The sequence below is a fragment of the Sorex araneus genome, chromosome 4, assembly GCF_027595985.1.
Source record: "Sorex araneus isolate mSorAra2 chromosome 4, mSorAra2.pri, whole genome shotgun sequence".
Lineage (NCBI taxonomy): Eukaryota > Metazoa > Chordata > Mammalia > Eulipotyphla > Soricidae > Sorex > Sorex araneus.
The window spans coordinates 31,723,582-31,866,494 of NC_073305.1; the positions used below are offsets into that span (position 1 = coordinate 31,723,582).

Here is a 142,913-nt window from a genome sequence, read left to right on the forward strand (position 1 = left end):
GAGAAAAGTGCTTCATAAATGACAGTGGTCAGTGAACTGCACACCAAGGGAAACAGCTAGTTGATGGATTTCTGGAACATGGAAATGGTGATTTACCAACAACCCAGGCATTCAATGATGCATATTAGGTTGAGCCATTTGAAATGGTCCCTATTAAACTCTTAGACCTACAAAAAAAAAACGCAGTTTAATACCACTTAACCTCTAATTTTATATTTGACAATTTGCTTTTCTTTAAAATAAAAACAACACAAAACTCACTTTCCCCTAGGGGGTGACAATATAGTTCTTAGGGCTGGACACATGGTCTGCATGCAGAATGCCTGGGTTTGTTCCCCTGCACTGTCTGGTTCCCTGAGCACTGAGCCTGGAGTAGCCCTTGATGTGTCCCCAAAACAAAATAAAATCAATAAATCTTTGCATTAGATAAAGCATTCACAGCCCCATTTATCTTATTTGGACCATTAAGGCTTTGTTATTGATAGAGACTTGTCCAGTTGTACCACCAAAGCAGTCCCAAAGCAGATCTGTGCCTGCAGGAAGCCGACCATCCTTTTTGGGGAGAGATGGCAAATGGAGATAACCCGAGAATGAGAGAAAACTGCCTGACCACCCCCCCACACACCATACCATCGGCTCTCACTAGCCAACAAACCATCTTTCCTTGCCAATCTCATCAGAGCCAGTGACATGCTGGTGACTGTTCCAGAGATGTGCTGGATATGAGGAAGGGGGCAGATAGTCCCTCATCTCTACGTCCCATCACACTGTAGGTTGTGCGCTCCACAGACAAACCAGGGAACAGACAGTCGATAACAAAGGTGCTGAATAGTCACCTTCTGTGGCTGGCCAGATAGCTCAAGTGTAGTGCTGTGGGTTCAATGCCTGGCTCTGAATAGTCTCTGAGCACTGGGGTGACCCTGGTGGTCCCCATCACTACTAGACCCAAGCAGCAAGCACTGAAGGGGTCAGGCATGCTCAGCCAGGTGGAGAGTGGAGCATCACCAGGAGAAGCCCACAGGCTTCTGCTTGAACATGTCTCTGCCCTGGATATTTATTCTCCCTTCAGAGACACGCACCCTGACTTTCCTTTGGGGAAACAGCCCTCCCTCTTCTACTCAGTTATTGTGATTCTATCAGACTCCATGGTAGGTAGAACTTCAACTAACCACTGGAAATGTCCCACCTCTCTAGATATAGTGATTGCTTGGAATGTAGAGACTGGTAGGTAATTGGACCAATGGGAATCACCCCTACCGGGACCCACACCCACACTCACCCCCCTCTCGCCCCCCCCCCATTCACACTTACATACTGAAAGCATAACCCCTCCCCCTCCCTCGCCAAGCACAGAGGAAAGATCCAGGAGGAGGTCTGAAAATCAGGAAAAGAGGCATGACCAGAAACCAACCTTGAGGCATCTAAATTTTGGACATCTACCTTCAGAATTGTGAGGAAGTAAATAAGTTGGGTTATATAACTCACTTCTAGTATTTTGTTAAAGCGTCTCAGGCTAACTGATACTATGTCAGAACCTCTGAAGAAGTGTCCTTAGAAAGTAAAGAGAAAGGCAGAGCAATAAGCCTGTGACACCAGGAGCTGGCGTGCAAGTGAGAGGAGCTGGCGGATAGTAGACCTAACCAGTAGAGAGTGAAGCCCAAGAGACAGTAATCCTGAACTCTGCCTGACCTGAACACCTGGATCCAGCCATGCCTGAAGTAGGTTTCATCTCTTCCTACCACAATCACAAGCCAATAAATTCTACGTTGCTTGTGTTTAATTTCTGTCACTTGCAACCCAAAGTCACTTGTGCACTGTGGTTAATACAGAGTGAACACTCATCAGTGGTTTTTCCATTATCTCTAACCAGAAATATGGCCATGATCGTATGTATGTCAGCAGTGATCAAATAGTGACCCTTGTTCAGAACCCTCGAGTCTGTACCCCCGCAGGTGGATAAATGAAGAGTTCATCCCATCCTCAAACTTGACTATGGCTCATAACCATCAGGGAGACTTGTCAAGGCAGAGACCACAGGAGTGCACGCACCTCGAGAACTGTCAGGACACGGCCAGTGAGATAAAGATCTCCAGACAAGGAGTCAGGCAGCTGACATCCCAAGGTCAACTTTGGGCCCTTATCCACAAGTGAAGTCACAAGCACTGTCACAGGGGCACTCTGTGCAAGGGGATCCTGATAACAGTGTCATTTTGGTGGCCCTGTTCGGGCCTGTCTTCACTGGAAAAAGAACCTGGAAGGGCTGCAACCCACGATGTCACTGGGTAACCTCCACAGCTTCTAGTGCTCACCATGGTAACCCCCCCCACACACACCTTCAGGGGCATCTGACAGCTTCTGTCCACCAAATGTCTGTGGGAGCCATGATATCCATGAGAGCATTATTCATCCGGATAATAACTGAACCGGAAACCCAGGTAGGGGTCCTCAACCCATGACAAAACTTTTGCAAAGGGGGATATTCAGCCATTGAAAAAAAAAGACTGAAACTCCTGATTTACACTAGAGAAAGGGAATTTTTTTTGGGGGGAGGTTGTCTTTGGAGCACACCAGCTACACACAAGGCTCACTACTGGCTCTGCACTTAGGGCTCCTGGCGGTGCTCAGAGGACCATATGGGGTGCCCATCTGGATGGAACCCAGGTGGGCCATGTGCAAAGCAAGAGCCCTACTGATTGTTCTTTCTGTCCACAAGAGGAGTAATTTTTTTCCCTCTCTTTTTTAAACACCTTTATTTTTTTAATTGAATCACCATGAGAGCATTACAAAATTGTTCATGATTTCATTTCAGTCATGCCATGTTCCAACACCCACCCCACCACCAGTGTAATTTCCCAGCACCAGTGTCCCCAGTTTCCCTCCCACCCCTCAAACCATCCCACCCCCCACCCCAGCCTGCTTCTATGGCAGACACTGCTCTTCTCTCCCTCCCTCCCTCCCTCCCTCCCTCTGTCTCCCTTCCCCTCTCTCCCTCTCTCTCTCTCTCTCTCTCTCTCTCTCTCTCTCTCTCTCTCTCCTCTCTCCTCTCTCTCTCTCTTTCTCTCTCTCCTCTCTCTCTCTCTCTCTTTCTCTCTCTCCTCTCTCCTCTCTCTCATCTCTCATTTTGGGCATTATGATTTGTGATACAGATGCTGAAAGGCTATCATGTATATCCCTTTACCTGCTTTCAACTCTTAGTTCTTGTCCAGAGTGGACAATTTCTTTTTTTTTTTTTCTTTTTGGGTCACACCCGGCAATGCACAGGGGTTACTCCTGGCTCTGCACTCAGGAATTACTCCTGACAGTGCTCAGGGGACCATATGGGATGCTGGGATTTGAACCCGGGTTGGCCGCGTGCAAGGCAAACACCCTACCCGCTGTGCTATCACTCCAGCCCCTAGAGTGGACAATTTCCAACTAAAATTGTCATAATGGATCTACGAGGAGTAACTTTTAAATGGGTGTTGTCAACCCCTGGGAGATAGTTCAGAGGGCTGGAGGACAGGTCTCGCTTGCACGCAAGAAGCCTGGAACCCCAGCACATGATCCGTGCCACTGGCAATTGATGAGCTATGATTAATTACCAAGGCAGTGGTTCCACCAGATCACCTGTCTGGGAGCCGTCTCCCACCCTCACCCCGCCTATGTTAAGTGAACAAAGCCAGACACGAATGAGAAGATTCCGTCGTATTTCAAGAATATCAAGCACAGCAAGAACTTCCAAGAACAGTCAGAACGAATCTATAGCGACAGCAGAATAGTGTGGTTGCCCGAGACTGGCGGGTGGGGTAGCAGGAGGGAAGTGCGGGGTCGGGTAGTGGGGCGGGGGGTGCTACTGGCCACTTGAGGTTGTGGATGGGGAAGTGATTGCAAGGTGTGCAACATGCAGACGCAGTAACGGAGCGCGCCACGGAAAGTGGGGGCATTTGAGAGAGTGGAAGTTAACAGAACTTCTCTCTCGGCTCACATCCGCAGCCGCACCCACAGAAAGTCCCAGGAGGTTCAGACCCCGCTGCAGAGGGAGGCCCCGGCCCCAGGCGTCGGGTTTCCTCCTCCAGGCAGTCCGGATCCCTAACCCCTCTCTCTCCCAGAGCCACCCAGAGCAGGGCGGCCGCTACCCTTCCGCTAGGTGCTGGTTCCCTCCTGGGTCCGCACTGGTGCAGAACCCCAGTGCCGCCTATTCAGTGGTGGACGCCAGCGCCAGCGCCTTGCCCTCCTCTGTGTCCGCCGGCCGAGCCAGGCCGTGCCCTGCCCCTGCCTTCCTTCCCCAGCTCCCGCCGCCCGCGCTCCCGGGGTACGGCCACGCCCCTGACACGCCCCTGACACGCCCTCCTGGGCTCCCGCTGCGCGTCTATTCGGGTCTGGTCGCGCCCTTGCCACGCCCCTGCCACGCCCGTTCCAGCTCTCTCCGCCCGCCCGGGGTTCGGCCCCGCCTCTACCACGCTCCTTCCCCGCCCACCCCGGCGCCCGCCGCCTGCCCGGGGTCCTGCCCCTCCTTCTGCCCCGCCCCCGCCCCGGCGTCCTCCCGCCACGCCCCCGGCCGGCCCCTCCTTATCTGGCCCCGGGGGCCTCAGGCCAGGGCAGGAGGCCGGCGGGCAGGGGCCGCGCGATGTCCCGTGGAGCCGGGCTGGTTCGCACCACGTGCAGCACTGGCGGCGCTTTTGGCCCTGAGAGCGGCGCGGGGCCGCCGGGCGGGAGCTCCTCGGAGGGGCTGCTGGACTCCGTCTACCCCCGCACCTACTCGGCCCTAATGAAGGTGGCGCAGATGGTAAGCGCGGGGCGCGGGGCGGGGGGCCCGCGCGGGGAATCCCGGGGACTCGAGGTGCCCCACAGACGCGGGGGGACTGCGCCGCCCCCACCTCACCCCCGTCATTGCCTCCCCGGGGGTCCCAGCGGGGCGCCCGCTCCGGCAGCACCCCCGCATCGGGACCGAGCCCTCACCCTCCCAGCCGTCCTCCAAATCGCGGACACTGGTCTCGCCTCCAGGGACCCCAGTTTTTCCAGAAACCCATCTGGGGCCTAAAGCCGCCCTCGGACGGAAACCACGGGCCGAAAAGTTCCTTTTCGTCTTCCTTCCTCTTCTCGCCGCCCCGTGGGCTTCGAACCCGTGCCGGGGGATGGGGCGCAGCTGCAGGACTCCCTGCGCCCCACTAGCCAGCCGGGCGCGCTCGCCCCGGGGAGCCCTACGGGTGGGCGGACAGCCTGGGACCCAGGGCCCTCCGGGGACAGGCCAGGTCCCGGCAACCTCAGATGGCAGCTTGTCCGTGGGGAAGGCCTGTTCTTGAGGAACCCGTATTTTGGGGGGCCAGCTGGAATCACTGGATGGGGGTCACCGTGGGGGCAGGCGGGATGAGGGCCGGGCGCTGGAGGATGATGGCCCCGCGCAGCGCCAGCCCCTTGCTACCCGGCTCTCCTGCCTGTTCTATTGTTCCTCGCTCTTCTTTTCTCCTACTCCCCCCCCTCACCCCGCCCCTCTCTTTACTTCTTAAAATACTTTTAACAACTTTTCCGTTTGGTATGTTTGGGTATACTGGGTTAGGCCTCAGCACTCTGAAATGTTTGCAGGCAAGAGTGGTAGAGGGCGTGTTTTGCAGAAGGCAAAGGAGGGAGGAGGAACAGCCCTCCGCAGGCTGGCTGGAAGCAGGGGCGGGTGAGAGGGGGAGCCTGTTTGTTGCGGGGTGCATGTATGCACACCAGCCCCAGGGGTCTGCACACAGCGCTAAGGCTGTTACTACTGATGCTGAGGCCTGGGACCAGGACCCACCGTCCTTGGCCCCCTGCAAAAGGGGTCTATCTAGATGAACAGGAAATTCAGAAGCAGAGGATTTTAGCTAACAATAGAATCTGAGTGGTGGCGATTTGAGCAAAGTGTTGGTGGTGTTTTTGGAGCCCATGGGCAAGAACTCTTGGGGCGGGAGCCATAGGACCGAGGGTAGGTAGGGGTGCTTGCCTTGCACTTGTGTTTTGTCTGACCCAGGTTTGATCCCCAGCATTTTGTATCATCCCCAGGAGTAATTCCTGAGTGCAGAGCCAAGACTAGTCCCTGAGCACTGTTGGGTGTGGTCCAAAAACCAAAACCCAAAACCTACCAATGAACAGAACGCGTCAACAGGGCTGTTTACTGGGAGACAGTCAGCAGGCCTGCAGCGGGGCTCCACATGCTCCCCCAACACCCGTGGGAGAGACTAAGCCCTCTACCGTGTAGCCTCTGAGCTCCGCTGGGCGTGGCCTGAGCACTGGAAGAGAGTGGAATGGGGAGGTCAGTGCGGCGAGATTAAAATCAGACAGCGTGTGGGTTCATGAGTTTGCACAGGAAGATGTAGAGAGACTGGCATTGCCCCTTAAGCTCCCCCCACTACGCCTCTTTAGTTATTTTTTTGGCTTTGGGGCCCACCTGGTGGTGCTCAGGGCATACCCCTCACTCTGTGTTCTCCGTGTGCCTTTCATTTCGACCGCGTGTACCTTCTTTCTGCTGGTGGCTAGAGACTGTCTAAGCAGAGCCCCTGGGAATGAGGTTGTCCACAGAGGGTGGTCCTTACCATAACAGAGACTGTTGAGGACCCTCTCTAGCTTCTTGTCTAGCATCTTCTCCTCCCCCACTTTCCTGCGGTGCCCGCTTGGCTATTTGATGTTCCCGGGCCATTGTCGGGAAGCACATAGCTGAGTTTCAGTAGTGGGGGAGGGGCTGCCAATGGTGGCGTCCTTCAGGCTCTTTGGATCTCTGACTCTGGATCGATACTATTGTCTGTTGACAATATTCCATGTGGAATGTAGCCCCCTCTGCCCTGGGATTACTCAGGTCATATTGGCCTCGTGGTCGTGCTCTGCACTCCGGCCAGCTTGCCGCCTTCAGGAATCCCTAAGAAAAGGGTTCCTTCCCAAAATGACTTCAGTTCTCCTCTCGCGCCTCTTCCGGTTCATCCACTACTAGAAAATGAGAAAGTGAGAATTGTAGGAAGAAAGTGAGTTTCTAAGTGAATATGGAATGTCCTTAAAAGCCACCGTGGCCTGGTTTCTGGGGTCTTCCTTTTAGACTAACGACAAGGCTAGCAGTCCTTGGCCTGAAGAGAGTGAGGTGTTTGGTTGCTAATAGCTCTGCATTTTGAGCCCTGCTATTGTTCTGGGTAACATCTAGGAATGACATGCTGTATATCAGAGGTTCCCAAAGGTGTCTGTCACCCCCTTTCCCCCCAAAATCTAACTCCTTTAAGTAAACAAACTGAAAGCACCTGCAGTTATACATGAGACTGCTGCTCCCCACCCCCACCCCCTGCTGGGGTCCCCTTTGGGTGAGGGTGGTATTGCTCACTTGGGGAAGCACTACTGAATGCCATGTATGTTACATTAAAGTTTTTTTCAGAATGCAATCAAGTAGTTTTTTTTTTTTTTTTCATTTCTTTGGGTTTTGTTGGGTTTACTTTCAGGGTCATATCCAAAAGTGTCCAGGGCTTATTCCTATCTCTGCACTCGGGGGTCATTCTTGGTAGGCTCAGGGGACCCTAGGGTGCTGGGGACTGAACCTGGGTTGGCTTCATGCAAGATCAGCGTCTTCTCTGCCGTACTCTCTCCAGCCCCATGAAGTAACATTTTTGACCAAGGGGAAATGGCTGGAAGTTGAGCAACAAAAGTCCCACAGCTGTGACCAGCGCCAGCCTTCCTGCCCCAAGAAGACCTGCTCGTTAACTGATCTGGGAATTAGATATCACTTGGGATGCCATTTTACACCCGGTAATGGCAGCACTAACAATAGGCAACCAGGGAGGGGAGGAGGTGTTCAGATGCTTTGCAGGTCTCTGCCAGGAGAGCATATGTCCACACAGAGCTAGAATGTGACGCTTCAGAGCAGCATTACTCTGTGGGGGAGGAGGGTGCGTTTGGGCCACACCCAGGATGCTTAGGGGGTTACTCCTCATTCACTGATCACTCCTCACAGGGCTTGGGGTGGGACCATACTGCTGGAGATCAAATCTGGCAAAGGCAAATGCTCTAGGGGGTTTGTGAGCTGAAGAGCAGAAGAGAGGTTGCTAATGCATAGACGGGGTTCCTTGGGGGGACGGGGTGGGAGAATATTTTTTTTTAATAAATGGCGTTAATTAAAATCATGTGTGATTCAGTCATTTACTGATGCTCCCTGACTGTGCAGCTATGCATCGTACACTTTCAGCATGTAGATTGTACCTCAATATAGCTGTTGAAGAAATTGATCGAGGGAAAGTTGGGGTGGGTGGAGATGCCCTGCGTGAAGGCCCAGGGTGCCGGCCACAGGTCTTTCACCAGCATCCCCCATTTCTACTCATGAGGAAGGGCCATGGCTGTCCTGGTCTTAGAGTCTTCGCCCCAAAACCAGGTCTCTGGGCTGCCCTGGGGTGAGAAGAGCCGGAGACCTTGGGGTGTGGCATTGCCAACATCCTCTAGCAGAGGTTGCTTCTTGGGAGAGCCACGTTATCTTGGTTTTTCTTTTGCTTGGGAGCAAGTGCTAAGAGCTCACTCCTGGCTCTGCTCTCAGTGATCACTCCTGGCAGGACTCCGGAAACCATATGGGGTGCCAGGGATCGACCTTGAGTCAGTTGTGTACAAGGCAAGTGCCCTACCCTCTGTGCTATTGCTCCCGCCCCTACCATGGTCTTTCTGCAGAAAGACTGGGCTGGGACTAAACCCTCCTTCCCTTTGCCCCTACTTCCTCCCCCACACCCCCCCAAAGTCAGCCTCTGGGCTTTGAGATTTCTATCTCACTGGGAGGAAGGTTGGAGGGACCAGAACAACCATTGAATCTTTGTTGAATTTTGTTTTGGAGCCACACCCAATGGTGCTCAGGGGCTATTCCTGGCTCTGTGGTCAGGAGTGACCCCTGGTGGCTCTCAGGGAACTATGTGCGGTATCAGGGATTTAAAACAAAACAAAACAAAAAAACAGGGTTATGGTCATCACAACTGCATGCAAGGCAAGTCACCCACCTCCTTAAGAGAAGAGTATGGGCTAGAGAGTACAGCAGGTAAGAAGCTTACTATACATTAGGCTGATCTGGGTTCGATTCTCAGCACCCCATATGGTCCCCACAACCCTCCCTGAGCACAGAGCACGCTCTGAGCTCACCTGAGTTGAGCACCACTGGGTATGGTCCAAAAACCAAATAAAAAGATGATTATGAGTTTCTTTTCTTCCTTCCTTCCTTCCTTCCTTCCTTCCTTCCTTCCTTCCTTCCTTCCTTCCTTCCTTCCTTCCTTCCTTCCTTCCTTCCTTCCTTCCTTTCTTCCTTCTTTTCTTTCTTCCTTTCTTTCTTTCTTTCTTCCCATTTTTTTGAGGGGGAGGTGCATGTCTGGCTGTGCTCCGGGCTTGCTTCTGACTCTTCACTCGGTTTATTCCTGGCAGTGGTCAGGAGACCATCTGGGGGGCTGGGGATCCAAACCAGGTTGGCCCTGTACACAGCAAACGCCCTACCTGCTGTACTATCACTCCAGCCCCAAGATAAATAGGAGTTTCTTAGGTTGGTCATGTCCCCATTCACATCTTGACTGCCTGGGTAGTACACTGGAGACGGGGGGAAGGGAAAACATAAAGCCAGGCATGCGCAGGATTTGGGCGACTCTTAGCCTTGCCACTGCTGACATTTAAAAAGAGGCTTCATCTCATTATACTCATTATTTGAGTATCTGCTACGTTTTTAACACTGCCCTTTCTGCCTGGGGCAAAACCTTGGGGCTGTGCTATTTTCAGAATCCTAAGAGGGAAGCAGAATCAGAACATAGTTTCACAAGCAGCTAAAACAGAAGCCTAAATAACTTCCATAAAGTTTATTTACTTATTCAACAAATATTTGAGCATCTCCCATGTGTTAGGACACCGGGAGAGAAGAGTAAATAAGACAGATCAACTTGTCCATCTTCCGCTGTAACGGAAAATCAACATTGACCAAATGGTTATTAACATCAAATCATAACCTGGGACAAGACCTATGAAAGAAAGGTATCCATCAGCACAGGGAATTAACGAGGAGATCTGACCTGTGTGGGTAGTAGGCCAAAGCTTCTCGGAGGAAGAGGTATTTGGAGGATGAGGGAACTGCATCATCAGAAGGAAGAACACCGATATCAGCTCGTCGGAATCTGTGGAGGAAGTGGGGCGGGCGGAAAGGAGGATTGTGGATTATAACTACAGAAATATGCTTGGCCTGACGGATCCCGGGGGGAGTATGAGCCTTACTCAAGAAAATCAGGGAAGTGTTGTGTCAGTGTTGAGCCACCACAGAGGTCAGGGTCTCTCGACCTGGAGCCATATGCTCCTTACAGGCCAACTTGAATTTGGGGGGACGGTTCAGGGGCTTCCCCTGGCAATTTTTGTCCAATCAGGCTGGCAGTTCAGTGCAAGAGTCCAACGAGTTGATGAGATAATACAGCGGGTAAGGCACTTGCTTTGCATGTGGCTGACTGGGCTTGATCCCCCGGTGCTGCTCAGGTTCTGTGATACCAGGGGACACGGGGCAACCCTGGCAGTTCTCAGGGGCCTTGAAGTTTGCACCCAGTGGGGGCTGTTGCTCGAAGGACTGTGTAGTGCCAGAAATCAGACCCAGGCCTACCCCCTGCAAGGCAGGCACCTCCGCCCCATGGTATCTCTCCTGCCCCACAGTCTGGGGGTTTCTGTTTGTTTGATTGGCTGGTTGCATTAGTGTCACACTGACTGTGCTCAGGGCTTACTCCTGGCTGTGCCCTCAGGAATTACTCCTGGTGGGGCTTGAGGGTGGCAGGAATAAATCCTGCGTTGGCCTCGTACAAGGCAAGTGCCTTACCCCCTGTACTGTCTCTCTACTATCTTGTTTATTCCCCTCACTCTGCCCTACCCTGCAGGGTTCTGCAGTTTGGTTTTACCCAACATTTTGTTGTAACGAGTCATGGATGGGACCAGTCGCCTCCCCCTTGCAGGCCATGATGCCTCCCCCTCTGCCTGTTCTAGCAAAGTTCTGAGGAAATTCCCTGCTGACAGCTCTGTAAATGCCACCTGGGAGTAGATGTGACCTTTTGCCCAGAGAGAGGCAGCATGCCTCCTAAGCATGGTGGCATTAGGGAATTAGCTACACTCTTAATTTCTAGACAGAATGGGGGGTACCCTTTTATCATTCAGAAATTTCAGAAATGTTTTAAGTTTTGATAGGATCTTTGGTGTCTGAAAGTGGCTGCGAGGGACTAGAAACTTCCTGAATACTTTCAGTTGTGCTTGTGCTTTAAGCGTTGCGGTGGTTACGGTGTCTGTGTGCATTGAAGAATGACACTTACCGTTTGGCCAGGCCTCAGCGTGTAGAATTCTTCTTTGTTGTTGTTGTTTGCTTTGTTTTGTTTTGGGGCCATACCTGCTGATGCTCAGGGCTTACTCCTGGCTCTACACTTAGGAATCACTCCTGGCAGAGTTCAGGGGACCCTATGGTATGCCAGGGATCGAACCCGGGTCTTAGAATTTCCCCCGGGCCAGAGAGAGTATAGCAGGTAGGGCATTTGCTTTGTATTCAGCTGACCTGGGTTTTTATCCCCAGTACCACACATGGTCTCCTGAGCACAAAGTCAGGAATAACCGCCTCAGTCCTACTGGGTGTGGCCCCAACCTCACACCTGCCTCCTCCCCCGCCCCCTCCCGCGCTCCCCCCGTAACCACCCTGCCAAAAAAATGTGTCTCAGCAGCAAATCACATGCCTTATATGACGTCTGGGCTCGATAAACATCACTGAGGGGAAACACGAAGATAAAAACCTCCCCTTCAGCCAGGGAGACAGCTCAGAATCCGAAAGCTAAAGCCAGCCTTGCAGGCCTGATTCCCAGAGTGCCGGTGGTCCTTCCCCAGTCCCCCCATCGCTCTGCCCTCTGTGACCATGATCCCCCCTACACTGCAGGGATTTCTCACCCTGCCACACCTGGATAAGCGCGGTGTGCCCATGGCAAGTGCCTGGGGGAAACCCCCTTAGCTGGGCTGGCCGAGCTAAGTGCAATTCCTCCCACACAACTCAAGGGGGAGCCAGGCACCCCCGAGTCACGGCAACAGCACCATGAAGGGGCAACAGCAGAGAGAATGTCTTAGCCTCCCAGACCCCCCAGATACCGCCTGCCTCCCCTTTGGGAGCCTCTGCCTCCTCCTCCTCCCCCGAAAAGGCCTGGGGGGTTACGGGCTCTCCTGAGCCTGGGGGTGGGACGCGCGTCCTAGAGCCTCAACATGATCTCCCGGAACTCTGCTGGGGTTCCCCGTGCATGCCCAGAATTCCTGCTGCAGGAGCTGCCCTCACTTCATGGCTTCCCCAGGCTTCCAGCGCGGCTGGGTGTGGGCTGTCGGGGTCCTCTGCGGCTGACGCCGCTGCCCGCTGATGCTACCACAAGCTCATCGTGCACCAGCCTGGGAGCTCCTCCATCCCAAGGCTGTCCCAGGGCAGGCCAACTGTGACCCGAGCAGCTCCTGGCACCTGTGGCCAAACTCGCCCGCAGCTGCTGTGCCCTGCCAGCCCCATGCCCCGCCCCTCCTGCCGATGCCCAAGATGAACCCAGCTGGGCAGGAACCCCTCTGTCTCCACCCAGGCAGCGGCGGGCACTGCACTTTTTTTTTTTTAATTGAATCACTGAGAGATACAGTTACAAAGCTTTCATGTTTGAGTTTCAGTCATACAATGATCGAACACCCATCCCTCCACCAGTGTTCATTTTCCACCACCAATGTCCCCAGTATCCGTCACTCCCCCCCATCCCACCCCTACCCCTGCCTCTATGGCAGACAGTTTTCCTCTTACTCTCTCTACTATGGGGCATTAAGGTTTGCAATAATACAGATACTGAGAGGCCATCCTGTTTGGTCCTTTATTACTTTCAGCATACATCTCCCATTCCGAGCAATGCCTCCAGCCATCATTGACTTAGTGATTCCTGTCTCTATCCCAGCTGCCTTCTCCCCCAGCACATGAGGCAGGCTTCCAACCATGGAGCAATCCTCCTGACCCTGTCTCTACTGTCCTTGGGTGTCAGTCTCATATGATGATATTTTATATTCCACAAATGGCACTACACTTTTGAGGGGCAGCCACACACCTGTGTGGTGGGTCACTGGAAGGACAAGGATTTTCTCAGTGGCTCCCACCAGTTACCCCAGAAAGAACTGCTGATAGGAGAGGCCCCAGGTCATCGCCCTTAGGGAATGGAAGGTGGAGAAGAGAGAGTCCAGGAACCTCGGAAATCGAGTGACTGGCCCATTATAGTGTCACCTTGAGATGTTTTTTTCTCTTAGACTTCCCCTGAAGAAGGCAGCACCAACTGTAATACTTTTGGTATCACTGTATCACTGTCATTCCGTTGTTCATCGATTTGCTCGAGCGGGCACCAGTAACGTCTCCATTTGTCCCTGTCACATGCTAGATATAGAAAGTCTTTTTTTTTATTATTGAATCACCATGTGGAAAGTTACAAGGCATTCAGACTTAAGTCTCAGTTATACAATGATTGAACACCCACCACTTCACCAGTGCACATATTCCACCACCAAGAACTCCAGTATACCTCCCCTACCACCCCCACCCCACTCTCGCCTGTGTAGCTGATAATTTTCACTTTACTTTCTCTTTACTTTGATTACATTCAATATTTCCACAAAAAAACTTAACTATTATTGTTTGGAGTTCTCCCCCCCCCCAATCAGACCTGCTGAAAAGGATGCATTTGATAATTTATTTTCCATTGCTGAGAATGAGGAGATATGAGGTCGCGGCCGTGCGGTTTTGGATTTCCGTATTTCAGTATTTTAGTAACTAAGTCCAGGGAAATTTCTGCCAGAAATTGCATCATTGCAAGCTCGTACCTCTCTTTAATGGTCCTTATAAGATGGCGTTGCCACGTCTTCCCCCCCCCGGCCCCCCCAAAGGATAAAGCCGAGAGAGAAAAACCTTTCCCCTCCTGGGGCAGCATGGGGCCGTGGCTTAGTTCACAGTCTAGAGACATTTCTGCAAGAAGCTGCTGGTACCAAAAGTAGTTTAGCTGGCCTCTGGGATCATGGTCATCCAGCAACAGAGAGGCCACACACGTGCAGCCACTCGGGTCACATCTCGGTGGGGCTAGAAAGTCTTTATTTCTCTCAGTGATAAAAGTAGTACTGTAATAAGAACAACGATAAGCCAGAAGGAAAGTGTGCGGGGTTAAGGTCCTTCCCCTGCCCTCTGCAACCTGGGTTTAGTCCCGTTGAATGGGTTTAGAGGTCCCTAGAGCACCTCAGGAGAAGCCTCTGAGCATAGGGCTAAGCGCGAACCGGCCCTCCACCCCCAGATAAGCTCCCTCGTTCACTGAGTCCCATGCATGATCGCCACAGGTCTGGTGTTTTCACATTTCTGTTCTCTGGATAGGTAGAGACCACCATTGTCGCGTTTACAGAGGAAACTGAGGCACAGAGAGGTGTCTCACAGTTGCAGTCATGACTGGCAAAGCTGGGGTTTGGAGGCAGGAGGCCATTAAGCTCTGGAACTCATCAGAGGACCCCAGGAGGTGACTTCCTGTTCAGGGGGAAAGGCGTGTGTGTGTGTGTGTGTGTGTGTGTGTGTGTGTGTCTCCTGTCATGGAATGTAATTGAAAGTGATGTGCTACCTGCCCGAGTCCGTTGTTTGGCTGCAGCGTGGCTTACTCAGGGTTCTGCTTTGTGGGGGATTGACTGTGGCCACGAGAAGGATGTGCCGGAACAGGCGCTCCTTTGGCCAGTCAGGAAGCCAACCCAAGTGGAGAAATGCCACCGTGGCACAGCTGGAGTGTGTGCAGAGCGGACTGGGTACCTGTTGAGCACAGCTGGGCTGCTGGCAGGCTTAGAGAAATGCACAGGAAAGGGCCAGGAGAGAGCCCCGAGGGGCGGAGCTCTGCTGAAACCGTGCTTGTCGTAACTGAAACGGTCCTTTTTTCCTTCAAGGTACCAGGGATCGAACCCAGCACATGTTCTATACAGATCAAGATGTTCTCCCACCCCCCCCTTTTTTTTAAATTCAATCACTGTGAGATACTCAGTTGCAAAGTTGTTCATGTACTGGTCCCATTACCAGTGGACATTTCCCACCACCAGTGTCCCCAGGGTCCCTCCCGCACCCTCCCCGAAGCCTGCTGCCTGCCTCTATAGCAGATACTTTTCTTCTCTCTCTCTCTCTCTCTTTCTCTCTCTCAAGCTTTTAGCCATCTTGTTATCTCACAGGAGATCATAGTTTTGTGCATATGAGACTTTATCAGGACTTTTTAAGGAGAACTTTCTAAATATTAATAAGACTTCTTTAAAGAAGCTCCTAAAAGAATCCTTGAGCCAAATATCATCTGTCCTTGGAAATTTATCATTGTTTTATCAATCAGACTCTGAAATGTCACCTTACTGTCTGCTTCCAGAGTCTGGGGGATTTTCTACTTCCACTGCTCCTGAGAGAGACCCTGCATGGTGTTCCATGGAGAGTCCCAGAGTTCTTGTGTTCCAACTAGCCCGCCAGGGGTTAAGATCCTGGGAAGTCTAGGGGATATGGAGACCCGTGTGACCAGCATATTTCTTAGAATTCCTTAGCCCCTTTGGAGAGTGTTGCCACTTACTGCCCCGGTGATGGGGATTCTCGCCTAAGGAAAGCAGGTGCAGGCAGGAGAAGGTTCTAGATTAAGATGGGTTTCGAGAGCCTCGCCCTTGCCTGAGCCTGCAGAGGGCTTTGAGCAGGAAGTGGCCTATACAGAGTCTTTAGGGGGTTTTGAGGCAGTGGCGTTGAGCAGCTTCTGTTTAGTAATTAGAAGAAACAAACTCCCAAAGCCCTCCTGGCCATGAAATTCCAGCTATGCCGGGGAACCATTAGCAGGAAGTTACAAGTGGGAGGAGTTAGCAGCAGAACACCCTCCTCTCCCCCCCATTCCCACCCCTGTGGTAGCTGGGGATGAATTCTGAGCTGGAGGAGGGAGCCCCAAGGAACAGACCACCTGGAGTACCTACTTGTGGCCTTTTGAAGTGTTATGAGCTTTCGGTGGTGCTACCAAGGCTCTGAGTCAGTGCACTCAGAGGTGGAACCAAGGAATGTTCAGGCTGGGGATATAGCAGGTCAACAGTCAAGTGCATGCTGGAGAACTTGGCCCAGTCCTGGTACTGCAAATAAACAAATAGATTAAAAAAAAAAAATTGGCGCATATGCTGCCTGAGCCCATGTGCTGCTTGCGCCCACGTGGCCAAGCACATGTGTCGCCCGAGCACATGTGTCGCCCTTATCTCCCTCCTTGAAATGTGTACTTTTATGCTTTCATACTTTTGTGTCTAAAGCTCGGTTATGTGTAGGGGCTTCCTCCACCCTTGGAGAAGCTCGAGTTCTCCCTTGAGCGCGTTACTCTTACTATTTCTCTCTCCCACTTATCCCTTCCTCCCTCCCTCAGAAACCTCTGAATAAAATCTGTTACTTCAAAAAAAAAAATTTTTTTTTCATAGACCTGACTATGTCTGTTGTAACTCCTGGGGACAATTAATAGAAAAGGTTTCCCGAAGAACCGCTTTGCCTTCAGAGATGGCAGCCCCGTTGAACACTCCTTCCAAGTAACGAGTTTCACTTGGAAAAGGTTAAAGGCACCACGGGTTGTTGCTTTGCTGATGTGAGCGCAGTTTTGCAAAGATCCCTCCAGTGTCCCCATGACAGATAGTATCCTCTCTGCGCCTTTGGGCAGAGGAAAGGAACGCAACATGTTCCCTGTCACCCCCACCCCTCCGGGCCCGATGGGCCCCTGTCCTTCCCTGCCGGTTCCTCTCTCCATTCATGGGGCCAGCAGTCCTGCACCGAGAGATTGCTCCTTCAACGTGTAGATGTCCTAACACAATTTAAGGATGAAAAGTTGCTTCCTGGATGGAGTAGATTGCATAGTGCCCCCCACCTCTAAATATTTATTGACTGTCCTGCATTCCCAGATGTCCTTAACCCTGAAATGATCCTCTGGATAATGACACGCTTAGAAGGGGAGGGTATCAAGAAGATGGAGCAGATTTGGCAGCCCAGGAAGGCCAGGGCACCCACAGAAGCTGGAGCGAGCAAGGAGATGGAGTCTTCCTCGAGGCTCCAGGGAGCAAAGTCCCCTCTCTGTGCTTGATTTTTTTAAAGATTTTTTTTTTTATTGAACCACTGTGAGATAGACCCTTACAAGGCAATAGTACAGTGGGTAGGACCCTTGCCTTGCATGTGATCCACCCAAATTCAATCCCCAGCACTCCAAATGGTCTCCCAAATCCTCCAGGAGTGATCCCCAAGCACAGAGCCAGGAGTAAACCCTGAGCACAGCCACACACAAAGATGTTTCTATTGCTCTAAGCCACCAAATTTATGGCGGTTCATTTCAGCAGCTACAGGAATCGAATGCAACCAATAAAAGACTTCCACACTAGTCAGTCCTAAAACTTCAGCCTCCAACCTAGATTGTAGACACACCTTCTGTTCACCACCAGACTCATAGAAGGTGTGTCTGTTTGCTCTTTCTCAGGATTGAAGTGTCAGGTGGCCACCCTCCCTCCTTCTCTATGGCGACTGCATTTCAGTCCTCTTCAGAGTAGAGGTGTTTGCTAAGTCACTTATTCAGGGAAACAGTTCTTTTGTTTTCTTTTTTTTTTTAATTGAATATCCGTGAGATAGACCATTACAAAGCTGTTCATGATTGTGTTTCAGTCATACAATGATCCAACACCCATCCCTCCACCAGTGTACTTTTCCCACCACCAATGTCCCCTGTTTCCCTCCCACCATCCCCAACAACCCACCGCCCACCCCCAGCTACCCACTATGGAGGCACCCTTCTTTCTCTCTTCTTTTCCTTTTGTGCACTATGGTTTGCAATACAAGTACTAAGATGTCATCATGTTTGTTCAGGGCATTCGGTATTTTTTTCAGGACAGTAAGGCTGGAATAGCTTTCGGAAGTACAGGGCGGCTGGGGGAGGTAGCCCATCCGGACCCTGAGAAAGCCTGGAGATTTCAGCCACAAAAACCATACACCAGAATTGAGAAACAGTTCTTGACTTGCTGCTGAGAGAAGCAAAATCCTAAAGATAAAGACAACATGATGCGAGTATCAGGGTCACACTCAAGTGGCAGGGCAGAGACAAAATTGGATGTGCATTCCACAGAGGCATGAATGAAGGCCTTCGGCCTCCCCAAACCAGAAAGATCTTAGAACAGTCTTGTAGGATCTTTAAGTGTGAGATGATATTCCAACTCACAAATTGCATCTGATGATGGTGATTCCATTAGCCCCAATTGACCTTTTTTTTATAATTTTATTTTTATAAAGTGGTTCATTATATTAATAATTAATTACATTCAGTATTCCAACACCAATCCAAACACCATTATACCTTCCCACTATCATTATTTTGAATTTTCCCAACCACCACCCAAGCCTGTCCCAGTAGCAGGCCCTAAATAATTTATTTCATATTGCTTGTTATGAATAAGCTGCTAAAATTGATCAAGAAGATTTCCTTAGAAGAAAGTGTGTGAAGATTGTTGTATCTCACCCTGGAGCCCTTGTATAAGAGATCACTAACATGTTGTTACAGGTTGAGCCTTGTGTGCTAATATTTTTTTTTTATTGAGATTGGTTGCCTTCTACTTTAGATCCCATCCAACGTGGTGTGCTACACCTGGTACGTCAGTGGTTGAGAGTATGAGATGTCTGTGTGTTCCAGGAATTCTATGATCTATTGTTGGTAGAAGTATCTGGTGATGAATTATGTATACTTCTGTAACTTTTGATTGATTGATTGTGTGTGTGATGATGATGATGATGATGATGATGATGATGATGATGATGACAGGGATCAAACTCAGGATCTCAAATACATGAATCAAGAGCTCTCTATCCCCAATCCTGTAACATATTTTTTGGTTTGTTTGTTTGTTTGTTTGTTTATTTGGGGGTCACAGCAGCACTCAGGGCTTATTCCTGGCTCTGCTTCAGGGATCACTCCTGGCGATGTGGTGTCTCAATATTTGTAGCGGTGATAGAGGCAACAGAAACAGAAGGAAGTGGAGCAGTGAGGCACCTTATCTCAATCTCAGTGCTTTTATTTTCACAGAAGTCCTTTACAAGCTTCCTGTCTGAAGTTCATAGTCAATGTTAAGTTAAACTGAACTGCATCTCCTGTTTTTTAAAAATCAAGTCTGAGCTCAAATGTCACCTCCTTGGTGCCACAACCAAGATAGGCTTGGACTTAGCAACGCCCAACCCCCCACTCTCTGCCTGTGAGCTTGGTGGGAATGATCCCTTAGTCCTGCCGCTTCTCACAGTCTATTCCAGCCCCTGGACTCAGTATCCCAGTATATACTGAGGGTCTGTGCAGTATCCGTGCAGTATCCGTGCATCAGACACTTTTGCGCTCCCTCTGCTGTGGCCTTGGGGTGTTTCTAGCTTCAGGGCTGCAGCCGCAGACAGTTCTTGTGGCACAAACACCTGAGACTGGCCCTGCTGCTCGTTCACAGAAGGAGCTTGGGAGAATGTCATTTCCATCTGGCTTCGAAGAGGCAGGGGCAGGATTTCTTTCTTTCTTTCTTTCTCTCTCTCTTTCTTTCTTTCTTTCTTTCTTTCTTTCTTTCTTTCTTTCTTTCTTTCTTTCTTTCTTTCTTTCCTTCTTTCTTTCTTTCCATTTTATTTATTTTTGTTGTTGTTTTTTTATTTATTTTTATTTATTTTTTAATAAGTGAGTCGCCGTTGAATGAAACAATGAAAAAAAAAAATAAGTGAGTCGCCGTGAGGGTGCAGTTATAAATTTACCCATCTTCGTGCTTGTGTTTCCCTCATACAATGTTTGAGAACCCATCCCTCCACCAGTGTCCATTCTCCACCACCAATGAACCCAGTATCCCTCCCACCCTCCAATTCCGTCCCCCCCACCCCACACCACCCTGCCTCTGTGGCAGGGTATTCCATTTTGTTCTCTCTCCTTTCGGGTGTTGTGGTTTGCAATAGGGAAGTTGAGTGGTCATCGTGTTCAGTCTCTAGTCTACTTTCAGTATGCTTCTCTCTTCTCTCGAGGGGTCCCCAACCACATTTTACTTGATGTTCCCTTCTCTATCCGGGCTGCCTTTCTCCCAGCATGTGAGGCCGGCTTCCAAGCCATGGAGCCAACCTCCTTGTATTATATACTGCTATTCTTGGGTGTTAGTCTCCTACTCTGTTATTTTATATTCCACAGATGAGTGCAATCTTTCTATGTCTGTCCCTCTCTTTCTGACTCATTTCACTTAGCATGATACTTTCTATGTTGATCCACTTATATGCAAAGTTCATGACTTCATCTTTTCTAACAGCTGCATAGTATTCCATTGTATAGATGTACCAAAGTTTCTTTAACCAGTCATCTATTCTCGGGCACTCGGGTTTTTTCCAGATTCTGGCTATTGTAAACAGTGCTGCGATGAACATATAAGTGCAGATGTCAATTTCCTTTCTTTCTTTCTTTCTTTCTTTCTTTCTTTCTTTCTTTCTTTCTTTCTTTCTTTCTTTCTTCCTTTAATTTTATTGAATCACTGTGAGATAGTTACAAGCCTTCATGTTTTTTTTTTGTTTTTTTTTTTTTGGTTTTTGGGTCACACCTGGCGATGCACAGGGGTTACTCCTGGCTCTTCACTCAGGAATTACCCCTGGCGGTGCTCAGGGGACCATATGGGATGCTGGGATTAGAACCCGGGTCGGCCGCGTGCAAGGCAAACGCCCTACCTGCTGTGCTATCGCTCCAGCCCCACAAGCCTTCATGTTTGAGTTACAATCTCACAATGATCAAACACCCATCCCTCCACCAGTGCACATTCCCCACCACCAATATCCCCGGTGTACCCCCCTTTCCCACCCTCCCCCTGCCTCCATGGCAGACAATATTCCCCATACTCTCTCTCTACTTTTGGGCATTATGGCTTGCAACACAGACACTGAGAGGTCATCATGATTGTTCCATTATCTACTTTCGGCACCCATCCCGACTGATTCCTCCAGCCATCGTTTTCTTAGTGATCCCTTCTCTATTCCATCTGGGATAGGATTTCTTTTGAGGTGCCTGAGATTGAACCCAGGACCTCACACGTGCGAGGCAGATGCCCAGCGGCTGAGCCACCCACCCAGCCCTTCTTTCCTTCCTCCAAGTTCTGTTGTATTTGAAGATAAAGAAATCAGCCAACCAGCCCTGCTTCCTCTAGGACCCCTCTTCTCTGCTTGGTTGGCACAGAGCCAGCACAGCAGGCAGGGTGAGTGCCTGCCTTACATGGAGCCTGTTCCCCCACCCCTCTCCTTTGTTGTGGGTTTTGTTGTTGTGTTTTGCTTTGTTTTGTTTGGGGAGGAGGGCTGTCCCAAGCCTTCCTTAGCAGGCTCCTCCTGGCAATACGCAGGCTGTATTCCAACAGGGGTTCAATGTAAGGGGCTTGAGATGGGGTGCTGGGGATGCTGGGTGCCGTTCAGGGGCCATGGGGTACCAGGGAGCACATCCGGGTCAGCTGCATGCCAGGCAAGCACCATAAGCCTCCCGCCCTTCCCGAGCTCCCACATTTAAAAGTAACCCCCCCTCATCTCCACCACCCCCTCCATTGTGGGTTCTCATTTCCTCCCAGCACTTTTCCCCACGCCTCTTTGTGGAGCGATTATGGGGAGTCTTTCCACCAGGACCTGAGTGGCAGGGGGCCCCAGGGCGCCAAGACCCTCAGACGCTAGTGGCTTGAAGCACGTCCCTAGTGAATGGGGACGTCTCTTGTTCGCCAAAGCCTCTGGTCGTCGCCGTACCTGGCACCTCTGGCCGAAGCCTGGGCCCTGACATGACGCTTTATGGGAGGGGGTCGCTGCTGGGTGGGAGCGCCCGGGCACACAGCCGGGGTCCTGCGGGGCAGGCCGAGAGCCGCAGAGACACAGGTTCTGCCGCTGCCGCAGTGGGAGAGCGCCTTTCTTTTTCACTTCATCAATCGGCCAGCTTTCCACTGACTCACACCGTCAAAACAGCCGTTCCCCGAGCCAAAGCAAACAGAGAGGAGCTGCGGAATGAGAGGCACAGCTGTCCGCGCAGCCGCTGGGTTCCTGACGCAGGGCAGCACAGGAAGCGCCGAGCTGTGGCCCTGCCGGGTTCGAGGCTGAGCCTGGGTGCCAGGCCCGGCCCCTCGCGTTCAGGCGAGCGTTTCTGCCTTGGATGCCGGCCCTGCCTGTGCTGTGCTCCTCGGCTTGCCCCGTGCCTGGCACAGCCCCTGCGCGTGCTCTGCGGGGTGTTTGCTCAGCGTCTGCTCTGTCCCCGGCCCGTGCCAGCTGTGGGGGCTGGGGCGGAGGCAAGGCAGACCCGGCCCCTCTCCCCTGGGCCCGGACGTCTGGACAGTTCTGGACAGTGGCGTGCGGGCTGTCCTGTTGCAGCACCTCCAAGGCTCCGGGTTTCAGGCTGAGAAAGAGGCCGTCGGTGTGTTTGGTTTGTCGCAGGAAGGTCCAGATCGCAGATCAGTTAGAGTTTCTTCTTCTGTTTGGATTTTGAGCTACACCCGGCCATCAGTGTTCAGGGCTCACTCACTCCTGGCAGGGATCAGGAACCAAACAGTGCTGGGAATCGAACCCTGGTAGGCCACGTGCCAGGCACGCCCCGTACCTGCTTACTATTACCCTGGCCCTTAGAAGTTCCATTTTATGTTGGCTCTTTTTCAGACTGACTAAATGTAGATTTCACTGGGTCTTTTTTTTTTTTAAAAGACACGTTTATGGAAAAGCACAAAGTGATGAGACTCATTCAGAAATGGGCCAGAGAGAAGCCCTGGGGTCCGGCAGCCAGGTTTGGGTGGGCTCCCGCGGCTGACCTGGTCCCACTGAGCGTCCGGGAGGGCAGGCAGTGTCTTCCCGTGGGAGAGACCCGGTGGCCCCCAGAGCCGTGCCCCTGAGCTCTTGTTTACCTTCTCTCAAGTGTCCTCCTGCTGCTGGGGCAGGGCAGAAGCTGGTGGCCCTGAAAGGCCCCTTTGTCTCACCTCCGGGAGACCTGGAAGGGTGAAGGCGGGAGTGGCCAGGTTCCGCCTCCCCCGGTTCTTTTGAAGACAAGAAGACCCGGGGGTGTGGAAGGTTCTCAATGGAGGTCTTTGTTGTCCCCGCAGTGGGACAGTGAGAGAGGGGTCAGAGTGACAGGACGGCGGGTAGGGCACTTGCCTGGTACACAGCCTACCTGGGCTCCATCCCTGACATCCCATATGGTTCCCCAAGCCCTGCCAGCAGTGATCCCTGAGCACAGAGCCAGGAGTAAGTCCTGAGCAGAGCTGCAACAACAGCAATCAGAAAAGAAGACAGAAGCAGAGACCACAGCGTCCCCACCTGGGGCTGCCTTCTGAAGTGCCTTAGATGAGCTTGGGGGTACAGGCCCCTGTGTGGCCCGCCGAGGACCAGGCTGGCAGAGAGAAGCTGGAGGGGGGAAGAAAGGGTAAGAAGGTGGCTGTGCCCCACGCCCTGGCAGGCTTTCTGCACCCTGGCACCCCAGGCAGCCAACACAGGCGAGAGAGGTGGCCGTTGGGGGAGGGGCAGACGCAGGGTGGGTGCAGCGTGATGACCCATGTGTCTCCGGAACCCAGGAACCCAGCTCACCTGAGCATGTCAGATCCGGGCGTCGAAGGCAGCACCTCCCTGCTGGGCCAGCCCGAGGGGCTGCGGGTGGGAGCAGGGGGCTGTCAGCAGCCTGGGGCGTACCCACATGCCCCTGCAGCCTGGGTCCCTGGGGAACGCTCCAGGACACTCCTGCCTGTCTCCTCCAAGGATCCATGGCTGGCACCACCAGCCCTCACTCCCTGGCTTGTAGCTCGCCCCACTCTTGCTGACCAACAACGCAGCTGGCCACTTGTCTCTGCTGGACCGCACTGACATCCCATGGGCCTTAGGAAGTGGACACCTGCATGTCCCTGCCAGCTGCACACCCGCGCTTGGTCTGACACAGACAACGCACCTGTCCCTGAATTTGCCCCAAACTCTCAATGGTGCCAGGACTGAACTGGGGTTGGTCATGTGCAAGGCAAGTGCCCTACCCACTGGACTATTGCTCCAGTCCCGAGACCTATTTGTTTTATTTACTTATTTATTTTATTTGGAGGGGAGGAGGCGTTGGTGCACACCTGGTGGTGCTCAGGGCTCACTCCTGGCAAGCTCGGGGGACCGTATGGGGTACTGAGGATTGAACCTGGATCGGCTGTGTACAAGGCAAGCGCCCTGCCTGCTGTACCTTATACCCATTTTTTTTTCAGTTTTATTTCATTTTTATAAAGTTGTTCACGATAATTTATTACATTTAATGTTCCAACACCAATCCCGCCATCTTTACACCTTCCCACCACCACACAAGCCTTCCCAAAAAGCAGGTCCTAAATAATTTATTTTGTATTGCTTGTTATGAATAATCTGCTAAAAATGATCCAAAAAAATTTCCATAGAGGAAAGTGTGTGAAGATTGTTGTATCTCACCCTGGAGCCATTAATCCCTTGTATAAGAGATTACTAGCATGTTGTTACAGGGTGAGCCTTGTGTGATTTTTATATATTTATAGATATATGTATTATATACATGTATATATATGTATACATATATATTTTTTTGATAAAGTGGTTGCCTTATCCTTATACCCATTTTAAAGACGAGAAACTGGGGCCAGAAAGAAAGATGACCCAAAGGGCTAGAGTGAATGTTTTGCATGCAGGAGCCCTGAATTAAATCCCTCAGACTACAGACACCCCCTGAGCACTGAACCAGGAGCAGTAGCCCCCAGCACCACTGGGTGTGGCCTAAAAAAAAACGAGTTAATTCATTAAAGTGATTATTATTATTTTTGGTTTGGGGGCCACAATATGTTCATGTCACTTTCAGTGGTGAAGGGGACCACGCAGTGCTGGGATCTAACCAGGCCCAGCCTCATGAAAGACCCTAAGTGTGCTAAACACCTGTCCTGTCTCTCTGGACTGACAGTAATACATTTTTTTGAGCCACACCCAGCAATGCTAACGGGTTACTCCTGGCTCTGCACTCATGAATTACTCCTGGTAGTGCTTGGGGGCCATACAGGATGCCGGGGATTGAACCCAGGTCGGCGGCATGCAAGGCAAGCATCTTGCCTGCCGTACTATCACTCCAGCCCCACAATAATACATTGAAAGATGAGGAAATTGAGGCCAAAGACAGTTGAGTGACCCCTGGTAATTGTATCTATTAAATTTGCTTGTGCTTTTTTGACCCATGGGACTTGCTAACCAGGTTTTACTTATTCCACTTGGGGTCTAGCCTCTGGCCCAGGCCCAAGCCGCCTCCTCCTCCACTTGTCTCTGGGTACCACTGACAGTCAGACATTCTTCACAGCTGCGATGTTCCCTCAGTGACGCACACTTTCACTCCATAATGGTCCTTGTATACTCGCTTTGTCATTTTTTTATCCCGGACTAATTTGTTCCTCCCCAGGCTGGCGCTGGCTTGGCATGAGGCTGGCTATTTAGTGAACGCAGGGAGCGCCCACTCTCAAATTCAAAAGGCATTTGCATCTGGCACGTGCCCAGGGCTGGATGCCAGGTCTCCTGCGGGGACTGGCCCAACAGCTTCTCCAAATATTGACTTCCCCAGGCTTGTGGCCAAAGGACTGAGCAACAGAGCTATTCCACCTGCCTCCGGATTTCCTTAGGATGAAGCAAATGGAAACTCACATCACCTTGGATCCCTATCGCAAAGCACAGGGCTAGGAATGGGCTTGGCATTCCCTACAGAATCACTGAATAAGTGATGACTCTTCTTTCTTTTTTATTGATTCACCTGTGAGATACATGGTTACAAAGTTGCTCTGGTTGGATTTCAGTCATACAATGTTCCAATTCCCATCCCTTCACCAGGATACATTTTCCACCATCAGTGTCCCCCCACCTTTCCCCCCCACCACACATACTCTTCCTTCCCCCCTCCCCCCCTCTTCTCCTCTCCCTCTTTCAATACAAGTACTGAAAGATTATCATGTATATCCTTTTATCTTCTTGCAGCACTCAATTCTTGTCCACAGGGATCATTTCCAGTTATCATTGGTATAGTGTATGATGACTTTTTCCACTTAAAAAAAAAAAACTCAGATTGAAGATCAGAGCAATAGTACAGCAGGTTAAGGTGCTTTCTTTGCTGGCAGCTAACCTGGGTTCGATCCCCAGCATCCCATATGGTGGTCCCCTATGCCCACCAAGGAGTGATTCCCTGAGTGAAGATCCAGGACTAAGCCCTGAGCACCGCTGGGTGTAGCCCAAACCCCCAGCCTCCCACCCTCCCCCCAATAAACATCTTTAGATTATCCATCTGGGAACTCAGGGAAATTCTAAAAACCGGTCTGTTAGCATTTGCTCCATGATGAAACAGTCTTCAGACCTGAGCAGCACCTTGGAATAGATGTGTGTTGTGTGTGCTCACGTCCCTGAGCTCAGCTGGGAGCTGGCACGGGGACTGTTGCACTAAACTTGCTTCTATGACTGGGTTGGCAAAAGCCGGGGTCAGCCGGGGTGACTAGAGTGACTCAGCTCCGTCCCGAGGTCTCTCATCCTGATAGTGACAAGTAGGTAACTTGAGTAAAATGGCAGGAGGATGAGCAAGGCACAAAGCACTCTGAGCACAAGCACAGAGGCACCTCTGTGGGTGGCACCAGGGTGGAGAGAGAGAGGAGCACAGGAAACTACTGTGTGAGATAGTGAGATCTTCTCCCCCCAAAAAAAAGCATAAATAAAAGATTCCGACAGGGGACTGGAGTGATAGTACAGCAGGGAGGGTGCTTGCCTTGCACGCAGCCGACCTGGGTTTGATCCCCGACTTCCCACACGGTCCCCTGAGCACCACCAGGAGTAAATGCTCAGTGCAGAGCCAGGAGTAACCCCTGAGCATCATCCAATATCACTGTCACTGTCACTGTCATCCCATTGCTCATTGATTTGTTCGAGCGGGCACCAGTAACGTCTCTCATTGAGAGACTTATTGTTACTGCTTTTGGCATATCAAATATGCACGGGTAGCTTGGCAGGTTCTGCCGCAAGGGCTCGATACTCTCGATACTCTCGGTAGCTTGCCAGGCTCTCCGAGAGGGGCGGAGGAATCGAACACGGGTCGGCCACGTGAAAGGCGAACGCCCAACCGCTGTGCTATCCCTCCAGCCCATCCAGTATCCAGTATCACCCCACCAAAAAAAGAAGAAGAAGAAGAAGAAAAGAAAAGGAAAGATTCTGACTGTTCTTACTGGGTGAGCTTCCTAGTGGGTAGGGCCAGGAGGCCGCGGAGGTTCTTTCTGCTCCCTGTGGATCCCGAGGTGGCAGAGAGGTGCCAGCTGTGGGCCTCTATGATGCTTCTGTCAGTTGCTGGCCTGTGCATTGGGCCCTGGGAAAAGCTCCGAGTGTCTCGTGGCTGCGGGACAGTATGTGTGTGTACTCGGGCCTGCAGACAGAGGTGGGGGCTCTTGGGGCCATTCCCCGGCCACCCCCGCCCCGTGGTTTCCTTCTAGTACTTAGTGACATCTGCCTCTCAGCCAAGTCTGACTTTTGGAAGCCAGAGTCCCAGGTGCGGGTTGCAGGTGCTGACTCTCTCACCCACCGGGGCCCAGCACTGCCCTCTGGCCAGATTGCAACCTCCTTATGCAAAGAAGCAAACCCTGAAACCCAGAGCCATTCATATGCTGCTTTCAAAGCAGACCAAGCAAGGCCCGCTTGGTTTAAGTGTCTACTGCAGCCTTTGGGTGCAATACACCAAACTGCCACGCAAAGCAGCCTCTGGCTATGCACCCGGAGCCTGGGAGTTAGGAATTGGGGACTTGGGGCGGGGGATGCAGTGAAGGAGGATGTGCCAGCAGACTGGGATGACTGGACTGTGCCCATTCTCACCTGTGACAGGCGACGCTGGCTGGGGACCAGGCCAGGCACCACACACGGCCTTTCCAAGAAGTCAGTGTTGTCTCGAAACACAGTGGGAGGCCCCCACGGGGTGTGGCTGGAGGCACAAGGCCAGAAGACATAGTTGCAAGGTCCCTGGGCCTTCAATGTCATGCCCTATCCGTCTTCCTTTTAGGCGGCCACCAAGTCACGAATTCAAGGGGCGGGTGAGAGGGGAATAGAGTGCTTTGCAGAGGGGAACAGAGGTTCTGCAGGAATACATAGGACTGGGATGGTCACTGTGGTCATTTTGGAGGAAACGCCATCAACTGCATTGCCCAACGCGGAGTTGGAAACTCTTTTTTATGCTTTATTACCAGCCGAGGGAATGGGTGCAGGGAGCTTGTCTCAGCTCTGGTCCCCGTTCCCACAGCCCCCGGGGGAAGCCTTTCATGGCTCTGGCCCAGCTCGCAGGAAGCGTGGAAGAGGCAGGAAGCAGCTTCACATTCTGGAGAGGAACCACATTCTCAGGCCAGAGAGATGGCACATAAGCCAGGAGTAGCCCCTGACCCCACTGGGTATGGTCCAAAATTCCATGCCCCCCACCACCACCAAAAAAAAAGCAAAGAACCACATTCTGAGGCCACTGCAGTCATTCAGGGGATACTGCCTGTGGCTTACTCAGTTCCCTTTTCAGCACCACAAGTTTCCCAAGCATTGCAGGGTGCAGTGCTGGAGGCCTCCCGCACTGGGGTAACATCTCATCATGAGATCCTTAGATTGAACCAGCCGAGAAGCATCAGGAGGTCCCCCTAGAAACTTCCTGATCACTGTTTCTGAGGTTCCCCCAAATTTAAAATCTAGTCGGGCAAGTACAAATCAGAATGAAGGAAATGCTGTATTCATTGGAATTTAGAAATATAGAAAGACACAAATGGGACAATGATTGTGAGGTCTGTGTGAGAGAACAAGGGGTATGCCAGGCGGCCAGCTGGTCCTGAGTATAAACCGGAATCATCCTGAGTGTGCTAGAACATCTGTTCCCCCAACCTTAAGCCGGAGTCACAACCATCATTAACCACTCTGAGAACTTGGCTTCTATTTGTTTCCTGCAAACATGAGGAATATTTCCCTCCTTCCTCCCTCCCTTCTTCCATCCCTCCTTCCCTCCCTCCTTCCTTCCTTCCTATACTCAGTGGTACTCAGGGGCCACCCCTGGCATTGCTGGGGGGACCCATATGTGGCCCCACCCATATACTGAGATTCAAATCATTTTTGTAGCCATATGCTAGGCAAGTACCTTAACCTCCGTCCAGTGTAGGAATATTTTCTCATGGTGAATATTTCTTAGGACTGTTTTTTTTTTTAATTTATTTATTTTTAATTAGAGAATCACCGTGAGGGTACAGTTACAGATTTATACACTTTTGTGCTTATACTTCCCTCATACAAAGTTCGGGAACCCATCCCTTCACCAGTGCCCATTCTCCACCACCCGTAAACCCAGTGTCCCTCCCACCCTCCCCAATCCCATCTCCCCCCCACCCCACCCTGCCACTGTGGCAAGGCATTCCCTTCTGTTCTCTCTCTCTAATTAGCTGTTGTGGTTTGCAATAAAGGTGTTGAGTGGCCACTGTGCTCAGTCTCTAGCCCTCATTCAGCCCGCAACTCCCTTCCCCCACATGGCCTTCGACTACAATGTAGTTGGTGATCGCTTCTCTGAGTTGACCTTTCCCCGGAACGTGAGGCCAGCCTCGAAGCCATGGAGTCAACCTCCTGGTACTTATTTCTTAGGACTGTTTTGTATTACTATGTTATCACCATCTTCTTGAGTTATTAAAGCCAGATTGTTTAGAACTATGTTTGCCACTGTTAGAAAGGCAATGATATTTTCAATACAAGTGTTTTAAAAATCACAAAGAGAAAAAGTTTACCTGTGGTACTGTTGTCCTAAAATGGATGGGGGGATAGCTCAGTTAGCTAAAACATATGCTTTGCATGCAGGAGACCCCGGTTCAATACCTGGTACTGCCAGGAGTGCTTGCCAGCCACCAAAACACCCAGTAGTACCAGGGGTAGCCACAAAACAAAGCAAGACACAGTTAACATTTTGTCTGTGGTAGTTTCTTTTAAATGTATTATCTGTAGTTTTATTAGGTTGGTCATGAAGGTTTAGGGCCATGAACTTCATGCTGATTTTTTTTTCCCCCTTAACTGGACATTTTAATGAATGACTACAGAGTATTATGTCATGAGAATGATCTACAACTAATAATCAACATATACTCTTGGGTAGTGTATTTTCCCTGATTTTTTCACTTTTTTTTTTAACATTCTCTGATCACTATTCTTGTAAAGAAATCATGGTCTTTACCCAAGTTACAGCAATGGCTTACTGGATCAAAAGGATAGGCATATTTTTTTGTGACTTTGGATAATTTCCAGAGATTTCTTCCAGACTCACACTCCACCATCAATCCTTCTGTGTCAGTTTACTATTAATTTCTGCTTGTTGCATACCTGTTTTGGGCCAGGACTCAAAGATCGTACTAGGATTATTTGCCTTGTAGGCAGCTGATCTCTGCTTTGACCCTGGTTTGATCCCTAGCACTGCCAGGAGTAACCCCCAAGTGGCAAACCAAGTAGGGCTCAAACACCAAAAAACCTCAAACAATTTTTTATAGTATAAATTAAGATTCAATTTCTCGTTGCCAGAGTGATAGTACAGCGGGTAGGGCATTTGCCTCACACGTGTCCAACCTGGGTTCATTTCCCAGCATCCTATATGGTCCCCCAAGCACCTCCAGGAGTAATTCCTGAGTTCAGAGCCAGGAGTAACCGCTGAGCATCACCAGGTGTGCCTCCCCCGCCAAAAAATAATAAAGTTTCAAAAGCAAACATAAAGGGAGCTGAAGAGACAGTACCGCAGATAGGGCGTTTGCCTTATACACAGTTGACCCAGATGTGATCCCGGCATCCCTTATGGTCCCTCAAGCACAACCAGGAGTAATTCCTGAGTGCAGAGCCAGGAATAACCCTTGAGCTCCATTGACTCTGCCCCCACCCCCCAACCAAAAAAGAAAAGAAAAGAGCAAATGTGGGGTGGCCACCTAGGGCCACTGTCTGCCAGATAGGCCAGCACAGATAGAAGACATTCCGTCATCACAGAGGGCTCTGTGCGGCATCGCTGGTCTCCAAGCAGGAGTTTGGCCGGGGGAATGGAAGTAAGGCTGGAGACTGTTGTGATCAACCTCAGCTTGGGCTGCTGGGAAAAAGGCGGGAAAGCCTGGAGGGTGGGGTGCTCCTCTTCCTTGGTGGGACCTACCAGGCTGGCTGCAACTAGGGCTTTATATTGGACCTCTAGAATTTACAGCAGATGTGTGGTGGAATAAAGGATTCCTCATGAGATCGCCTTTCCTGCCCACAGCCTCCTTTCTTTTCTTTTTTTAATTTTTTTTTTTTTAATTAGTGAGTCACAATGAGGGTACAGTTACAGATTCAAACATTTCGTGCTTGTTTTTTCCTCATGCAGTATTCGGGAGCCCATCCCTCCACCAGTGTCCATTCTCTACCACCAATGAACCCAGTATCCCTCCCACCCCCCAATCCCACCACAGCCTCCTTTCTGAGAGGAAAGCCACCTGAACATGGCATCACCCTCCTCCCATCAAAGGTGGGAACAGAGATGTCCCTGTGTTTAGGCTGGACTGCCAGGAGGGCTTAGATCCAGGATACCTCTAGGACTCTGATCTTGGCTACTAGAGGTGCTCCATGTGGAGAGAGAGACTGCCAGCAAGGGTTGCTTGCGGGGGGTGGAGGGGGAGTGGGGGTGGGTTTTTGTTGTTGTTGTTGTTTTGTTTTCATTATAAGGAAGCATTTATTTGGGGGTTCGCATGAAATCGTACAAATAAAATTTGTAGAAGCATTGACTCACAGAGATAGCGAAGGACAGTAAAATCAAACAAACAAAAAATCCTAATTGGCAACTAAATACAGTTGGACACAGTTGTGGGGTTTCTTTCTTTTCTTTCTTTCTTTCTTTCTTTTTTTTTTGGTTTGGTTTGTTTTTTGTTTTTGTTTTTTGGCTTTTGGGGTCACACCTGGTGATGCTCAAGGGTTACTCCAAGAGGTACTTGGGGACCATATGGGATGCTGGGTATAGAGCCCACTGTTCGATGTTTGCAAGGCAAATGCTCTACCCACTGTGCTATCTCGGCCCCCGCAACTGTGGCTTGTGCACAAGAAGGTCTTTTACAAAATAGTCAAATCATCAGCTCAGCTCAAAAGATGGCCGGTTTCTGTTGGCCTGCAGGACGGGAACTTCCAGGGTCTCCTCCCGTCTCTGTCCATGTAACTTCTTCTGCACCACAGGTCATCGATGGGGCTCACTTTGGGATCATTTGGAAAGGCTGGGGTGGGGGGGCACACAATCAGGCTGTACCCTGAGCAGGGACGAAGGCCCACTGGCTCTCCCCCAGGCTTGCCATAGAGACGCCAATGGCTCCTGTTCCCTCACAACCAACCCTGTGACCTTGGGCGGCCGGAACCGGTGGCCTCCCTGCTAGCGCCCAGGAGCCCCTGCCTGGCCTTGGGTGGTGCCTGTCCGGGCTCCTCACAGAGATGACAGTCAGGAAAGGGTTCAAATGGCTGCTTAGTCTCCAGAGATTCACAAGACAGGGCAGCAGGTCTGAGAAATGAGGAATTAAAATAGAGCAAAGGGTCTGAATAGAATCATCTCCAGAGGAGACACATAGCCGGGAAACGGCACATGTGAAGGCACTTCCTGGTCCTTATTATTAGGGAAATGCAAATCAGAAACAACACTTTTCTGATTTCGCATTCACTCATCAATGAGAACGGCTGGTACTCAAGAGACAAGAAACAACCAGCATGGGTGGGGGCTGGGGGCCACAGATCGAAGACATCTTCCTGCAGCTGTGGCTGGAATGTGAGTCGGTTCAGCCTTCATGGAGGGCAGTGTGCAGGTGACTCAGAAAATTCAAGATGAAATTCCATACGCTGCAGTTGTCCCACTTGTGGGCATTTACCTGAAGAACACAAAACCTCTGGCTCCAAAGGATAGATTGTACTCCCACATCTGGTGCCACATTTCTTACAGTGGGTCAGAACCAGAAGCAACCAGAGCACTCGGTGGCTCACAAACAATCAAGAAGAGACTGTCCCCTCAGTAGAAAGCTGCTCAGTGTCAGATGAAACGCACCCTGCCTCTTGGAGCAGGGCTAGACCTTATTTTACCAGGACTGTACTTTGTGAAATAAGCCGGGCAGAGTGACAAGGCTGTGTGGCTGCAGCCATATGTCTAGAGAGAAAACAAGCAGATGAACGAGACAAAACAAAAAAACAGGGTTTGGGACTCTTAAGACCAATTAGTAGTTACCAAGAGGGAAATGGGGACCAAATGTATGGCAAAGGAGAAAAGTCAAATTTTAGTGGTGAGCGTACTGTAGTATATGACACGTGTTGGTTTCCTGAAAGCAGTGTTAGTTCTTTTTTTTTTTAATTAATTTAATTTTTTATTAGTGGATCACCATGAGGTGCAATTACAGAGTTATAAACTTTCGGGCTTACGTTCCAATGATCGAGTACCCATCCCTCCACCAGTGCCCATTCTCTACCACCAATAATCCCAGTATCCCTCCCACCACCCCCACCCCGCCTCTGTGGCAGGGCATTCCCTTTTGTTCTCTCTCTCCTTTTGGGTGTTGTGGTCAAGCAGGGTTACTTCTGTTTTAAGAGGTGACCCGTAGAGGCTGGAGAGAGAGCATAGCAGGTAGGCACTTGCCTTTGCATCTGGGTTCGAGCCCCGATAACACAGATGGTCTCCCGAGCCCTCCGGGAATGATCCCTGGTGTAGAGCCAGGGGTAAGCCCTGAGCTTCACCAAGTGTGGCTCCTAAACAGGGAAACTTGAGGTGTAGGTGCCAACTTTGGGGACACACACACAGGGACTCTTAGCCAGCCCGACGTAATGAGGAGGATGCAGGCAGCTGGTACCCGCCGGAACCTCTGCGGCCCAGCTCAGGAGGCATCTCCTGGAAACTGCCCCTTGTTCTAGACTCTCCCTTCTCTGGCCTCAAAAGTCTACGTCTTCCTTGAAGAACCCCCGTGCTGAGCCCTGGCAACTGCCTGGCTCCTGGCAAGGCCCGCGTGGTCATTTCAGAGTTATCGGGGGACGCGGGCTTGCTTCATCTCCCGTAATACCGAACTCCCCAGTGCCTTCGCAAAAGTAATCTCTGTCCTACACAGAGTCTGGCTCGCACGGCGTCAGGACAGTTGGGGAGAGGAGTGGTTTCCGATGTGATGTGTCTCACTGTGATCTGAAACCTTGTTCTACATGGAAGGTTTTCTTGCACTTTTACTGCCCCTCCCCCCGTGGCCCCCCCTCCCGCCGTGCTGGGGATTGAACCCAAAGCCTCATACACAGAAAGCCCATGTTCCTACCCTGTTCTACAACCCTGGCCCCTCTTGCAATTTTATCCTTCTTTTCCTTTTTTGGCTTTGGGGCCATACCTGCTAGTGCCTGGGGGTCACTTCCTGCAGTGCTCAGGGACGCTTGCTGTCCCGGGCACTGGAGTCAGGCACGTACTCAGGCTTTTGAGTCATTTCCCAGAGCCTTGCAACCTTTCCTGGAATCTTGGTGTGGGGGGGCCACACCCATTCGTGCTCAAGTCATGCTTGCTCCTGGCTCTGTGCTCAGGGGTCACTCCTAGAAGTACTTGGAGGACCATATAGGGTGCTGGGGATTGAACTGGGGGCAGACGCCAGTAAAACAAATACCTTAACCTTTGTACTATTTCTCCAGCCCCTAAAGCAAATTTTTTTCAATTTAGTATTTTTTTTTAATTTAAATTTTTTAATTTAAATTTTAAAATTTTTAATTTAATGTTTTTAATTTCTGCAATTTAATATTTTTTATTTATTTTTAAATTTTATTTTATTGAGTCACAGTGATAAACACATTTACAAAATTGTTTGTCATTGGATTTCAGTCATAAGACAGGTATCAGATATATTTCCTTTTTTTTTTGTGGTGGGGTCACACCTGGCAATGAACAAGGGTTACTCCTGGCTCTGCACTCAGGAATTACTCCTGGTGGTGCTCAGGGGACTATATGGGATGCTGGAAATCGAACCTGGGTTGGCTTCGTGCAAGACAAACACCCTACCCACTGTACTATTGCTCCAGCCCCTATTATGTATATTTCTTTACCTACTTTCAACACTCCATTTCTGTTCAAAATGATCATTTTCAAGTATTATTGTCATGCCAATCCCTTCTATATTGTCATGCTGGTCCCTTCTGTATCCTAACTGCCCTTTGCCCTCCCACCCCACTCTTCACACACACTTTTTTTTTTCTTTCTGGGTCACACCTGGCGATGCACAGAGGTTACTCCTGGCTCTGCACTCAGAAATTACCCCTGTCGGTGCTCAGGGGACCATATGGGATGCTGGGAATCAAACCCGGGTCAGCTGCGTGCAAGGCAAACGCCCTACCTGCTGTCCTATTGCTCCAGCCCTGCACACACACACTTTTTTTTTTTTTTTTTTGCTTTTTGGGTCACACCTGGCGATGCACAGGGGTCACTTCTGGCTCTGCACTCAGGAATCAACCCTGGCGGTGCTCAGGGGACCATATGGGATGCTGGGAATCAAACCTGGGTTGGCCGTGTGCAAGGCAAACGCCCTACCCACTGTGCTATCACTCCAGCCCCACACACACACTCTTATGGCAAGCTTCCAACCACTGACCAATCATCGTGGCCTGGTTACCTCACCTTAAAAGGACAGGGTCCCTTTCCCTCTGACTCATTTCACTCAGCATGATACTCTCCATGTCCATCCATTTGTAAGCAAATTTTATGATTTCATTCTTCCTAGGCTACACAATATCCCATTGTGTAGTTATACTATAGTTTCATAATTTGTCTGTTCTTGGGCACTCAGGTTGTTTCCAGATTCTGGCTATGGTGAATAGTGCTGCAATGAACATAGGAGTGCAGGTGGTGTTTCTTTTTTTTGGGCCCCTAGGCCCCAGAAGTGCTATTGCTGGATCAAATGGGAGTTCAATTTCTAGTTTTTTGAGGAATGCCCATATTGTTTTCCAAAACGGTTGGACCAGTCGGCATTCCCACCAACAGTGAAGGAGATTCCCTTTCTCCCTGTATCAGCACCAGCACTGATTGCTCTTGTTCTTTTGGATGTGTACCAGTCTCTACTAAAGCAAAATTTTTAAGTTTTTTGCAGCTCCCACACTCAGTTAGTGACCTCCTCTGGGGTCAGGTTCATGGAAGCAGGGATCTAGGTGATGTGGGCATCTCCAGCACTAGCCCAGGTCACCTCCTGGCCTCAGGAGAGATCTCTCTGGACTATGCCCCAAGGTGCTGCGGCCGACAGGGCTACACCTCATGGTGCTTGAGCTTCACATATGCCAGGCATCATGCCCAGGCATTCAGCACTTGAAGCATCTCCCCATCCTTGTAGGGGAGTTCTAGAAAACTTTTGTGTACACACACACACACACATACACACACACACACTCGTTATTTTAGTGCACAAAGATGCTGGTTAAATATGAGTGGATCCTTGGGTACAAAGGCAACACTTTATTTCTGTATTAATTTATTTTTGGCCTTTTGGGTCACACCCGGTGATGCTGAGGGGTTTCTCCTGGCTCTGCACTCAGGAATGACTTCTGGTGGTGCTTGGGGGACCATATGAGATGCCAGGGATGGAAGCTGGGTTGGCCGTGTGCAAGGCAAATGCTCTAACCTCTGTCTATTATCGCTCTGGCCCACGAGGGCAGCGTTGAGCATTGCACACATAAGTATACAGCATCTGCTGCTGAAATTAAGGGTCCAGAATTGGCCTAAATAAGAGAGTAAGGCTGTCCATGAGAGGCTGCCTTGGGCCAAACAGAGTTTTCGAGTCTCATTTCACAGGCCGGTTTCCCAGAGATGCTGGAACTATCTGGAGCTGCAGAGTACTTCCTGCCGCGCCGTGTCAGCCCCCCGTGATCAGTGGGGAGGACAGGCCCAGGCCCCCTTTGTTCCTGGGGAAACTCCCATGCCCTGGTCACCACGAGAAGAGCAGATTCTGTCACAGATGAAGAGTTGTAAGATTATTCTAATACTGGAATATTTGCATCAATTAGGTGCAAAAGTGCTTCTCCCCGTAGGAACCACCCTGCACAGTCTGGAATTCTTGGCACATTTACAGCGAACCTTGGATTTTAAAATGCACATAAGGGGGTTGGTGCAAGACTTGGGGAGAATCCTGAACTCCCCAGATTGAAGAGGTCTGGGAATGGGGAGCGAGGAGGGTGCCTCGCCCTGATGGCCCCAAACAGCCTCCCCGTGAAACTTTGTGACCTCCGTGAGGACTGAGTCACTCTATTACCATGCCTAAGTACCCTGGGAGGAACCGAAACATGAAAATCTTCACTTTGCTCATTAGCAAAGGGGAATATGCAAATATTGAGGGTCTTCTGAGTCAGGTTCACATTTTTCTGGTTTTAGCCCGTTAGGCAGGACCCTCTTCATACTCGAAGCTTCAAGCGAAAAGTTCTTTGCCAGAGGCCAAGGGTTAGGGAAGCATTGAGCCCAGTTCTATCCCTGAGACAGGAGGGTCCCCCAGAACTGCCCATTGCGGCTCTAGTGACCCCTGAGCATCACCAGGGTGATCCTGCTGTCCCCCCTGACTCCACCGGGCCCAAGAAGAACCGCATCCTGAGCTCTACACATGGAACTGTCCAGTCCAGGTGGCCAAGTGTCACCAGGAATGGGACTTAGCCCCATGAACACATTTGCCCCCTCCTCATCCCCCTCAAAAAATAAAAGTGACTTTCTTGCTGTTGTCCTGTTGCTGCAGATAGTGCATGGAGGAGAGTGGCAGAGAATAGAGCTGTTTTCTCTCACCGACCACCTTACTCAGACTTAGAGTCACTGTGTGATTTGGTATGTGGTGTTCCACTTGCATTCTCTGTGCGCACACATGCGCATGCACGCGCACACACACACACACACACACACACACACACATGCCCATTGGGAGACCACATGTGTCCTCAACTTGCTGCACTTTAGCCCGGGGAGGGATTTTTTTCCCTCTCCACCCCATTTTTCTGAGCGAAAATGGCGGCAGCGGCAGCAGCCACGCGGTGAGAGCCACCCTCTAAGACCCCTCCACCAGGAGGTAGGACTCTCTTTAGTGACGTAGCCTGTAGGTGATCCTGGGAGGGGAGGTGTTCCCGGCGCGCCTTCCGCCCAGAGATGAACCAAGAGCCGCGGCACGAGAAGCAGAGCCTCCGCACCTACTGACTGTGATCCTGAGGTCTCCTAACCCATTTTGGCACCAGAGCAGATTCTTGCAGCCATGCATTTTGACTGTGAACTGAGCTAAAATATTAGAAACCCAAAACCGCGCGGCCGCAATAGCGGCCGCGCGGACTCAAAGTCTTCACTTTTACCAAGGAAGAGAAATTATTAGATGATGCTTATTCAGCAGGCCTGATTGTTGGGGAAAATTTCCAATCAACAATAGTGAGTTCTGTATGGAAATATGAAATGTACTCAATATATAGAGAGAATAATGGGAATATCATTAGCTACTTAGATGGGGGGTGGGGTGGGAGGGGGGTGTATTGGGGTTCTTGGTGGTGGAACGGGTGCACTGGTGAAGGGATGGTGGTTTAATCAGTATTTGACTGTGACTTAAACCTGAAAGCTTTGTATTTTTTTTCTTGTTTTCACGGTGGTTCAATAAAATATTTCTTTAAAAAAAAAAAAAAAAACTTGCTGCACTTTTATCAGATCCGAAGGTCTTTCTGTGTATCTTAACACCTGGACGTTGCTGGTTTAGTCCCTCCCGAAGCCAACGAGAGTTGATTTCTCTTTGCATAACCATCACAAAAACTCAGGCTCGGCCTCTTTTCCAGTCTGCTTCCTCATGGCATTTCCAAGGCACCCAGGGGCTCTGTGCGTTCCTTCCACTGTGCACCGCCGTGCCTAGCAGCCAGCCTCTGGCCACATCCGGGAGGAGCAGGCTCTGGGCAGCTCCTTTCCCCACCTTCCTCCACCCGCTTATGTGGAGGTTGGTGAAGGCCAATGTTCCAGCCACCGTGCAGAGGGGAGGGCGCTTGCCTTGCATGCAGTCACTCCCCCGGTCAATCCCCAGCACCACACAGGGCCCCCCCGCTGAGCTCCGCCTGGAGCAGCCTCCGGACACAGAGCTGAGAGTAGCCCTGGGGTAGACCCAGACCAAACCAAACCATACTACACTGCACCTGGAGGAACCGTGTCCTGGGACAGACAAACCTGGGCTCAAGTCCCACCCCTGGGATGGGACTTGGCGGTGAGCGGCTGGGCCGACCCGCTGCGTTTCCAGCCCTGCCCAGCAGCAGAGGGTATGCAGGCCCCGGGACACACCATGCTGAGTGTGGGCCAGCACCACAGCCCACTCCTGCTCATCAGCTTGACAAGAAGCAGAGCAGGTTGGGGGAATGCCCGTTTCGCCCAAGCTGGGTAGACTTGCATGCATTATATTTTTTCTTTTTATTTATTTTTTTCCTTTCTTTCTTTTTTTTTTTTAAATTTATTGAATCACTGTGAGAACAGTTACAAAGCTTTCCAGTTTAAGCCTCGGTCATACAATGATCAAACACCCATCCCCTCACCAGTGCACATTTTCCACCACCAAGAACCCCAAAGTGCCCCCCATCCCACCCCTCCCTCTGCCTGTTAGGCAGAAGATTTCCACTTTACTCTCTCTCCACTTTGATCACATTCAGTATTTCGACAAAAGACCCACCGTTATTATTTGGAATTTTCCCCAACAATCAGACCTGCCAAAAAGGCATTGTTAGATCATTTGTTTTCTGTTGCTGATTATGAAGATCATATGGTCTCACGCGGTCGCACTAGTGGCCGCGCGATTTTGGACTTCTGATATTTTTTTTTCACATTTGAGACAATATTTTAATTTTTTTTGCCAATATTTTCAAGGACTTCTGATATTTAAGTAATAAGTCTGGAGGGATTTCTGCCAAAAGCCACTGGATTCCGAGATTGGTTTGTGTGCCTCTGGGATCATGGCCATTTAGGAGCCAGAGGAGCCATTAGTGGGTGGGGAGAGGGGACGGTTCCACTGCCCGCCCCCCATCCCACGAGGCCTTGCATGTCTGTCACTGCAATCTCATACCTGGCTCTCCAATAGGCTTTGAAAGATGGTGGCCACCATGCTGCTGTGGGGGGGGGGGGGTCAGGGGAGGCAGAAGAGATAAACACCCTTCCCCATCCAGGGTGAAATGGCGCCATAGTTTAATGCTCAGTCCAGATGCATTTCTGGCAAAAGCTGCTGGGTTCTGAGATTAATGTGTGTGCCTCTGGGATCATGGCCATTCAGGAGCCGGAGGAGCAGTTCATGGGCAGCAACTCGAGGCCTCATCAAGGCAGAGAGAGCTATTTATTTTTTATTTTATTTTTTATTTTATAAGGTTGTTCACAATATTTGATTACATTCAATATTCAAACACATGGAGGCTGGAGCGATAGCACAGTGGGTAGGGCATTTGCCTTGCATGCGGTCGACCCGGGTTCGATTCCCAGCATCCCATATGGTCCCCTGAGCACCGCCAGGAGTGATTCCTGAGTGCATGAGCCAGGAGTAACCCCTGTGCATTGCCAGGTGTGACCCAAAAAGCAAATATAAATAAATAAATGAAAATAAAAACCCTTCATATTCAAACACCAATCTCACCACCATTACACCTTCCCATCACCATATTTGGGATGTTTCCACCCCAAGCCCCAATCCCTGTACCAAAGCACAACCAAAATAATATATTTTATATTGTCTTTTATGAAAAACCGCTGAAAATGCTACAAAAATGTATCCATATAAAGGAAACAGTGTGAAGATTGTTCTATTTTTTTAGCAGTGGCCCCTAAGACATTCTGTAGGGTATCATTAACATGTTGTTAAAGATTGAGTGATGTGAACTTTTGTATATGTTTCTGAAAAAATATATATGCATATATATATACACATATATATGGGCTGAAGCGATAGCACAGTGGGTAGGGCGTTTGCCTTGCACACTGCTGACCTGGGTTCGATTCCTCTGTCCGTCTCAGAGAGCCCAACAAGCTACCTAGAATATCCTGCCCACACGGTGGAGCCTGGCAAACTACCCGTGGGGTATTTGATGTGCTAAAAACAGTAACAACAAGTCTCACAATGGAGACATTACTAGTGCCACTTCGAGCAAGCAAATCGATGAACAACAGAATGACAGTGATACAGTGATAGTGATACATATATATTTTCCTCTCTGATTGGTTCCCTGCTACCTGAACCCCAATCAAATGTGGTGTGGTAGGTACTCTTGGAGAATGGGTAGGGGGTGTCTTATGATGTGTCACAGTCCAGGAACAGGTTTGCTCGTGGGTGAGTCTCAGCCTAAGCATGTGGGGAGTGGCCTTGAACAGGGCGGTGGTTGACTTGTTGAGGTTTTGGCTGCAGGGGCTGGGTCCCTTGGGGTGGGGAGGGCTCTCTCCTGCCCCCCTCTAGGACGCCCCAAGTGAAACAGCCTGGTGCAGTCAGGTGGCATGGCTATGGTGGCGTCATGTTGCTCTCTTCCAGGAGAGAAAGCCATGTGATCTGGATGGTGGCCAATGACAAATCTAGATTATCTGGGGCCTGCAAAATGTGGCTTATGGGAATGACCCCTGGGTCCAAGGAGACATGGGGAGACGGGCAGGGGATCTCCACACCCAGTCTGCTGAACCAAGAGTTGGACATATTATTGAGCCTGCACACCTCGTTCCTCCCCCCATTCCCCCTTCCCCCGCAACACGGGGTGACTGCTCCCTGTCGGGGCCTTGCGGTGTGCAAGTGTGTGACCCTGGGGATGTGCCGGTGCCACCGCGGGGCTGGCACATCTGAGCGACATGAATGTGGCTCCAAACCGCGCCTTTAGACCACTCGCTTGGGTTCAACCAGGGACATCCATCGATTCTGCGTCCCCGCGAACTGGCTGAGCACTTCGCCCTGAGGCTCCTGGCCCACGAGCCGTCAATTTTGGGCCAGGTGTGGATGCAAAGCGCTGCCCCCGGGGGAAAGCGCCTCTCCCGGCCCCCGTGGAAGGACCCCGTCCACGTTCTGGGCTGAGCTCCGATGTCCTTGCCTTGGTGTCACAGGTTACTCTGCTCATCGCCTTCATCTGCGTGAGGAGCTCCCCGTGGACCAGCTACAGCGCCTACAGCTACTTCGAGGTGGTCACCATCTGCAACCTGATCATGATCCTGGCCTTCTACCTGGTGCACCTCTTCCGGGTCTACCGCGCGCTCACCTGCATCAGCTGGCCCCTGTCGGTAAGGGAGAGCAGGCCGAGCCTCCGCGGGGTCCCTGCACGCCGCCCTTCCCAGCTGCCCCTCCTCCCAGCATGCTCCGCGCCTAGCCCTTCCCAGCTGCCCCTCCTCCCAGCATGCTCTGCACCCGCGCTGGTTGGCCAGGTCTGTGACCAGGCTCACTTTCCCGTCCAGTGTCCTCCTGAGCCCGGGTGTGGGAACTCAGGAAAAGACCAGGAAAGGGGGGCGCTGGCACAGGTGAGACAGCTGAGCTGAGTGGGGACTGGCAACGTTTCTGCTGCTTCCGTGGACCAGAGGAGACAGAGAGAAAGCAGCATTTTCCTTCCCCCTGTCTTGTTTTTTAAACCAGTTTTATTGGTAGAGTATCCAGGTGCCCATTCTGTTCACTCACGGGAGGTATGTAATTAACTCAGCTTGGCGGTGGAGCTCTTGGATTTTGTGTTTGAGACTCTGGGTAAGCTCCCTGGCCCCTCCCTCCCTCTCTCTCCCCTCCCCTGCTCTCTCTCTTTCTGTCTCTCTGTCTCTGTCTGTCTCTTTGTTTCTCTCTGTCTCTATCTCTCATTCAATGGATTTTAGTATATTCCAGAGTTTCATAACCATTACCACAGTCAGTTTGAAGGTGTTTTCATCACCTAAGAAAACAATCCTGTTTCACACACACTCACTGGAGAAGTGGAGAAGCCCATGTTTTTCTTTTCTCTCCAGCCCCACCCCACCCCCCACCCCTCAGCCAACCCAATTTTACTTTTTTCTCTCAAGACTGAAAAGATAGTTACAGGGTTCAAGGCAATGCCTTGCAGGCAGCTGACACCAGTTCAATCCCCAGCACCTCACAGCCCGGTGTGGACCAAAAACCAATTAAAACACAGAAACAAACAAACAAACAAAACCTATTTTATTCAAGAAAGAAAAGAAATCTCTGCCTTTTAGCTCTTCCTCTCACCGCAGCACAAGCAGCCGCTGATTCCTGTTCTAACCTTTATTTCTCTCCCCAGCCCCACCACTGTCATAAGTTATGAACTTGAAGCCTTTATTCTAGCTGAATATTGGCATCTATAGCTATAAATTTTTTGAGAAATTTGCATTCTTTATATATTACACGTGCCATGTGTTAACGTGCTAATTTCAATACTGCTATTGTATTCTGTAGTATGGTATATTATGTCTTCATTTTCATTCATATTTTTTATTGAAATTTAAAAATATTTTTATTATTTTTACTGGACTGAAGCGATAGCACAGCGGGTAGGACGTTTGCCTTGCATGCAGCCAACCCGGGTTCGATACCTCCGTCCCTCTCGGAGAGCCCGACAAGCTACTGAGAGTATCCCGCCCCCACAGCAGAGCCTGGCAAGCTACCCGTGGCGTATTCGATATGCTAAAAACAGTAACAAGTCTCACTATGGATACGTTACTAGTGCCCGCTCAAGCAAATCGATGAACAAAGGGGACGACAGTGCTACTGATAGAACATACAAAGCTGTCATGATTGGGTTTCAGTCATACAATGTTCCAACACCCATCCCTCCACCAGTGTCACGTCCCAGCACCAGTGTTCCCAATTTCCCTCCCACCCACCCCCAACTCCATCCTACCCCAGCCTGCCTCTGTATCTCTGTCTCTGTCTCTCTCTGTCTCTGTCTCTGATTTTAGGCATTATGATATGCAATACAGATGCTGAAAGTTATCGTGTATATCCCTTTACCTGCTTTCAACACTCAGCTCTTGTCCAGAGTGATCACTTCCAACTACTCTCTCACTGGTCCCTCCTCTGCCTTATCTACCCCTGGCCCCCACATTGTCATTCATTTTTTAAAAATCTGGTTTGTCTGGTGCGAGTATAGCCGCTCCTACTTCCTTTCCCATTGTTCGTGGCAGTGCCAGGGATTGAGCCCAGAGCCTCACCCCTGCAGGGCCTGTGCTCCACGCTGGACCTCACTCATCCCACCCCTTTCTGTTTTCCTTTTGGTTGCTGTTGCATGAATATATATAAATACATCTTCTCCCACCATCTTTTTTTGAGGGGGCACAGGGGCACAATACCTAGCAATGCTCAGGAGTTATCCTGGCTCTACACTCAGGAATTACTCCTGGCAGTGCTTGAGGGACCATATGGTCAGTTGAGTGCAAGGCAAGCCCCTTACCTGCTGTCCCCCTTACCTATCGCTCCAACCCCATCACCTTCTTGTTTTTTATTTTTGTTTTGGGGCCACATATAGCTGTGCTCAGGGATCACTCTTAGGGGTGCTCAGGGACTTTTGTTGGTGCCAGGGATTGAACCCCAATGAGCCAAATGCAAGGCAAGGGCCTTACCCCCGTAATACCTCTCCAGCCCCATTATTATTATTATTATTATTATTATTATTATTATTATTATTTTGCTTTTTGGGTCACACACCCGGCAATGCACAGGGGTTATTCCTGGCTCTGCACTCAGGAATTACCCCTGGCGGTGCTCAGGGGACCATATGGGATGCTGGGAATCGAACCCTGGTCGGCCACATGCAAAGCAAACGCCCTACCTGCTGTGCTATCGCTCCAACCCCCCGCCCCCATCTTATTTTGTTTGATCCGGTCTTGATACCTCTGCTTCCTAATTAGATCATTTAATCATTCATATCTAACATTATTTATCGCACTACTTCTAACCTGTTGTATGTTTGAATACAAAGACATCTTGTGTTTTTGGTTTTTGTTTTGTTTGGGGGCCACACCTGTCAGTGCTCAGAACTTAGTCTTGACTCTGCTCAGGGGACCATATGCCAGGGATGAAACTTAGACAAACATCCTACCTGCTGTAGGATTACTCTGGATGGCCCCAATCTTCTTTTATTTTATCCAGTTTGACCATTTCTTCTCCTTCTCCTCCTTTTCCCCCTTCCTTTTCTTCTTTTCCTCTTTCTTCTCCTTCTTCTTCTTTTCCTCCTCCTCCTCTTTCTCCTCCTCCTTCTTCTCTTTCTTTTCCTCCTTCTTCTTCTCCTCCTCCTCCTCCTCCTTCACCTCCTCCTCCTCCTTATTCTTCTCCTTCTTCTTCTCCTTCTCCTTCTTCTTCTCCTCCTCCTCCTCTTCCTCCTTTTCCTCTTTTTCCTCTTCTTCTTCCTTCCTCCTCTTCCTCCCCTTCCTCCTTCTCCGCCTCCTCCTCCTCATCATCATCACCCTCTTCCTTCCCCTCCTTACCTCCCCCTTCCTCCTCCTTCCTACTTCTTCATGATTGGGTTTTGGGCATGCATTGCTTCTACACCAGTCCCTTCACTAGTGCCCACTTCCCCCCACCAATTTCCCTCCTACCCCCATTTGCCTCCCACCCAGCAGTCTGCCTCTGTGTGGGGCTCTTTTTTAAAAATATGTAAGTTTTGCACTGTACTTCACTGCACTGTTGCCAGTAGGGCTTCATACGTGACACTTCACCACCTTGCAGCACCTCCTCCGCCCGGTTGATCTTCCCTCTGCTATAGCTGTTGCCCCTCCCTGCCCTGCTCCCCAGCCGCCAGGTGAGGTTTCCTGCTGAACACCAGCGCCCATGCTGTGTTTCATTGTCTTTGGTCGTTCATTAATCCCCCGTTATGTTTCTCATACCACATACACACGAGCGATCATTCTGTGTCGGTCTCTCTCCAGCTTCACTCAGCACGATACTCTCCAGCTCCCTCCCCGTGGCAGCAAACTGCACTTTGTCTTTCTTATGGCCGAGTCATATCCCATTGTGTACATGTATCATAGTTTGGCCACCTCTGCTTCCTAATTAAATCATTTAATCATTCACATGTTATAACGTTAAATCATTTAATCATTCATAACATTCTCTTTGAAAGAGAATTTTTTAAATCAACTTTTCACAGATCTATAGTTTTGTGGAATTTCAGGAATTTAGCTTCATTCATCTCTATGTGTGTAGGTGTGACCACCTCCACAACAGATAACAAGGAAAAGGGGGGAAGTAGAAGAATTGGGGAAAGAGTATAGCGGGTGAGGCACTGGCTTCAAATGTGGCCAGTGGCAGTTCGATCCTTGGCACCACATTGGGTCCCCGAGCACTGCTAGGTGTGACCCATCATCATCATCATCCTCATCATCATCGTCATCATCATCCCATTGATCGTTGAATTTCTCGAGCGGTCTCAGTAACGTCTCCATTCGTCCTAACCCTGATACACAACAAAGGTTCCCTCGAACCCTGGTTCCTATGTGCGAGTGCTCCCTGCGCTGGTGTAGGATTCGGGAGATGCCTCTGAGGGTCCCGCATGGACTCCATGTGCTTTTTTTCTCTTTTTTTTCTTTTTTTTTTCTTTTTGGGTCACACCTGGCGATGCACAGGGGTTACTCCTGACTCTGCACTCAGGAATCACTCCTGGCGGTGCTCAGGGGACCATATGGGATGCTGGGATTCGAACCCGGGTCGGCTGCGTGCAAGGCAAACGCCCTCCCCGCTCTGCTATCGCTCCAGCCCAATGTGCTTTTTTTCTTTTCAGTTTAGGGGCCAGTACTACTTGGGGACCATGTTACTCAAGCTGCCAGTTACTCAAGCAGGGGACACTTGCCCAGCTCCTGGGCGGCCACCAGGCCAGCATGTTGTTAGGCCAGAACTTTCTCTGCGGTAGTAGAAAAAAGGACCACCTGTTGAGGGGGTCTGGGTTGTCAGAACTGGGACTTGGCTGAAACGCTCCCACCGGTGGGCAAGAAGAAAACCCTCCTGGTGTCCGGCAGCTTTGGCCGCTGGACCTTCTTAGGTGGGTGGGGTCCCCGGGTAAAGAGAGAGTGACCCCCCTCCTCCTTCCCACTCCTCTCCTGAGACTGTGCCCCACCCAACGCCCGCTCTCTGTGCCCCCAGGAGCTGCTGCACTACGTCATCGGCACCCTGCTCCTCCTCATCGCCTCCATCGTGGCCGCCTCCAAGAGCTACAGCCAGAGCGGACTGGTCGCCGGCGCGGTGAGAACCTTCTAGAACCTTCTTGTCCACATGCTACTTCCTGAGCGGGGGAGCCATATGAAATCGGGATCCATCTTCACCCACCTAGCGGCTGTCCCCAAGAGAGCCTCCCATTTGGGCCCACTGGGAACGGGGGAGTCTCCTGAGGAGATTTGGGGAGGTACAGATTCAAATGGCCCAGAGGCCTCTCTGCCAGTCTCTCCTGGCTCTGGGGCGCAGCTGCTCATGAATGGTTCCCTCTGCTCATTGCTCGGGGCTGCCGCGGCCAGTGTGTGCAGAGGAAGGTGTGAAGCTTCCGAGGGGCGAGAGATACCACCCAGGGTGCCACATCGTGCCATTCGCAGCTTTTGGGAAGTAGCATGTCCACACCTTTCACGCAGAGAAAATGCATTCATCTGAGCTGGGGAGCTAGTACAGTGGGTAGGGCGTTTGCCTTGCATGCTGCCAGTCTGGATTTGGCCCCTGGCATCCTGTCTGGTCCCCTCAGCCCTGCCAGGAGTCACTCCTGAGTGCAGAGTCAGGAGTAACCCCTGAGCATCGCCTGGTGTAGCCCAACCCCCTGTGCAACCCACCCACCCAAATGAGAGAGAAAATACATCCCTCTGATGGGCAGGAGCAATAATGCACCGGGTAGGGCGCTTGCCTTGCATGTGGCTGACCGGAGCTTGATCCCTGGCACTCCGAGCCCCAGTAGGAGTTGTCTTTGAGTCAGAGTCAGGAGTAAGCCGTGAGCATGCCAGATGTGACCCAAAAACCTTCAAAAGGAAAAAAAAAAAAAAGAGAAACAAAGAAGAGGAAAGAAAACACATCTGCTGAGGGGCTGAACACTGGTTGCACGTAGGGAACAGCGCTGTGTGTCCTTCTCCCTTGTGTCCGCACACAGCCACCTGTGTCCCTTCTGCATGACTCTGAGAGGGCGAGAGAGCAACGGCGCAGGGTATGGTCTGCACACGGGAGGCGCGGGCGCCAGCTCCAGCACCACCTGGTCCCCCAGTAGACCCTGAGCTCCCCGCAAGTGTACCCCCTCCACCCAAATCAAAAAACAAATTCTGGCTTCATGACATCTGGGTTCGGGTGGCACTAACTGGCACCGTTCGGGGGCCTGCAGCCAGCGCTGACTGGCCTCACTCATGAGCTGTGAGTCTGAGCCAATGTGTGTGACAGTGTGAAGCTCAGCGCCTGGGACTTCCCGGGGACAAGGGGTCTGCGGGAGTCAGCAGGAAACCCACCATGGTCCCCCAACCCCAGGCTCTGTGACTCAAGTCGCACGTGGCAGAGCGACCCTGAGACCCCAGCAAGCCCCTCTGTCGCTCAGCAACCTTGAGAGGGAGCCAGCGGGGAATAAAGAGACGTGCCTCCCGCTGGCGGCGGCGTGTGGTGTAGCCCGGGACGGAGGCCCAGGCGTTGGCCGGCCAGCAAACAGGGCATTGTCGTCCCCAGGGCAGGGTGCGCCGTCATGAAGTGCTCCGTCATGCAGCAGTGACGGCTGGAGGCCAGGACACTCCATCAAGTGTACTGATTGTGCAGAGCAGACAGTGAGAGGCCAGGCCAGGCTCGAATAGACTCATCAGTGATGTGGTGCAGACAATCTGTACAAAGGGAGCTAAAGAAAGAGGGCCGGGGAGGGGCCTGTGCCGAGGAGGGGCACGGGGGCAGCTGCTTGTGTAAACCAGGCTGGATTAAAAAAAAAAAAATTTAAAAAAACAGACTTTAAACACCGCCTGTCACCTGCTCCCAGCCGTACCTGCTACCTGAGCCCATGGCAACGCCCTTGCTCCTCTGTTCCAGTGGTCTGTCCCGGGGCCCCAATTCCCACGTGAGCACCAGGCCACCCCCAGGAAGAAAGGGGTACTACCCGAACACTGTCTGAACAGTGCTAAAGTCCAGGTAGTGGCCTCTGTCCATTCAGCAAGAAAACCGGACACAGAGCACTGTCAAGAGTGTGGCATAATGGCAGGAGTAATAATATAGCAGGGAGGGTGTTTGCCTGGCACCCGAGTTCGATTCCCAGCATCCCATATTGTCCCCTGAGCACCACCAGGAGTGCAGAGCCTAAGATTCCTAAGTGCAGAGCCAGGTGTAATCCCTGAGCATTATTGAGTGTGGCCCAAAAAACACAATAAGAATGTGGCATGAGCAGAACCACCTCCACGATAAAGCCCTTTTGAAGAGTGACACTTTTTTTTTCTTTTTGGGTCACACCTGGCAATGCACAGGGGTTACTCCTGACTCATGCACTCAGGAATTACTCCTGGTGGTACTCGGGAGACCATATGGGATGCTGGGAATCAAACCCGGGTCGTCCGCATGCAAGGCAAACGCCCCACCTGCTGTGCTATCACTCCAGCCCCGACACTTTTTTTTGGCTTTTTTTGGGGGGGTCACACCCAGCATGGACTATGTGCAAGGCAAATGCACTACCCACTGTACTATTCCTCTAGTCCCTCTTTATTAAGAAAAAAAATCATTTGTTTTTGGTTGTTGGGGCCACACCCAGCTGTGCTCAGGGCTTACTCCCCCCGACTGTGAGCTCAGGGATCACTCCTGGAGGAGTCTGGGGACCACACACAGGGTGCTGGGGATTGAACTCAGGTCAGCTTCATGCAAGGCAAGCAAGGCCTTACCTACTGTACTGTATCTCTCCAGCCCCTGAAGGACGGCATGTTTAAAACCCAAAGCAAAACTTAGAACCCCACCTTTTCCTTCTCTAATCTTTCAGGATAATGAAAATACAGCGGAGGGGGGTTGAGCAGGAGGGAGGGGTGGTAGGGGGAACAGGCCCCAGGGGAATGGACCCCCGAGGCCTTGTGGGGAATAGGGCGCCTTTGTGCCTGAATGATGACCAGAGGACTGTGTGGGAGACCCCAACTCCCTCTGGCTGGCCTCAACAGGAGCCCTGTGGAATGGCCCTGCTCTAGAATGTTCCTTCCTCAAAAAAAAAAAAATTATACATATATATATAAAATGTTTCTTCCTCTCTCCGGTCAGATCTTTGGGTTTGTGGCCACCTTCCTGTGCATGGCGAGCGTCTGGATGTTTTACAAGATCTCGTGTGTCACTCAGGCCACAGGTGAGTCTGGTCTGGCATCTGCTTGGGACTAGGCCGTGGAGCCTGGAGCTGATCCACAGCGTAACCTGGGTATCGAGGGGAAGGATGTGTGGACGCCAAGACCCCCACCCTTGTCCCTTTTACACCACACCCAGGGACTAACATCTCAGCCTCTGGTGGGGCAAAGCTTTCTTTAGGGGGTGGGGGGAGAAAATGCCTCCCCAGCAGTGTCCGGGGGGCCTGGAGACCCCTCTTTTATTTCTTGGCCTCACCCACTGTACTATGTCTCTGGCCCTCTCTGGGCCCAGTTCTGGTTGTTTTAACTTTTTTTTTTTCCTTTGTTTTTTGGGCCACACCCTGCTGCGCTCAGGGCTTCTGGTTCTGTGCTCAGGGATGGCTTCTGGTGGTGTTCAGAGGACCACACGGGGAGCCAGGGATCAAACCCAGGTCAGCCACATGCAAGGCAAGCGCCTCACCACCGTACTGTCTCCGGCCCCCGTTTTGGTGGTTTTAAAAAAAATGATTTGGTCCTAGGGCCGGAGAGATAGTACAGTGGGGGAAGGCCTTGCACGCAGGCGACTCCACCTGACCCCCGTCACCACATGCAGCCCTCCGAGCAACACCAGTTGTGGCCCAGACTCACCCCTACCCCTCAGAATTGTTAGCACCCGGCCTGCACTGGGATGGTTAGCCTCAGCTCGTTCCGGCCACGTCCGCAGCAGGAACGCACCCGGCACAGCGGGGCCACACCTGGACATACCCAGGCACACGTGTGCGAGGGTCTGCTGTGCCGAACCACCGCCCAGCCCCTTGTTCCTAGTATTTTGTTATAATTTCAGTGAATTCCAAGAGGCAGAATTGATGAAATTGGAGCAGCTGTCCTGACTCACTCGCTTCTTTGTTTGATCTGGCTCTGCTCTTCTAGTTAAAAAAAAAAAAAGTGCATTAGGATGGGGCTGGGGCCATAGTATAGCAGGTGGGCACTTCCCTTGCATGTGGCCGACCTGGGTTTGGTCCCCAGCACCCCATATGGTCCCCAAGCACCACCAGGGGTAATTCATGAGTGCAGAGCCAGGAGTAACTCCGAATATCGTGTGCCCCCCCCAAAAAAAAAGCATTAGGGGGTTGGAGAGACAGTATAGCAATAAGGCACTTTGCCTTGCATGCATCCAAACCTAGGATTGATCCCTGACAGCCCATATAGTCCCCCAAGGCCACCAGTAGTGACGCCCGAGCACAGAGCCAGGAGTAAGCTGTGAGCATAGGCAGGTACGCCTTCCCCTCCTCCCCCCCAAAAAAAAACTGTTAAAAATACCCAAGTGTGTTCTCAAGGGACTCTGCAGAAAGGGGGGTTGCGCAGGACTTGTTTCCTTTGGTGGCTGACACTGGCAGAAGCCCACCGCCCCCAGTGAACAGATCTAGACACACAGGACATCACTGCTAGGGTCCCATTTCTACTCTGGACAAGCCCATAGACATAGGAAGTTCGTTGTTTAGGGAGATGGAATCTCGGGGTGAGCACTGAGGGGCATGGGGTTTCTTTATGGGTGGACCAAGTGTTCGAGTGCACTTTTGCAAACCTGGGGATGCACAGGGGTCACTCCTGGCTCTGCACTCAGGAACTACCCCTGGCGATGCTCAGGGGACCATATGGGATGCTGGGAATCGAACCCGGGTCGGCCGCGTGCAAGGCAAATGCCCTACCCGCTGTGCTATTGCTCCAGCCCCTGTATTTTTGTTTTGTTTGGGGGGGGCTCACACCCAGATGCTCAGGGCTGACTCCTGGTTCTGCACTCAGGGATCATGTGTGGTACCAGGGCTAGGACCCAGGTCAGCCGCATGCAAGGCAAGCACCTAAAGTATATTTTACTTTTAATTTAGTTTTGGTTTTGCAAGCCCCACCTGGCCATCACAGCGACTACTCCAGGTGGGCACCGAGGAATTAGTCCTTGCAGTGCTGGGTCCCGTAGGGGATGCTGGGGATCAAATCCAGGTGGGCTGTATGCAAGGCAAAGCACCATGCCGCCGTGCTCTCTCTCCAGCCCCTTTAGAAGCATATCCTTTAAAAAATAAAAATAGGATGTGGCTCAGTGGTAGGACACTTGCCTTGCCTGTGTCAGAACCTGGGTTCAATCCCCAGCATTCAAAAAAATAAAAATAGAGTGAAAAAGGACCGGGTGGGTAACTACATGGACTGATCCATCGACTGCATGCGGAAGTCCTGGGTCGGACCCTGTCGCCACATGGTCCCCCGTAGTTGGGGTTCCCGCACACACAAATAGAACCAGAGACTCCACTTGCAGGCTGGAGGGGCTTAGGAAGGGCTCTGGGCTCTGGGCGCTGGGCGGGTCCTGCCCACAAGCCACCCTGACTTTGCCTTTTCCTCTCAAGATGCGGCCGTGTGACTCCTCCCCGCCCCGGAAGGCTCGGAAGGCTCGGCAGAACCGGAAGGTCCACAGCCCCAGAGCCGGGTGCAGTGACCCCAGGAAAGACGTCTGCACCCGCGTGCCCATGCCAAAGTGCTACTCAGGCCAGCGTGCAGGGAGGGGACCGTCTCCGTCCCAGACTCCCCAGCCTCTTCCTGCCGCCTTCCAGAACATTCCTGTCTGGGGAAGAACTGGCTGGGCAGGTGGAGCCCTGGCCCCTCCCTCCTGCTCTCAGGACCGCCTCAGGAGCCCAGAGCCACTTGGTCCAGGGAGGACGCCCCGCATCCACCACCCGTCCGCCACTTCCTGGCGCCCGCCACCTGAGTTATGTCAGCAAAACAGAGCCGCCAACCCCCCTCTCCCCCATCTCTTGCGTGGACATCTGGCCCGCGGACACCCACTTTCACAAAGGGGGGCCGCTTTGGAAGCCTCGAGTGGCCAGTCTGTGCCCAGGCAGGAAGGCGGGAGGCCTCACCTCTCTGCATTGTTCTTTGTACATTTGTGTTTCTAAATAAAAGGTTGACTTGGAGGGTTCCGAGGGATTTTTCTGTTTAGACACTCGGGGCCTCTGCCCCGCAGCTCCCTGGGGATCCGCTGGGGGGGACCCTCCACCCCTGGGGGATGAGAAGCAGAAAAGGTCAGGAAAAGACTGATTTCTGGAGATTTGCATGTTGTTTCAAAGTCAAATGGGGCTGCGGTGGGAGCCAGCTCCGAGCAGGACAAGGTCTGCACACACACCACCCCCCACCCCCCGCAGTGTGGCTGAGGAGCTTGAGAGCTTCTGTGGGCTGAGTCGGACCCCCAAGAACAAGCTCTGTGGTTCCACGTGTGTGACGTGGCTGGACCCAGCATCGCTCAGGGACAGAACACAAATGGGCAGTGGGGGCTTAGTGTGGCAAGGGCACAGTGGGGCCGGAAAGATCACACGGGGGTTAAAGTGTTTGCCTGGCATGGTTCGTGTCCCTGATGGACTATCCACTCCTCCAGGCATCACCAGGAGAGGCCCCTGAGCACTGAGCCAGGAGCAGCCTCGGCCTGGAGGGGGGCCCAGGCCTCTTGTCTAAAGGGAGAAGCAAGCTTCAGCTGTCCTGGAGGCAGGGCAGGTGTGGGGCATTACCTGTGGTGGCATTCCAGACCCCCACTCCTGCCGTCAGCCAACCCCACGCGCTGACAAGGACCGGGGCCTGCCTCCTGCAGAGCCACAGCCTGCCAGAATACTGGCTCCGCCACCACAGTGTGAGCTGCGAGAAGGCTCGGAGGCTCGGAGGGCAGAGGCCCGCTGGGAACCAGCCCAGCACCAAGCACCCAGGCTGGGCTCAAAAAGGGAAAGGAAGGGGGGGAGGGGGAGGGGAGGAAGTAGAGGAAGGGCAGGGCAGGGAGAGTCACCACCAGTGCCTCCCGCCCAAGCACGGCAAATCAGAGGCAAAGCCAAGAGGAGGCCCCAGCCCCAGCCTGGGCTCTTCAAACGAGCCCCGTTGTTCCAGGCTTTAAATAGTTAAATAGTTAGAACATTGTTAAATAGTAAGAACGTGTTATCCATGGAAATAGATGATTTTCATATCATTTCCTATTTTATGGGGTTTCATGAGTAAGGGCTGGAGCCACAGCGCAGCAGGTAGGGTGTTCTCCTTGCCCGCGGCTGACCCGGGTTCGATTCCTCCGCCCCTCTCGGAGAGCCCGGCAAGCTACTGAGAGTATCCTGCCTGCACGGCAGAGCCTGGCAAGCTCCCCGTGGCGTATTCGATATGCCAAAAACAGTAACAGCAAGTCTCACAGTGGAGACGTTAAACTGGTGTCCACTGAGCAAATCGGTGAGCAATGGGATGACAGTGACAGTGACAGTAATAAGATTGACAAGGGGTGTTTCTCTGCTTTAAAAAATGGGGGACTGGACTGATAGCACAGTGGGAAGGGCGTTTGCCTTGCTTGCGGCCGACCCAGGTTCGATTCCCAGCATCCCATATAGTCCCCCAGCACCGCCAGGAGTAATTCCTGAGTACAAAACCAGGAGCAAACCCTGTGCAAAGCCGGGTGTGACCCAAAAAGCAAAAAAACAAAACAAAAATGTTGGGCATGGCCTATATAGTCCCCTGAGTGACTTCACCCTGCCAGGAGTGATTGCTGGGTGCACAGCCAGAAGAACCCCAGCGCTGGGTGTGGCCCCAAAACAAATGCCTGAGAACCAGAGAGATGAAACAGATGAGGCCCTTGCTTTGCACGTGCTGACAGGGCAAAAGGTTCCCAGACAAACCCTGTGGTCCCTCAACCTCGCCAGGAGTGATCCCTGAGCACGGAGTCAGAAGTAAGCGCTGAGCACTGCTGGGTGCAGGCTAAACAAAAATAATTCATGAATGAACGAACACGACGCCAGCTTTTCATGGAATTGCACCGGGCCGTGCAGAGCACATCCTGCAAGACTGAGAGTCGCTGACTCACCAGTGCATCGTGGGGGCGGCGGGGCAGGTGCGCTGAGCCACCCTGTACCCCCCGCCTAGACACCTCACTCCGGAGTGGGCTGCGCGTGCTCGGAGACACGGGGGTCTGCGCGTCCTGGGCAAACGTGGTCTGGGATGACCACGCCGTGTGACTGCGCTATGACCGTGCAAACCCGCGAGCCCCACGGTGCGGCCCCACCCGGGCCTGTGGCAGGTCAGGGTGTCGCCCCGGAAGTCAGGCGGAAGCCGCGGGGGCCCACAAGGGGAGCAGCTGCTTCCTCCAGAGTCCGGGGCCTCCTAGGGTCCCCTGCCCGCAGCCCCAAAACCGAGCGGCGCCGCCCCCTGGTGGCCAGCGGGGAGCAGCAGCGCCCTCTGGTGACAGAGGGCGGAACAGCGCCGGTCCCTGGTGGCCAGTGGGGAGTAACGTAGGCCCCGGGTGGCCAGCGGAGAGCAGCGCCGCCCTCTAGTGGCCAGTGGTGAGTAATGCCAGCCCTGGTGGCCGGGCCCAGGGCCGGGAGGTGGCAGGTGAGCCACAATGGAAGGATTCCACGTTCAGATTCGGAGCAACCGCTATACCTCTGACTCTGGACCTCAGGTGCATACAGTGTTATAGTCACAGTCCCTGGTACCTCACACACTCGCACGCTGAGAGTGATCCACGCGTGGCCCTTTCTCCCGACTAGCTTTGTTTTGTTTGGGGGCCACACCCAGCAACGCTCAGGGGGTTCCTCCTGGCTCTGCGCTCAGGAATTACTCCTGGAAGTGCTCGGGGGCCATATGGGATGCCGGGGATCGAACCCAGGTTGGCCACATGCAAAGCAAACGTCCTGCCTGCTGCACTATCACTCCAGCCCCTCTTCATACGCGTTTGCTAATGTCATCAGCATGGCATTAGTTATCAGCTACTTCTAGCTGTAAAACCTCTCATTGCTCCTGTGTTGCTCCCGTTTCTCTTACATCTCTCTTGCCCTGCACTTGGGAATCACTCCCAGAGGGACCCCGTGCAAAGCAAGCGCCCTACCCACTATACTATCGCTCGCACCCACTCACCACCTCTTTTTGAGCTGTCGCGCTAGTGAAACTACATGCATTGCTTTAGGGCTGAGATCTTTGCAGACAGCCAACCCCACTGAACCCCCATGTGGCCCCTAAGCCAGGAGTAAGCCCTGAGCACTGCCGGCTATGTCCCCCACAAAAACAAATTTTCTTTTTACAAAATGCTTGTCATTATAGCAACTGTTGGGGTGGGAGAGACAATGCAGGCGTAAGGCACTGACTCGGGTTTGGTATCTACCACCACCAGTGGTCCCTCAGAGCAGAGCATCAGAGGGGCTCTGCATACTGCAGGGCGTGAGCTAATCTCTTTGCCCAGCACCCCCAAAGTCATTTGTGTCGTGGCCTTCCAATAAGCCTCAGCCCTTCAGCCTGACTGTGGACTGCATGAGAGGTGCAGTACAAGCCAAGAGACACCCTGCAGGCAGCATTCATGTGGAAAATACAGTTTTTAAACTTGGGAGTCGAGTCCCCCTAGGAAAAATGCACTGTACTGCTTACGGGCACAAGCCAATGAAAAATAAATTCACTCACAGCATAGAGAGAAAGCCGAGGAAGTAAAACAAAAATAAACTTTTGGACTGTAATGCCCACTCATGGTTAGCAGAAGGGAAGGGAAGAGGAGTGAGGAAACAGCTGACACCATCTGAGGGAGAGAACTGGACTTTTCGAGGAGAACTTGAGGTAGCGCACGAAGGTGTGACTGACAATGATACACATCTGAAACTTAAGTAATGTTATAGGGTAAGGTCACTTTTTATTGGGGATGGCAGGACCACACCTGGCCATATTCAAGGCTTACTCTTCGCTTTGCACTCGGGTATTACTTTTGGCAGTGCTCAGAGGACCTTATGGGATGCTGGGGATTGAACCCAGGTCAACCAAATGCAAAGCAAGTGCCCTACCTGCTATACTATCACTCCGGCCCCATCAATGTCACCTTTTTTTTTTAATTTTTGGGTCACACCCGGTGATGCACAGGGGTTACTCCTGAGTCTGCACTCAGGAATTACTCCTGGCGGTGCTCAGGGGACCATACGGGACACTGGGATTCGAACCCAGGTTGGCTGCATGCAAGGCAAACACCCTACCCGCTGTGCTATTGTTCCAGCCCCTCAATGTCACATCTTTTTTTTTTTTTTTTTTGGGTTTTTGGGTCACACCCGGCGATGCACAGGGGTTACTCCTGGCTCTTCACTCAGGAATTACCCCTGGCAGTGCTCAGGGGACCATATGGGATGCTGGGATTAGAACCCGGGTCGGCAGAGTGCAAGGCAAACGCCCTACCCACTGTGCTATGGCTCCAGCCCCTCAATGTCACATCTTAAAGTCAATTTTCCCATGTTAAATTGTTTTGGGGCCATCATTTTACAAAAAAAAAAAAAAATCAAACTGGATATTTTGTTTCTAATTAAGGCACAATCCCTAACACATGCTTATGACAGAAACTGTTGACCCCCACTCCCAACCCAAACGGGACCTTTCACAGCCAACAAAACCAGTTTCATTCCAGCAACAGAAGGCGAGACGCTATTCCAGGCTCTTCACATCCTAATGGGAAGAACTTGATGGCTGGGAACCAATCTCTGACAAAAATTACAGTAAGTGATGTACAGAAGAGGATCTAATGTCTCCTAGTAAGACAAGTAGGTGAAGTCCACCAGGGGGTTTCTGGGAGAAAGGAAGCCCTTAGGGCTGGTGATTATGGGTCTAACGCTCTTCACCCAAACAGTACAGCTTGCTTTGCAAGCAGTGACCCGGCTTCCATCCCTGGCACCCCATATAGTTCCCCTGGCACCACAGGAGTGATCCCCGAGTACAGTCATGAGTCAGCCCTGAGCACAGCTGGGGGTGGCCTCCAAATCAAAATGAGCCAAAAAAAAAAGGAACTTCAGAGATACAGGGCTGGATAGCACAGCGGTTGGGCGTTCGCCTTTCACGCGGCCGACCCGTGTTCAATTCCTCCGCCCCTCTCGGAGAGCCCAGCAAGCTACCGAGAGTATCAAGCCTGCACAGCAGAGCCTGGCAGGCTACCCGTGTATATTGATATGCCAAAAACAGTAACAATAAGTCTCTCAACGAGAGACGTTACTGGTGCCTGCTTGAACAAATCGATGAGCAACGGGATGACAGTGACAGAGGTACAGAACAATCAACAATGTCTTTTGGCTTCAGTCTTGCTATGGGAGCAGATGGTGATGCCGGTCACTACAGACAGATCAGGGGTGGGGCACCTTTCCTGCCTGGGGCCATATGGTTGTTTATAACATCATTATTCACAGGCCATACAATATAGGCAGACGGCCACAGGCAGCCACTATAGACAGATCAGGGTGGGGCACCTTTCCTGCCCAGGGCCATTTGGTTGTTTATAACATCATTATTCACAGGCCATACAATACAGGCAGATCTGCAAGGGGCAGCCAAGCAGCAGCACGTGTCTGCCCTCTCCTGCACCGGGGCCAGCACTCATATCCTCACTGGCCTTATACAGTCCGAGGGCCCCACATTCTCCACTCCTGGCATAGAAAGTGAATCAGGGGGCTGGAGTGATAGCACAGCAGGAAGGGCATTTGCCTTGCACGTGGCCAACCCAGGTTCGATTTCCAGCATCCCATATGGCCCCCTGAGCACCGCCAGGGGTAGTTCCTGAGTGTAGAGCCAGGAGTGATCCCTGTGCATCGCCCAGTGTAACCCAAAAAGAAAAAAAAAAAAAAAGAAAGTGAATCAGTCCCGTGGACAGGGAGTCACAGAGTCACAGGAGATAGATGGGCATGCAAGCACTGGGGTTCCGCTGATGCCTGAGCCACCAGTCATGGAACTGCCCTACCCACACTTTGTTGTCCTGTTGGTTTTGGGGGGTCACATGCAGCATTGCTCAGGGAGCACTCCTGGCAGGGCTCAAAGAACCATGTGAGGCGGGGGACTGAACCCAGGTCAGCCATGTGCAAGACATGTGCAAGATAATACCCGCTGCAGTATCGCTCCACCCATGCCCAGACTTCTTGTGAAATTAACTTTTCCTTACTATTTAAGAGTAGTTGCTTTGGTTCCTTGCAATTGACTATGTGGTATATAATGCTATTCACCACACACACAGGGCCGGAGAGACAGTAAGAGAGTTAGGTGTTACCCGTGCATGTGGCTGACCCCTGTTTGGTCACCAGCAACACACAAGGCCCCTCTGGGCACCACCAGAAGTGGTCCCCGAGAACACCTGGGTGTGGCCCCCCAAACTAAAGTAAGACAAAGAAGGGCCAGAGCGATAGTATAGCGGGGAGGGTATTTGCCTTGCATGTGGCCAACCCGGGTTCGATCCCTGGCATCCCATATACAGTCCCCTGAGAACCAGAAGTAATTCCTGAGTGCAGAGCTAGGTACTGCTGAGTATTTGTTTGCTCCAAAACAAAATCCACATAGTGAGATTTGGAGGCTGGAGAGAGAGTACAGAGGGTAAGGCGCTTGCCTTGCACACCGCTGACCTGAGTTTGATCCCCAGCATTCCACATGGCTACCTGAGCACTACCAGGAGTGATCCCTGAGTGCAAAGCCAGGAGCAACCCCTGAGCATTGCGGGTGTGGCCCAAAAAACAAAACAAAACAAAAAAGACAAGACAGAGCAAAAAACAAAAGGCAAAACTAAAGAATGTACGGATTCCAGTGAGTTCTTGACGCTATAAAGACTTTGTTCTTCTCACACGGGCCGGAGGCAGGGATTTCTGCACACTACACAAATAGTTGTTTACCAGAACCACCCAAGTTTACCTCACACTTTTCTAATCACCCAACAGTCTGAAAGAGAATGTGCACAATTTGTTTTCAGCATTGTTACCCAGGTCAAGAAATGTGGTGCGGAGTCCAAATTTGCTGCTTTGTTAGTATCTGAAGGCGTTTAGTCCTAACATTCTTTTGTGATTCTTCACAGGGCTTTAAAAAATGTCGATTCTATGTGTATTCTACTGGCCCCAAAGAGGGACAGCCGTGCCTAGGGATGGCGTGACTGTTCTGGTCCCTGGCCACCATCCACGGGCAGACCCAAGTCCAGGGCTCCAGACAAACACCCTTCAAGGCCAGAGCCCAAATGCCAGGGTGGGGGAGGGGAGGCCAGCTTGCACTCAGCAACATGCTTCTGTGAAACAACAACTACAGAGATACGGACATTTTCATAAAACGGATTTATTTAAAAAGACTACAAAATTTGACAAGATAAAAAAGACCCACAGGAATTACACTGATAAATACAAAAGAGATTGGAGATGAACAATGTGAAATGACACATCCCAGGTCTTCAAGCCGAAAGCAACTGAGGTGTAGCAATTACAGAATGTCTCTACCCTAGAGAAATTTCCCTCATAATTTCCGGGACTGCTCCTCACGGTTTGTGGAGAACATAACTGGGAACACTAACCTGCGGCGCTAAAGAACCATTTGCAATCTGCGTGTCTTGCGTGTGCTCTTGGCTCTTTGGAGCACTGGTTCCGGTCCCTGCTTCTCCTGAGCTACCTATTTCCACAGTGGCGAGCACAGGAGACTCATTAGTGACGGGCAATGTGAAGCGACAGGAAGGACCCGAGAACACACTCACTTTCTGGGGATGAAAGGACGAAGGGGCCAGCTCCCAGGACCACGTTTGCCCCCATGAAACAGAGAAGCAAAACCTCCGAACAAAGAGTTTCCGCTCAGTGCCAACAGGCTGTAGGGCTGCAGTCAGCCAAGGACGCTGGTCCCAGGCAGCCCTGCCAATGCAGGGGTGCAGACCCTGTGGAGCACGTGTGGTCTGGTGAGGACACTGAAAACGCCACTGGCACCGTTTCTTGGGCACGGGTATCTGAAGCCACCCCAGACACAGCTGTCCCTGCTCTGAGGTGGGAGAACCCGAGAATACAGCCTCCGGCTGGCTTCATCCTCCCTGACACGGGGTGGTAGTGACAGCACCTCTAGAGTCCACACGGGGACACAAATGGATCCTGGGCCAGGAAGACCGGGCAGAAGGCATGTGTCTGGTCATCAAGGCCAATTTCTGAGATTCATCTAAGGCCACATTAGCCACACAACGGGCAGGTGGGCGGGATTAAGCATAGGGTCACTCGTGGCTCTCCCGCCGGGACAGGGTTCCCAGAAACAGACAGAAGGCCCAGACCTGGACCCGAGCCGGATGTGACTCACAGGCTGTCGCCACAGCACGAGCCCTGGGTCCAAAGTCCGGGCGGAAGGCACCTGCTCTGTGAAGCGCCTGCTCAGAAAGGCCTGCCGGCTCCGAGGCAGACTGGCGGCAACAGAGATAAAACCGACTGAGAAGGGCCTGCTGGGAATGGTCCGACCGGCCCGACACTGCTGACAGGGCGGACCCAGGCAGGATTCTCTGAGTGCACTTCAGGAGTGTCTCCTCCAGAGGGAGGAAGGAGCAACGCCAGAGGGAGCGAGAAGGCGCCACCTCTGACTGGGCGGGAGGCAGAGTCAGGGCCCCTCTGGGGTCTCAAAAGGAAGCACCGTTTCAAGGAAGCGAGAGACCCGAAGGCTGGAGACGCTTCCTGAAAAATGAAGGGGGGCCAGGAGTGTGCTTCGGCCACAGGACCTATGTCTGGGGGAGTGAGACCCCGGGCTGATTATTTGCAACGCCCCAACCCCAAACAGGAATCACTGTTTCAAAGGAACCGCTGACAGGATCTTCCAGGCCTGGGCTAACTTCAGGAAAAATGATCGAATAACTCTTTTTAAAAAGAATTACGAACCCTTCTTTTCTTTTCTTTCTTTTTTTTCTTTTTTGAGGGGGGGGTGGTTGGGGCTACACCTGGCTATGCTCAGGAATCACGCCTGACAGGCTCAGGGGAGCATATGGGGTGCTAGGGATCGAACCTGGATGGGGTGCCCAATGCAAGGAACCGCCCTAAATGCTGTACTATCTTTCCAGCCTCCAAGGCTTTGTTTTCTAATTCATAGCATGAACTGACCTCTAGAGATACTGGGGGTTGAAACCTCTGTAACATGAAAGGTAGCCTTTCTTATCTTTGGTCCATAGGTATAGTAGCTTTTTATCCACTTTTCTCTGTGTCATATAAAAATCTTAAGTGTTGTTTTTTTTTCTTGATATCAACAACAGTAAAAGTGCATATAAACACGGGGTGCTGGGGGTTATTGCTTTTATACATAAAAAATACCAACACCTCCCACATATTTTTCTACTAGAAAGTCTCAGAAAGAGGTAATAATTATCCTAAAATTACCCTATAACTTTAAGGCTGAGTGAAATATAGTAAAACCTGGTTATTACCTTTAAAGGGGAAAAAAAAACCTAGAAAACATTTTAGTGATCTTTTAAACTGTACATTACAAACCTAATCATCAAAACAAAGTCATAACTAAACATTTTTTTTTAAATTCTAAATGGATGAACTTAATCAAGCTGTTTATAGAATTCTAAAGCATAATTTGAAAGCTAAGTCTATTAACAATGATAAGAGTAATTTATTGGCAGCTGAGTTCATGTCACCTAAAGAAACAATTGCCCCACTCCAAAAACAAAACCTCCACACACTCCATTTGACGTATTCAACCGTTATAAAAAAACAAGAACAAAAACCTAAAAATGTGTTTTAAGGGAAACAAAACAAAACAAACCCCCCAAAAACCCCCTCTCTGGCTTAATCTGTGGTGACGGATACAAAGTCCAATATTGACAAAACTGCCCCCGGGCCCTTCCCCCTGCGCTCCCCTATAAAGTGGTTTTACAGGAATAAAATCCCTCCAGGCCACCTGCGCCACACGGCCACCCATGGGTGACACGTGCCCCCGGAGAGTTCTCAGCAATTGAGCGGCTCCGTGAGGGCCGTCTTGGGAGCTGCCTCTGGCTTGTTCATGTCGGAATCCCGTCGTTTCGCCAAGTGCATGTTGACGGCGTCAGCTATGAACGCAAAACTTCCCAGGAACCCAAACACCTAGGAAGAAAGGGGGGAAAGGTTACGTGACAAATTTGAGGGTCTCATCTCATTTCCTACTGGGCTTAGGAAGCTTCACACGAGCCAGAATTCATGATTACCTAATATATTGTGCTCCTAACTTCTGTTTGGGTCCCACCCAGCGGTGCTCAGGGCTTACTCTTGGCTCTGTGCTCAGGGATCACTCCTGGTGGGGCTCAGGTGGCAAGCTTCCTACCATGGGCCAGTCCTCCTGGCCCTTGTTTCTACTGTCTCCGGGTATTATTCACATATGGGGTGTTTTGTTGGTTTTTTTTTTTTCATATACCAAGAATGAGTGCCGTCATTCTATGTTTCTCCTTCTCCATCAGGCCCATTTCATCCAGTATGATACTCTCCATTTCCATCCATGGAGAAGCAAATTCCTCGACTTCAATTTTCCTCCCAGCTGCAAAGTGTTCCATTGTGCAGATGGACCATAGTTTCTCTAGCCACTCACCTGCTCTCGGGCACTTGGTTGTTTCCAGACTCTGTCTACTGTGAACAGTGCTACAGCTAACACTGGAGTGCAGATGACTTTTCTACAGTGTGTTTTGGGGCCACTAGGGTATATTCCCAGGAGTGGTACTGCTGAATCATATGGAAGTTCAATTTCTAGCTTTTTGAGGAATATTTATATTGTTTTCCAGAAAGGCTGGACCAATCTGCACTCCCACCAGCAGTGAATGAATCCCTTTTTCTCTGCATCTATGGATGCACTGGTTTTTATTTAATTTGTGCCAGTCTCTGTGGCATGATGGTATTTCATCGGTTTTGATTTGCATCTCCCTAATGATTAGTGATATCGAGCATTTTTTCATGTGCCTTTGGGTCATTTGTATTTCTTCTTTAAAGAAGTTTCTATTCATCTCTTCTCCCCATATTTTGATGGAGTTAGATTTTTTTTTTCCTTGTAAAGTTCTACCAGTGCCTTATATATCCTGTGCATTAACTAACCGCTTATCAGATGAGTGTTAGGTAAATAATATCAGGGAAAAGTTTTTAAATTATAAAAAAAAAATTATTTGGTATACACTTTCAGGTTCAATTACTCCAGAGATGTTTTCCAATTATAACTGTGACAATATAATGACACAGCAACATAATGCGGTCACCTACTTCCTCTTCCCTAAATTACTTCCTCCTTACACTACTCATGTACGACCATGTATTCTGAGAATTCTGTCAACAGAAGGCAGAATTTAGCCTTCAAATTTAGCCTTTTCAATAGCAAAAAGTCCTCATGGAAAAGGGAGTCAAAGAAGAACGACTGAAAGAGACAGTGGCAGGGTGAGATGGCCGAGGGGGAAGAGGGGGCCAAGGGGGCGGGTGGGACCCAACAGGCTGAGGGCAGGCATGTGGGCAGCAGTGCCTGGACCCCTGAGCTCCACTCAGTATGGCCCCAAGCCAGAACCACACCAAGAGAAAACAGCTGCCACGGACGGGTCAGTGCTGGTGCTGAGAGCGCCACTCCACTCCTTACGCCTGCTGACAGCTTTGGACCTCAGTCCCAAACCTCCCACACCCCAAAATTATGTTTTATTACACTGTAAGGCTGGATACGCTTACCGTAAACATGTTTTAGATAATGGAATTATCAATCCCACCCCCACACTCAAGTCTCATGTCCTCTCCTCTCCAAAACCTTTTTTTTTTCCCTTTCCTTCATTTTTTTGGTTTTTGGGCCACACCTGGCGGTTACTCCTGGCTTTGTACTCAGGGATCACCACTGGTGGGCTTGGGAAACCATATGGGGTCCCAGGATTTAACCGGGGCCAGCTGCATGCAAAGCAAGCACTCTACTTGCTGTACTATTTCTCTGGCCCCTGTATTTTGTATTTTAATGATTAACCTTATCCTCTGTAATAAAAATGTGTATCTAGCTGAAACAAACCATAAGGCCCTATTAAATAAAACTTTCATTTTCTCTTCAACTGTTTCATGAGTCCTCTGATATTACTTACTGCTAAAACTGAATCATGGTCCAGCGTTCATTTTATTGCTTGTTTTGCTTACAGAACTAAGAAGTCATGCTCAGATGAATAATCCTGCAATTTCCTGATCTTCTTTTGAGCTGTTTTATCATTAAAAAGTAGTATAGTGACAACTTAATCAACTACCAGCTGACAACTTAATCAAATCTTCAATTCTGTCATGAACAAAGTATTAACTGGAATCCCACTGACTTGTGCAAGGATCTGTCACCCAGCAGCAGCCTATCATATTTAGAACTATGCACCAAAGTTCATTTGATCCTTCATGAGCAATTCTGAAATTCAAAAGGCTACAAAAACTCAATGTTTCCATTATCTACTTAGCTTAAAATGGACATGAGGTGAAACTATTTGTAGTTCGTCTTTTTAGAGGTTTCCCAGGCAGTGCTCAGGGTCCACGCCTATCATACTGCACCACGCAGGCTGGATGCTCAATGTTCAGGGCCAGTAATACAATGCGGTACAGCGCCTGGCAGTGCCCAAAAGGCCACAAAGTGCCAGGGACAACGTGGACCTTCACGCATGCAAAGCAAGCACTCTCCTGTTTAGCTATATCCCTGGCCTCAGGAAATGTTTTTTGGTTAACAAAACTCATTCAGATCCTAGTTTCTAAGGCTATCATATTTCTCAGTTTCTAAGGCTATCATATTTCTTTTCTTCTAGGCATTCTATTAAAAATTATACTAAGAAATTAAAAGGCAAACTATGTCCCAGTTCATATTGTAAAATTTGTCATCTATTTCCCATACACCCTATTTCTACGGAAGCAAAATAAGCAAAACTAGAAATAGGAGGTACTTACAACTGCAGCACACTCAGCTGGGGTCTTGTCCTGTGTGATAGCAAAAATGATGGATGCCAACAGAAATACAGCTCCCGTTGACGCCGTGATATAAAAATCCTATTTGTACAACACACATAAGGAATAGAGCCTGGTCAGATTGAGGAAAACAAATGTTTCAGTTGGGGGCAGGGCAGCATGCCAGGGCACTCAAGGCCACTCCCAGTGACACTCCGCCTGGTTGTGCAGGTCAAATTCTCCAGTGCCCCAACTGGGATGCGGCTGGACATGGACAAGGGGCACGGGGAGGCACTGGGGCTGCACCTGGCGGCATGGGGGAACCACACGGTCCAGGGGATTATACCTGGGGCTTGGCACACGGCAGCCACGCACTTCAGCCCTTCCGCCACCTACCTGGACCCGTATTTTCTTTTTCTTATTTTAATCTTTACTATAATGTAGGAACACTGCTACTTATCCAGCCACTGATTAAGCTGTTGAATTGGGCATGAACTCCACCGGACCCATATTTTCACTGTTTCACTTTTTAAAAACTTCCTGGAAGGGCCCGAGAGTGAGGAGGTTATGGCGCTTGCCGTGCACACAGTCAACTCCAGTTCCTTCCCCAGTAGCCTAGCCTCTGGGGCACCGCCAGCAGTGAAGCCCCGAGCACAAAGCCAGGAGTAGTCCCAGGTACCACCAGGTGGGCCCCAAAATCAACACACAGAACAAAAATTTATAGTAGATCTCTGGTTTTGTACATATGAGGTCCTGGGTCTATTTCTAGCACTATACCCCACTCCCCAAAAAGACTTGAGGTTTTTTTTTTTTTCTTGACACAACCTTGACTCACACATTGATTTCAAATTTTATTTTGTTTTTTTCTGGTCACACCCGGCGGTGCACAAGGGTTACTCCTGGCCCATGCACTCAGGAATTACTCCTGGAGGTGCTCAGGGGACCATATGGGATGCTGGGAATCGAACCCAGGTCTGCTGTGTGCAAGGCAAACGCCCTCCCTGCTGTGCTATCACTCCAGCTCCCTTCTAACTTTTCAGTAAGCCTGGCTTTCAAACAACTACTCTGTAAAAAGGGGTCCCAAACTTATCTGGCCGAATGCCCCCATTCCAGAAAAAATAAAGTCACTCAGCGCCCCCCTGAGAATCTATTTAATCAAACAGAAACCCCAGCCACACCTCCCCGCCACCTGCTGGGTCACTCCAGTGCCCAACAGTCTGGAAACACACTGCTGCAAAGGAATATTACTGCTTTTTCAGTGTGTGGGGGGAGGTGGTGAGCCTCCTCAGGTGGTTCTCAGAGTCTTCCTGGCTCTGTGCTCAGGGGTCCGTCCTACTGGTGCTTGGGAACCACGCAGTAGCAGGGATACAACCCTGGGTTCCTACAGGCAAAGCGTGCGCAAACGCTCCGGGGCATCTCACATCAAAGCCGTGCTCAGCCCTTTGAGCTTTCTCTCTGACCATTTAGGTGACCTTTTCACAACAGCTTTTGGGAAGGGCTATGCGTGTATGTGCATAACCTCTTTTTCTGTAGAACACGTCAGAATGTCAAAGCCAGGGCCAGAGAGATAGTACAGAGGTTAGGACGCTTGTCTTGATGGGACCAATTCTGGTTCAATCCCTAGTACTCTTTAGCCCTACCAGGAGTGATCGCAGAGCCCAGAGCCAGGAGTAAGCTCTGAGAACCACCGAGTGTGGCCCAAAGGCCAAAAAAAAAAAAAAAAAAAAAAAAAAATCAAAGCCCAAACTCTAAAGAGGTAAGATTTGTGTGCTGGTTTTTTGTTTGTTTTCAAAACCAGAAATAGGGGCCAGAGCAACAGTACAGCAGAGTAGGCATATTCCTTGTACGTGGCCAACCAGGATTCAATCCCCAACATCCCATCTGGTCCTCCCAGGTGGTTCCTGGATGCAGAGCCAGGAGTAACCGCAGCATACTGCAGGGCATGTCCCTCTGCCCTCCACCCCCCACAATTCAGAAACACATCAGGTAAGGACAGAGGGTATTCTTCATACTCACCGATAACTTGACTTTGGGAGACTCAACTTTATCATACACGGAAGTGCAGTACACAACCAGGATAAGGAGACTCAGCAGAAAGGCACTGCAGCTTACAAATTCGAAAAAGTAAAGTCCTCCACACATAGTACACTGGGACACCACTTCTTCAGAGATAAAGGCCAGCAGAGACAGCAGCTACAAGAGACACAAACAGTTCACCTCGCCGTTTCCCAAAGGCTTAAATATTCAGAAAGCTACCTGCTTACTAAAATCATCACACAGTAGAGGTGCCGGAGAGACAGTACGGCGGGGTGGGCGCTTGCCTTGCATGCAGCTGACCTGGGTTCAATCCTCCACAACCCCATATGGTCCCAAACACTGCCAGAAGGGATGAGGCAAACAAAATGATGAGCACTGGTACAGCAGTAGTCTGGCTGTTTTGGAGGGGGTCTAGGTGCCTGAGTAAGCTGCGTGCCAAATGGGCCTAAATGTGCGCTAAAGGGGACACACCATTTGCGCCATTCCTGACCTGCTGCTGCTGACGCTGTGGCCAGGGCAGGGGCGTATGGGCGTGTGTCCTCTCCTCGATGCTGCGGGGACCACTCACTCAGCAGGCCCCAGTGCTTGCATGAGGGGAGGCAGAGCTCCCGGGGTAGTTTTAGCTGAGGCTCCTGTGCTCCACGCTGGGGTACACTCCTTGTTGCTGGGTCACACCCAGCAGTGCTCAGGGATCACTCCTGGCAGGGCTCCGGGGACCATTAAGGGGCAGCAGGGATTGAATCCAGGCCAGCCGGCCAGCACCCCCTCTCATCCCCCCTCCCCCGCACCATCTCTCCAGCCCTGGCTGCACTTCTGACGAAAGCACACAAGTTGTAGTTTCGGTACTAGTCAAGGATCACTTCGGTGCTGATCATTTCGCACTTTCCAAGCCCAGCACTCATGCTGCTTCTCCAGCTGCAGTGCTCGGCGGGAATCATTTCTTCTACTTGGGACCACAGCCGGCTGCAGCGTGTTGGGAAAGCAGGCAGCAGCGCCGCCAGGGCTGGGCTGTGTGCATGTGAGAACCCAGGATTAGAACTCATGACCCAACACTCCAAAGGCAGGCACTGCAGCCCTGGCCTGCACTACGCCTCCAGCCCAACACTGCTTCAAAGGCTGTTTGGAATGTACACAGAACGGATAACAACTTGGCGGTTCAGGAAAGAAAGAAAAGCTGAAAGGAAAGATAGGAAAAAAAAAAGATCCCAAGGGCCGTAGGGACCTTCCAGGCGATGAATCATGGGGCAAGAAGTTCCAGGCACAGGAGCGGCACATAGAAAGATCTCGAGGCGAGAGGGAATGGCACCCCCTGGCCCCAGGGCACAGACATCTGTCCCACCAACCCCAACTGAATGGTGAAAGGGAGCTGGGCCCACACAGACTAGAGAGGGAAGCTGAGACGAGGTTCTGAATGTCCTCCTGCTGGTTTAAAGAAGCTGGCTTTAAGGGCTGCCATGAAAACAGAACGACACGATCAGGTTTACGGCTGTGGTCGTTTATGCTTTGGTAGCAGGTCAAGGAAGGAGTTTGGTGGCACAGCGCCTGCCTCGCCTATGTTAAGATTCTGGGTTGGATCCCCAGCACGACAGCAAGCAGCAAGAACACAAAAGAAAGCTACTTCTTTTTTTTTTGGGGGGGGTCACACCCGGCGATGCTCAGGGGTTACTCCTGGCGATGCTCAGGGGTTACTCCTGGCTCTGCACTCAGGAATTACTCCTGGCAGTGCTCGGGGGACCATACAGGATGCTGGGGATCAAACCCGGGTCGGTAACGTGCAAGACAAATGCCCTACCCGCTGTGCTATTGCTCCGCCCCCCCCCTTTTTTTTTAAATCAACTGTGGTCCAGGAGTATGGATCAGTGGCACAGGACTGTCTCTCGTGGGCGAGGCCCTGGCACCACGAGCCAACTAACCAACCCCCCAAACAAATGAACAGTTCTTGCTGGCTCCAATACGGAGAAAGGACGAGAGGGAAGGCAAAGCCAGCTGTCCAGCTGGGACGCTGATGAAGGACACCAGGGAAAGACCGTAAGGAGGACAGCAACAATGGGAAGAGGAACTGACCCCTGAACGCTGCAAAAGCACTCGAGAGGCGGAACAGATTATGAGAAAAGCTGATACCCAGGCACTGGAAGACTTGCTTCTATTTTATCTAAAATTTTCGTCATAGTAACACTGGTTGAAAACATGACAGGGGTTTCCAGGACACAGCGTGATCAATCGTGGTGAACACTGAGTTATTCACCACTGAAACTCTAGTTTCCATCCCCGTGCAGGTGCTCGGGCCCCTCTGACCCACTCCCCGACCTGCCGTCCCCGTTCCCCTCTGACGACCAGCGCTGGAGTCGGAGTTTCTGGCCGCAGTATGTGCCTGCCAGGCGCGGGGCGCTAGGCTTGGCCCCTGAATGTGGTCTTCTGGGCCTGAGGACCGCAGGGGATGCCCCGAGCTGGTAAAAAGAGGTTTTGTTTATTTTCCACATGACTGGATTCACAGTGCTTCTCTTTCTCGGACTTATTTCCCTCAGCGTACTGTCTCCCAGGGCCAGTCATATCGTAACACTTTTGCAAAAAGGCTCAAGCTGGGGAGAGGGCTCGGGGGCTGGAAAGCTTCTGCGTACGAGATCCCAGGGCTCCACCCACGACTGGACAGCTTCCCAGCGCTGCTGGCGGTGGGCCTCCTGAAGCAAAGCCAACCCCAAAAGGCTCACGGATTCATTAGTCTCTGAAGAAGGACCTTTCCCTTTTCCTCTTGTGTCAGGGATCTAATCTGGAGCCTCCCACACGCAGGACAAGTGCTCTACCACTGAGCTACACCCCCAGCCCACACTGGGGGCTGGGACAGCTTGTTCTTTGTATAAAGCCACTGACTAGAATTTTGTCACACATTTTCCTCACCATTAAGACTATCAGCTCTGGGGGTTGGAGAGATAGTACAACGTGTAGAGCATTTGCCTTGTACATGGCTGACGTGGGTTCAACTCCCTGAACCCCACATGGTGCCCTGAGCTCCACCAATAGTGATCCCTGACGGGGCTGGAGCAATAGCACAGCGGGTAGGGCGTTTGCCTTGCATGTGGCCGACCCGGGTTCAATTCCCAGCATCGCCAGGGGTGATTCCTGAGTACAGAGCCAGGAGTAACCCCTGTGCATCGCCAGGTATGACCCAAAAAGAAAAAAAAAGATAGTGATCCCTGAGTGTAGAGGCAGCAGTAAGCCCTGGCTCCAATGGGTGTGACCCAAAACCCAAAAATTTCAGGGCTGGAGCAATAGCACAGCCAATAGGGTGTTTGCCTTGCACGCAGCCAACCTGGGTTTGATTCCCAGAATCCCATATGGTTCCCCCAAGCACTGCCAGGAGTGATTCCTGAGTGCAGAGCCAGGAGTAACTCCTGAGCATCGCTGGGTGTGACCCAAAAAGCAAAAAAAGTAATTTCAGCCTTTCAAAGCACTCAACTTAGTTTTTAAAGACACAATTCCTTTTCACACTCAACTCTGATTTGTATAGTAAACATTTGCTGATACATGTGTAGTGAGTATAACCCAATCTAGAGTAACACAGGCCAACTGACAGCAGAGGTCAGAGGACAGGCGTGCTCCGGAGGGCTCAGCCCCCTGAAGACCCGTCAATTCTGCTCACCTGGAGGCCCGGGGAACACAGGTGAGTCTAAGGGTGTTCAGGAGAATCACTACAGAGTCAGTGTTGGTTGTACTTTTCTTTAGGTAAGAGTGCCGGGGAGAGACTAAACTGGTTTTGCTGCTTCTGTTCCCTCGCTTGTTCCCCCCCTTGGCTCCCCAAGCAGTGCTCAGGGGTCCTGCAGCTACTCCTGGCAGCACCTGGATAACCACAATCACCGGGGCGGTTTGCTTCTCAGGCCCGGGGTGGGAGGGGGCCCCAGGATCGCCCCAATGGGCACTGGGACATCCAACACTGAACAGAGTGGTGGTGGAGGAGTTTGGGGGGAGGTGGCAAGCAGTGCTGGGGACTGAGCCTTGGATGCCTGACTGCGCAGGGCAGGCGCCCCTGACTCCTGAGAATACACTGTCTTCAATATACGCGACATGTAAGGGACCCGTGGGAGAGAAAAGTGGGAATGACCAGGGGAAAGGAGACAGGATGCAGCCCGCGGGAGATCTGAGGCAGAGACAAAGGCAAGGGAGCCAGCAGGTGAGATGAGATCATGCGGAACGGGAAAAGCTGGCCTTCCACAGGACTCAGAGGAACCCCAAGAATTTGTTAGGGGCAACAGTTCAAGGTTGTGGAACAAGAAAAAGTGTTTCTAAAAAAAAAAAAAAAAGAAAAACAAAAAGTGTTTCTACAGAGAGTGAGTAATCAAGAGTGTGAACGCTACTTGCAGTTTCAGCGTTACAGGAACCCGGGTGCCTGTTAGACTGAGCTACAGAAACTAGTGGTCATCAGCCCGACAGTTTCCAACGGTCTGGTAGGAAAGCTCAGATTAATCACAGTCTGGGGTGCTGGGAGGTGTGAAGACGGCAAGGCGGCAGGACAGAGACAGCACAGGCAAGACGCGCGGTTTTCAAAGTTTTCAAAGCCTGGGCAGTAGCAGACGAGGCAGAAGGGAAACTATTTCACAACAAGGGGGGGAGCAGAGAGCACGTTCGAGTGCTCAGGCAGAGACCAGTGAGACGGGGGCTCTGGAGACAGACTCTAAAGACAGGACTCCAGGCTCAAGTCCGGCGCCAACTCTTCTCCGAGACAGTGGGGAAGAAAGGGAAGAGGTACACCCGGGCAGCTAGTGTGGGAGGTGGAAGCTGAGGGAGTTTCCATCTGATCACTAAAACAATAGAGTGAGTGATGGCCCAAGCCAGAGTCGCGGGGGAGAGGCCCTCCCACCCCGTCAGCAGCAACCACACTAGCTACCAAAACCAACAGGCGCATTTCCCAGTATCCAACACACAGTCTCTGCTAGGAAACATTGTCATCTCAAAGAGGGGAGAGAGCACGGAGGGCTGGAGCGCATGCTTGGCTTGTGGGAAAGTCCAGCTCAGCGGCCAGCACACAAGGAACCCAGGCACCATCACAAGCAACCCCCAACATCAGCCAAGAGTATCTCTAAGAATCGCTGGGGGGTGGCACGAAAACCAAAACCAAACCAAAAAGTCAATGACACAGCCATCCTGGGAAACAAGTCAACCGCCTTTTTTTTAAAAAAAATGTTTTGTCTTTGTGGTCCTAGAGCTCCGACCCAGGACTTCACACATGCAAGGCAATTCTACCACTAAGCTACAACCCAGTTCTGTTAGCAGTTTCTCTAAAAATTAACAAGTGGGCCAGAGAGAGACAGTACAAAGGGTTAGGACTCATGCCTTGCACACAGCCAACCTATACCTCGTCCCATGAGCACTGCCAGGAGTGATTTTTGAAGCACTGCCAAGTGAGGCCCAAAAGCCTTAATAATAGAAAAAGGAAAAGAAAAAGAAAAATTAAGATGAAGAGGTTGGGGAGAAAAAAAAAAGTACAGGAGGTAAAGCACTTGCCTTGCATGCGTCGGACCCTGCTCTATCCTTGGCACCACATATAACCCGCTGGGCACAGAACACTGCCAGGCATGTCATTCCTGAGCAGAGGGCCAGGAACAGTCCCGAGCACTGCCAAAACATCCTTCTGAAAAATTAATGAATTAATGCACCTAAGGGGCTGGGGAGTTGTCCAAAGGGTCTCTGAGGGCGAAATGTGGGCTTGAGCTCTAGCACCTCAGGGTCCCTGAGTGCCAAGGCAGAAGCCCCAGAGACTCTCCAGTTGTGGCTCCAAAACTAAAACAAACATGAGGCCAGGGTTGGATGTGGTTCAGCATGAGTCCCGGTTCTGATCCTCAAACAAGCAAGCGTACAGCTCACCGCCGCCACACAACCCTGCAACTGCACTCTGCATGCGCCTGAGAGAAGGGAGGACGTCAGAGTTCCTAACGATTTCGTTCCTAATAGTCCCAAACTGGACCCCACCAGATGTCCTTCAGTGGCAGGGATCAAAGGCTACATCCGTTCATACCAGAAAATATTTATTATTTAGCAATGAAAAGCAGCCCAGGTAATGCTCCAGAGAACCATGCAAAGTGACAAATTTAAACTCAAAAGGTTTAAATTGACTTAATTGTAGGACTACAATTAAGTAGCATTCCTCAACTAACAGAAATTATAGTGACGGAGAGCAAATTAGTGATGGCCAGGAGAGAGTAAGGCAGCGCTCCAAAGGGCCACATGTGGTGATGGGACAGTTGTCTTGATTGTGGTGGTTACTGGAAACTACATGTGCACACATATATAATTACACAAACACATGTGCACATATAAACACACGTGCATATGGGCAATAACAGATCTGCCTATACATAGTTTTTTGCAACTTCCTATGCATCTGTAATGATTTAAAAACAAAACATTTTTTAAAAAATTAACTCCAGGATCTGGAGAGAGAATATAACAGATAGGGTGCTTGCCTTGGGAACGGCTGACCACGGTTCAATTCCTGCACCCCATATGATCTCACAAGCACCAGGATTAATTCCTGAGTGCAGAGAAAGGAATGACCCCTGAGAACTCCAAATTGGTATCTAAGTATCTACGGGATTCCCCCCACACACCCCCACATACCCACCGTATGGGATTCACATAAAACTGAGGTGTCTGGGGCTGGAGAGATAGCACAGCGGGTAGGGCGTTTGCCTTGCACGCGGCCGACCCAGGTTCAAATCCCAGCATCCCATATGGTCCCCTGAGCATGGCCAGGGGTAATTCCTGAGTGCAGAGCCAGGAGTAACCCCTGTGCATCACCAGGTGTGACCCAAAAAGCCAAAAAAAAAAAAAAACTGAGGTGTCTATATAAGAACAAAAACAGAGGGGCTGGAGTGATAGCACAGCGCGTAGGGCATTTGCCTTGCATGCAGCCGACCCAGGTTCGATTCCCAGCATCCCATATGGTCCCCCGAGCACCGGTAGGAGCAATTCCTGAGTGCATAGCCAGGAGTAACCCCTGATCATCGCTGGGTGAGACTCTCCCCCCCCAAAAAAGCAAAAAAATTAAAAAAAAGAACAAAACCAGAAATGATCACTATGATAACCTGTATTTTAGTGAGGCATAAAGGAGTCCAAGATCTTCCAAACAATTTCCTGATACAGCTGTTAGGTGAGGTGTTCTCAATCAATAAACCTCCAGCCATCTGGACGCACCAAAGCAAATCCCAGAAGGTCACAGAGTAAAGGTACTTTCTTAGTCACCAGCAATATTATTAAACGATATTTGCCTATAATAATAATATAACTAATATTCCACCTGTTTTCTTTTTTCTTTTTTCCAGGGAGGTGGTATTTATTTTTTGCTTTCTCAAAACACTGTATTAAATCTTATCCAAGTTTTAGGAGATTTTTCCCCAAGTAATTTGTGAAATACCTCAAATGTATAAAAGTCAATCATGGGCTGAGAGGTACTTTCCTTACACATAACTGACCCCGTTCGACCCCTGGCACCACTGGCACCACATGAGGCCCTCGGAGGCCAGAGCCCTACCAGGAGTAATCCCTAAGCTCGGAACCAGGAGTAAACCCTGAGCACTATCCAGATGTGGCCCCCAAAACAAAAATAAGCCAATCAACTATGAGAATACTAAAAGCCTTAATTTCTCAATGAAGCCTGACAATTTCTGATCTCGAACCACTCTTATAATAACCAGATTACCACAAAGACCCACTTGTGCGGACGATACCGTCGAACCTCAGCAGTCAGAATGCCTGTTTCCGGCAAGGAAAAGGCAGGCTTAATCAAGCCGGGACAGAGGCAGTGGGTGTCAGCGGTTACAAGCCCTCTCCCCAGCTTGTGAACAGGACTCATTCTTACTGACCTTCAGCCTCAGAGGAAATTTAAGAGGCACGTTCTGCATAGGAATCCTGAGAGGCTGGAGAAACACCATCAAGTTTGGACATTTGTGAGTCCCTATCCCCAGGTCAAGAAAATCAGCACTACAGATATACATTGAGTGTGATGCTACCTTTTTTTTTTTTTTAAAGGTCACAGCCTGCGAGCTCAGGGGTTACTACTGGCTCTGCACTCAGAAATCGCTCCTCGAGGTGCTCAGGGGACTACATAGGATGCCAAGGATCAAACCTGGGTCCGCCACACATAAGGTAAACGCCCTTACCGGCTGTACTATCATACTGGCCCACAACGTTACCTCTTGACTTTCTATCTCTGATGTACTAATATTCCTTCTGGTCTCCCAAAAGCACTATACTTACTAAAGAAGAGTATGGGGCCAGAGCGATATCTGAGTGCAGAACCAGGAGTAACCCCTGAGCAGTGCCTGGTATAACCCCCCCCCAAAAAAATGAAAAAGAAAAAAGTATATCTGAATATTACATGTCTAATAGTCATATATCATGTGATAATAAAGCCGTAAGTATACATTAAATAAAAGGAGAATGTATTTTAGCTACTGTATTGAGCATTCAATATGTGTAAAGTCAGAACATCTGAGATGGCCACTGTAGGTGGGGAATGAAAGACAAATTCAGGAAGACATGAATTTGCTTAGTGAATCCAAATGACAGCTGAGCCAACTGGCTGGGGGCAGCGATGAGGAACTGGTTAGGAGTCGGGTGTGGCTGGGCCGTGCTGGTGCCAGATAGTGAGAGTGCAGGGATCAAGGCAACAGAGACTGCCGGCCTGGTTTAGCGGGTTCGAAGGCAGGAGGAACAGGGAACTGGGTGGAATACCAGGGCTTCAAAAGATGAGGAAAGAGCCAACTGCACCAAATACACAAGTCATGGAGTATCTAACACACCTTAGGAGTGCATTTCTTTTTTTTTTTTTAAAAAAAAAAAGCAAGTTAATATACTGTGGAAACTACTAACCACATAGTAATGTGTGTGTTGATTTATTTTTTTTGTTATATTTTTCAGATGAGTTTTTGGGTATGTGGTTTTTTTTATATTAAAAAAGTTGTTTTAAGGGGCTGGAGTGATAGTACAGTGGGTAGGTTGTTTGCCTTGCACACAACTGACCTGGAGTCAATCAATCCCCAGCATCCAATATGATTCCCCAGCACCACCAGGAGTAATTCCTGAATGCAGTAGCCCCTGAGTACCACCAGGTGTGACCCAAAAAGGAAAAAAAAAAAAAAGTCATTTTAAATGTAGCTGGGGCGATGGCTGGAGTGGCTGAGCCCAGGCCTTGCAGGTGAGGCTACGTAGGTGTGATCCCGGAACTGCTGGCAATCAAACAACAAGAACAAGGAAAGGCGAAGAGAGAGTTGCAACAACTGAATGGTGACCGGTACTGACTATCAAGGCGATCAAGGATGGAAAAGTGAAAAGGTACTCAACCGGGAGGAGATCTTAAAAGCCCAGGGGCCAAAGAGAGAGCACAGAGAGGAAGGCACTCGCCTTGCATGTGTCTGGCCCTGGTGTGATCACCACCAGCCGTTTCTCCCAAGCACAGAGCCAGAACATTCCCTGAAAACAGCTGGATGAGGCCCAAATAATCCCCCTCTACCCATCCATCTGCACCACCCGCCACCCGCACCCCCCCCCCCGCCCCAAAAAGCCTTAATTATTTTCTGGTAAACAATTTTCTTTCAATAACATGAAGTCATCATACTAAATATTGCTTACTGATGTATTAAGATGATTAGCCAACAACTCTGGATCCAATGCAGCTCTGCGAGATAAAATAAAAGTTTCCCAGATGTGATTACGGAATTATCAAGCTTCTGGAGACAGGAGTGTCTCGGAGAGCCTGTTTACAGATGACGGCACTGATCCTGACCGACGAGGCATATTCTAATTCAGCCAAGACAAACAAGAACACAGATCTCCAGACTTCTACTGCTCATGTTCTTAATAAACTTATGTTTATGAAGTTCATTTACAACTGTGGATGTTTGTGCAGGCTTCCCCTGCTCAAATCACATTTATGAAATTACAACCACAGTTTTGTTCATTTCTCATTGTGTTGTTAAAAGTCAGTTGGAAACCAATTTGCCAGAATCAACATAACTAGGAAGTCTGAAGAGTAAAAGTTGGACTTAGTGTTTTGGTGATTTCAATCTCAGATAATTACCCTGCCTCTCTCTCTCCTCTCTCCCTTTCAGTTTCACTACACTCTGGAACTTCAGTCTTCCTTAAAATTAACTATCATTACGTTAAGTACTAATTCCCCATCAAGTCCTTAACAGTCTACCACTAAAAAATTTTATGAAAAGAACTTTTTCATGTTCACCAGTAATTACAAGGCTCCATCTACAAAGGGACATTAATGTGTGAATTAATGAGCTTGCTATTAAAAACCTTGAGGTTGGGGCTGGATCGACAGCACAGCGGGTAGGGCACTTGCCTTGCACGCAGCCAACCCGGGTTCGATTCCCAGCATCCCATGTGGTCCCCCAAGCACCACCAAGAGTAATTCCTGAGTGCATAAGCCAGGAGTAACCCCTGTGCAACGCCGGGTTTGACCCAAAAAAACGGGAAAAAAATAAAAAAACACCTTGAAGTTATATGTAAGGATCCTATCTACCATCCTACTTCAGGATGTTTGTCTTGCCTTAGGCAAACGTTTACTGGCCCAAAGGCTCCACAATTTATGTTGCTGACACTATCGATCTTCCTTGAGGTAAAAATAGAAAACTTCAATTCAGTACCACCACCAACTTCCACAATATAAAGGAAAGAGTCAACTTCAGTTACTTGGAAGTGATTTGTTTCTTCCAATACAAAATAACTTTGCCGGTAATGAAATTAATAATTTTACTTATTTTGCTGTGTGTGGGGGGGAGGGAATCAAAAACAGGGGCTCACACCTGGAAGGCATGTACTCTGCCACCAGGAGCCTAAAAGTTAACAAACTTGAATTCGTGGTGAATTGCATTCAAATGCTGGCCTGAACAGGGTGCTGTGTGGCTCTTAGAATACTGGCCCTGGACAGAAACACAATGTCAATTTGTTGCAGAGAGAGTATCACACATACCCAGATAAAAGCACCAGCTTCCCAGCAAGAAACCAGAATTCCCACCAAGTGTCAATTGTTTAAGCAAAAATAAACTCCCTCAAAAGTAACATTCACAGAGAGAGTGATAGCACAGCGGGTAGGGTGTTTGCCTTGCATGTGGGTCAACCCGGTTAGATCTCCGGCATCCCATACGGTCCCCCAAGCACCGCCAGGAGTAATTCCTGAGTGCAAAGCCAGGAGTAACCCCTGAGCATCGCTGGGTGTGACCCAAAAAGAAAAAAAAAAAAGTAACATTCACAGGGGCCAGAGAGAAAGCACAGGGGTAAAGGCTATGCAGCCAACCCTGGTTTGATCCCCAGCAGCTCAGACCTCCAAGCACCTCCAGGAAGAAACCCAGAGCACTGAACCAGGCTGAGCAGAGCTGGGTGTGTGGACTCACCTCCCCCAAGGCCCCAAAATGTGTGAGCACCTCCTCCTGGCATGCCCACAATCTCCAGTCCTGCGACGAGCAACAACCACATCCAAGCAGAAAAGTAACATATCAAAAAGCTTGTGAAATAAGATGGGGGTGAGGCTTGGCGGGGGGGGGGGGGGGGGGGGGGGGGGGGGGGGGGGGGGATGAGCCGACTACTCAAGTGGCAAAGGACAAGGCGCACAGCTTGGGGTAGCATCTAACACTGAATGTCCCTTCCCACCTTAGCACCAGGATGTGGCCCTGGTGACTTCATCCCAGGCACTGCGAGGCCAAAGCACATCAGGAGTGCACGGCATCTACCCAGACTGCAAAAAAAGAAGGAAAAAGACACAACAAAACATAGGCAAAGGAGCTAGCTCAGGGTACACTAAATAGCACAGAACAACACTGGCATCTTCCAGGGATTCTCAGATAAGCATTTCTGGGCGCCAAAGACACCTCCGTACAGCCGGTAAGGTGCTTGTCTTGCACAGGGCCTGCCTGAGTTTGATGCCTGGTATTCCATATGGTTCCCCAAGAACCACCAGGAGTGATTCCTGAGTGCAGAGTCAGGAGTAACCCCTGAACACACACACACACACACACACACACACACACACACACACACACACAGAGCCCCTCAGGCAGAGCTAGGAGTAACCCCTGACACACACACACACACATACACACAGAGCCCCTCAGGCAGAGCTAGGAGTAACCCCTGAACACACACACACACACACACACACACACACACATGCACACAGCCCCTCAGGCAGAGCTAGGAGTAACCCCTGACACACACACCCACACCCACACACATACACACACACACACACACACACACACACACACCCTGCCCGAAAAAGGAAGTATTTCAGGGAAGGGTGGGTAGATGGCAGTTACGTTTCTGTTCTGCAGAAGCCAATCATAAAATTAAGTTTACATCTGACTGGTGATGGAACTGTACAACGCGTAACTAAGGAACTAGTACAGTGGGTAGAGCGCTTATGTTGCACACACCGGGCTCGAGCCCTGGCACCACATATGGTTCCCCAAGCCCTGCTAGTAAAGCCCTGGGCACAGATGGGTGTGGTCCTCCCTCTCTCTAAATTAAAAGGCCTGGCTGTGCCCGGACCGGCCTGCTGGCTCCACTGTCTTCCCCACTGGTGTCCAGTGGCTCACGGTCCCTACCACAGAGCCTCCGAGATTTAAAAACATCTGGGGGGGGGGGGGAAACACTCAAGAGAACATCTAATTCAGCCTTCTCTAATTCTGAGACTTTCTGAAGAAGACAATGCCTGGCTTTTAATTTTCACAGTTCCCTTTCTCTCTGAGAGTCTGAGAAATAGATTCAGACTGACATGTCCAATACAAACATGCAATGCCATCCTGAATAAGACATCACTGGGCCTGCGGGCCCCTGGATAAAGGACCTCTTTTGACTTGAAGGTTTCTCTATTACAGTTGTTTCCATATTGCAGCTCTGCATAAAATCATAATTTGGAAGGGTGGAGGTAGCAGGGGCATACCTGGTAATCCTCGGGGGTTACTCCTGACTCTACACTCAGGAATCACTCCTGATGGTGCTCAGGGAACCACAATGGATGTCAGAGGTCTAATCCTAGTTTGTCCACCTGCCACGCAAGTGGCCTACCCCACTGTACTATCTCTCTGGCCCCTATAATTTATTTCTTAAAATAAGTCATATAGGGGCCAGAGTAACAGCACAGCAGATAGGGCTCTCAATGCAAAGTTTTCCTGGGGCCATAGAGAACTCAACAGGCTGAAAGAAGCCCAGGTTTGATCCACTGTACCACATCTTCCCCCAGTCATGAACACTGTACTGGGTGTGGTACAAAGACACAAAAACCAAGACAGTTAGCTACCCCAGGTATTAAATTTATTAAATTTAACTTAATTCCTTTCATATGTAACTTCCTTGGGGCCTTCTGCATAACTCCTGTTATATGCTGATGTTCAGGGGTTACTCCTGGCTCAGCACTCAGGAATTACTCCTGGCAGTGCTCAAAGGACCAGAGGGGATGCTGGGGATTGAATCCAGGTTGGCCCTGTGCAAGGCAAATGCCTTACCCACTGTACTATGCTCCAGCCCCTATGTACCACTGTATGTGGCTACAAAACCGAAATCAACCATTAACAGTATTCTGATTAATGATTCATTATAATTATATTGACATAATATGTAGTATCCAGGGGCCGGGGAGGCAGCTCCTTGGGCTAAGTGCATGCTTCGCATAGACAGGAGGTCTGGATTCCATCTCCTGCACTGGACAGTCCCCAGAGCACGGACACAGACAAGCCCCTGGCACAGAGCAAGAAGCAGTTCCACGACCGCCAGTTCTGGCCCCCAAAGCAAAAAAATATATATCTATATATAATGTTTATTATATATATTTGGGGGGCCACACCCAGTACTGCTCTCCGGGATCATTCCTGGAAGGCTCAGGGGAAAATATGGGCTGCTGGGGATCAAACCTCAAACCCAGGCGGGGCTGCCTACAAGGCAAGGGCTTTACCGCTCTGCCCCCCACCAACAACCTTTCAAGGAAAATTCATCTTCCTCTCCTTTCTGAATTCAAGCATAAAGTCTATCAACAAAATTCCTATTGCTGTTCTATTCCAAGGACCTGAAACTATGGGTTATAAACTATAAATAAGTCATTAATTTTGCCATTTTTCACTAGCAAGGAAAAGGCAACTGAAAAATAAGATTTTACAGGCAGCAACAGGTCCTATCCATGTCTTCTGGGCAGCAAGAACCTTTCAGGGGAATGCCTGTCCTCTCTGTCCTCCAGACTCCTGCCGTGCCTGCTGAGTTTGGCTACTCTGCAGACCGAGACATGACTTGACATCCCGAAGAAGGCCTGCGAGCAGGGATAAGGGAAATAGAAGGAAGCCTTTCCGGATGGAGGAAGAGCCTGGACAGGGAACAGGGGAGGGTCAGCAGGAGGCCCCCGAAGTCTGGCAAGATGCTAACTGTTAACAGGAAAGATGGACGGAGCGGAGGCCCGTGTCCCCACAGCCCCCGCTGGCCTTGGCCCCGGCAAAGGCTTTCGCAATTGTTCCTAAACGTGACGGTATGAAGGATGAACACGGAGCCAAACTGCGGGGCCCGCTATGCCTCTGCTATTCCATAAAAGTAGGTCATCTGAATTCTAAGAACTCAAGGCCGTGGTATCGCAGTTCTAAGAATCAAAATCTTCCAAAGGAAGAACTTAGATTTATTTGAACCAGGGATGTAGGTTAGGAAAATCAAGCCCGTTCCCAGCCCCGAAGACGGATCCGGGGGCTGTCCCACACCTCGCAGCAGGGCGCGCACCAGACCCTCCACGTCGGCGGCGCGCGAGTGGGGGGCGGGGAAGGTGGGGCGGGGGTGGGGGGGAACGGCTCGGGCGCCCCCAGCGACCAGGACCCCCATCCCCCCCAATCCCGCAGGCGAGGATGCCCCGCCCGGGCCACACACGGTGCAGCCCGCTCAGGGTGGGCGAGCGCGCAGCGGAGCCACGACGACAGCCCAGCCCAGCCGCCGGGGTCTCGAGGGAGGGAAGGAAGAACTCCGCCCGGCCGGGTGGGCGCGCGGGGCCACAACAGTCCAGTCTTGGGGGGGGGGCGCGAGGGGCCAAGAAGACAGACTAGCCCCCCGGGGGGCCTCGCAGGAGGAAATGAGGAGGAAAGGAGGAGCCCGGGCCCCGGCCAGGGTGGGCGCGCGGAGCCACGACGACAGTCCAGCCCCCGGGGGCTCGAGGGAGGGAAGGAGGTACCCCTGGCCTGGGCGGGGTGGGGTGGGCGCACGGGGCCACGACGACGGCCCAGTCCCTTGGGGTCCCGAGGAAGGGAAGGAAGAACCCCGGCCCGGGCGGGGTGCGCGCGCGGGGCCACCACAACAGCCCAGACTCCCGGGGGGCCTCACGGGGAGGGAAGGAGGAACTCCGGGGTGGGGAAAGGGCCGCTTCCTGCGCGCCCCGCAGCCTCCCCGCCCACTCACCAGCTCGGTGAATTTGAAGGCGCGCTGGAGCCGCGAGAGCCGGTGCAGGGAGCAGCAGGAGCTCAGGCCTCTCCGGGGGGCCCTGCCTGGGCTCGGGTTCTCCTCCGTGGTGGGGCTGTACACGGTTCCGTTCTCCATGGCCCCCGACCCGGCCGCGGCGGCTGCACACACGGAGCGCACTCGACGGCAGACTGCAGGAGCTGGGGAGGGGGGGTGCCACTTCCTGAGCCACCGCCCCCGCTTCCGGCCGACTCCGCCCCGCCCCGCCCCCGACCGCCCATTGCTCCGCCCCCGCCGTGTAGCACCGCCCCCGACCGCCCTGTTGCCCCGCCCTCCCGTGTAGCCCCGCCCCTTTATCTCCGCCTTCCGATCGCCCCGCCCCCACGCGCTTCGTCCAATCGTTTGTGAGGACGACGAGTCTTTTTTTTTCCTGGATGGGGGCGGTCAAGCTCTGGACCCAACTCGGAAACCCCATGGCTTGTGTCTCTAGGGCTAAAGTGAAGGAGAAGGGAAGTTGGAGGCCAAGGCCAGATATACTACAGGCGTTTACAAAAGGAACGTGAATTTTGTTTTCCACTTTGTTTTCAGATTAAAATTTATTTTCAATCATATACAATGGATTGTTTGGGAGGATGTGCAGGATTGCCTCCCTCTGCATGTCTCTGAATCCGTTCTAGGCTTGTCTAAATCACTTTTCATTGACTTGCCTCTTTCTTGTGCCACAGCTGCCACTGTGACGTATGTTAATGCTATGTTAATTTGCGGGAATTTTAGGAAACTTATAAGGAGTTAATTATAGTTTAGTAACTGAAGTTAATTGACGTCTCAGGCACACATATTTCCTTCACAACTCTATAACGTAGGGACTGTCATTACTTTTGTTGAATAATAATTCAACTGAGTTTTGGGTTTCTGTTTTTTTTTGTTTTGTTTTTTGGGTTTTTTTGATAGATTGGTTGTTTGCTTTGGGAGCCACATTGAGCAGTGCTCAGGGGTTGCTCCTGGCTCTGAGCTCAGGGATCACACCTGGCAGTGCTCAAGAGACCATATGGGATGTTGAGGGTGAAACCCCTGTCTGTCTGGTACAAAGCAAATGCCCTACCCACTGTACTCTCCCTTCGGCCCCTCCAACTGAGTTTTTTTTTGTTGTTTTTTTTTTGCTTTTTGGGTCACACCCAGCAATGCTCAGGGGCTACTCCTGGCTCATGCACTCAGGAATTACTCCTGGCGGTGCTCGGGGGACCATATGGGATGCTGGGAATCAAACCCGGGTCGGCAGCGTGCAAAGGCAAATGCCCTCCCCACTGTGCTATCGCTCCTGCCCCAGTTCTTCTCTTTAATTTCATTTCTTTTCATTTTACAGTCATACCCAATGGTCTTTGAGGCCTAGTCCAGCTGCAATACTATGGGTCACTCCCAGCAGTGCCTAAAAGGACTTGTTCTGCTGAAAATCAAATCCCACCATTTAGTATTCAAAGCATGTATCCAGGTGTCCAGTCCTTTGAGCTGTCTCAATATTTTGTGTACTAATTTTGTGTCAGGGATTGAACTCTGGGCCTCAACCATGGGACACATGTAGTCTACCACTGAACTATATTCCTCTATTCATGTCAACTAAGTTCATTTTATTTATTTTTAATTTACGGCCACACCCAGAAGTGCTCAGGAGTTACTACTGGCTCTGCACTCTGGAATCACTCCTGATGAACTCAAAGGGCCATACGGGATGCTGGGGATTAAAACCAAGTCAGCCAAGGGGCCGGAGCGATAGCACAGCGGGTAGGGCGTTTGCCTTGCACGCGGCCGACCCGGGTTCGATCCCCGGCATCCCATATGGTCCCCCAGCACCGCCAGGAGTAATTCCTGAGTGCAAAGCCAGGAGTAACCCCTGAGCATCGCTGGGTGTGACCCAAAAAGCAAAAAAATAAGTAAATAAATAAAATAAAATAAAATAAAACCAAGTCAGCCATATGCAAGGCATGAGCCTTACCTGCTGTACCAAGTTAATTTTAAAAATATAGTTCTAGGGGCTGGAGCGATAGCACAGCAGGTAGGGCATTTGCCTTGCACACGGCCGACCCAGGTTCGATTCCCAGCATCCCATATGGTTCCCTGAGCACCACTAGGAGTGATTCCTGAGTGCAGAGCCAGGAGTAACCCCTGTGCATAGCCAGGTGTGACCCAAAAAGCAAAAAAATATATATACCCATATATATAGTTCTAATTTTATTTATTTATTGGATCTGCTTCAGGACCACCTTAAAGGTGCTCATGGAGGCTTGGAAGGCCATGCAGTGCTGGGACTAAAACCGAGACTATGTGTAAGGTGTGTACCCTAAGCACCATACTTAAATACACAGATACCCTAAATATCTCTCACCTTCACCTGGTTTATTCCATGGAAGATGATAAAACTGATGTTTTGTTTAATTTTTGAGCCACACAGTAACAATGATAGGTCTCATTTCCCTGACCCTGAAAGAGCCTCCAATGCGGCACCGTTGTGAAGGACGAGTAAAGAGAGGCTGCTAAAATCTCAGGGCTAGGATGGATGGAGACGTTACTGGCGCCCACCCGAGCAAATCGATGAACAATGGGATGACAGTGATACAGTGACACCCAGAGATGTTCAGGACTTATTCTTGGCCCTGTGCTCAAAAATCACTGCCCATAGGCTCAGAGGGGACATATGGGAATGACGGCAGAGACAACTCTATAGGGCTATCTCCAGCCAGCCCCAATTCTCCTGACTTGATTAAACACATTTTGAATACTCTGCCCTAGCCAAGCAGACCAGTAAAACAAGTCCACAGTGCTTTTCCTCCAAGAACTCCAGGATTCAATTACTCTGCATGTCCCATCCCAAATGGGACACAGAGCTGCTCTGAGTAGTGGATAAGATAGACTTGTAGGGTTGGAGAGATAGGTCAGCAGGTAGGGTGCTTGCCTTGCACACAGCTGATCCGGGTTTAATCCCCGACATCCCATATAGTTCCCTGAGTCCTGCCAGGAGTGATCCTTGAGCACAGAGCCAGGAGTAAGCTCTGAGCACTGCCGAGTGTGGCCCCCTTAAAAAAAAAACGATTAACTTGTAATAAAGCATCTGTGGCACCATGTTAGTTTATGGCGCAATAGTTCAACTTTTCTGCATGTCCGAACAATTTTTAACTAAAGTCATAAAGAAAATCAGACACTTGGGGAGTGAGTGCCTTGCATACAGCAGACCAGGATTCAATCCCCAGCACATCTTATAGTCCCCAGACCTGCCAGGAGTGATCCCTGAGCACAGAGGCAGGAGGGAGCTCTAAGCGCTGCTGCATGTGGCCCCCAAGTCAAAATTAAAAAGTAAAATCAGACACTTTAAGAAAGGAGGAGAGACAGTAGACAGACCTCCGTGTTGGGGTATTTAAGGTACATCAGAACAATTCTTGGGGGTCTGTTTCTCTGAATTTACAAAAGGATAAGAGGGTTGGTGAAACAGTTACAAAAAATAAGGCACCTGCCTGGATGCAGCTGACAACGAAAAAGTGAGCATCCTGGGGGGGCTGGAGCGATAGCACAGCGGGTAGGGTGTTTGCCTTGTAAGCAGCCGACCCAGGTTCAATTCCCAGCATCCCATATGGTCCTCCAAGCACCAGCAGGAGTAATTCCTGAGTGCATGATCCAGGAGTAACCCCTGTGCAACGCTGGGTGTGACCCAAAACAGCAAAAAAAAAAAAAAAAAAAAAAAGCATATAGCAGACCCAGGTTCAATCTCCCAAGCATCCCATACGGCCCCTGAGCACTGCCAGGAGTGTTCCCACCTACACAGACACAGACAAACACACACACACACACACACACACACACACACACACACACACACACTAAAAAAAAAAACAGCATCCTTAAATTTTTGTAATAAAGATCAAATAAAGATTTTAGGGCTTCATGAATCAACACGGATATTAAGGTACCTCCTCCTTTTATGTTTTTATTCTTTTTGTTCTTAGGTCACACCCAGTAGTACTCAGGGCTTACTCTTCACCAGATGTGAGGGGGTTGCTCCTAGAGGTGCTCAGGGACCAGGTTGTGCTAAGGATCAGACTCAAAGCTCCAACATACAAAGCACATGCCGAGCACATGGAGCTATCTTTCTGGCCCCTAGGGAGAACCCTTTGAAAGGAACATCCAAACAGAAAGCTGTCGACTTCTCTAGTGAAGAAACTTTCATCAATGATGAATAGTCAAATGCTGCGATTGGCCACATCAAGATGAGACATTTGTGGTGAAAGAGACACCAGAGAGAGTTAGGAGATACTCCAGTGGGTAGGGAGCTTGCCTTGCGCACGGCTGCAAAACCTGGAACCCCAAGTTCTATATGGTGCTCTAAGCCCTGACAGGAGTATTCCTTGAGCACTACTGGGTGTAGCCCAAAAACAAGAAGAAAAGGAAGAAAAGGGGCCAGAGTGATAGTACAGGGGGAAGGTGTTTGCTTTGCACGCAGCCGACCTGGGCTCAATCCCCGGCATCCCATATAGTCCCCTGAGAACTGCCAGGAGTGATTCCTGAGTGCAGAGCCAGGAATGACCCCTGAGCATCACCAAATGTGACAAACCCAAAAAGCCAGGAAAAAAAAAAAGAAAAGAAACACGAAATGGAATTTCACAAGGTTTGAAGAGTATTACTTCTTTTGTATTAAATTATTTTTAATAAATCAGAGAGTCTCTGGCCCACGCGCCTGGCTGTCTTCCCCGGGGCCCCTCAGAGGGAATGGGCTCCAGCTTCCTTCCCCGCCCTGAGCAGAGCTCCCACAGCTGAAGACCTCCAGAGCCTTAGCCACAGCCATGCTCAAGGCCCCTCTCCACACATTCAGACGAGCCTCACGCATGAAGGTACCGGCAGAGGAACCCAGGTGTGTGGGACCCGGGGCTGAGACCTCCAAGCTGCTCAGACCGGGACTGGTCCAAGCTGCTCAGATTGGGACTGGGCCTCTTCCGCCCAGATTTCCCATTTTCCAGTAGCTAGGCAGTCACACCCAGGGATGTCCCCAGCGTCGTGTAATCCCACCAACAGCCAACATCCAGAGACTATAAAACCAAGCTCTCGGACATCATATAGCCTAGTTCTCCCTCTGGGATAACCAGCAGGCTACCGACAGTTTCCTGCCCACATAGGAGAGCTTCACAAACTCCCCGTGGTATATTCATATGCCAAAATCAGTAACAATGCTGGGTCTCATTCCCCTGACTCTGAAAGAGCCTCCAATGAGGCATCGTTGGTAAGGACAAGTAAGGAGAAGCTTAGGGCTTCTCAGGGCTAAAAATTCCTTATTTCTTAAAATCTCAGGGCTAGGATGAATGGAGACGTTACTGAGACCACTCGAGAAATTCGACAATCAATGGGATGATGATGATGATGATGATGATGATGATGATGATGATAATGATGATGATGATGAATAAGGACAAAATTCACAAGAAGAGATCATTCAGGAAAACATGATTTGATGAGATATTCAACACAGAGATAGACCAGGGCACAGATCTTGCGTGCACCAGGCCCAGGTTTGATCCCTGGCAACACGCGGTTCTCTGCGCATTACTGGGTGCAGCTCTGAAGGGCCTGAGTCACCATGGTTGGGGCCCTGTAGGCCTCCTAGCAGTGCTGGGGTGGCTTATTGGATCCCTGGCACCCCAGGGCCAAAGAAGCACCACATCCTCAGACCTTGCATGGCACTTGAATCACCTGCAGGTTGGCCAGAATCACTGAAGGGGCCCTCAAGCCTCTTGATCATCACTGGGGAGTGTACACACACACACACACACACACACACACACACACACACACACACACACATCATAACTGGGTCTCACTTGTTCAGCTGTGATTTTCAGGAGGCTGGGGGCCTCCTAGCAATTCTGGCCAATCAGCCTGGCAGTTCAAGTCCTGTGCCAAAGCCCCAGGGTGAGGCACCGCTCAGGCTCTGCAGAGTTGCCCGGTCAGATGGTGCCAGGGATTCCCCGGGCCACTCCGCCGTGTTAGAGAGTCTCCTGGGCCACAACGATGGTGCTCAGGGGCCTGTAGGGCTCTGCCGGGCAACGCTCGGGGGCCCGTGTGGTAGCAGAGCCAAGGCACCTGCCAGGCACTCACTGCCACCCCTGTGCTCGCTCTCCAGCCTGAGGTTGGAATCTTTGATTGTCATTTTTTTAGCTGCTGCTACTGAAAAGGAAAAAAAAAAGTCCTGGACTCTCTGAGCAGGTTAGACAATAATGTGGAAATAAAGGTGAGTCCCGGGTGCTATCCTACATTAAAAAGGCCATCAAGGACCTTAAAGGAGCTTTCGTGTGACAAAATAGCAATGCTACAAAACAGAAAGCAACGTGCAGAGAGAGAGAGAGAGAGAGAGAGAGAGAGAGAGAGAGGAAACGTGCTGGATTTGGTCAGGTCACAGAAGTGACTTCAGCTAAGCGCTTCCGTGTGGGGGCCGGAGGGAGGGTGTTGGGTGCACGTGCACAAGAATATCAGGTTTGGACGTATAGAAACCAGACAGAGGGCACTGGAGGGGGGAGAGGGAGGGGCTGGGGTGGAATTTAAGGGAGGAGACACAGAGTGCGCAGAGACACTGAGAATGGCGGGCCAGGAGGGTAAGGAACCGAGCCACCAGGGAAGGGAAGCTTGAGGTCCAATTTGGGAGGGTCTTAAATTAAGGTTAAGGCTGGGGTGGGACCATGGGTACACTAAAGCCCAAAACTCCCCGTTATAAGTTCTGGGGCTGTGGTTACAGGACAGAGACTATGGCTCACCCTGCTGTCGGGCCCGAGAGACAGGATTTGAGGCACTTGCTCTGCATGCAGTTCCCCTAGCCACAACCCTGATTCAACACACCTCCGCCCCGCCCCACACCGACACACCTGGGGTTCCCCTGAGCACCACCACCAGGGATCCCTCCAGAACACCAGAGCCAGCAATAGCCCCTGAGCACCTCAGGGTGTGGTCTCTCATAGCTCCAGAGACCCCCCCGCCCCCAGCACCACCCCACAGAGGTTCAAGGTGGTTGCCTAGCAGGCAAACCCCAGCACTAAGCACTGCCAGGTGTGCCCCTCATAAAACAAAAGACCCCGAGAGTACCAGTCTTTTTTTTTTTTTAAGTAAAACCAGATTTTATTTGGAGGTTTTTAGGAAGAGCGAGGGGGAGTGAGAGAGAGAGGGAAAGGGAAAGACAGAGAGAGAGAGAGGGAGAGGGGGACAGAGAGAGAGAGAGAGAGAGAGAGAGAGAGAGAGAGAGAGAGAGAGAGAGAGTGCAATGCACTCAAGAGAGAACACAGGCTTCTCCAAAGGCGGAGAGCCCTTACACACATCCCAGCACCAGCATTAGATACATCTCACGACGGGGGACAAGACTGACACATGTGTGTGCTTGGGTGCCACATGTGCTCGGCCACGTGGGTATGAGCAGCACATGGGCTCAGGCAGCATATTGCAACCTGAATATCACTTTTGATGTTTTGCGTCTTTGTAGTCTTGTGGTTGCCTAAGTGAACAGACCTGACAGTTCGCATGGTGGTGCCAGGCGTGGGGGCAGGGGCACCCTGGCAAGCCTGAGGAGGTGAACCGGCGTTGGTGCCTGAATGGAACCCAGATTGCCGGAGCCACTGTGAAGTGTGTCTTCATGAGCCACAACTAATGAGGCCAACGCCCCTCTCTCCAAGTGTGTCAGGGGCCAGTGAAGCGCATCAGTCAAAGTAAGTTCTCATGGTGAGAGAAAATAAATTGTAACTCTGAGGTCACGCGAGGTAACTTGTGATGATGGTTTCACAATAGATAACTCAGTTGGACACATATGATTCTATTATATCGCAATAAAACTGGCACGAGACGGATTCCAGAGTACAGTGAGATAGTACGAGAGATAAGGCGCTTACTTTGCACGTGGTCAACCCTTGGTACCCCATGCAGTCTCCTGGGAACCACCAGGAATGATCCCTTCGTGTGGGGCCAGAAGTAAGCCCAAAGTACCACCATGGGTGGTTCCCCACCACCCCGCACCCCTGACAAAGTAGCTTGAAGCTGAGACTTTCCTTTATAGACTTTCTTGCTGGGGGCAGGGGGCTAATCTGGCATCGCTTAGGGGTTACTCCTGACTTTGTGCTCAAGAATTATTCCTAGCATGCCCAGGGGACCAAATGGGGCGCTGGGGGTAGAACCTGGGTTGGCTGCGTGCAAGGCAAACGCCTTCCCTGCTGTACTGTCATGCTGGCCCCTTCCCTTATAGTTGAGCAACGGGGATGCAAAGGGTCCCGAGCAAGCTCTGGGTTTAGGGGGGCCATGGAACAGCAGGAAGTCAGGGATTCTCCTCACTTTTTTTTTCTTTTTGGGTCACACCTGGCAATGCACAGGGGTTCCTCCAGGCTCTGCACTCAGGAATTACTCCTGGCGGTGCTCAGGGGACCATATGGGATACTGGGAATCGAACCCGGGTCAGCCATGTGCAAGGCAAACGCCCTACCCACTGTGCTATCGCTCCAGCCCCTCTCCCCACTTTCTAGCCACCTCCTTCGGCAGCACGGGCTCCACAGAGCCCCAGAGGTGCTGTTTTGGGAACTCAGGGGAAAAAAAACGGGAAAAATTAAGCAGTAGTCACGACATGACTTAGACAGAAAGACACCACAAGAATCGCTGGGAGGGAAGAGGCCAGGGGCTGGCTCTCGGGAGAGTGAGGAGCAACTGGAATACTTCCTGCAGCTCTGGCTTCACTCACACGGGACGGGGGGGATGGGAAGTCTGGAAGCCATGAGGGGTCCACCCAGCAATCCCGGACGCCAATGGCGGGAGACTGTGCCACCAAATCCCTCCTCAACCCTTCTGCCGTCCAGACATGGTTGACTCAAGTCCAAGTCCATCTGGAGAGGGAGCTGTGGACTCTTTGCCATCCCCCCTCCCTCTCTCCTCCCTCTGCCTCTCCCCCTTCCTCTCTCCCCTCCTCTCCTCTTTCCTCGCCTCTCCCACACCCCTGTCCTGGAGTGACTGCAGACACTGCAAATGCCTTACTTCCCAGGGTGTGTCCCTCTTATGTTGGGGCTACACCTGGCTGTGCCCAGGTCTTACTCTGGCTCTGCTCAGGGGTCACTCCTAGGCAATTCTCTGGGGACCAATGTGGTGCCAAGTACTGAACCCTCTGCCCAGTCCTGTGCAAAGCAAGGGCCTTACTCTGGGACTCTGCCCCGCACTCCCTTTACTGAGCCCATCGAATTCGCCCCAGCCCTCTCCCACATTTAAGCTCTGATTTAAAGTGTGCGCGAATGTGTGTGTATATACGTGAGCATGAGTGTGTGCGCACGTGTGAGTGCACGTGTGTGTGACCACATTAGTGAAAATGTGATTGTGTGGGGGAGGGAGTGAATGTGTGATTAGGAGGGGGAGCCATGAAAAATGTATGATTGCGTGTCTGAGTACATGAGGATGAGTGTGTTTGTGTTTGTTATGTGTAATTGTTTTTGAGTGTGTGCATTATGTGTGATGTGGTGTGTGTGTGTTACGTGAGATGGCTGTTGTTCCAATGTTGCAGGCAGGACTCTGGAACTGATTGGCGCCCAGCACTGCATGATGCTCGGAGCACTGCCAGAAGTAACCCCTGAGCACCTCCAGGGGTGGTGCCTGAACAACATCAAGAAGAAAGCTTTGTCTGGGGACAGGAGATGACGCAAAGGGAAGGGGTACAAGTTTTGCAGGAAGGGGCCCAGCTTATCCCCAGCCCCCAGCCACATGTCGCTGTTGGGGCAAAAGCTAAAACCAGCTGCTCTCTTATAACATTCAGCGACACTCCGGGTGGTTTGGAAGCCTCATTTCCAGGCCCGTGGCCTTCAGCAGAAGATGAACACTCAGATAAGGAGACAGGCCTGCCCTGCCTGAGGACATCCAGCGGAGTTCTTGGCAACTCCACGTTCTGGGTCTGAAGCACTGGAAGAGAGGAGACGTTTGGAAGATGCTCAGAGTTCATGGAACCATGCAAAGGCTTGGCTTCAGGAGCCAGGGCTCAAGTCACAGGCGCTGACGCAGGCGGCACGTGCTTTTCCACTGAGCTCCGTCCCCAGCCCAGAAGCACCCGCATGTTCGGGAATGAGTTTCTAGAAAGGAGGTTTAGGTTAGCATGGAGGTGGAAGAGGCAGGGCAGGGGTCAGGACACACCCTTGCGGGCAGCCCAGCCAGTTCAGTCCCCAGCGCCACATGACCCCTGAGAGACCCACGTGATCCACGGCACCACAGGGCTCGAGTGGCAGGTTGTGGGAGCTAGCACTGAACCGCAGCCGGACTGCCCAGAACGGCCTCAGAGGCCCTCCAGCACTGAAGCAGCCTGTGGGAGGCCTCTCTCAGAAATGAAAGCCTTTAATGCTCCTTGTTGGCACCTCTCAACAGCTCCCAGGGGACAAGGATGTAAGATAAGCAAAGAGTTCAGATGAGAGATCTACAGAGGCTAGTTGAGTCCTGCTCAAAGCCAGATAAGCGAACAGGCGCCACATTTCCTTGCCGCCAGCAGAGGGCGCATGGGTACTAATCCTGGCTCTGCTCTTTAAAAGGTATCAGGGATTTGGGGAGTGGGGAAATAAAATTCTTTAGCTTCCCTGCTGTCAACAACCCACTGGGGGGCTCCTGCATGCCGTTCTTTGAGCCAGCTCCCTGGCCCCTAAAGCAAACTTTTGAAGGAAGGGTGCGCGGGTGGGGGCAGGGGGGCGGCCACGGAGTGTTAACTCACACCTTGGCTTGCTCAAGGGTCACTCCCGGAAGTGCTGGGGGAACTGACTGGGTTGCCAGGATCAAACCCAGAGACCTAGTGCAAGGCCTTACCTGCTGGACTCTCCAGCCCTCAGCAGCCTTTCCTCCTGGCCCAGGCGTAGCGTCAGCATCTGGAAACTGGAAATGCAAACTGATTTTTGTTCTACCCAAAATCTGAGTGAGCAGCTCTGGGTGAGGCCCCAAATCTGGGCTTTACCCTGGGAAACACTGCAGACTGCATTCACGGCTTTGCACTCCTAGATCACGCAGTTAAAAAAAATTTTTTTTTAAATATATGTATTTTCTCTCCGGTTTGTCCATCTTCTTTTCAATAAAGGGTAAAGGGTATTGGTGGTAAAGCTTTTGAAATTAAAATAGAATATTTTTGTGTAGTTTATACCCGCATTTCTCCTAGGAACAAAGCTGAACATTTCTCTATGTTCAAGGACCATTTTAAAAATAGTTTTTGATTCGTCTGCTTATGTCTGTTGCCTATTTATATTCTATAGCAGTTTTGTTTTTTCCACCTGAGTTCTTTTTAATTAGGAGTATTGGCGTTTTAAATGTTATGTTGTAAATGTTCTTTCAGTTGTTTCCCATTTGACTTCGCTTATGGTGTTTTCTACCTTTTTTCCCCCACTAACCTGCAGTGGACATCCAGCAGTACCCAGGGACCATCTGGGGTGCCAAGCATAGAACCAGTGTTGGCTGTGTGCAAGGCAAGCGTCCTACCTGCTGTTCATCAATCCAGACCCTACACCCCTAATATTTTAAATTTATGTGCATTAACATAATTGACACTACCAGGTCTGGTGGCTACTTAGAGTGGCCTCTATGAAACAAATTAATTCTTCCATGTTTATAAGTACCTTAAAAATTTCCCACAATGTAATTCACTGTATCACTGTCATACCGTTGCTTATCGATTTGCTCGAGCAGGCATCAGTAACGTCTCCATTGTGAGACTTGTTATTACTGTTTTTGGCATATCGAATATACCGCGGGGAGCTTGCCAGGCTCTGTCGTGTGGGCAGGATATTCTCAGTAGCTTGCCAGGCTCTCTGAGAGGGACGGAGGAATCAAACCCGGGTCGGCCGCGTGCAAGGCAAACGCCCTAACCGCCGTGCTATTGTTCCAGCCCCACAATGTAATTACCACTATATATTTTAAAATTTATATCCAACTATAAAGAGAGTCTCTTGCCCGCATGCCTGACTGTCTTCCCCAGGGCCCCTCGGAGGGGATGGGCTCCAGCTTCCCTCCCCACCCCGAGCAGAGCTCCCAGCAGGCAAAGACCACCGGAACCTAGCTACAGCCATGCTCGAGGCCCCTCTCCACATGTTCGAGCAGGCCTCACGCATGAAGGTACCAGCAGAGGAACCCAGCTGTGTGTAATCCCATCAACGGCCAACATCCAGAGAGAGACTTAAAAGCAAGCTCTTAGAAGCAGGCGGCCGCAAAGATATCATGTAGCCTGCTTCTCCCTCTGGGAGAGACTGGCAATCTTCTGAGAGTTTCCTGCCCACCTAGGACAGCCTTGCAAGCTTCCCATGGTGTATTCATATGCTAAATCCAGCAACAAGCTGGATCTCATTCCCCTGACCCTGAAAGAGCCCCCAGTGTGACATAGTTGGGAGGGCCCAGTCAAGATAGACGTCTAAGATCTCAGGGAAAGAACGAAATGAGAGGTTACTGAGCCCGCTTGAGAAATCGGTGATTAGCGGGATTTCGTGATCGTGATATCCAACTATTAAAATGCCAGAGAAAATTTGAAAATTTGTGGGGCTGGAGCAATAGCACAGTGGGTAGGGCGTTTGCCTTGCACGCGGCCAACCCGGGTCCGATTCCCAGCATCTCATATGGTCCCCCGAGCACCGCCAGGAGTAATTCCTGAGTGCATGAGCCAGGAGTAACCCCTGTACATCGCCGGGTATGACCCAAACCCCCCCCCAAAAAAAAGGTAATTTGAGTAATTTTGGGGGGGGCTTTGGGGCCACATCTGGCAGTGCTCAAGGCTTAAACCTGGCAGGGCTTAGGGGACCATGAAGGGTGCCAGGGATTGAACCTGGGTTAGCCACATTCAAGGCCACATGCCCTACCCATTGCAGTATCTCCCCAGTGCCACATTTTCAGTAGCTAAAGATTCTACTTCTCAATTTTCTTTTTCTAAGTGTGGTGCTGGAGATCAAAATCGCTCCAGCTCACCCTTGTCGGCCAAGTGTGTGTCTGCTCCATTCCTGGCTTGTGGAGATTTTAGAAGAAAGAAATCGCCACAACGACCAATTTAAGGGTAATAACCATTTCCCCCTGATTATCTGACTCAACAGATCAACTGTAGATTTGTTCTTTAGCTAAGCTTCAATTAAAAATACAAAAGCCAAAGGCATTCTTAGGAAGGTTCTAAGACAGGCATTTAGGAAAACAGTGGAAGCACTGTCACCCGTGAGTCTAAGTTCCAATCTGAACCTGTGCTGAGCCCGAAAACCCCACTTCTTCCTGTTCCCTCAGGATAAACGGCTGTATTTCTTACTCACTAATCACTCGGACAGTAGGCTTACTTGTGTACTGGATAAGAATGCTTAATAATCCCATTAAGCTAAAACTTTCAAAGTACTGATAAACACGAGTTTAGATATGAGAATGCAATGTTATTTGTACCTGAATGCAGAGAATAAATACTTTATTGACTGAATACAGTTGAAAGTCACAAACAAAAAGGGGTATATTAAGGCAGAGCCATATATATATATAGGTAGGTATATATATATAGACAAATCCGAAGACCGTTACCTTTTTACATTTGAATAACCTCTGCATTTTTCTCTTACACATTTATAGGCAGTGTGCTTTCTTCCGTTCTTAGTTAACGAAACAAATCTTGGTCAATATCTCTAAGTCATAGTTTGAGGACAATTTACAGGATCATAGATTGAGACAACTATGTATCAAATGCTATCTTGAGTTTTCTCAGTATATTCCGTGTGTTGGTGGTTATATTTACGAAAATTTGGAAAACCTGACATTGATCATTTTCTCTTTCCCAGAAAAACTAATGTATAATTTTAAAAATGATTTCAATAGCCTTAACTAAAAATAAGCTTGGACTTCCAAGTCCATCAAATGCCCACAACATATTTCCTGCCCTTCCCTAAGCCCTCCTGTGTTTTAAACTGCCTTTAGAATACCATCCATAACTGTACTTCAGGTCTAGAACTTTTGAGTCTTTCAAAATCCGAAGTGACTTCCTTATGCAAAGTGGCCATGCAAAGAGCAAGCCCGCAGAGCAGAGAGAGCGGCCCCTGCAGAGCTCCCCTCACAGAAACGGGCGACCACACACCAAAGAGACACAAATTTAGTCCGTCCGGAAAAGCACTCCAGGTCCCTAACTCCACTTTTGAAGGAAAAGGCAGAGGCAACGTTACATCATCCCAGAAAACTGAATAAATGGCTTTATTTGGTATCTTCAAGAAGCCTCTCCTTCCGTAGGAGATGTGGGTGTTGTAGGAGAAACTGCCACCGGTTTCCGTGCGATTCTGTCCAGTTCAGCATGAACGTCAGCTACGACAGGCTTCTGGCCTACATCGGAGGGAAGAGGAAAATAAAATAAAATGAAACGAAACACTGAGTCAAAGCTTCTTTTATCCAAATTTCTCTTCACTTAAACTGCGAATGGTTTCAAAAAGTTTATATAGTAAACTGGGGGCACAGCATCGGGTAAGGTGCTTGCCTGGCACGTGACCGGTCAGGGTTTGATTCCCAAACACCCCCACATGGTACCCTGAGCATTGCCAGAAATTGCTCTGAGTGTGCCCTGCTCCCCCACCAAAAAAGACCCCTAAAGAGCAGGAAACCAAAAAGCCCCAAACCTTTATAAAACATACTAGTCATATAAATAATTTTGCTTTAAAAATGTTTCCCCCCCCAAAAAAAAGAAGATAAATCAAAAAGAAAAAAAAAATAAAGAAAAAAAGAATAAACGGGGCTGGAGCGATAGCACAGCGGGTAGGGCGTTTGCTTTGCACACGGCCGACCCGGGTTCGATTCCCAGCATCCCATATGGTCCCCTGAGCACCGCCAGGGGTGATTCCTGAGTGCATAGCCAGGAGTGATCCCTGTGCATCGCTAGGTGTGACCAAAAAATTAAAAACAAAAACTAAAACAAAAACAAAACACCTGTTTCCCTTATTTTAACTTGCAAGGTCCGGGCAAGACAAAGAGCTCAATGCTGGACACAGGCTTTGTCCGAGGGAGGCCCAGGCCACACCCCGCATCACACCAGGAGCCAACCTTAAGCACAGAGCTGGGAGTCGGCCCTGGGCACTGCCAGGTGTGGCCTTAAAATCAAAAAACCAAAATAAACACAAATCATGGGACAGCTAACGCATCAAATTAGATCCTACTATTTATTCCCATAAAGCGGTCTATTTTTAAAGGCCTCAGACAATAAAAACAGTGAGAGAGAATCTGGGAAGATGAGGAATGAGTGGGAACTAAGTCAGCAGTCTTTGAAAAGCTCCATCTTCTAAACTGCCAGCAGGAAAAGAAGTAATTTAACTTAAACCTAGAAACCCAAAAGGGGAAAGAAAAAAAAAAAAAGGAACCTGTGAATATTTATGAAAAGGGTGCCAAGAAAATGGTTTAAAAAAAATAAATATGGGTCAGGGTCACAGAGTCCCGTGGAGTGGTTTCAGGAGGTCCTTGCATTTGGCGGGCCCCGGCTCACTCCCTGGACTGCACGCCCTGGACACCACCAGGTATGGCCCCCACACCAAAACACACAAACAAACGGCCCAGGACGGGAACTTCGAAGGAGAGGAAAAGAAACCGCCAACAACTTCCTGGGTTCTTCAGGAGGACAGATCACGTTTTAAAATTGGATAATGATCACAGCTTGCCCAACTCTGTCAATATTCTGAAACTATTAAACTGTTTACTTTAAATGAGTGAACTTACTGAGAGGTAAATTCTGTCTCAATGAAACCCTCTCAGGCTGTTTATTAAAGCACAACCCCCTGCCAAACTCTACCTGACTTTTTGGCAGAGGGAGGTAAACCACTGCCTGAACCTCCAGCGCCCCCTGCAGGGCTCCCGCCGCCAACGCCAGGGCCTCCTGGAGAGCCGGTCTTCTTACTCAGCAGACTGTTGAAGAAATTGGCCAGCACGCCTTCACTCGTAGCTCCCGCTATGTGAAGGAAAAGCAAACACCATCAGTCAAAGCACCAGACCTTCCTGTAAATACTGACACAATCACACAGAAAACGAAACAGTCTGAAAATTTACAAGCTGTACGTTCCAAACTGGGCATTTGACCTTTTAAGGGCAGGTTACTTTTTTTTTTTTTTTGCTTTTTGGGTCACACCCGGTGATGCACAGGGGTTACTCCTGGCTCTGCATTCAGGAATTGCCCTTGGCGGTGCTCAGGGCTGGGAATCGAACCGGGCTGGGCTCGTGCAAGGCAAACGCCCTACTCACTGTGCTATTGCTCCAGCCCCGCAGGTTACTTCTTTTTTTAATTTACTTGTACACAAAATAAAATCTGAATAACTGAAGAATGGAATTACTAAAATAATTACAATCAATAATAATCAGAATTTTTTTTTTCTTTTTGGGTGACACCTGGGGATGCACAGGGATTACTCCTGATTCATGAGGAGTAATGAATGAATCACTCCTGGCGGTGAGTTGGGGACCATAGATGCTGGGAATCTAACCTGGGTCGCTGTGTGCAAGGCAAATGCCCTACCCACCGTGCTATCACTCTAGCCCCAGAATATAATTTTTTAAAGGCTACAACCATTTTCTCTCCCTGCTGGTCTGGAGGTTCCAGCCGGGGGGATGAAACCCCTCGTCCACCCTTGACCCAAGAACAGCCTGTCTCTATTCGGGAAGGAAGGCCGAGTCCCCTTCCAGCCAGCGCAACTTTGGGAGGATGAGGCCATGCACCTAGCCCGCCAGACCAGACAATCATCGGGGCAACAGTTGTCGCAGACTAACTGCCCCGACACCCTTATCTCCCTTCTGAAAGGGGATCTTAGACTCGAGTGTGATGAGCCGGGGCACCTGTAGGTCCTGCAGGAGGCCTGGGTTCCACCCGCAGCATCAGCCAGTCATGGCAGAAGAGCACTTGCATTGCCTGGGAGTGACCTTCTGGGGGCGGGAAGAGGGCTGAGAGGGGTGCACTGCACATCTAGCACTCGGGACGCCCTGCGCTGAATCCTTAGCACCACATAAAGCCCTGAGCTCTGCTCAGCACGGCCCTTGTGGGCTCAGGGGGCCCTGGCACCGGGCCCGAGCAGCACCATGTCCCCAGCACTGAGCACAGAACCAACGGGGCACTGCCGAGCTGCATGTGATGGGGAGCAGTCCCCGAACACTTCCGGGGCTCCCCCTCCCCACTGCATCCTCCCCACCCACCCCCCAAAAAACCCCAATACTGGAAATGGTTCCCCAGCTATCAGTGTAAAATTCTATCCACAAAATTAAAAGCATTGACACAAAAAAATGGAACGATGGTGTTTAGGGAGAATTCTTCCTACTGTCTCCCCGGGGGAGACAAGCACGTACCTTTCATGTTCGGGTCGATCTTTTTGGACCCAGCAGGGATGGGCGACACACTAGCGACGTTGGAAGACACGGATCTGTTGGGTGTGCGAGGAGAGCCTCCGGGAACTCTGGGGGAGGCATCCTAGGAAGAGCAAGAAATCTCTGGTCACAAACTCCCACGACAGGCACCGAGACAAGCCCTGGGGCGGCACGCGTGCCTGCCCCATCCCCAACGTGCCTGTCCCTCACACCGCAAGGTCCTGACAGGCTCGCAGGGCGCTCGAGGCCCCCATTAGAAAACAATGAGCCCACGCACATTTGAGAGCACCCCCGTTCCCTGTGGCGGGAAGGGAAGAGTTCACTGGATAATCGGGTGTCTGCAGGTGGGACCCCGGCAGTCCAGTCTGGGTTCCCGATCTGACTTGAGTCCCACCAGGGAAAGGACGACATCCTCCACAACCTCCTCCTCCCCACCTGCCTCGCTGGGCTGTGGTGAGGAATTATAAAATAGCACACACAGGGCTCAGCACAGTCATTTAGGCATGACAGACACTGCAAAGTGTTTATGACTGGAACATTCCAGACGGGAAGCAAGTTTTATCTTTCAAAATCTCAAATTCCAGAAGAATTCTGACTTTAAGGATGTATACAGCACAGCCACAAAAGCCGTGTACATAATTCAGAGACAAAGAACTCAAACAATCCGCATTGCATTTTAATGATTTTATCAAAATCTTTAATACTGACCACGGGTCTTCCAGCTGCAGTTGGTGGTTGCTTTGCCAAAAGGGACTGAAAAGCACAGAAAACATTCTAGGTTAGACAACCGTGGCATGTACTGCTGTGTTTCTGAAGGAAAAATATGCAATTAAATATGCAATTAACTTCCCATTAATCACCCAAGTCTGCTTCTGAGGTAACGTCATACCTGTAGCTTCATGAGAAACACCTGGTCATCTTCTGCCACAATCTCCTTCTCATGCACAAACTGAAATGAACAATGCATACATCAGCAACTTTACCGGAAACAATTTGTTCCTCAAGATTAAATGCATTCTTAAAAGAATGAACAACAGGAACGTGTCTGGGGAGGCGGGCTCAAAGGGCTAGCACACATGCTCGCACACATGTGAGGGAGCCCCGGGCTTAAGACCCGGCACTGGATGGTCCCTCAAGCGCCACCAGAAGCAGCTCCCCCATCCCCAAAGATCACCGACAGTAATGAGCCCAGACTATTTGCACAGGGCAGCAGTTTGCCCAGACGCCTGCAGCAGAGCGTCCAGGAACTGCCTGCAGTAAGCGAACATTCTGTCTCTGGTTACCCAGGGTGTAGCTTCCACCCTCCTAGGACTCCTGAGCACATCCGAGCCATTCTCAAAGCACACACCTGAAACAGTCTCCTGCCAGCCTCAGTTCTCTCGGTTACTCTCCCCTCCTCCTAGCCCTGACCGAGGCTTTGTGTTTATTTATAACTGCATTACCCTCCTATCAGCTTCTATTGCCAATAAAGTGCATGAGTGGGTTCACGGTATCTGTGGCATGAATGACAGATAACATAAAGAACAATTTTGTTGCAAAAGAGGTGAAGGTGGACATTTCTTTCAACGAACATCAAACCAGGTACTACCAACGAACATCAAACCAGGTACTTTCATCTGGCAATATTTTTATTTCTAATTCACTATAGATGAGGCCCGATTGATAATACAGGGGGTAGGGCATTTGCCTTCCATGCAGCCAACCTGAGTTTGATTCCCAGCATCCCATACGGTCTCCTGAGCACCACAAGGAGTAATTCCTGAGTGCAGAGCCAGGAGTAACCCCCAGCATTGCCAAGTATGACACAAAAAGCAAAAAATAAATAAATTTAAATAAAATTTTAAAAAATTCACCAAGATGTCCAGTGTAACCAACTGAATATTTTTAGGGGGCCCAGCGAGGTGCCACCTGGTGGTTCTAAGGACTCACTCCTGACTCTGCGCTCAGGGATCTCTCTCACATAGGGTGTGGAGTATTGAACCCAGGTGGGCTGCACACAAGACAAGCACCTTACCCACTGTACAATGTCTTGGACGTGGATTTCCTTTTTTGGGGGGCAGGGGGCCACACCAGCGATGCTCAAGGTATACTCCTGGCTCCTCACTCAAGAACCACTCCTGGCAATGCTTAGGGGACCATCTGGGGTGCCAGGGATGACACGCGGTTCGCCAAGTACCCTACCCGATGTACTACCTCTCCAGCACTGCTTGATTCTTTCATCCTGCATGTGTGAGTGTACTTCTGTGCTGCAAGGGGTCAACGTCAGTTTCTCTATGTTCACGGCATAAGCTCAGACGCTGAGCTTGTTCCAATGAACAGTCAGGAAGTGAGACATACTATTTGCAAACACTCATTTTCATAGATCTCTGCAGAACCATTTATGCGATCTATCTATAGAATGCCATGTACACTTAACACAAAAAACAAGGCAGAAAGAAAAAGCACCTTCTGAAACCCAAAGGAACAATGATTAAGAATAACAGGCCACAGCCAACATTAAACCGAATACAAGAAACTGGACAGTGCTGGGCTACGGAGAAGACTCAGGACTGGGAGAAACACAGTTTGGGACTGAGCAGGGAGAAGTCAGTAAAATCACTACAGCATTGCTGTCTTGGCTTTTAGCTGACACTGGCCATAATTTCTACTGACTCATATATTTTACATATGCCAACCCATGATTTCCATTAAAATACGAACGTTGTACTAAAATTTGCTAATAAAAAAGTAATGGTTGAGTAACTGAGTAGCTATTTTATATTTTAATAAAAATCTTTATTTTCTACCGTATACTAGAAACTGAAAAGATCTCTTTTACCTTCCTGTTTACTCACTGAATTTTATGAACTTCCTCCTCAGTTTAAAAGCATAAAAATTAAGACCATATACTGAAACTATTACCTTTCGAACTGGTGGTTTAGTTATAATGTCTTCAAAATTATCTTCTGCTTTTAACGTTTGAAAATTTTCATGTAATATTCCTATTTTCTTATCGTTATCCCACCCTGCAGGACTGGGAAAAAAATAAAACACATGATAAATTCTTACGTACTTATGTGTCTACATGGTAATTCTTTCATTCAATCTATCCACAGTCACACTAAAGGGAATATTTTCACCAATGATAGCAAAAATTATCTAGTCTTTCATATATAAAACCAAATTATGATTAAGCGCTTTTTAAATATTTTGACTCTGATTTTTAAAACTGCATTGATTCGGTGTGTGTATATAACCTTAATAAAAATGTCTTAAAAGTTAAAAACAAACAGAAAAAAAGGGTTTTTTGGGGGGCAAGCAAGTAGGTGGCAATTCTTTTTGGTAAGGAGGGGATTGGGTGCATGGCTGGCAGTGCCTGGGGGCTACTCCAAATCAGTGCTGGGGGAGTCACTCCCAGAGGTGTTCAGGGGACCAGGTGGTCTCAGGGATCAAAGCAGGGCCTCCTGCACACAAAGCATGCGCTCAGCCCTCTGCCTGGCTGTCTTAGCTCAAAGGTGAGGGTTATGCCTCCCACTTTTTTTTTTTTTTTTTTTGCTTTTGGGTCACATTCGGCAATGCACAGGGGTTACTCCTGGGTTTGCACTCAGGAATTACTCCTGACGGTGCTCAGGGGACCATATGGGACTCTGGGGATCAAACCCAGGTCAGCCGAGTGCAAGGCAAATGCCCTCCCCGCTGTGCTATCGCTCCAGCCCCACGCCTCCCACTTTCATTCAGACAATGTTCTAAAAGCCTATCTAGTTTAAAAACCTATCTTGGCTACAGACTGGGTCCTTTAAGTATTATTAATTATTAAACTGTGGGGCGTAAATGACATATGCACCCCACAGACAGTTTGGCTATAAAGAGTGAGTGTTGTTTTTAGTTTAATTTTTTTAAAGCTCAGGCAAGTGGTAAATCTAAAAGGCAGTGAGTGATACAAGAGAGCAAGGCAGGTTTGTAAAACTTAGAAAATCTAGAAGCAGGGGCTGGAGAGAGCACAGCGGGTAGGGCGTTTGCCTTGCACGCGACCGACCCGGGTTCAAATCCCAGCATCCCATATGGTCCCCTGAGCACGGCCAGGGGTAATTCCTGAGTGCAGAGCCAGGAGTAACCCCTGTGCATCGCCAGGTGTGACCCAAAAAGAAAAAAAAAAAAAATCTAGAAGCAGATTCTTATTCATCCTGTAGAGATCTACTGGCCCAGCTCAAAACCAAAACTGCTGACTCAATCTATTATGAGCAGCAGTATATCATCAAATGACACACTTAAGAGCATACTTACATAAATACTGCATCTTTTTCCACCACCACAGCAGGAATCTTATAGGGAAATCCATATAGTTTTTGGACGATGTATTTATATACCAAATCTATATTTTTATTTTCTTTTACCGAAGTGTAAATAAGTGCCGCACCATCTGAAATGTCTCATTAAAGAAATTTTTAGACAAACTCCATGAAGAGGAAGCATAAAACTGTATCCTCAATTTCCCACTTGAGCTGCAAGAACATTCTCTATCACTTGAGCACCCTCTCCAGGCTCGAAAGTTTACTTCTCTTCCCACAGGGGCAGCGCCGGCGTCACTCCCAGCAGCACTCTGCCAGCCGCTGCCACGCCGGGGCTAAGGGCACAGCGCCGCTACAGCCCTGCCGAGCCGGGGGGCGTCTCCGTGGTGCTGGAGGTGAAGGGGTTATACCCCACAGTGCTTAGGGGCCAGGGAGTGGGGGGGTGGGGGCTGGGGGTGGAGAAATGACCTAATCAGGGTCCTGAGCTTCCCAGCACCTCAAGATTAACTTCTAAGAAGCATTAAATGTTTCTCACAACGGGCTAGAATACAAACAAAATAATCTCTCTAGGCGATTCATTTACTTAGGGGGACAAGTGTCATGATGCCAACAATAGTCAACTGAGTGATACTGACACTACGCCACATCTGTGTTTACATTTTTTTTTTTTTTTTGGTTTTTGGGTCACACCTGGCGATGCACAGGGGTCACTCCTGGCTCATGCACTCAGGAATTACTCCTGGCAGCTCTCAGGGGACCATATGGGATGCTGTGATTCGAATCTGGGTTGGCCGCTGCAAGGCAAATGCCCTACCCGCTGTACTATCGCTCCAGCCCCACCTCTGTGTTTAGAGGACACGAAAAGGTCACATTTGCTTTAACTTCACAAAGGAAGGAGCGTTCGCTTGCCTAAAAATAAAGGCGTTTTCATCAGGACGCTTTTAAGAATAATCCGAGGGGCCGGGAGCAGGCGCCGGAGGCTAGAGAGCGTGCACCGGGCACTGGGCGCCCACGGGGGCCCGAGTCAGGAGTTGCCTCTAAGCACCAGTGTGTGCAGGCCCCAAACCCAGAAACATTCATGAAACCTAAACTTGACGGCTCTTACTTTACTCCTGTGCTTTTTTTCATTTTTTCTGATTTTGAGCCACACCTGGCAGTGATATTCAAGGCTTATTTCTGGCTTTGTGCTCAGGGACCACAGGTGGGTATTAAATCTGGCCTGACGCATGCAAGGCAAACACCTTGCCCACTGTACCAACTCTCTAACACAACATTACTTTTATTTTTAGCAATTATAATGAGTATAACAAATTGATTTAAAAAAAAAAATACTTGTACACTGCTCCATACAAACAAAACAAGCGCACAGAGATTGTTTTGTTTGTATTCTAGCCCGTTGTGAGACATTTAATGCTTCTTAGAAGTTATAACCTTCAGGTGCCGCGAAGCTCAGGACCCTGATTAGGTCATTAGGGGGTGGACTATATATCTCCAGCCTCACTTGGAATTTTCCACTTCAATAAATCTTAGATAAGTACAAAAGATTCTGAGATAACTGAATTAAACAAAATCTGAGAGTAACAGACGAACCATATTAAACAAAAACACAGGAACTTAGAGATTGATCTTGCCCCACTGCGCAGCCCCCGGAAAGAGCACTGCTCTTTTGGGAGGGAGGGGAGCTGGGCCACAGGGCGGGGCACAGGCCTGACTCCTGGCGGTACTGCTCATCAAACCGTGACTGGCTGCATGCAAGTCAAGTGTCTAAACTGTACTCCCACTAGCCCAATATTACTTCCTAAATTTTACTAAATTTTAATTTACTGGTTTGGGGGGAAGAGAGCCAGGGAGGGATCATACCTGACAGTGCTCAGGGTTTTATTTTCCACATAAAATGATAATTCATTTTTCTTATGCATAGTATATATATATATATTTTTGGTCACACCTGGCAATGCACAGGAATTACCCCTGGCGGTGTTCAGGGGACCATATGGGATGCTGGGAATCAAACCCGAGTTGGCCACATGCAAGGCAAACACCCTACCCGCTGTGCTATTATTCCAGCCCCTGCATAGTATTTTTTAAACATAACAAATCAAAGCTACGTTTTTTTCTATACTTGCCTTTATATCTCAAAAAACAAGACACAGACACTCAGGAACTGGGTGAAATTTCTAACCGGAAATAGGAGGGAAAATGCTCATGGAATTTCAGAAGCTCACTAGTTTTAATACTCCACTTTGAAAACCAGTTGTGGAGAAGGCGGCTGCAGGGCCCGCGATGCACGGAAAGGATACACTGTAAACAGAACTTCCGGATGTGTGACTGAATAAAATCAAAGTGTTCATCTCTGTAGTCATGTTCTTTCTCCAATATACTAATTGCATCACACTGTTGAGTTAAAAGAATTAAAAAACAAAGAAACAAAACATTAACTTTAATGATTCAAACAATCTAGTTTTGGGTAGAGGATATTATAGAATCACCACTCTGATGGAGTGATAATTAGCAGGATCCAGAATTTCAATGGAGTCTTACTCTTATTTTGGGGGCCACTCTGAGCAGTGGTCAGGGTTTTTATGCCTGGCTCTGCGTTCAAGGATCACTCCTAGTGGGCTTGGGGGCCCCTATGGCATGTAAGGGCTGGCCATGTGAAAGGCAAGTGCCCTACCCACAGTATTATCTCACCGGCCCCTCAATTATTCCTAAACATCTGGAGTTTTAAGATTCTAGACATTAATTGGAAAACTAATGAATAATTTTATTTCTTAAAAAAAAAACCAAACACACTTATTTCCGGGCTGGAGAGAGAGTACAGGGATTAGGATGCTTGCCTTGCATGCAGCCAACCAGGGTTTAATCCCCAGCGTCCATCCCAAATGATCCCTCATGCCCCACCAGGAGTAAATCCTGAGTACAGCCAGTTGTGGCCAGAAAAAAACAAACAAAAAAAGCACTGACTTCCGTGCCGTGTTGAATGTGGGGAGAAACCACAGGAAAACACTTCTGTACATGAAGGAGTGTAGACCGGAACTGGGGACGCGGTCAGCAACAGGGTAGGTGCTTCACAGGGGTGAGGCCCTGGGTTCAGTGCCCTGTACCAAATGTCTAACAACGCTGATTAGCAGGACCAAGGTTTGGAATTTGTGTTAAGTTACGCTCAAGTGCAAGCCATGACTGCACCAACATGTGAAGAAACCTTTTTGCTTTGGGCAGTGGGGCGGCTATGTTTTATGTTTTGTTTTATTTGGGGGCAAAACCGAGCAGTGGGCCAGGTGCGCTCCAGGGCGTACTCTGTGTGTGGGGGGGAAGAGTCACTCCTAGGGTGCTCAGAGGTCACGTGGTGACTGGGATCCAACCCTGTTTGTGCAAGCAGAGTACACACACTAGCGTCCCCCCCGTCAGGAGCGCATCTGGGTCCGACTGTGTGACACAGGGAATGACTGCCATCAGCAGCTCTCTGGCAAACCAAAGCCAAACAACACACGAAAGACTCCTATGGTGTGGGGCCAGAGCGACAGCGCAGGGGCTGGGCTCTTGCCTTCCCCACAGCCAGTCTGATCACTGGGCACTGTCGACAGTCTCCCACCACCGCCAGGAGAGACCCCTGAGCACAGAGCCAGGAGCAGCCCAAAGACCTCGCCACTAAAATAAAAATTATACTTCTAAATTATACTTTAGAAGGTTTTTTTTTAAAAAAAAGATTAAAAATAACAATGTACTGCACCAAAATCACCACTTGAAAAGCAGGTCCCGACTGTATCTTAAACATTTCAAAGAGAACCACCAAATTCCTTGGTTGCTGGTAATTTTTGTAGCGTCTGATATGTACAAATTTTACTGTTACAAAAACCATGAATGACCTCAGGTTTTAGGGGCCGGGAGTGTGGCTCAGTGGTAGGGCACTTGCCTTAGAAAACGAAGAGCTCAGCTCTAGAAGGAGCCCCGCCCCCGCCCGGGTTAGTATCAGAAGCTGACTAACCTTCGTGCAAACTACTAGCACTGGGATGCCCAAGTTATGGGTAAGAGTGTCCGCACCCAGGGGTAAGACCACACTGTCGTTTTTGTCTTCCTGTGACATGGTGTTTCTTCTCTGGGGAGACACTGGGAAATCTTCTCCTGGCTCTACATATTCTTGGAAGTCTCTAATCACTGAAAAGTAAAATAAATATTTTATTTTTTAATTTTATTTAAAAAAATTTTTATTAGTGAATCACCGTGAGATAAAGTTACAGACTTACAAATTTTCATGCTTGCGTTTCAGTCATACAATGATCAAGTACCCATTCCTCCACCAGTGCCCATTTTGCACCACCCATGGTCCCAACATCCCTCCCACCACCCCCACCCTGTCCCCCTCACCCCACCCCCCTCTGTGGCAGGGCATTCCCTTTTGCTCTCTCTTGCTTTTTGGGTGTTGTGGTTTGCTACAGAGGTACTAAGTAGGCATCATGTTTGGTCTGTAGTCTATTTTCAGCCCGTATCTCCCATCCCTAGTGGGCCTGCCTAGCACCCTTTGCTTGGTGATCCCTTCTCTATCAGAGCTGCTTCTTCACCTAGCGTGTGAGGCCAGCTTCCAAGCTGTGGAGTACTCCTCTTAGTACTTATCTCTACTATTCTTGGGTGTTAGTCTCCCATTCTGTTACTTTATCAAAATAAATATTTTAATACGTTGTTTAGATCATGCCTTTTTCAGTCCATAGCTGTTTTGCTTGTCACAATCTGCATATGCATTTTTATTAGGGTTCTGCTTTGTCTTATGCAAAAGAAGTGAAGAGTCTGACAGATCTCAGGGTCCACATTCCGGACTCAGCGACGGGAGCTGGAGTGCTCAGGGGACGGAGCGCAGGCTCTGCACGGTCCCTCAGACCCCCCGGAGCAAACTGTGTTCAGACACAGCCAGGAGCACCCCGAGCACTGCCACTTGGCACCTCAAAGCAAAAAACATTATTAAAAAACAGAATATAGAGTTGAGTGGCCTGGTTCAATCTGTGCAGATAACTTTGGACAAATCACACTCTAGCTTTTTCTCTCTACTTTCTCTATCTCTGAAGAAGGATTCAAGAACAAAACCAAAAACCAAAAACAAGAATCTTTCAAAAAGACACTAAGCCCCTGAACTGACGTAACAGACCAATCCCCACTGAGAACTCTGAGGCCTTCTTGGAAAGGAGATGGGCAGATTCCCTTCCGGCCAGAGGGCCCAGCCGCCCCCACCCACACCTGACCTCCAGAAGACACTAAGCCCCTCAATCATCCCCGGTAGGCTTATGTCTGGGCTGAGCGCCTAGGGGCCTTCGTCCCAGCTACCCAGCTCCGGAGCACACGGCTACAGACACCTCCAGATTTCACAATGCTGACAGCCCAGTAGGGGCACAGCAAGTCTGACGGGAAAGTTACACGGAAGCCCACTCAGCTCAGTGACTGAAAACAGTAATTCAATCAGCACCAACCAGCTCAGTAACCCTCAGGCAACTTTCGAAACACCATTGTGAAATAGAGCAATAATTACAAATTGATTTTTATTGATTTATGTTTTTGATCTATCTGCCAATTGTCATAACAAGCAAGATGAAGTGGATCTGTTTGTGGCTACTAAGGGCAGGGTGGGGAGTGTAACACCGAATGCCTGAAACAACTGTACTATGAACTATTTTGTAAATCAGTGTTGAAATAAATTTTTTAAAATAAATAAAGAAAAAATGGAAAGAGTAAAAGTCATGGAGAAAATGTCATGGAAAGAATTAAAGGACAAAAGTGTGTGTGTGTGATGTGTGTGTGGGGGTAGGCTGGTGTGAAGCTGGGTTTCTTCCATTTAAAAGGCAGCCCTAGACGCCTTTTTAATGTAACTTATTTTCTTAACCCTTCAGTCAGGTTGTCTTCCTCTTATTTTCAATATGGAACTCTTCAGGAATTTCTATGCCATTCTTGCATGGGGTCCAGGCTAACCTTCTCTGTACGTTTCCCAAGTCAGTAGATTTGCTGCTGAAGCAAGCATGTGCCAGTTCTTCTCTCTGACATGAATGCAGTCTTACTAGACCCATCCTGTAACCTTAGTAAGAAGTGAGATATTATCAACACTGATGAATTTTCAGAACTAATTTGCAAGACTGTGAAAACCTTAACTACAGAAGCTAACCTATAGGGCTAGAGAGAGCCATAGCTTCATGCATATAATAGCATGCTAGAGGCCCATGACCCCTAAGCAAGTCCCAAGCACTTCCACTCAGGATTAGCCACCGAGCACCGCTGGGTGTGTCAGTGAAACAAAACCAAAAAAGCTAATGTGAGGATGTGGCTCAGAGGTAGAAGGCCTAAGATGCACGCCCTTCGCTGGACAGCCACCAACAAAGTGTTAACACAAGAATACACTGAGAACTGTAATACTGTGAAACAGCGTACTCTGATCTGTATCCTTCAAACCTTCTCAAGAAAACAACCAGTAAATCATACACTGGGATTTTTCTATGAGAAATAACAAAACTGGGACAAAAGTACCATTTCATAAGATTACAGTATTTCAAAAGACTGTATCAAACAGTCTTAAATTTTCAAGCTTTCAAAGAAAAACAGCAAGAGATAAAATGAAGGCCAGAGTGCCTGTTAGCACAGAGGTAGAGCCTGGGATCTGTTCCTGGCATCGTATGCTCCCCTGAGCACTGAGATAGGAATAGCTCCCCAAACATTGCCAGGGCCAGTGTGGCCCAAAACCTAAAGCAAAACGAAACAAAAAAAGGAATAAAAAGGAAGACAAAGAGGAATATCAAAGACTGATGACAGCTTAGAAATTAAAAAAAAAAAACTGGGGAAAATATTTTAGAATATATTCACTTTTTAAAATGTGCATTACTAAGAAAATTAGAAAAACTTAAATTTTGGGTGTATGGGGGGTAATGTGGACTAGACCTGGCAGTGCTCAGGAACTACTTCCGGGGTGGTGCTGGGGAGTCAACCTCAGCAGTGCTCAAGGAACCAAGTGGTGCTGAGAGTTGAAGCTGGGGCTCCTGTGTGCCAAGCTTAGCTCCAGCCCTCTGAGCTATCCTCCCTGGTCTTGATTTTTTTCCGTCTGGTGTTTGGATCACACCTGGCTGTGTCTAAAACTCACTCCTGGCTCTTTACTCCTTACTCAGGGATTTCTCTAGGCAGGCTTGAGGGACCCTATGGGATCAAACCCGGGATGGATCAGCTGCATGCAAGACAAGTACTCTATCCACTGTCACTCAGCCCCAAGCCCTAACTTTTGTTTTGGGGCCACACTCAGTGATGCTCAGGGGTTACCTCTGGCTCTGCACTCAAGAGTTGCTCCTGGCGGTGCGTGGGGGACCATATGGGGAGCCGGCGATCGAACCTGGGTCAGCCACATACAAGGCAAGCACCTTACCACTATATTACCTCTTTGGCCCCAAGCACTGATTTGTTTTTGTTTTGGGACCACAAACAGCTATATTCAGGAGTTACTCCTGGCTCTGCCCTCAGGAATTACTACTGGAAGGGCTTGGGGGACCATTTGGGATGCCAGGGATCGAACCTGGTCGGCTACACTCAAGGCAAGCACCCTACCTGCTGTACTATCGCTCTGACCCCCAATTATTTTTAAGTGAAGTAATTATGAGCCTGGTAGTCTGGAATATGACCTAGATGAGGCTTTGGATGAAGGCCTCCTCTGGGAACATGCAGGTGCCCTGAGCAGCTCCGGCAGCTGGTACCCTTCAGCTCAGAGAGCGAAAGCTAGCAGGGAGCCCTGGATCTCGCCTGCACTGGGACTTCTGACCCGGAGTCTAGGGGAGAGCTGACAGTGTGCACTTCTGTCCAGCTTCCAACTGTCCTGATCCGATGCTGCCACCAGCGCGAAGACCACAGACACTACTATGCCAGAGTGACTTTAATGAGGCAAATCCACCACACAGGCAACAGTCAGCAGGAAAGGATTCAGAGTAAAAGCAGTTAGACATCTTTTTCAATGATTCAGGAAATGTATTCTCTTAAATTTTTACCATCTCCTTGCATATCAATCCCAGAAAGCTACCAATCGAGAATAAAGGAAAGCAGTATTACAATCTTCATTTTTGGTTGTTTTAAAACCACACCTGGTGATGCTCAGGGCTTACTACTTACTAAGCTCTGCACTCAGGAATTACTGCAGGCAGTGCTCTAGGGACCACCCAGGATGCCGGGGATCAAACCCGGATCGGGCACATTCAAGACAAGCGCCCTACCCACTGTACTGCAGCCTCACAATCTCTGTACTTTCTTAAGCAAAGGCAAATGAAGAGATTTTTGTTCAAAAAGGTTCAGAATTGCAACATGAGATTTACAACCTATTAGAAATAGCCTATATTGGGGCTGAAGTGATGGTGCAGCGGCCACCTGGGTTCAATCCCTGGCATCCTCTATCCTGAACATTGCCAGGAGTATCTACTGAGCACTGTCAGGTGAGCCCAAAAACCTGAAAAAAGAAGTAACCCATACCACTTTCATAATCTCTATAAAAAAATTTCAATTTACATAGGCATATAAAAATTTTCATGTATTACATAAATCAGAAAGCCAGCTTGACACCTTCATATTTACTTTGTTAATATCATTTGGGGCATATTTGGTTTTGGTGAGCTTGGCAGGATTGCAAGAAATGTAACTGCTAAAAAGATAACTAAAGAATGATTCAAAGAATTTTTTTTAATCATTGAAAACAACTTTCCAAAATGGACACAGAGAGCCTTCAGGCAAAAGAGAAAAAAGCACCCTAGAGAACCTACATGCTGCGCGCGTCTCCAATTTAAGACTATACTAAGACCCAGATACTGTTCAAATTGAGTATCAAAAACTGACTCCCGTTTTGTTTCTTCCTTAAACCTTCATAGTAAGAAATTACTAATAATGATATCTACGACATTTGCATCTGAAATGGAGGTTAAGATTTCAAGACACTCACGCTTTTGTTCCATTTCTTTCATTTCTTCGGGAGGGATTTTCAGCTTGTCAATATGCTCTCGAACGACACTTGCCCATTTCTGTAACGAATCTAAAGCAGTCCAAGGCTTCGACATGTCAACAACCAGCGTGACCAGAGTGTCCTTCAGTGAAACGGCCTCCAGAGAAAACTTAAGGAGGCCTTTGTGGTACAGGTCTCCATCCAGGATCCACACGTTACATCTGGTTTGATCTACAACAGACAAAAGGTTAGTAGTCACCAAGGCAACAGGCTCGTTACTTCATCATCTTACTAACAATAGTATTTGGTATTTTAGGGCATCTTCTTCACAGGAGATGCTTCCTAGCTAACATTTGCCTACTTTCATCACATCTACCAAATCAGCAAAGATCTAATAAATTTTCCTGAATGTGATTTAACCATCAACAGAGAATACGGGCATTCTCTGCTTCTTATTTTCCAATCCCCCACATCAGACACTGAAAAACATGTTTCTATTCTTATTATAAGCCGACTGAGTCGTGCATATTTAACATGCTGTATGTAAAAACTGAGAAGTGATCTACGGAAGGAAGATCAGTGGAGTTTTCTACTGCCGAGTGAGGAAAACTGGGCATTACATGCCATTTTTAGCCTAAAATATGAGAAGACAGTAAAAATGGAAACAGCAAAATATTATAATTTCCTGTCTGAGGGGAAAATAAACAGAAAAATTTAAGTTCCCCCAAAACAGCAAGAAAGCAGGACTAGAATGATAGTACAGCAGGTGGACACTGGCCTCATTCATGGCTCACCTGGGTTTGGTCCCCAACATACCATATGGTCCTCTGAGCCCTGCCAGGAGTGATCCCAGGAGAATGCATTGAGCACCAACAGATGAGGACACCATACCGCCCCCACATTAAAATATAGCAAGAAAGTTATAGTCTGCTATCTAGAATACCCTAAGATGTCTTAAAATATTACAAGAATTCTAGTCTCATGCTAATAAAAGTATCCCCAAACAAAATTCCTTACTGACCACTGGTTAAAAAAAAGAAAGGTGAAGGGGCCGGAGCGATAGCACAGCGGGTAGGGCGTTTGCCTTGCACTCGGCCGACCCGGGTTCGATCCCCGGCATCCCATATGGTCCCCCAAGCACCGCCAGGAGTAGTTCCTAAGTGCAAAGCCAGGAGTAACCCCTGAGCATCGCTGGGTGTGACCCAAAAAGCAAAAAAAAAAAAACAAAACAAAAAAAAAAGAAAGGTGAAGTTCAATCAGCTTAATCAATGGTTGAATTAATGGTAGTATTCCTACACTGAAAAAAAAAAAAGACAGAGAGAACAAAAAAGAAAGGTGAGCTGAAATGTTTGTACAGTGTCTAGGGAGTTTTCCCTGCACTCAGCTGACCCGGGTTCAATCCCTGGTACTCCGATGGTCCCCTGAGCATTGCCAGGTGTGACCCCTGCACCCCTCACACACAAAAAAAAGACACCGCAGGAAAACCTGAAGACAAATGTGAGTAGCAATGAACTTCATGCAACGTGTGTCCCACATAAATGATACTCACCCTCTCTGTCCTCATCATGAACATTCAAGTATAAATACTCCAATCCTCGTCCTTTCTTGTACTCCTCGATTCCCTGAATTTTTCTTATTAAGCTTGTTTTCCCAGCTCCATCTTCGCCTGTGTAAAAGGACAAATACTTTTAATTATGTTACTTACTATTGAAGGATGCTTCCTTGTGCTAAATGAAAACTCCTGGCAATCTGATAGAAGGGACCTAAACAGCCACAGATGCGGGCTTAACGTTCAATACCCAGCCCCCCACTGTCAGTTCCTATTTCCCTGTTACAAAAGGCTTCTTCTGCCAGCATCTTTCAGGGGGTAGGAGGGCACACATGCAGAGCATGCTTCCCAGCCCTCTGAGCCCTGAGGTCCTGCTGACTTCATTTAAACAACACTTGTTACCAAGCTGAGGTGAGGAGAATACTGGAGAACAGAGCTCCAGTTAGACCCCCCAAACCATATGTCCCCAAGCACTAGCAGAAGAAGTTTCTGAGCACAGAGCCAGGAGTAAGCTCTGAGGACGGCCAGGTGTGGCCCCACTCTCCCCCAAACAAAAATAAATTAACACTTCTGTGTACTTTAAACCGCATACTTGTGTCATTTCAGCAAAATACCACTTGTATATTGGTCCCATTTATGAACCATTTGTTAATTTTGTTTAGGGACCAGGGAGTGCCAGGGACCACCCCACCCCACGACTCCAGCATGCCAAGCATGAGTGCAGATCTTTCCAGCTCTGTTCCAGTTTTTGTTTTGATTTTTGGTCACACCGGGGGTGCCCAGGGATTACTCCTCGCTCTGCACTCAGGAATTACTCCCAGCAGACTTGGTGGTCCATATGTCGGGATCGAACCCAGGTTGGCCACATGCCAAGGTGAAAGCCCTACCTACCCGCTTTACTTTCTCTCTGCCAAGTAGTTTTTTTAGCATTTAATTTTATAATGCTTTTGTTCTACAGCTGTTCAGAAACTATACACAAGAATCATTTAAATGTATAGCTAGTCACCTCAGCGGGCCTGAGCATCACAGTCAGAACAATTTAAGTCATGTGAGAAGATCTACAAAAACTTCCTTTCAAAGAGACTGTGAACTAGCAGAACAGAGGATTTTTTAGGACAGTGGGTAGGTTCTGGAGGACTCCTTCATGCTGTTCTGGTAGCATTATACAGTTATCAAAACCCGTCCAAGGCACAACACCAAACACGAACCCTGGAGCCAACACTGGACTTTGAGTGATGATGTGTCAATGCAGCCTCAAGAAAGGTACCACGTGCCCCGTCCACTTGCAAGAGGCCACCCCACACAGGGACAGGGCAGGTTAGAGACTAGAAATGGACCAATCACCACATGGTCCCCTGAGCATCAGACACTGTGGGGTAGGGTGCCGCCCCAGTGGGCCTAGGCTCCTCGGAGCACTGCCAGGGTGACCCAGGCAGCCCTGGAGTGAAGCTCGTGCTGGTGACTGCTGGGAGGGCACCACCACAAAAAATTTAAAATAAGGAAAATGGAGAATCTCAGACAAACCTACTACCTATTTCATCAGTAATTCAAATCACTTTAAATATGAAGATTCCTGGATTAAAAAAAAATTTCCAGACAAAAATACAGAATAAAAACTTGGCAATATCAATTAGAAATAATCACTATTTGGTTATCTTGATAATATTATGAGTGATTTTTAAGGATTTTTAAATGTCCACAGTACATTAATACTTTTGCCACTCAGAATTTTCTGGGTGTTTTTTTTGGGGGGGCGTGGGGGGCATTGTGAGGGGACTGGATCACACCCAGTGGTGCTCAGGGCTTACTCCTGGCTCTGTGCTCAGGGGTCACACCAGCAGTGCTCAAAGATCATATCTGAGGTTAACCACGTACTACTCCTCTGACCCCTATATTCTAGTTCTAAAGTTTTAAATCAGTAAGATCAGAACAAATCTTACGTCAAAAATTGTAACATGAAAAATACTGTGAACTACATATGCTTCTTTTTTTTTTTCCCCCTTTTGGGGACCTACTCTTTAAACCAGTGGCTCCCACATTCAAAGCAGTTCCTGTCCCATTTAAGTTCTAGCCATCATTAGAGCATTCTATCTTATTTCCTAAGAACTAAATACAAGTGCAAAGGCTCCCCCACTTTGGGGGAGGGGGGCAGGGGGCATGGGAGGCCCTGGCACTGCTCAGGGGACCATATGTGGTGCCAGGAATCAAACCCTCGTCAGCTGCATACAAGACAAGTGCCCTAGCTACTGGACTTGGCTCTGGCCCTCTCATTTCACTTATATGAGACCAGATTGTGCAGCTCTGAATGAATGCTGTTCCTTCATTTCACAGACTTAATTACATTTCGAATGATGCATAAAACTCTCCTTCTACGTGTTAACACACACACACACACACACACACACACACACACACACAGACGCGCGCGCGCACGCCCCTACATCTCCTGAGTTTCAAATTTAGTATGAGGTAAGGCCATGAATCTGCATTTCTGCCAACTTCCTAGTATTGCTGATCTCAGGACCCTGCCTTAGAGACCAAACACCTACACCAAGCAATAGAAATCACAGAAATCCCTCTGTCAAAGCTGGGGTCTCCAGAGAGCTCACCAACAGGAAGCATTTCGGAATGCTGTCATTAGAATGCCTGCCCACAGGGAAGGCCCCAGCTTTCCTTAGAAGTCAGGGATGGGCTCTGCAGGGAAGATTGCCAGTGCAGCCAAATCTTGAATGCTAATCAACACCAGGAGTTAGTGAGTTCCAGGAAGTAAAGAGGGCAGGTAGGTACAGAGGCCTGGAGACAGTCTCCTACTATAAAGGGCAAATAATTTGAACCCATGTAGTTGGGTTTGAGGGGGGGAAAGGAGCCAGATCATATCAGGATTGGGGACGGAGCAAAGAAACAATCCAATGGTTAGAGAGGCAGCCTTGCACATGGCCAATCTGGGTTCAGCTGGGTATGCTCAGGGCTTATGAAACAAAACAAACAAAAATCAAAACAAAACAGAAACAAAAATCCTCCCGGAATCTTGAGCCTGGTGGAGAGAGATGGTCAGACTCGACCCTGAGGGAATCGGGAAGCAGCAGAAGAGTCCAGGCATTTAGAAAGACTGCTAAGACAAAGCCTTAGAGGACAAAGCACCAGGGGCGTGGTGAGGAGGCAGGGGACCAGACCAAAGACTCTTTAGGGAGGAACTAGCAAAAAAAGAAGTAGATCTAAAGTAAGCAGGTGCAGGGGATGGGACAGCGGAACTCACGAGGCTGATGTGGGGTCCGAGGGTTCAGACACTTGTCCTGCACAAGAACTCTCAACCGCCCCCCACCCACACACACACACAAAAAAAAAAGAAAAACAAAGACTGATCTGGGTTGCAGTAGGCAGAGGCTAAGGGAAACACCGAAGCCAGAGGTTCAGCCTCGCCACCCTTCAGTCCCACTCCCTCCTCCGCGATGACCTCTGCGGCTGGCTCTGCAGCTTTCTCCCCACCCAGTCTGAGCTCCGCCCGAGCGCTTCTTCCTCAGTGCTCTGCTCTCCCCACTGTCTCACTCAGACCAGCAACACAGGGCTTCGATGCCACGGTACCTGGTGATCCACTTCTATCTTCACAGCCTTGGCTTGCCTGCACGATTTTCCCACAAATACCTCACATTTGAATTTACTATCATTATCTTGCCGCCTTTCTCCAAGCATTTAGATAACATACTTACACTGATAAGTCCAAGTATATTCAGACGGTATATTTAGAATATACAGCATATTCCTATCGGAGGCCTCTGTAGTGCCAGATCCAGCAGTCGCAGTCTCCAACCTTCCTCCCGCCTCACCCAAATATCACCCTCTGCTCTCCACTGACTTACTGCCCTGACACTGCATTTACTTGTCCTTGAGACCTCCCAGAACATTGATAAATGGGGTTCTTTGGGGGGGAGGGGAGTGGAATCTTGTTCACTGGTGCTTCCCTAGTTCCTGAAAGTCCCTAAGGTCTATCGCCAATGCTTTCACGGTAAAGCATGTCTGAGGCTTCCCACAAAGCAGCCACTGATGGGCTTTGTCTAAAACAAAATGTCAAAACTATGAATCTAACAAATTATTATGAACCGAACAAATCCCCCAATGAAGGATGCAAATTTCACCCCCTCCCTTCCTGAATACTGTACATTAACAAACCTGAAATGCACAAGCCCAAGAAGTTAGTGCTGGAAAGAAAGAGCACTTAAGTGTTTCCGTATAACCAAACTCAAGGTCCAGAGGCCACCTCCCTTGGCTCCCATCCTAGTCCAATCATCAGCGATTTTCATGCCCATCTCTCCAGGAGCAACAGCAGCAAATGCTGATTAAGCACCTACAGGGCATCTGTAACCAACAGCCATTCAAACACGACCGTCAGGCAGAAGAAGGTTTTCTCTCAGTGGCAGATGAGAATACTGGCGCTCAGACTAGCAGTTTTTAAATAAAATTATTTTCATAAAGAAAAAAATGTTTGGGGGGGGTTTTGTGTCACATCTGGCAGAGCTCCAGGGTTACTCCTGGTTCTGTGTTCAGGGATTACTCCTGGCTCTGTGCTCAGAGGACTGTATTTAGTGCCCGAGATGGAACTGAGATCAGCTGCATGCAAGGCAAGTGCCTTAACCCCTATCTCCCTGTCACTGTCACTGTCATCCCATTGCTCACTGATTTGCTCGAGTGGGCACCAGTAACGTCTCCATTGTGAGACTTGTTAACTGTTTTGGGCATACTGAATACGCCACGAGGAGCTTGCCAGGCTCTGCTGTGTGGGCGAGATACTCTCGGTAGCTTTCTGGGCTCTCTGAGAGGGGCGGAGGAATCGAACTCGGGTCAGCCGAGTGCAAGGCAAATGCCCTACCGCTGTGCTATCGCTCCAGCCTACTTATTTTAAAGCAAAGTTTAAATGGTCTGAGCTCAGGAATTACTCCTGGTGGTGCCAGGGATCAAACCCTGCATGCAACGCAAGTGCCCAACCTGCTGTACTATCTCTCCAGGCCCCAAATTTTATTTATTTTTTTTTGAGAGATTATAAAAAAGTCTACTTTAACATAAAAATCAAAACTTTCTCAACTGCTTGAGAAATTATATACAAAATTATAAGACAAATAATTGCAATAAGATAATCATTTTTGACTGACAGAAAATTACTAGGGATGTATTTTATATTACTACATGCAGCATTTAATTCCTTACAATATCTTATTATGAGATGAGTTATTATTTGTACTTTTGCAAAAACAGTTGCAAAAACCCAAGTATTTTGGGAAGAGCCAGTTAAAAATATTTCACTAAAGTTGTTCAACTAGTAAGTCAAAAAGCTGAGAAATATAAATAAGCTTTCATTCCAAATCCCATTTTTCTAATAGATGTATGCTACACTACCTCCTTAATGGCACATATACAAAGGAAACTGCACAACAGTCAAAGCAATAATATTTTAATGTCTGTAGAAGTTGGAGGTGGGAAATGAATTCCAAGCAAACCTCCAAAGTCCCCAGGGGGAAAAGCATGCCCAGAAATACTCCACAAAGCAGACCAGAGGGTTGAATGCCGCAGGCCCCAAATTTTAAAAAATTCTAATTAAATTTTTTTCAGTCGCCATACCCAGTGGTGTTCCATGGGCCAAGGGAAGTGCTGCTCTTTGGGGCAGCGAAGCTTGACAGTGCTCACCAGGATAGTGCTCAGAGAGAGGCACCAGGGCTATACCTGGCAGTGCCAGGGGAGAAGGTACCTGGTGCTGGGGTCTTGAGTTCAATGTTGAGCATGTGGTCTAGCCCTAGGGCTATCTCCCTGGCCCCTAAAGTTCCGAATTTGCTATAACTGAAAATGGCAAAGCTACTTATTCAAAGTTGGGCGGGAAAGACAGGGCAGAGCCAGGATCTGCGTTCAGAGGACTCTGACTCCAGCTGCGTATCGGGAAGAGATGACTCTCCTTCCAACATACAGCGGCGCTGCTGGCTCTGGAAGCCAACAACAAGCTGTTGGTTTTGTACTGTGGCTCACAAAAGAAAAAGGTTCTACTTCCAGAGGTTACAGCTGCATTCCTCTCTGTGAGTTTCCTCTGCGTGCAGACGGGTGGACTCCTGCTCTCCAACCCTCCTCCAGAGGCTGAGGAAGGCAGTTAGGGTTACTGTGTTGGTCCTTTCTCCTCTTCAACTATTAGGTGAGGACACTGACGCCACGTTAACATCCTGTGGCTCTGTGATTGTAAGATAACCCTGGAGGCCCGGGGGTGGCTCAGAGGTCCGGTCCCACTGGATGTGGGGTGTGCATCACACGTGGGCAACCTCTGGCACATCGCCAGAGGTTGTGTGTAAGCCCTGGCACTAAAACGTGTGTGAGCCCCATCAACACAACAAAGGGAAGAAGGGGAAGGTGTGTGTAAGATCAACCTCACATGAAATCTGAAAAGCAGCATATTGCCAAAGTCACGGCACAATGCTGTCACTTAAGGTCATCTTCCCACTCTTTCAAAAATTCTCACTTCTGGGGCTGGAGCGATAGCACAGCGGGTAGGGCGTTTGCCTTGCACGCGCCCAACCCAGTTCTATTCCCAGCATCCCATATGGTCCCCTGAGCACCACCAGGAATAATTCTGAGTGCAGAGTCAGGAGTAACCCCTGAGCATCACCAGGTGTGACTCAAAAAGAAAAAAAAAAACTCTCACTTCTGGTAACAAATGCAGTAAGAATAAAGAACATTTTAGACTAAAAGACTAATGAAGTCCTCTCTACTTGAGATGAGGAAACAACCCAGGGGGTCACAAAGGTCAGGGGGAGCAGGGCCACCCCACGCCACCCAAGTCCTGGCCACCCTCCCACAGTGAAGCCTCTCCGCTCAGGAGAAAACGGAATGAGGAAGCCGAGACGCTTCCTCCCAAGAATACTCTAACACCTCACAGGGCTTGGCACAGAGAAGGCACTCGGGCTGTTTAAGGGAGCCCTTTGCTTAGTAAAACAGTCTTTCTGGGAACAAAAGTCCTCTCAACTTCTCTCTTCAACTTTAGTAACATTTGAAGTTAACTGTAGGTTGAAAACTGAACATTCACATCACACACATTTCTTCTATTCCTAGATGTCAGGCCTCAATCCTGAAACTCTTAAAAGTATTAACCAAAAATGGATAGGCATGTATGGGGGGGTGGGGGTTCGGGGCCAGCAGGGGCAGTTTGGGGGAGGGGATGTTGGGCCAAACCCAGATGTGCTCCAGAGTGACCCTTGGTGGTGCTCTCAGGGGAGGCTGGGTCACTAACCTGTAAGCCAGGCAACATGCTGTGTATCCGGGACTATCTGGCCCAACTCAACCTCTTAAAAACACTAATTTGGGTTCAGGATAACAATAGACAAATTTGGAGAGTACATGTTCCCTGTGTAATGCCAAAAAAAAAAAATTGTTTTCCAATGTTTGTATTATTTTCTTTTTGTTTTGTGTTCTTTGGGGGCCAATTTCAGCAGTGCTCAGGGTTTACTCCTGATTCTGCACTCCGGAAACACTTCTGGCAGGGCTTAAGGGACCATATAGGGTTTGGGGATCAAACCCAGGTCAACTAAGTGGAAAGCAAGAGACCTATCTGCTGTACTATCTCTCTGGGCACCAAAGTGTAGGATAACATTGGTTTGTCCTTTCTGCCTTGCAAGAGGGAGTTTAGGATTATTGGGTTACTTCCATCACAGTGCTCCCATTCATCTGTGTTTACTTGTGATCTCTTTTTTGTGCTCTGTTTACTTGTAAATATTGTTTTTCTCTTTTCCTTAAGTCCTTTGCATAGTTAATTCAAAGCAATGTCCTTTTTGTATGGGCACAAGAAGACAGGAAATGCTATGCATTTGTTACATGGAAGTTAACTAACTCCAGATAATATTACCTCCGGGGCATCTGTTCTCTTGACCTAAGCCTCAGTTGCCCTTACTTCCTAGCACCCCTAAAGCAGGATCCCGACAAGGGACTGGATGGACCCAGGGCAAGCTGTGAGCTATGTGCGACCCTGGCATCCAAATGGGCCTGGCCAAAGTGCCATAATGCTTAACTATAAGTTAAGAGCATGGTCATAGACAAATGCTGTCATGATCCAAAAAGCAATAACTAGATTCGACCCTGCTAGGGTTAGGAATGATTAATCAGGTCTGAGCACTGTAGTCTGAGTCTGAGTCTGTGGCAAGGCTCTCACAGGAGAGCCACCCTACAAGCCTCAATGTATCTCTTACTATGTCCAACAAAATAACTAATATCAAGAAGTAAAATTAAGATGTTAATTAAGTACTTGAATGGAGGAGAGAGGGAGAGGGAGAAAAGAGAGAAGAGGAGGGGGGAGAGAGAGAGGGGGGGAGGAGAGGGGGGGGAGAGAGAGAGGGAGGGGAGAGAGAGAGAGACAGAGTCCCCAGGGCAGCAAGTTGGAGCGCGGAGAGACCAGCAAGAGGGACAGAGGGAGAAGAATGTAGGGGAAGAATGCAGGAGCAGGCGTGTGGAGAGAGAGAGAGAGACATGGCTGTGAGAGGGAGCGGGATGAGACACTCGGCTGGAGAGATGAGCGGGAGACAGAGGAGACGGGAATGAGGGGCAGCATGAGGCTAGAATGTGGAGCTTAGTGAGACTGGAACAGGCACGAGGGGAGAATGGAATAAACGGCAACTGATCATCAACCAGCTTGGCCCTCCCTTCCTCTTTCGTCCGCCGATGGCCTGGGCCGCCCCAGGTGGGCGAGCGGCCCGAGCCCACCAAATGCAGGCGGCAAGAGGGAGAGTCGCCGGGGCTCTCCCTAGCCACCCCGAAGATTATAGACCAAAGTTCATATTTTTAAAATCACAACCACTGCCTGTTTTTCTAACTGCCACACTGGAACAGCTTGTTCTCGGCCTTTACCACAACTGGCCAATATAAGTGATTACTAGTAACTATAACCCTGGAAGTTACTTCTCTTCAAAAATCACATTAACTAATAGTGTGTGTTCATAATACACATCTTCTTCATTAAACTCATAAAAATTTCTGAGTGCAGAGCCAGGAGTGGCCTGTGCACTGCCAGGTGTGACCCAAAAAGGAAAAAAAAAAAGATAAGGTACTTGTTTATTGTTTAGCATGTGGCTGTGACCCTGGTTTGATCTCGAGCATCACATAAAGTCCCCTGAGAACCACCAGATGTCACACCTGAGCAGAGTCAGGAGGAACCACTGAGCATTGGCAAGGTGTGGTCCAATAACCCTTTACCCCTCATAAATAAAAACAACACAACTTCCTTCTCTGCAATTAATATACCTTTAAAGTAGCAATGGTGGTTGTGTGTCTTCAAATAGTACTGAAAGAATTTACCTGCCTATAGTCAATATAAATTCTAAAAAAGCGTTTTTCTTCCACTCCTTAGCCTTCAGTTGACAATGAAACAGACACACCGGCTTTAATTGCGCCAGCCAGATAGTTAATGATTTGTAAACATACTCTCACACAAGTAGAAAGTTCCTGTTTAAACAAATGAACATGAGAGCCCTTCTGAAAAGTAAAGACACTTTTAAGAATTGATAAAATTATTCACTATGTATTTTCATTTAAATGTGTATTTTATTTATTAAACAACATGCAGATCTAGATTTATCCACTACACAATTTTACTTAAAATTTCAAATTTATAATGGATTTTCTTAATGAAAGCTTTTTTTGGTTATGGGGCCACACCCACGTATGCTCATGACTTATTTACTCCTGGCTTTCTGCTCGGCGATCACTCCTGGCGGGTTCCGGGGATAGACTGGGTGCCGGGGACTGATCCCAGGTTGGCCAAGTGCAAGACAAATGCCCTATCCAGGTACTATGGCTTCAGTTCCAAGGACGTTTTCTAAAAATGTTTTTGTTTTGTTCTGGAGCCACACCCACTGATGCTCAGGGATTACTCCTAGCTTGGCACTCAAGACTTACCCTTGGAGGGCTCATGAGGTCATACAGGGTGCCGGAGACAGAACCCGGGTCAGCCACATGCAAGGCAAATCCCTTACTTATCACTCCTGCCCCTAATATTTTTGTTTTTATAAGTCGTTGGGGCCACATCCTGCAGTCCTGGGGGAAGTCATCTGATGGCCTCAGAAACTGCACTCTGTTTGGCACCAAGGGTCTCAAATGGCAATAAACCTAGATGGAACTTGGCATGAGGCATGGAGCCAGGGATCAAACTCAGGGCATAGTACTTCAAATCATGAGCCCTACCCACTGAGCCACATCCTTGGCCCCTCAGCTGTTCTTAAAACAAGCCAAACCTATGACTGGCTCAGTGTAAGAGCACCTACCTTGCTAGTAGGAGGCCGTGAGTTTGATCCTGCACCACCCCAAGCGCTGTACTGTATCCTGGCAGCACTGCCATCTGCATCCCTGGGGCCACAGCAAAGGGAGATTCCAGCACACTGGAAGCATGTGCAAGTTCCACACAAACAGGGTGTAACCCCAGGGAACACTGTACCTAGGCTCGCAACCTAACTCATGCAACCACAGACAAGCACCACAACCAAATATTCGAACAGGAGCTCTGCAACCAAGAGTGCTCAACCCCTGCTGATCAGGAGAACAAAACAAAGGGGAAAAGGCAGGTGACATTAAGACTGAAACATTTCAGTAGCTCATTTCAGTTACTGCAGAAAAGCAACTTCTACACCCCTGAGTAGGTGCTAGAAAGCTTTTCCTGTGTGAAAAACAAACAACAACTAAAAACTAAACAGTAAGTACTCTAGGTTTTGCAAGCCACATAATTTTGTCACATATTCATCTTTCTTTTTTCTGTTTTGGAACACCCCCTGGTGGTGCTCAGGACTGACTCCTGGCTCTGTGCACTGGGATCAATCCTAGCCGGCTTGGGGGCCATATGGGAAGCTGGGGATCGAACTGGATCAGCTATATGCAAGGCAAGTGCCCTGCCCACTATACTACCACTCTAGCCCTTCATCTTTGCTTGTTCATCCATCTCTGTAAAAAAAAAAAATTTTAGACATTTTTAATGCCTTTAAAAAACAAAAACACAACATTTATAGTTTGATGGCCAAACAAAAGGTATCTATAGGATAAACCAAGTCCTGTGAATGGAGCAAAACAGGAATACTTTTCTGTGTCTTGAGCTACATCCAGTGATGTTCGAGAACTAATCCTAGTACAAGGCTAGGAGGCTGCTCCCTGTGGCACTCGGGGGCCTGAGGTGCCAGGAATCAAATCCAGGCTGGCATGTAGAGTATGTGCACTAGTCCTCCAAGCGCTCTCTCTCTCTCTCTCTCTCTCTCTCTCTCTCTCTCTCTCTCTCTCTCTCTCTCTCTCTCTCTCTCTTTGCTTTTTGGGCCACACCCGGCGATGCTCAGGGGTTGCTCCTGGCTCAGCACTCAGGAATTACTCCTTGAGGTGCTTGGGGGACCATATGGGATGCTGGGAATCGAACCCAGGTTAGCTGTGTGCAAGACAAACACCCTACCTGATGCACTATCGCTCCAGCCCCTGAGCTCTCCCCTTGGCCCAGAGAAATTTTTTTTTTTTTTGCTTTTTGGGTCACACCTGGCGATGCACAGGGGTTACTCCTGCCTGGCTTTGCACTCAGGAATTACCCCTGGCCGTGTTCAGGGGACCATATGGGATGCTGGGATTTGAACCCTGGTCGGCCGCGTGCAAGGCAAGCGCCCTACCCACTGTGCTATCTCTCCAGCCCCAAGCCCAGAGAAAAATTTTAAACTCAGATTACAATGAAATTCTCTAGAGCAGGTAAGTTTTTATTGCAAATTACTTGTCTGAACCCTATTCTTACTTGCCTATCTATGTAAATCAAGATCCAAGCATTTCAAAGAACTTAAGTTTTACAACAAAGTAATAATGGCCATCAATTCTTCATTCTTCTCAGTTCAAATCTGAAAATCAAATTAATTCTAAAGGAACAATTCTTTTTTTTTTGTTTGATGTTGGTTTGGGGGCTACACCTGGCAATGCTCAAGGTTTTCTCCTGTTTCTGCACTCCTGGCAGGGTTTGAGAGACCATTTGGGGTGCCTGGGATGGAATCAAAGGTGGCCGTATGCAAGGCAAGAGCCCTGTCATCTCCTTAAACTCCACAGATTCACAGGAATGAAGATATGCTCATGTTATCTTAACCCCTGAGAGTTCTCTAATTCAACAGGATACAATGTCCATAAACTTTACGACAATTTAACATTAAAAGTTCTAAAATAGGGGCTGGAGCGATAGCACAGCAGGTAGGGCGTTTGCCTTGCACACACCCGACGGGGCTCGATTCTCAGCATCCCATATGGTCCCCTGAGCACCGTCAGGGGTGATTCCTGAATGCAGAGCCAGGAGTGATCCCTGTGCATCATGGAATGTGGGAGGGAGGGAGGGAGGGAAGGAGGGAAGGAGGGAAGGAGGGAAGGAAGGAAGGAAGGAAGGAAGGAAGGAAGGAAGGAAGGAAGGAAGGAAGGAAGGAAGGAAGGAAGGAAGTTCTAAAATACCCTAAAAAAAGTTCTAAAATATGTGATCTCTAATATATTCACAGAGTGTATCTTGGAAAAGTTTAGCATTTGTTCCTCCCAGTCTTCTGAACCAAAGAGGAGATAACAGAACTCCATGCTAATAAATTTAAAATTCAATGACTATTATCATTCACATTACCACTTGGGCAGGGCAGAAATAAAACCCCTTGGGGGCTGGAGCAATAGTAAAGTGGATAGGGCTTTCGCCTCCTTGCACGCAGCAGACCCAGTTTCGCATCCCTATGGTCTCCCTCACAGCCAGGAATAATTCCTAGTGAGTAACCCCTGAGCACTGCTGGGTATGACCCCTCCCCCCCCAAAAAAAAAACTAAAAAAAAAAGAAAGGAAAAAATCCCTTTAAGACAATTAGACATTTCAACAGTGATCTTTCTCTCTCTTTTTTTTGTTTGTCTGTTTGCATGCAAAGGCCTCATACCCACGGCCTCATACAAAGTATGGCCTCTACCTCTGAGCTAAGTCCCTGGCAGAGCATCAGAATTTTCAAATGATTCCATAAAAATATAAATACACTGGTGGAGGGAAGTAGACACTGGTGAAGGGTTTGGTGTCAAAACAGTGTAACACTGAAATGTGATCATAAATAATTTTGTGATCCACTGTGACTTAATAAAAAATATATTTTTTACACATGAAAAATGTGAAAATGAGCAGTCAAAACAGCGAGCACATAAGACATCAATAGCAACTACCACTAACACTTCCAGTGTGTGCCACTGTTTGAAATGTTTTACAACATTATCTTATATAATCCTCACAACAATCCTACAAGGTAAACAGTATAAAAAGATTACAGATTAAGCAATTTGTTCAAGAGTCAGGATTTGGAAGAACAGCAGACGGAGTCACTGCTCACAAAGCAGCTTCTCCACCCAACCAAGACCTAAGAATGACAGCAAAATTAAGCAGGAACCTGCCTCCCGCCCGCCCTCCCCTACTGTGGTGGAAGGCTACAGCATTGCAGTCTTCTTGCTCTGCACGTGTTTGTGCAAAACTCCGAGTCCCACTTTCAGGCCTCCGCTATATTCAGAGCATCGGAGTAACACAGAGCATCCTAATAATCCAAGCAGAGAGAATACCGGTCTGCCATGTTCCTGTTTTATCTAAGTGAGACAGCAACATTACAAAGTCGACATTTTTCATTTGTATATGTATAATGGGAAGTAAATCATCCTATTTTAACTGAGTTCTAGTAACAAAAATCATGTGAGGCCTCCAACCTCGGGGCCTTGACCATGATGCCAGGCCTCTGCCCTCCCCCTGAGATATCTCCCTGGTCCGAAGATGCCAATCATTTTATGCACCAACTAGATGAGGACAGGACAGGTTACAATGACTATCCCTTACTGTTAAAGTGCTAGCAATGTGCTAGACAAACTCACACGTGGATGGTGGTAATGTAAAATGCTACAGTTATCCTCCAAGACTGGCAACATACAGAAAAACTTTAAAGACTGTGGGGGCTGAGGAGATCTTTCAGAGTGGTGGCACAGGAGTAGCACACACAAAGCTTGCTCCCTGGCCCAGCACAGGCCCTGAACACTGCTGAGCGAGGGGCACTGAAGCCATCAGGCCCGCACTGCCCGGCTAGGCACTGCTGAGAGCCATCCCTGGGCATTCCCAACACTGCTGGGGAAGATGAATGCATATCGATTTGAAAATATGACAATATCACACACACACACAAACACACACACACACACACACACACACACGATATATGCCTGTGACCCAGAAATTCCATCTACAGGAACTAATCCCAGAAGCAGTACTAGCAAGCAGACTCTCTAACGACCAGTCCAGGACCAGCTTGGGTCCTTCCTTTCCCCTCATCTGGGTCAACACTGCTGGGGAAGATGAATGCATATCGATATATGACCATAACACACACACACACACATACACACACACACACACACACACACACACAAACGCTTGGGTCCTTCCTTTCCCCTGATCCAGGCCAACACTGCTGGGGAAGATGAATGCATATTGATATATGACCATATCACACACACACACACACACACACACATACACACACACACACACACACACACACACACGATATATGCCTGTGACCCAGCAATTCCATCTACAGGAACTAATCCCAGAAGCAGTACTAGCAAGTAGACTCTAACGACCAGTCCAGGACCAGCTTGGGTCCTTCCTTTCCCCTGATCCAGGCCTCCTCTGTGTTCGGCCTCCTCTAAGTGGACCACATTTCAGCTGCATTACCACTCCACTGGCTCCAACTCTTAGAGCTAGCTCCCTTGCCCAGGGCAATTTCTGTTAAATCCTGATTATTTATGTTAAATACATGCACGAGAAGTTTCTTCTCTTAACTTTCTTTTTCTTGGGGGGGGAGAGGGGCGTACAACTGGTGGTGCCCAGGGATAGAATCCAGGTGGGCCACATGCAAGGCAGGTGTGCTGCCTGCTGTACTATCTCTCAAGCCTTTCTACCCTTCACATTTTCAAAAAAAAAACAATACTTTATTTGAAGCTTATGTTCCAAATCTTTCAACAGTAGTTGAAAGAGTTCTGGATCTTTCAAGGGTCAAGGCTCAGGCAGGCTAAATGACTGCTTCCACTAAAGTGCCACTGTCACAGTGGCGTCCTTCACTAGGCTACACCCCCAAATTCAATAGCTGCTAGGACCTTCATTTAAAATAACTACTGGGGGGGCTGGAGTGATAGCACACCAGGTAGAGCGTTTGCCTTGCACGCGGCCAACCCGGGTTCGATTCCCAGCATCTCATATGGTCCCCTAAGCACCCCTAAGCACCCCAGCATCTCATATGGTCCCCTAAAATCATGAGGCCTCACATGATTTTTGTTACTGGAACTCAGTTAAAATAGGATGATTTAGAATAAGTCCTGAGTGCAAAGCCAGGAGTAACCCCTGTGCATCGCCAGGTGTGACCCTAAAAGCAAAAACAAACAAACAAATAAATAAATAAATAAATTCTGGGGCCAGAGAGATTGTGCTGGGTAGGGCACTTCCCTAACATGCAGCTAAGCCAGGTTTGATCCCTGGCATCCCTGAGCACCACCAGGAGTGATTCCTGAATGCAAACCCTGAAGTAACCCCTGAGCATTTTTGGGGGTGGCCAGAAAAACTTAGAAACAAATAAAATAATTATTAGTACTTTCACTCGGCTGTGGCCATTCAGAAGTTATGCAGTAGGATTACCTGGCACGCGCCCTTTCAGGGAAGGGTGAAAACCATGCCAGAGCCCTCAAACAGGGTGTTTACAGCTGTGTCACCTTGGGAAACTCACTGAACAGGTCTCAGACCTCTGTCTCAGTGATGAACTGGGAGTTGGTTCAGAGTGGGGAGCCAAAGGAAGCAGACCGAGAGTTATTGGGAAAATGCATACCTGTGTATCCTGCTAGCCTTGGCCCCTTTCTCCTGCAGACACTGGAAGAAGAGGTCAGGCTGCAAGCTAAAGTGCAAATTATGTTGGGGTCTGTAAGCCTTGACCATAGTTCCTATTGTGGGTTGCTTCTGGGAATGTAAAACAAACTTGAGTTTGTTTTTACAGTTTATTTTCTCCTTTTTGGGGGGCAGGTGGGGAAAGGGATTTGGATTACTCCTGGCTGGCTATGTGTTTAGGTAACCTTTATGTGGTACTGGGGATTCAAACTGGGTCAGCAGCATGGAAGGCAACCACCTTAAGCCCTACACTATCTCTTCAGACCTCAGATTTATTTTCTTTAAAAATAGCAATTCAGGGGTGAGAACGATAGTACAGTGGGTAGGGTGCTTGCCTCACACACTGCCCACCCAGGTTTGATTCCCAGCATCCCATATGCTCCCAAGCACCACCAGGAGTATTCCTGAGCGCAAAGGCAGGAGTAAGCCCTGAGCATCACTAGACGTGGCAGAAAAAACAAACACCTGCTCTCACCCCTACACCCCCCCAACACAAGGCAATTCTGGGGCTAGAGAAATGATACAGTAGGTAGGGCTTGCCTTGTGTGGAGCTAACTCGAGTTCAATCCCCAGCCATCCCATATGGTCTCCCAAGCATCACTGGAAGTAATTCCTGAGTGCAGAGCCAGGAGTAACCCTAAGGATCATCAGCTATGGCCCAAAACAACAACAAAAAGCGGGGCAATTCAGGAATCACCATAATTCATGAAAAGACAACTTTAGCGTCAATCATCCTTGTGACCAGCACCTTCAACCAACGTAACAAAGAAAACCAATAATCCCTATTTCTTTATTCCTTGCACTAGCATAAAATAACCACTATCATAAATTGTGATTTTTTAAAAAAACTTTTGAAACAAGTTATTTTTAGAAAATATGTAATTAGTATCTTTATTATTAGCTGCTGAAATAGTCTTTCATGAAAATCCAACCCCATAGTACTAAAACAATTCAGTATCAATCTCATATAAACTTTGCACTAAATGGCTAAATGGTTCATTCTAGAACAAGAAATTCAGGGCCAGAAAGAGAGTACAGTGGGTAGGGTGCTTGCCTTGCACAAAGCAAGGGTTTGATAGGAAAGGTAGAAGCATCCGTGGCCTTTATGCACTCCGGGATAAACTGATTCAATGTCAAAGTGATATCAAGGAAAAAAGCTTTTAAAAAAACAAGGTCTGACCTCAGTGCCAGTCAGGAACACCAAGAAACAAACTCACTTTTGTTTCACTGTAATTTCAAGTATTTAATATTGAAAACTCAGTACCTAAAACACAAAGATTACTGGAACTTATAAAGTGAAGATAAAATTGAGGAATATTATCCTTATGATGAAAATATTTGACAAATCTTATTTAACTTAGAATAAAATACAACACACTTCAATAAGATCACTGTCTCAAATCCATTTCAGTTTAGCAGTAGTAACCTATTTAAATTAATAAACTAAAAACATTTATTTTTCAATTCTAATAACTTTTATATAATTTGATTATCTAATTAAAATTTTCAGAGTTCTGATTTTAAAATGTTTTCTGACCCAAATCACAAGTCACTGTGCTATTATAAACTTACAAACACCTATATATAACCTTACCAATATAACCCGAGGATATATGTATTATCATTTCTACACCTATTTTAAATTAAAAAAGAAAAAAACACAACCAAACCCATGAGCTTTAAAGATGTCAAGTAATTTGCATATGATCACAGGACCAGCATATGACAGCTGAGCTGATATGCAGCGGGCACTTCCATTCACATTGAAAACAAAGGCAAAACCTTATTTTTCAATCAGCTGCACAGTCACTAAAGAACGTCAATAAACACCTATTCTAGATGAGCAGCAGTTCATGGGAAGTGGATCATCTGCTTTTATCTAAACATTCCCATGAACACTGGACCCTGTCAAGGCGCATCCTGACTTCTTTTGTTTCCTTCCCCGGACTCGGATGCACCTCACCCTGAAGGGTCTTTGGGGCACCGGACACCAACGTTTTAAGAACTGTCATCGCATAAATCGACCATCAGTCTCTGCCACTTAAAGGATAAGGAAGAAATCCCAAGTGTGTATGACTCAAGGAGTTAAAACTGAAAAGCAAAAAAAAAAAAAAAAGAGAAAGAAAGAGAGAAAGAGACCGAGGCGGGGAGGGGTGTTTGCTCTGTCCACGATGCTCTACGGGCAGCCCCAGCATCCGCAAAGACACAAAACATCCAAGTCCGGGAGAGCGGAGGGGCTGTAACCATCAGGGCTCGGCACACTGGGCCGCGTCACCTTCCTCTACAGCCACGCGGGGCTGGGGGCACATTGTGCGGCCCGTCCTGAATTTCAGAATTTGCAGGTCTCCAAGTGACAGCTGGAACGGCAGCGCGAGGCCTTTGTAGCTGGCGAGAGGGAACGAGCGCACTACGCGACCTCCATCCATCCATGCATGCATGCATCCATCCATCCATCCAGGTCCGCGCTCCGGATCCCGGAGGCAGCGATCAAAGATCAACGTTGCTCGGGCCGTCGAGAGGGCAGGAAAAAAACCTTCTTCCCTAGGCGCGCCCCGGGTCCCGCGCGGAGGAGAGACCTTCTCGCACACAGTCCTTCCTTCTTCCCCCGCCCTCCCGCCCCGGGAGGTGGAGGGTGGGGTGGGCTGGGGGGGAAGGCGCAGGCGGGGCGCGCCCCTGCGGACCCTGGGGTGGAGGGCGGGGGTGGTCCCCGGTTCCCCCGGCCTCCCCAGCTGTCAGCCGCAGGCCGGGAGCCAGCCCCGGCACAAAGCGAGCGGGCGGCCGCGCGGGCGCACCCCGAGCCGGGCGGGGCGGCGCGCGGGTCACTTACCCAGCAGCAGCACGTTCTTCCCCGCGGGGAGCTTGGAGCGCGAGCGGGTGGACACCTCGCTGAGGATGCAGGACCTAACGGGGAGCGAGACGCACACTGAGCCGGGGGCTGGGGGCGGTGAGGCGCGAGGGTGGGGGGCACCCGGGCCGCCAGCTCGGGGGTGCGGGGCCCGCTGGACCCGGCCTCGGCGTGCCCGGCGGGAGCCGCCCGCCGGCGCGGAGGGGCCTGGGCGCCGCGCCGAGCTCGGGCGGGCACGGGAGCCGCCCCGGCGGGGGGCGCCGGGGGGCCGGGTGTCCCAGCCGCGCGGGGAGCCCGGCCGCGGAGGGGGTGGGGTCGTTACCAAAGGTTCTGCCCGTCCTCGTCGTCGGCCGGGGCGGCGCCGCCGTTGCCCGCCGCTAGCTCGTGGGCTAAGGGGCCGCCCGAGTACGTGGACGCTAATCCCGGCGGGGAGGAACCGAAGGAGCCGACTCGCCCTACGGCCGCCATCTTGGTCGGGAATCTCGCCACTCCCGACCCAGCTGAATGAGCAAGGCGGCGGCGGCGGCGGCGGCAGCGGCGGCGGCGGCGGCGGGAACCCGGATATGGAGCGCTGAGCGCACGGGAGCAGGGCGGGGCTGGGGGGCGGGACCGGGGCGGGGCCTGGGGGCGGGGCCCCGGCTCCTGCAGGGGGCGGGGCTGGCGGAGCCCGGGCTGGGAAGCTGCGCGTGCGCTGCCCGTGGGCACAGGCGTTGCGCATGCGCGGCCGGTAGAGGCCCGCGGCGGCCGCCTTAGACTCGCTTCCCGCTGGCTCTCCAGCGGCAAGCTGGCTGCCCGCGGAGCGGCTTAGGGTGTGTCTCGTGAGCCGTGCTCCCACCCGGCTCTTCACTCGGGCTCCCCTAGCCCTCCGCTGCAGGCGGCGGAATTTCCTGCACGGTCGTTCACCGAGCCGCCCAGCGTCCAGGCTGTCCGCGGGCGCTGCCCCAGGGAAGTGAGCCGTCGCCCTGCGCCTCGGGGGGTGGTGGCCGCCGAGTCCGGGGCGTCCCCGGCGCCCCACGCCTCCGCTCTGCCTTCCTGGCCGTCTCGCGTGGCGGCGAGGTGGTGTCCAGCCCGGGCTCCCACGTCGTTAGCCGCTTCCCCCTCCACCCCAGCCCCTCCAGCGGCCGCGGCTGGACAAAGTGGGGGGCGGAGCCTGCTTCGGGCTCGGGTTGTTTTTTATTGTACGAATCGCTTAGTGTGGGGTTGGCAGAGACCCACCGCCTAAACTATCTGGCCCTCCAGGCAACAGAATTTATCCAGCACTTAACCCTCACAGCAGTATTGGTCGGGGGATGCGCAGGTGAAAAATAAAAAAAAAGAATAAGCTAAAATAAGTCTCTCTCCATCTATTGTACAGGTCGGTGTCTTTCAGTGGTCTGAGCACAGGTTTTAAGGCCTCTTCTGGTACCGACCTTGCTTGAAATCGGGGGACCTTTGAAAGCACTTTCTCTCTCGTCTCCTGTCTGAGCATCCCATGTTGATCTTTGACCTTCTCGATAAGGTCACAGTCCTGAGAAAGTCCACCGCAAGAGGCTGTGTTTGCTGTGCATTAACATTGCAGCTGGAAGCAAGGAGGGTTTGAGAGGCAGATAAAACTGAGTTTAGTTCCAGCTCTATCAGTTTACTGGTACTGCTACCTTAGGTAGTTTACTTGATCCCTCTGGAGGGATCAAAGGACCTAGAGTCATTAAGTTTAAGTGGGATGATTCATGCAAAATGCTTAGAATTGTGACAGACAAGTGTTCCACACTTCCAATACTAATCATGGAGTTTTTTCTTTTTCTCTAAATCATTAACATCAGAGATTGGTGTGCCTAATAAAGTCCTGTAGCCCAAACTTTTGTTTGTGTGGTTAAGAAAGAGCCCAGGAGGGGCCTGAGCAATAGATGGTACAGTGGGGAGGGTGTTTGATCCCTGGCATCACGTATGGTTCCACCAAGCACTGCCAGGAATAATTCCTGAGTGCAGAGCCATGAGTAACCCCTGAGCACCGCTGGGTGTGACCTAAAAAAAAAGCCAAAAAAGAAAAAGAACCCAGGAGTTGGAGAGTCACTGCCATCCATCCCTAACCCCTATTTCATCCCTCAAGAGAGGTGAGCCCCTCCCTGCGGTAGAGCTCTCGCTTTAGCATGGGGCTGACTTGAGTTCAGACCCCAGCACCTCATATGAAGCCACATCAAGCCCAGCCAGGAGTGATAGGGTGTGATCCCTGAGTACAGAGCCAGGAGTAAGCCCTGGACCACCAGCGCCCCTCCACCCCCAAAGAAAGGAGAGAGGAAGGAAGAAAGGAATCAGTCAGAGAGGTCGGAGATAGTAGAGTGACCTGAGTGGGTTCTCAACACCAGTTGATTCTCTGAGCAGCCTTTGGAGACCCCCAGCACCAACCACCCAGGTAGTCTGGGTATAGTACCCTCCAGCCCTGCTGCTGAACCACCGGTCTGACTGGCCGAGAATTCCCTGTGACCACCTCCCCATAAAAGAAACCACAGCCCTATCTTGGAGATTCCAGGTTGGGGTGGGGACCATACCTGACTCTGCTCTGTGCTCAGGGATCACGCCTGGCAGGGTTCAGGGGGACCCATGGGACTCCAAGAATCATATGGGGTGCCCACTGAACCCAGGTCAGCCACATGCAAGGCAAGCTGTAATATCGATTCAGCCCAAGGGTTCCAAGTTTTTATGATGCCACACAGGTGAGGAAGTGCCAGGGAAACCAAGTCCTTAAGGCACTGCTATCCATCCCTAACCCTTATTTCATCCCTCAAGAGAAGTGAGCCCCTCCCTGCACTTGATTCCCTCATTTTTTCTCAGAGCAGTTTTTCCTCAATTTCATTTCGTCAGAGAATTGTCAATTTCATATCACAATTAACGAGTCTGGGAAGTCAGGCTTCTAATGCCCCATGGTTTCTAGATGTCCGAGTACCTACTTATATTGAGGTCAAAGTTAGATTCCCTGGGGTTTTTAATATTCCTATCCAGCATAGTTCCATTAACAAGAGTGGTTTATTAAGAATGCATATCATGTGCCAGGAACTCTACATGTTTGGATTTATAATCCTCCTATTTTCTAAGGGAACAGGAAAATTAAGTCGCTTATCCAGATCACACAGGCTGGATAGATAAATTGAAATTTTAACTTTTCATTTGCTGAGGTCACGTCATATTAGAATAAGTGTTCTGGCAACTTTTGTTGCTGTTACGGTAAATAATGTGGAAATCTCTATATAGAAAAAATAACTGTAACACTGTCATCACATTGTTCATCGATTTGCTCGAGCGGGCACCAGTAACGTCTTCATTGTGAGACTTGTTGTGATTGTTTTTGGCATATCAGATATGCCACGGGTAGCTTGCCAAGCTCTGCTTTGCGGGCGGGATACTCTCAGTAGCTTGCCGGGCTCTCTGAGAGGGGCAGAGGAATCAAACCTGGGGCAGCCGTGTGCAAGGCAAACACCCTACCCATTGTGCTATAGCTCCAGTCCAGAAAAAAATAACACTGCATAGAAAGGAGGAATTCAATCCTTCCTGAAACTAACTTTTTTTTTTTTGGCTTCTTTTTGGGTCACACCCGGCAATGCTCAGGAGTTACTCCTGGCTCTCAACTCAGGAATTACTCCTGGTGGTGCTCGGGGGACCATATGGGATGCTGGGAATTGAACCCGGGTCAGCTGCGTGCAAGGCAAATGCCCTACCAGTATACTATAACTTTTCTATCCTATCTTTTTGTTACATCAAAAAAAAAAGTTTGAATTTGCATTTAGTTAGATTTCCATGTCCTTTTTATGGAAGGAGAGTGGCACACCCACAGGTGCTTCGGGGCTATATCTGGCTCTGTGCTAATCGGTGTCCCCTGGCATTACCCAGAGGACCGTATCTGGGACTGGGGATTTGAATTGGAATCAGCAGGATACAAAGCAAGAACCTTAATTTTAAGGGGTTTTGTTGTTGTTGCTATTGCTTTGGCGATATATTCAGCTGTGCTCAATGCTTCCTCCTGGCTCTATGCTCAGGGGTCACTCCTGGCCGTGGTCAGGGAACCATATGTGATGTTAGAGTTCTAAACAGGGTCAGCCGCATGCAAGGCAAATGTCCTACCACTGTACTGTCGCTCTGGCCCAAGAGCTTTAATTTTTGTACTATCTCTCTGGTCCCCAAATACCGTGTCCTTAACATCAGTTCAATCTCAAATTCTTGTTCCCATTGTGTAAAATTCTTAGTATTCTAACAAGCTCATCTTTGTGTCATTGTTAATAAGTTTCTAGTCTGCTCTACTTTGGACCAGCTTTTCTGTACATCTAACCTACATCTCTGTCCTCGGATCTCTTCTTACAATTGTTCTGGGCTTCCTTTTTGCCTCGAACCTCTGTCATCTTCATTCTTGCATCAAGAACTTCCTCCAGTAGTTTATGAGAAAGGTATATGGAGATACATTTTTTGAGACATGTGTATACCGTTAAAACTTAATCATGAAAAAATTAGCAATCAGGAGGTTGTCTGGATGAAAACTTAAGGAAGGGCCAGTTTTACAAAGGAATGAACAAAATGAAAGAAGGGGTTAGGACAGTCACATGCTTTCAGCCTGAAGGGAAATAAGACAGGGCCGCTTTCTGCGGTTTGACCGAGTGGAGTGGCTTCATTCATGACTCGAATCATTGGCATATAATCAGTATGATATTCTTGGCAGATATTCACATTTCAATAATTCAGCTGGTGGTTTAAAAATTGAGAAGTGGGCCAGGGAGAAGACTCAAGAGCTGGAGTTGTAAGCTTTGCATGTGGGAACACAGGAGGTTTGAACCCCAATGCCACGTGGTCCCCCAAGCATTGCTGGGAGTGACTCCTGACCCCTAAGCATCAAGCCAGGAGTAGCCCAGGGCATTGCCAGATGTGACCCAAAACTCCAAAAGGTTTGAGGGACCACCCTGTGAAAGGACCAGGAAGCTTCCCTGGCTGTCGGTGGATAGGGGCTGCTTCTCATCTAACCGTCATTACCAATATTTAGACAAGACTTTGGAGACCCTTGGGCATGGAGTTCAAAGAGCCCCAGTTTGATTTCATTTAGTTCCTCTATATACTGTTTTAGGACCCAGGCTCAGGTGGGCAGGGGGTTGGGGTGGGGTCTTGGGTCACACTCAGGGGGTATTCCTGTCTGTGTTCCTCAGGAGTGACCCCTGGCAGTGCTCAGGAAACCATATGTGGTGCCATGGACTCAACCAAGACCACAGGAGGCTAAGCGCCTCAGGTCCTCCTGTACTATCTCTCCCACCCCCCCACCTTTTCAGTTTTATTTGGTTTGGCTTCAGGGACAGCCAGGTTTTCTGGTTTGTTTTTGTTTGGTTTTCTGCAGTGCCAGGGTAACCCAGCACCATCTACATGGAGCGTATGTGCTCCACTACTGAGTCACATGTTGGCTGGTCCTTCAGTCCTTTTCGGGTTTTGGGTCACATCTGGCAGTTCCCTACACTACTCTTGGCTTGATGCACAGGGGTCATGAGTCAGCCCCAGCAATGCCTGGGGATCATGTGGCATTGGGGCTCAAATCCGGGGCTCCAAATGTCACTCCCTGGCACAGTCAGACTTTTATGTATTCTTACCTCCCTTTTTATCAGTGTCATCATAAGCATGCAGTTGCCTTTTCACTGCTGACTTAAGTCTCCCTACTCCCGTTGCCCCCATCTCTCAGTCAGGATCATAATTGCAACATAGGAACGTTTACCAAAATGTAGAGGGTGGAGAAGCTATTGGAAAGGATTGCCCCGAAAGTTATCTTTTTGCTCTTTGATATCCTCCCACCACGTCACATTGTCCTCACCCAACTGCAAGTCAAAAGGCCAGAAAACTGAGGTTTGTGCAGATTAATTTTCCTAGCCCGAAGAACAGGGAAGCTAGGGCTGGATTTGGAGGTACCAACAAAGGTATCCAGCATGCCTTGTATGCTGCATGTGAGATGTGATTTAGAAGAAATTCAGATGACCAAAACAGATTTCTCAGACAGTCGATCGTCATCCATGTTCAGTCTTTTTTTTTTCTTTTTGGGTCACACCTGGCAATGATCAGGGGCTACTCCTGGCTCTGCACTCAGGAATTACTCCTGGTGGTGCCCTGGGGACTATATAGCATGCCAGAGATTGAACCCAGGTCGGCCATGTGCAAGGCAAACGCCCTACCCGCTGTACTATCTCTTCAGCTCCCGTGGTTCAGTCTTAACCATTCCTGAGTCTCAGAATTTCCGCAGCGACTGCAAAAACAGGAGCATCATTGGTCTCACGGTTCTTGCCAAATGCTTGGAATTTTCTCAGTGATGAGGGCAAATGGGAGCATCTGTTTTTATATTTGATCTTTTGTCCTCAGTTCCTGAGAAACCTTCAAAGCCAGAGAAGTTTAAATGGTGTCATGGTATTTTTCGTGGCTCTGTTAATAATGGTAACTTTGGGGAAACACCCTCCAATGGGGGCTGGTTTTCAGGAAACCAACATGAATAGAAGGTGGGACACAATCATTTCTTGACCCCCTATGAATTGCTTTCATTAGTCTTGAAACAAATATTAGTTCTTCCATCTTAAAAATTAAAATGTATGATGGGGACTGGAGCAATAGCACAGCGGGTAGGGCGTTTGCCTTGCACGCAGCCGACCTGGGTTCGATTCCCAGTATCCCATATGGTCCCCTGAGCACCGCCAGGGGTGATTCCTGAGTACGGAGCCAGGAGTGACCCCTGTGCATCGCCGGGTGTGACCCAAACAGCAAAAAAATTAAAATGTGTGGCCAGAGACATGGATCAAAGGGCTAAGCACTTGTTTGCATGCTAGAGGCCCAGGTTCAATCCCTGACACCACACGGTCCTCTGGGGCACCGCTGGGAATGACTGAGATGAAAGTAGCCTCCAGGCATTGCTGGGTATGGCCCCAACAGAGTAGTAACAACAATCAGAACCAGAAAGAGGACTAGGGAGAGACAAGAGGTATGTAGCCCCCAAGGAGCACCGGGTCCCTGTATTCATGCCCCAACCCTGCCCCAAGTGTACAGCCTCTGGACACTGCAACACACCATCACCGCAAAGGACTGGAAAGTGTGGGTGGAATCAGAGTTCTTCTGGTGCTATGCAGATTTGATCTCCACAGTCCCTCCGAGGATTCCCCTCTCCACTGTCCCCCTCAGTCTCTCACGTCCTGCCCCACTGGCTCCACAGCTATCCTAGGAACATATCCGGTGGTCCTTTGTTTTTGCTGCTTCCTCCGCCTCAAAGGGGGAAGGGACTATCCACACCAATCTTCCCCCAAATAGCCACTTGGTTACCTCCCTGCAGTGTTTACGCTCAGTGATCTGGTTTGTTTCATTTGTTTGGGGCCACACCAGGCAATTCCCAACGACTATGCCTGATTCTGTGCTCACGGATGGCCCATGGCAGTGCTCTTAAGACCATATGTGGTGATGGGGGTTCAAAGTGGGTTCTCAGGGTACAAGGCAAGTGCCTTAATTTCTCTACTATCTCTCTAGCTCCAGTTTTTCTGTTTGCTTGGTCTTATTAGTGCCATTTCATACTGTAACTAGTATCTTCACTCCAGAGTTCTAGGTTTTTTTTTTTTAAAAAATAATTATTCTTGGGGCTGGAGAGATAGCACAGCGGGTAGGGCGTTTGCCTTGCATGTGGGCGACCCGGGTTCAAATCCCAGCATCCCATATGGTCCCCTGAGCACAGCCAGGGGTAATTCCTGAGTGCAGAGCCAGGAGTAACCCCTGTGCATTGCCAGGTGTGACCCAAAAAGCAAAAAAAAAAAAAAAAAAAATAAAAAAAAATAATTATTCTTGTTACTAACTATAGCACCTATTACTTTCTCATAATTTGGAGTAGAATTTGCTTCTTTATTAGACCCTAAGCTCTGCAAGGGCTTTACAAATAGAGCCCTAGTACCTACAACTACACCCCGATCGTAGCAGATATAAATAAAAATCTGTGCAAGGTCTGAACAAATGAACATATCTGTCACAGAGTTCTAAAGTTTCAGGATGGCAATGTGTGTGTTATGTCTGTTTTAAGACGAGAAGCAGGTAGAAATTCTTCTCTGAAACATTTGCAAGAGGAAACTTCCTTTCACAATATTTTTTTTTAAGTTTTTACAAAGTTGTTCATGATGATTTGTTACATTCAGTATACCAACACCATTTTCACCTATTGCACCTTCCTACCACCATTATCTCCAATTTTCCCAACCACCCCTTAAGCCTGCCCCCATGTCAGGTCCTCAATAATTGATATTACATTTCTTCTTATAATTTGCTAAAGGAATGATTTTTTAAAATGTTTCCTAAAAAGAAAGTTAATAAATATTGTTATATCTTACCATGGGAACATTAAGCCCCTTAAGAGATTGCTAAGATGTTGTTGCAGGTTAAGCCTTCTGTGTTTATAATTTATTAATCAAGATTGGTTGGCTTCTACATTACATCCCATCCTATCTGACCTGCCACTCCTGTGGTTTATTGGTGTTGTTTGAGATGTCACATCTGTGGCCACACACTTTAAGATATCCAAAATTTTGGTGGAGGTGATACAGCTGGAGTTAAATTCTTAAGTGGGTGGCAGCTTTCAGGCATGTGCATGACTGCCAGGGCTTTCGGAAGTACAGGGAGATGGAGGGAAGGTAGCCCATCCCTGATTCTATGAAAGCCTGGAGATTTCAGTCACAAGCCCACACAGCTAAGTTTTTTAACAGATTGATTTCTGGATGAGGCTCATCCCAAGC

General features: G+C 49.5%; 3 protein-coding genes and 1 non-coding gene across 4 annotated transcripts; 1 reads left to right on the top strand and 3 right to left on the bottom strand.

Annotated features, from left to right (window-relative positions):
- Positions 1 to 4,564: 4,564 nt before the first annotated feature.
- CMTM7 (CKLF like MARVEL transmembrane domain containing 7) lies at positions 4,565 to 53,146 on the top strand. The gene is made up of 5 exons (XM_055135985.1): positions 4,565 to 4,765; positions 42,045 to 42,218; positions 47,044 to 47,142; positions 50,131 to 50,212; positions 52,583 to 53,146. Exons 1-5 carry the CDS (start codon positions 4,607 to 4,609, stop codon positions 52,594 to 52,596), a joined length of 528 nt encoding a protein of 175 aa, XP_054991960.1. The 5' UTR covers positions 4,565 to 4,606; the 3' UTR covers positions 52,597 to 53,146.
- Positions 53,147 to 60,271: 7,125 nt separating this feature from the next.
- CMTM6 (CKLF like MARVEL transmembrane domain containing 6) lies at positions 60,272 to 83,499 on the bottom strand. The gene is made up of 4 exons (XM_004603952.2): positions 83,306 to 83,499; positions 67,868 to 68,044; positions 65,855 to 65,953; positions 60,272 to 63,040 (listed from the first exon to the last, which is right to left on the bottom strand). Exons 1-4 carry the CDS (start codon positions 83,441 to 83,443, stop codon positions 62,906 to 62,908), a joined length of 549 nt encoding a protein of 182 aa, XP_004604009.1. The 5' UTR covers positions 83,444 to 83,499; the 3' UTR covers positions 60,272 to 62,905.
- A 13,984-nt stretch (positions 83,500 to 97,483) lies between these two features.
- DYNC1LI1 (dynein cytoplasmic 1 light intermediate chain 1) lies at positions 97,484 to 134,748 on the bottom strand. The gene is made up of 13 exons (XM_055136596.1): positions 134,495 to 134,748; positions 134,155 to 134,228; positions 115,392 to 115,508; positions 113,843 to 114,073; positions 108,893 to 109,062; positions 107,208 to 107,301; positions 104,903 to 105,038; positions 103,541 to 103,652; positions 101,529 to 101,588; positions 101,348 to 101,392; positions 100,622 to 100,742; positions 99,084 to 99,239; positions 97,484 to 97,633 (listed from the first exon to the last, which is right to left on the bottom strand). Exons 1-13 carry the CDS (start codon positions 134,638 to 134,640, stop codon positions 97,521 to 97,523), a joined length of 1,575 nt encoding a protein of 524 aa, XP_054992571.1. The 5' UTR covers positions 134,641 to 134,748; the 3' UTR covers positions 97,484 to 97,520.
- LOC129404603 (U6 spliceosomal RNA) lies at positions 110,802 to 110,904 on the bottom strand. Its single transcript, XR_008629987.1, has one exon. It is a non-coding gene; the product is annotated as a U6 spliceosomal RNA (small nuclear RNA).
- Positions 134,749 to 142,913: the final 8,165 nt, after the last annotated feature.

Bases quoted from the DNA above. Each gene is read 5' to 3' on its own strand.
- CMTM7 (XM_055135985.1), top strand. From the start codon at position 4,607: ATGTCCCGTGGAGCCGGGCTGGTTCGCACCACGTGCAGCACTGGCGGC. The intron at 4,766-42,044 runs GTAAGCGCGGGG...TTGGTGTCACAG, and splicing joins TAATGAAGGTGGCGCAGATG to GTTACTCTGCTCATCGCCTT. The intron at 42,219-47,043 runs GTAAGGGAGAGC...CTGTGCCCCCAG, and splicing joins GCATCAGCTGGCCCCTGTCG to GAGCTGCTGCACTACGTCAT.
- CMTM6 (XM_004603952.2), bottom strand. From the start codon at position 83,443: ATGGAGAACGGAACCGTGTACAGCCCCACCACGGAGGAGAACCCGAGC. The intron at 68,045-83,305 runs GTGAGTGGGCGG...TGTCTCTTGTAG, and splicing joins CCTTCAAATTCACCGAGCTG to CTGCTGTCTCTGCTGGCCTT. The intron at 65,954-67,867 runs GTGAGTATGAAG...TTGTACAAATAG, and splicing joins CTCCCAAAGTCAAGTTATCG to GATTTTTATATCACGGCGTC.
- DYNC1LI1 (XM_055136596.1), bottom strand. From the start codon at position 134,640: ATGGCGGCCGTAGGGCGAGTCGGCTCCTTCGGTTCCTCCCCGCCGGGA. The intron at 115,509-134,154 runs GTAAGTGACCCG...CCTTTTACACAG, and splicing joins GAAGAACGTGCTGCTGCTGG to GCGAAGATGGAGCTGGGAAA. The intron at 107,302-108,892 runs GTTAGTCAGCTT...TTAACTCAACAG, and splicing joins TGCTAGTAGTTTGCACGAAG to TGTGATGCAATTAGTATATT.